General features: G+C 56.6%; 1 protein-coding gene across 1 annotated transcript; it reads left to right on the forward strand.

Moving 5' to 3' along the window:
* The first annotated feature begins 19736 nt into the window (after nt 1-19736).
* On the forward strand, nt 19737-105135 carry Svp (COUP transcription factor 2). The gene is made up of 4 exons (XM_076322813.1): nt 19737-21577; nt 34655-34804; nt 50364-50915; nt 104858-105135. The coding sequence occupies exons 1-4, from the start codon at nt 21169-21171 to the stop codon at nt 105130-105132; spliced, it is 1386 nt and encodes a 461-aa protein (XP_076178928.1). The 5' UTR covers nt 19737-21168; the 3' UTR covers nt 105133-105135.
* The last annotated feature ends 7752 nt before the right edge of the window (nt 105136-112887 follow it).

The following is a 112887-nucleotide window of genomic DNA, read 5'->3' on the forward strand; positions in this document are numbered from 1 at the left end:
CGAGGCGACTCGTTTGGTTCCCTTTCGCTGTTTCGTGGGATCCCGCGTCTCGAAGAAACTCGATTTCGGACCTCGATCGTCGAGAAAACCCGTATTCCCGACCAGATTCGGTTCCCGGATGGGAAACCACGGGAACGCGTACTCGTTTCGGCGTCCGTGGTCACGGAGGTCCCGAACGGTCCGGTTCCTCGAAGCGGTTGTCAGCTTCGCCCTCTCCGGTAAAACGACGCTCCTCCGATCCTCGAGGGTTCCTATTACCCCGAGAAGGATTCCGGTCTTCGAGTCGCTCGACCAAAAATAGTACTCGCGCCGCGTCGACCAACGACTTTCCTCGTCGCGAGATCGGCCGAGATTTCGACCGCGCGTCCGAGGGCAACGTTTGCGCTCGGTTTCAAAGAATCGGTCCAAGAACACTCTCCGTTGGTAATTTCTTCACTTCGAGCTCGTACGAAGATACTTCGACAGTAGCCACCGAAAGACCGAAATTCGTATCGATCTCTTTTGTTTGGCGGTAGTTGGTAAAACGCGTTGGTAAAAGTAACTTTCGTTTTACATCGTCCAGTCTCGCCGGACGGATCGAACGTCAAACGCAGCCCGGGCGGTAAGAAAAATCGTAAATCGTGCAAACGATCTCGAAGCTAGAAGGATTCGGGGTTCCGAGGGGGGCGAGGGCGCGAATCGCCGGAACGATCTCGTTTCTATCCGCGGGAGTGACGTCGCGTTTCCGCGATCAAAGAGCCCGGAGAAGCTCGAATTTACGGTTCCTCCGTCGGTCGGTCGGGAGCCGGCGCAAACGGACGGGCCGGAGCTAATGTCGCGGAAGAGAACCGAGCGAGTAGGGGAGAAAAATGGTATCGAGTCGATCGTGGGAGTGTATCGTTCTCCTATTCGGTCGGTGCGGTCTCGATCTCCTCGAGTGTAAGCACGTGGGAGTAGAAGAGGCAGGGGATGTTTCCAAGAGGTTCGCGCGCGACCCGCGGTGGTTGTCTCGCCGGTGGTCACCGCCACTTTGTCGCGGACCCTCCCGAAATGGACACGATGTTTGTTTGTTCCGGTCTCGGTGTCGCAACACACCCACTACGGACCGCAGTAGGGTGCTAACTGCTATTATATGTACCATTACCTGTGGACCCCCGCTGGACGGAAACGAGCCACCTCTAGGCCTTTGTCGTTCCGTCGACAACGTCTCGAAATTGCTTCGACCGAACACACGGAAGACGACGCAGCCTTGTCTTTGCATTACCATTTCCTCCGAGTGGAAAGAATAATCCTCGAAACGGAATCGTGGAAACGAAAAACCGGTATCGGAAAAAAATCCGATACGAGATGCTTCCTTCCGTGGTATTCGAAGATCGCGAAACGTTCCCGGCAACTGGTTCGACGCGGACCTTTCGAATTCCACCGGAATCGCGGGGAGATTGCGCGAAAAGGGATCAAAGTTGCCGGAATGCCTCTCGAATCCGCGGCGATTCCTCGCGAAGAAGCCGAAAGAGGAGCAAACGACGTCCACGGCGGCTGCAGGCGAGATCGGTCCCTTCGCGTTCTCTGCGTCGAATTTTATTTCCATCGGAAAGAAATTTATTAGGTACGCGGTCGGATATGGGAAGATCGGTGGGTTTCCTTCCCGGTGACCACCCCGGACTCGCGCGCCGGATCTCGTTGTCCGGCTGCGCAAACTTGGGGCCGGGACGTCTCTCGTGGGATAGAGCCGAGGACCCTCGGACACGGATCATAAACGTTTTAAACGAAATTCGGGAAAATTTTAATTCGAACAAAGAACGAGCCGTGGGGAAAGGAGGGAGCGGTGCGGGTCTAGGGGTTGCGGTTGCCAGCGAACAGGGACAACCTGCGGCTTACCGGCACCGGACGGGGGTAGTCCAAGAATTTTGATTCCGGACGCAGCGACCGCGCCCGATCGACCCCATTCTTTCCGATGCACTCGCTTTTGCATGGACGTTCATCGATGCGAGACGGACCGGAGCCGAACTCGTACCGCGTTTCGAATCGTCGCTCGCGATCTCTTTCGGGAATTTCCTCGAGTTTTCGAGTACCGGATCGCGGTTCTCGTCTCGAGAAAGGAGAGGTCTCTCCAAGGGACGAAGCGATCGCGCCGCGCGCGTTCGTCGAACGATCCAAGGCGGCTGTCCTCCGGATAAAATTAATAAAACAATGCGCCATTATCGAGCCGATTCAACGGAACGAGCGCGGAGAATATCAATCGGACGAATCGCTAGAAATCTTACGGACCTTGACGCTCGAGGAGATTCTATTCGGTTCTCGATGGCAATCACTGGAGTATTCACGGGAACCGAAAAACCGAATTACACTCTCTCCGGGCGTCGGTAGCCGGCGGTTTCCTCTTCGTTAATATCTTTGTCCTCGGCTCCTCTCGCGGCGGAGCTCTCCTACGGTAACGTTCTCGAACGAATTCGAAACGGAACGTCGAAATCTTACACCGCAGCGCCGTCACGATTTTTTGTCCTCGATCGACCTCGTAACTCACCGCTATCCGTACCCCCTCGATGCTTATCTAAACCCTTCGCGAGACGAAAAATCGTCGCGGCAGCGCGAGTATCGTCGGGAAGAGCCGCGATTAGGATGATTTAACGTCGACCGAGAACAAGGAAGACGCGAGACCAGAACGAGGGAGCGAGCGAGCGAACCAACGAGCGAGCGAACGCGCGCCTCGAGTTTCACCGAGGACCGCGTACGGATCGGAGGGTACCGCGAACGCCGCGATCGTTAACCAACGCCGTGCGATAAACAACCGCACGGAAACGCAATCGAGAGATCGATTACGATTTCTCTTCGATTCGTCTCGTAACGCGCGGTAGAATCGACGGTAAGGACAAGGTCGAAATTGTCGAGAACGGGAGCAGCTTTCGACGATCGCGCGTTATCGATGCGTTCGACGCGCGACGAAGAAGAGTCAAATGTCGCGTCGTAGTCGCAATTACGAGCGACGACGGTTCGCGAACGAGGGGACGAGGAAAAGTACGCGCGTTGCGTAACCAGCGGAAAACTTTCAACGAGAGCGTCGGTAACGCGTAATCGACGAATTTCTCGAAACGTCGAATCGGTAGGCGCCTCTCGCGGCTGAAATCGACCGATCTCGAGGAAAGTGTCCGTTCGCGGGCACGGCTGTCCATTAATTCCGGACGCGCGTAATTTGTTCGGTAATCGTTGGAAAGATCTCGCGACGCGGTAGTCGCCGATTGCGAGCTCGATTTTTATCGCGCGCGTCGCGATCTTTCGATTTTCCCGTCGGTCGCGCGAACGATCGGATTTTCCTTGGGTAAAGGACAGCGTCCGACGGTATTGGTCGGGAAAACGCGTTTCCGGCGGGGCGTTGGCCGGTCGGGCGCGAGAAGCCGATTCGCGTTCGTCCGTCGGGTAGGGTAACTCGTTACAAAGTACTCGTTCGGCTTTTAATAATGCACTTTCGCGCGCGCTAGGAGATTTCGAACGAGAGCCGATCGCTCGAGAATGGAACCGAATGGTTTTCGTCGTCGGTTCTCTCATCGCCGTAGCAACCGGCGCGTACTCTCGGGCGGAGAGGGTTCGACGGGGGTTCGAGGTTGGTGTCGGTGGCGAGGGTGCGGGAGGCGGGCATTATGTCAGATCCCGCGGCATCCCGCGCGGAATACGCTACGTTTCGAGTGGCTCGCATCCTTGTCGAGAGGCGACCGACCGAGCTCCGGCAAACTCGCTCCGAACTTGACGCCCCACTGTAAACGAGCCGAAGAGGAGGCTGCCACGGAGAAACCGAGACCGACCGAGATAGAACGAGATAGAACGAGATAGACCGAGACGGATCGAGACGGGCGACGCGACGCGGGACGAGAGAGACCGAGAACGAAACAGGATCGCGAACGGAGAAGGGAGCACGGTGAACGGAGGGGGGAAGGGAGGAACCCGCTGGAGGGAGGTTAGAGGGGTTGCTCGGGAATCAGGGGCCGCGGAGAATCAAGGGCCGAACCTGCCCGTGTTTCGCCGCTCTCCCGGCGTTTCGCGAACGACGACACATTGATGGAAAGCAACCGACCGAGCCGGATTAATTCTGCCGGATTAGCGGCTTTGCGGCGAATTAGGCACCGTTACCGGCTAATACGATCGTCGAGCCGTGCCGCAACCGTTGCTTGCTTCGCGGAGGCAACGTCGCACGGTTCGACGCTCGAACCTCCACGAAGAAAGCGCGACGCGGCCGCGCGACGTTCGCCACCGTCGGATCGACGCTCGTCCGGGACCTCGACAACGGACAACACCGACGCCACTCGTGTCCTCTCCCGATCGATCCTCCGGTATTTCGAACACCGTAACCGCCGAGCCGTTACGAAACTCCACCGATCCACCGAGAAACATTTCCACACGGAGAATTACCTACGCCTCGAAACCGAGACGATCGACCGACGTTCGGGAAAACCTCGAAGAAAGTGCAACCTGCTCGAAAACGAGCGGGATCGGTTCATCGATCGTCGAACGTTCGGGTCGAGGGTCGTTGGCAATTAGACCGAGTCGAATCGTCCAGAAGCGGAGCGCCGGTACGTGGACCCTCGCCGGCCGAGAAGCCCCGAGGAAGTCGACTTTTTTTTTCACCAACGAGTTTCGGTGACCGTGACACTGCGGAACCTAAACGAGATCCACGAGAGTTTTTGTCGCGCTCGAACGAGCGGTCCCGTCCAATTTTCCACTCGATGCTCCGACAGCCCGTAGCGACTTCGTTATCTCGAACCGGCGCTGCCACCGCCGTTTGCCGTTTGCCGTTTGCCGTTTGCCGTTAGCCGTCGAGAAACGGTCGTTCGGTCGGTCGGGGCACGTACGAGTTTCCTCCGCGTCGAGCTCTCCCGGATTCGTCTCGAAGGTTCGCGAACCAGCGATGTCGAACTCTGCGAGACGATTTTCGATCGCGAGACGAGGAACGCCGAGTCGAGGAAACTCGCGCGAGCCAGCGGGTAGAGGGACGCCTACGGACGAACAAAGACGGAAGATCGCGGCGGGCAGGGGTAAACGGGACGAAGGGAGGTTCGCTTTTCATTTCTTTCCGCGAGCACGGCGGACAAAGGCCATTGTGGAGGATCCCATTGTGGAGGATTAACGTATGCACGCGTGTACGCGCACGCTGGGTCGGCGGTGTTTAGCCAGCGCGAACCGTTCGAACGTGTGCGAGCCGATATTCATAGATGCGCTCGCGCGAGCGCGCGCGAGCGAACGATCGCGAGCGCGCCCGTCGCGTCCTCGAGGAATCCGAGTTGACCCACGGGTGACGCGTTGCATATTTATACGGGGAAACGATCGGTTACCGTTCCTTCGTTCCTTCCTCGATGGAAGATGCCCGTCCCTTTCGACGCGTTCCTCGCCGAGACCGTGAATTTTCGACCGCGATACCCCTCGGGACGACCGAGCGGAACCGCGGCGAGCGATTTCCGCCTCGAGTCGAACGTCCGTCGACGCGAGCGATGCTCTTTCGCTCGTGGAAAGCCGATTACGGACGCGTTAACGGAACCTTCCTCCTCTCTCTGCTTCTCGCTCGCCGACGACGTTTCGATTTTACCGTACGCCGATAGCTATTATTTCGCGTCTTTAAGGGACATTGTGCAGCTTTCTCTCTCTCTCTCTCTCTGTGTGTTTCCTCGGGGAGTAACGCGTACAGATCTCGCGATTTTCCAGATTTAATTCGTTTTCCATTTGTTCCCGCGACGATGGAAACGATTCGAAAGGCGAAACGCTCGAAAAGCGGGCTCGAGGCGAGTATCCATCGCGTTCTCGGTGGCTCGGTATCGTTCGAGCGGGTTCGGTCGGGTCGCGGAACGACGACCACCGACGAGCGGACGGATGGACGGGACGGAGAGGATCGCGGCGAGCGGTGCGAGGAGCGGTGCGAGGAGCGGTGCGGCACGGCGTATGCCATATGGCTAATGGCTTCCGCGTTGCTAAGCATCATTGATAGCACCGACGGTACGGTGTCAAGGATCGCGTTCGTGGCCCTCGTTACCGTCCCGCCACTCCGTTCGAGAGGAGCGCCGGACGAAGCTGGATGCGAGCCGATATTCGACGAGAACTCTTTGATCGCCGTACGCGCGTCCGCTTACGCTCACGGGGTCGAATCTCGCTCGCTTCTCGCCCGAACAATTTCCGCGCAGGTGCGCGTCTCGCGTTCTACCGAACGACGTCCGCGCGAAACACCGACGTCGCTTCCTCGATGCGATTTAGAAAGTATCCCGCGTCGCGACGCGCCAAATTGGAAGAGAGAGAGAGAGTTCGAAGCTCGATGCGAAGAAGAAATTGCTCCTCGTTTCTTCCCCGTTGGCGGGGATACGGTAACTTTCGTATCGGAGCGTTTCCGTCGCGAGTTCCCCGTGTCGTTGCCTCGCCGAGATATGTTTACCTTCGCGAGTGGATTCTCTCCTCTCTCGGTCGAAATAGCGCGCGAAACGTTCGATATCGTCGCGCGACGATAATTCCGTGAAGCCGGGCCTCGAGGAAACGGATCGACTCGGTATTTTTCTACGGAAGGACGCCAGGCGTCGCGCGACGAGCACGAGTCGAGAAAGATTCTCGGTCGACTCGAAGCGAAAGCCCGTCGGTGGTCGGGGGTAGGGCGGTCCCGTTCGGTTCGGTCCGGTTCGGTCCGGGGCGGATCGGGCGAGCGGGAGGGTGAGCGAGAGATTAATCCTCCGGCATTAATCCGCGTTTCAATTAATTATCCCGGTATGACGCGGGGGCTTGGCTTCCCCTAATTAGCCGTGTCCGCCGGTCCCGCGCGCTCCAGTGTCGAAACCTTGCACCGTTTTCGCGTTCCTCGTCGTCGTCGTCGTCGTCGTCGTCGTCGTCGGTTCTCGTCGGCGCGTTCCGCGACGGTGTCGGCGGCTCGCCAATTTGCCACCGCGAGACCGACCACCGAGAAACCCGCATTTGTAACGCTAGAGTTTCGCGATTACGGGACCATCTTCGAGACGCGAATTTCTACCAGCCACCGTACATCCATCCGCGTAATCACCTGCGCGAGAAAGGGACCTTGAGATCGCGACGAACCGTCTTCGCGAGGGTGAACCGAGACTGTAAAAAGTAGAGACGTTCGATCGTTTCTCCGCGTAATCGTTTCACGGTATCGACGACCAGAGTGACGCCGTTTGCGAGCACCGGTCACCGCGGACCAGACGTCGCGAACCGATACCGTTTCGAGAAACCTAGATTCTCCGAAAGCCGTGGAAAACGTCGATCGCGGCCCGCTCGGGGCGTACTCGAGATATCCGGTTTCCCGCGTACTCCGACGTAACGGTATACCCGGCTCGGTTCTACTCGACCCTTACGAGCTCGAAATTCGGACACGGCGATCGACGATCGCTCTTCCGGGTGGGTTCGGACGACGACGTCGGAGGGCGGGAGAGGATTCGAAAGGATCGAAAGGGAACGAAGCGGAGTCTCGCGCTCGGAAAGGTCGAGGGAAGCGAGGCTCGTCGAGACGGTTGTTTTTCTCGATAGGCGTCGTCGCTCGAGGAAATTTCGCGTCGCGGAGCGCGGTGTATTTATGGTAATCCTGTCGATGCGTTTTATCGACAATAGCGGGACGATACCGCGAGTATTAAAAGCCTCCTCTCTGTCAACCCTTTCTTCGAGCCCTCGGTCTCGGGGGATGCACCCTATCGTCGGTACGCTCTCTGTCCTTCCCGGGGGAGACAACGATGCCCCGTTCCTCCGCTCCCCCGGTGCTGGCAACCTCGGTTCCTCGTCCATCGCCGCACCGCACCGCCCCGCCCCGCCCCGCCCCGCATCGCCCCGCGTCGCTACCCGCCCTTGGATCTCGATCGCCTCGCAAAAAATCTCATTTATCCATTGTGCGCCGCGTTACCCGTCGCGCGAGAACCCAGCGTAGCGCCGAGACGAAGGGTAAGGACGAAACGAGTCGTCTACCTGTCCGGGGCCGTTCCACGCCGGCTCGTGGCGGTCTCGGTAGTTCCTCGATGTCGCGAGACGCGTTTATCGAGGGTATCGCCTTTCCTCCTTTGTTTACGGCGGATCGGAGCTCGGGAACGAGGGACCCCGCCGACAACTTTTCCACGGGAGGAATCGCGTTTCGTTCTCTCCTCGAGTACGTTCCGCGCGAGAACGATCGAACCGGCGAAGACGCGTTACGCGGGTACGCGGGTGTTACGCGCGCGCGGTTCCGCGTATCGAGCGCAGACGGGGGCTAGACGAGAAAGCGGAGATACCGCGCTCGGTAGCGAGACAAAAAGAAGCGATGGCGGTGGTGGAGAAGCGCACGAGAGAGGGAGAGAGAGAGGGCGATAGAGGGTGGCAGGGCAGGGGCACGCGGAACGGGGGCTCGGGTGCGCGGTAAGGGTTCGAGAGCAGCGGCAGTGGCAGCGGCCGCGGCCGCGGGGCTGGGGGGCGAGGTGGGTGTACCAGGTGGGGGAGTTTTGGCACGGGGTGCGAGTTTCGAAATCACTCGCTCGTAGCGCGCCGTCTCTCTCCGCGCGGTTGGACCGAGAGAGCCGCAGGGATGCGAATGAACAGATTAAGGGATGATCCTTTACCGCGGGAGGGCGCCCTGTCGGCGCCGCTAACAGGATTGACGATTAACGTGTGGGTGGTTAGTATGCAACCGTTTTCATCGTTCCCATTCACCGGGGAGAAAATCCGCGCGGGATGGGAAACCGCCGATGGTCCGTGAATATTTAACGACGCTCGTCTCGCGTCTCTCGGGAAAGAAGACGGACCCGACTCTCGCCTTCCGCTCGCTCGAATCGCGATTCGAAATAAGTCGTCTCTCGATAATTTTCTTACCGGCGAATCTCGATTCCCCCTCGAGGGACGATCGAACGATTTCCCCGCGAAGACTACGCCGACGAGAGTTTCGCGCGTTTCCGCGTACCGTCGATCGAAAATCTACGAAAAGTGTCTCGTCTCGATCTTCCCCCGATCGCGTCGAAAACGACGTCACGGTGTAAACTCGAGAGTCGACGATAATCGCCGAAAGAAAGTTTCCGCGGATCGTCGCGGCGGTAGCTCGAACCCCGACGTTGTCACGGTTACGAGCGATTTCGGCCAGCCCTCGGGGTCGCGCGGTTGATTAATGCTTATGTAATTCATTGGGTAAGACGTTAAAGGTATAATCTCGGTGGTCCGACCGGCCCCCGGTGGATCCGTTACCGTGGACAGGTATACGAGCCAACGGGCGGTTTTTGTTTCTCACGCGGAGCAAAGGGTACGCTACCCATTGTTTGCACCTAGCGCGAAGTAATTACCTTTCGGGATCTCGTCTCGACGTGGTCGTCGTCCTCGTTCGAAGGGATCCTTTATTTTTCCTCTTCTCTCTTCCTACTCGAAGATCCGTTTCTTCAACGGTCGTTTTTCGCGTTTTTCCTTCCGCGTCTATCGGCGGGGAGGGGAAAAAAAAAAAATAAAAATCGAAACGTCGATCGCGCGCGACTCGTCCCTTTCGAAGAACGCTCCTTCCAGACGTCAGAGAGACGTCGCTCCGGTTTCGGTTTCGAAGCTTCGACGGTGGCCCCGATATCGTCGGCGCGTAAAAAAATGGTACGCTTTCGAAACGGTGGGTTGGGAGAAACGTCGGAGAAGTCGAGCGTCGGGTCGACGCTCGCGAACGAAAAACGTTCACCTTTCCGGGTAGCGGAGCACAGGAGGCTCGACGTGGACGCTGGAGACGGAAAATAAGGGAGAGCGTAGAGTCGCGGCGGTTCGGTGGGCAGAAAGACGAGCGAGGAACGAGCGAGGAACGAGCGAGGAACGAGCACGGGTCACGGTAGCGGATTTTCGGCGCGGAAGGTCATCGTATTGCCGGCTCTTCCTTTGAGAGTGGCGCGCGTTAATCAGTCGAGTCGGAGCGGAGCCTCGGAGGATTAATTAAGCCGTAATTACTGGACAGCCTCTCTAGTCGCTAATGGGCAACCCGATATCCGTGAAAGGCTGCGTAACGCCGCGTGAATAGGCCCCCGAACTGCTGACCGTCGGTCTCTCCGATGATTATCGAGTCCGACTCGATGCACCGCGTAGCTATATTCCGGTATCCGGCCGGCGCATCGGTGGCGCATCGGTGGCGCATCGGCGGCGCATCGGCGGCGCATCGAGGCGGAAAGGGCGCAGCGTCGATCTCTCGGGCGTCGCGAGGGCGAGCGCGACTTTCGAGGCGACGATTCCCCGATTTTCACGGTGGCGGCGGGCTCGAACGAGGACACAGTCGTCCCTCTTTCGGCTCAACTCGTTCGATCGTTCGGACCGCGCGCCGGGGTGCCGGTTTCTCTCGGCGGCGGTCGCGGCGTCCCCCTTTGTCGAGGTTGACTCGCGTGCTCGAGAAAACGCACAGGTGAACAGGTAGATGACAAACAACTGTATCCGCTTACCGTTTTCCGCGCGAGGGGCTGCCCCTGTCGAGCGAACCGTGCCCGGTTAAAAGATTCATGGACCAGAAAAACAGTCGTTCGCCCTCTCGGTCGGGGAACCACGGCGAAAGAAGGGTGCCGCGGCCCCGTTATCGTCGCTGACGCTAATTACGTCGCCGAGTGGCTTTTAACGCCGTCGACTGCTATCCACCGAACGTCTTCGAGCTGGAACCCGACGGATCGCTTCGAACTCGGCCTCGGACCGCTCCGAGACTCCGATGGAAACGAATTAACGAGTTTCTGCGCGAAAGCGTAATCGTCGTCGCGATTACGATTCCAACGACAACGGGACGTTCGACCTATATGGATGGCTCGAGAACCAACCGGACGAATAAACCTTTGACGAAACTCGCGCTTCGAAGAACTCTATCGCCGAAAGGAGACGCAACCGACGTCCGAGACGAGAAAACGGAACGAGATTCGGAAAAGTTACGCGCGGATCGCGAGAGCGAACCTTCCGAAAAAATCGAGGAGACGAGCGCGCGCGTAATTTATTCGATACTCGTAGACGATGTAAACGCGCGAGTGGGCGGGCGGCTCGATTCCCCGACTCTTTCGAGATTCGTCGTAAACGGATCGGCGTACGCACGATATCGCGCGGTGCTCTCGAATTTCAGGTTCGAACGGCTTTCTAAAGCGCGTAACCGGGGAATGGGTTTTTAATCAGGGTATTCCGGACAATGGGTCCCCCCAGGGGACTCCCGCCACCCTCGTAGTACCTTTCTTTGCGGTCCCTGCGCGTAGGTGCTTTCGATCACCCTTCCTGCGCCATACGTTTTCATCCTCGAGTACATCGTATGTCGTCGGTACCGCGTATTTCCTTTCCACGCGATTAATTCGTCGTGCCGTTGTCCTACGAGCCAACCTAGATTCTTCTCTATCGGTTCGAACGACCAAACTTTCGCACCCCTCGAATTCGAACGCGACCGAAATCCAAACCCGCTGCGAACGAACCGCTTCTCGTTGCTCGGTCGTCTCGCGCGCGGTAAACCGAACGCGTCTTTGCGAAAAAGTTCTCCTCTCCGAACGAGAGCGACCGAGAAGTCTCGTACTTGCTCGTTTCGGACGCTACGAGAGCAAAGAATCGAACGTCGACGTTGCGCTCGTTTCGGTGTTTTCGTTGACGCGTTCGTTTTCTCGGTAATCTGTCGGTCGATCGCGCGTGGTTGGCACCGTTTGCTCGCGCGACGATCGAAAACGATCGCGAATCGCGACGTAGACGAATCGTCGGCCGCGACGTAGGCGGTGGAGAGTTAAAACGGGCGGGAATCGGTATCGGGCGGGCGACATCGAGGCGCGTACGCGCGCGATCGAGGGGAAACGCTCCTCGTTTCCTTTTGTGTCGTTCGATGCCACTGCGAGGCAACGCGTCCTGTCGTGCCCGTGATTTTTGAAAGAACCGCCGCGATCGTTACCGTCGTTTCGCTCGGAAAGAAAAAAAGGAAAACGAGAAAAACGAACAACCGTCCCGGCAACCTGTCGCGTCGCGTCGCGTTCGCGTTCGCGATCGCGGATAACCGAGAAATTTACGAGTCGGGAGTCGAATCGTGTCTCGCCGTTGCACGTGGAACCGTGTCTCGCGATTTCGACGAAAATTAATTCGTCTCGCGGTAACGCGGCTCTCGAGCGTGCAAAAGTTGCTCGTCTCCGCGAACGAAAATCGAAGGGGACCGGTAGAAAATTTACGACGTTGCTCTCATCCGCGTCTACCGTCGATCGAGGCTCGCTCGCTCGAACGTGCGCGAGAACCAGTTTCGACGATCGACTTGGCGTCCATTTTTCTTCCTCGATTTGTTTTTCCACGGTGCAACGGGAACGAGACGAAACGGAGCGGTCGATCCTTCATCGGGAAAGAAACCGAAAGTTCGATCGGTCGAGACGGTGGGCAAACGGCCGGAAGTAAACGGCCGGAGAGGAGACGTCGCACGCGGCATCTGCGGCCGACACCCGCGTCGATCGATACGCGAAACCGGGTATTCCGTGGAATTTTGCGACTCGGCGAGCTCGCAGGGTCGAAGAATCGAGGTGGCTGTCAATAAAGCTGTTTACACACGAGGAAATTTCACGGGAGATTAATGAAACGACGGGAAAGCTCGGCGCGCGTTTAAACGGTCCGGTCGGGCGATGTTTGACGCGAGACCATTAGCGGCGGCGTACCACCTGCGCTGCGTTCCACGACGCGCATCGCTTTTCCTCCATTCTTTCTTCCGATGGAATTACGAAACTCTACCCCGGCTCGGGATCGTTAACGATCCTGCGCGCATTGTTCGTCCCGGGTCGTTCGACGGTTGCGAACAGAATAGAGGCGACGACTCCGCTTTCGAGCGAGGCCCTTTACCGTGAATCGTTGCAAACACCGGTTTCAGAAATCCTCCGCGAAACGACACGCTGCAACCGAGACCCCGACACCGACACCGACACCGACACCGACACCGACCGCGCGACGCGTTCCCCGATCGAATCGCGATTTCGAACCGATTCTCCCAACCGACCTCGTACGTTTACCGAGTCCCTCGTTCCCGTAAACACCGTGTTATCCGTGCTCCGCGAAGCCCCCTTCGTTGCAACCTTCGTGACTTTCTCGACCTCGACGAACTTCCCGAGAGCTAGCATCGCCGCTGCTCCTGCGCCTCTCTTCCGAGTACGTCGGACTACCGGTTCCTCTTCGCTTCGACGTCCAACTGGCCGAGACGCGTCGATTCTCCTTCGAAGGAAACTCAAACATCGGGACAAACGCACCTCTGATGTCCCTTCGAGGCTCTCATCGATACCTTCCGAATTTTAGCCGTTTACGGTCGGTTCAGCGATCGTTGATAGAATTTTTGTCAACGTTGATCGTTTAACCGTTCTCCGAACTTTCTCGTTTCTACGGAGGTTCCGCGTAACTTGTTCGTCTTTTGTATTTTTGTTCGCCAAAGGGTTAAACTCGTTTGCGAATTAAACGGAGAAGGAAAGAAACAACGAAGGGAGGAAAGTTCGTCGGGTAGCCGTGCGACGGAGCAGGGGTCGAAAGTCGATCGCCACCAACGAAGAAAGTTTCCTCCGTCCGGACTCTGTCGCGCGAACGAGCAAAAATTCTCTTAAATCGTCTCGGAAAGTTTCGCGCCACGATTCCGTGGACGCGGACGCCTCCTTGGAATTTTCGAGAGAGAAACACCGGTTTTCCGGGACAGCGAAGGAGAACGAGGAAGAAGGAGGAGAGGTTTCACGGTGTTTCCACGCATGGTGCGACAGGGGAGGCGAACGAGGCGCGCAAAGGAGGCCGACACAAAGCGAACGACCATAAATAATTAGAGGACAGTTGGCGATTTGAATTTTCGCGTGAGACCGGCCACCGAGAAGGTTGACCCTCGGAAAACCATTAATTTATCGTAAACTCGGACGTCCGGACGACGTCGGTGCTAGGGGCCCGTTCACCGGGAAGTCCCTCTCGCAATCTTGACCCCGGATAATCGTGGGACAGGTGATCCCGAGCCCGACTGACCAGCCCTGTCCGAGTTCGGAGACGAAGCCTCGATCTTTCCCCTATGCAAATGCCTCGGTTCCCCGTCCGTAGGGGTTACTCCCCTTCGGGGGGACGCGTTTCACGAATCGTTCGATCTTCGAGACCGAGCTCCCGTCGATTTTCCGCGTTGATTCCCGACCGTTCCCTAAAAACGATGCTTCGATCTCCGACGTACGGTCGCCCCTCGTCTCGAGCGCGGAAAAGAAATTTTCCTCGATCCTTCTCGCGAATCGAGGCTCGAGAACGTTGCGAATTCGGCGAATCGTTCTTCGCGAGTTTTCTCCGATTTCCTCTTATCGCTTGCGTACGCTCCGCGATCGTAGAGAGAGAGAGAGAGAGAGAGAGAGAGAGAGAGAGAGAGAGATAGAGGGCGGCGGTTCGTAAGCAGTGTTCCGTTGGTTCCCTCGGCCGGGCCACCCTCTTCGCGGGGGTAGTTTCTTTGGTCGACGATAAAGCGGAGAGGCAATAAAGGAGGAAGCGTTATTAGGGCTACGTCGTTCGTTCGAAGAAGCTCGGTCGACCCGACTCCGACTCCGACGACCATCGCGACAAGGGGTTGAACCGTTGAACCTCTGGAGACGAATCTCCTACCGGGACGATTCCATTCTTTCTCCCGTTTTCCGTTTCGGCCGGCCTCGAGCCACCCTTCGCGATCCACTCGGCCTCTCGGTTACTCCGTCGCGGACGTCTCTCTCCGACCCGAGTTATTTACTCGGGCCGGCGTCGGTCGCGACGGTTCATAAATAAATTAATTAAGCGGCAGTCGAGTAACAGATAATGTTAAAATAATACGCCGACGGGACAATGAAGATCGCCTTCGGGTAGCTCTTTGGACGGGAACGGGAGTACGTATATACCTTGTAGCGGTTCTTAAACTCGCTCCTGCCGGAGTTAATTTCGCGGCATTAACAGTCGAAAGAGTGCGAACAAAAGGGCTCCGAGGGTAGAGAAGACAGATAAGGGAAGGAAGGAGGCTACGCAGGAAATATGAACACACTCATAATGTAGCCGCCTCCGCCACCGCGACCGCGGCTCTAACCACCGCTCCGAGCGAACAGTGATTCTCCCTCGCCGCTCTCGCCTTTGGTCTCGACCACCCGCTCCAGTTTACCCTTCGCCGTGCCCCCTTCGTCCGCCCTCTGCGTTTTTCATCTTATTTTACAACTCTTCTCACCGCCGTTCGCCTAGAATTCGCCGCGGATACCGCGCGAGATCGCGCAACGTCCTGAAATTCGACCCCTCGGACGGTTCTCGCGTAATTTCCGACTCTCTCGATCGTTGGCGCGGATTCGCGATGAGAACCCCGCGAGAACGGAAAAACGCGTCGCTACTCCCGATACAGGGGGACGCGGCACCGTCGGTTCGATAACGACTTAAAACCGGCCGAAGACGCGGCACGATTTCGAGACGGATATTTCCGGATGGCTGCGCGACGTCGTCGCGGTTCCCTTGCCGGACGAGCGGAATTCAAAGCGTTTTCAAAGCTTTTACGTTTATCGTCGCGCGAACGTTGTCTCGGTCTCGGTGCGTTTCGAGGTGGTTCTCGGCGCGTTTCCTCGCGACGACGGACGTCGAGCTTTTTGCGAGAACGGCGATGCTTCGGGGTCGAGACCGGGAACGTTGGCGAGAGAGTAGGAGAACGAGAACGAGAACTCGTCGGGGTGTAAGAATTCGTCGCTCGAGGCTCGGGTAGCGATCGTTTCGGGGTACTCGCGCACCCTTTCCGCTCGAGCGCGTCGGAGGAGGCACTTTTGGAAAAAAAAAAGATCGGGAGATCGAGCCGGAGAGCCGTAAACGGGGCGCGTCGCGGTCGCTCGCTACGATTTCGATAAATCATCTCGAGAGCCGCGTTAACGTTCGCTGGCACTTTAAAAGCATCGCGCGTGTCAGGTTCGAACGCGAAGAAGGCCTCGGCGCGTCGCGCGCGCTCGTTTTAAGGGTGGACGGAGAAGAGGAGGGGTAGCTAGCGACCGGCGGGGGGCAACGGAAAGAAGAACGGGAACGGCAGGCCGGTGGTTTTAACGGCGGAGAGGACCGGGGGTTGGGGGGGTGGGGGGTGGGTGAGGAGCAACGAGGGGGCTCGGTACGTTTTCGACGTACAAAAAGTAATTATGGGATGGTTTCCGGTAATCATATCTAGAGCGCATTGAACGAGCGCATTGTTCGGCCACCCCTTCACCGATATGCACTTGTACGCGGCGCCAACCCCCCTCGCTCCCTTCCTTCCATTCCCGGTCCTCGGCTCCCCGGTCCCACTTCTACCCCCCGTCCTCCGACCGCGCTACTAGCTTTACCACCCTCGACTCCTCCTCGCGTTACGTACGCCACAGATTCGCCGACCATCCCGTAGTCCCGACACGACCATTAGGCGCTCTCGTTCTCGCTCTCGCGCGCTCCCTCTTCTGCCAGCGGCCGAGTGCCGATTACTCCGGGGTCCTCTTGTGCGCGCCCGCGCGCGAGCGCGAGCTAGCTGGCGAACGAGCGCGACGAATCTCTCTTCTCCGCGATCGGCACGTGGCGCGGCTCTCGTTATTTTCCGCGCGGTCGAAAACCTCGAAGATGGGTCCGAGGGAGAACGGAACGGACAGTCCTTCGTCTCGCCGGAATGTTGCGCGCTTCGAAGCGCCGATTCGTCGGGCGACGATCGCGAAGCAACGTCTTCTTCGGTCGCGAAAAACTTTGCTCGATGGTCGAACGGGGCAAAACCGAGAGCGTACTTTCGGTGAATTATAGCTTCGATCGCGGAACCGTGGATGCGTTCCCAACGACCCCGCCAAAGTATCGAAACTTCGATCCGGTCGCGATTCGTTCGAAAAGTGGAGGAAACGAGCGACGAGAAGGGAAACAATCGCGCGATAGATTTTCGCGCGAGACGTTCATCGACGACGCGACGACGGATGGCCGTACTTTGCGAACGGTTTTGCGAAAATAACCGGAACGAATCGCGCGCTCGCGCGAACGTTCGCGTTTCCTGCGAGCAGTCGAACATTTTTTTCGGGGGTGGTCGTTATCCCTCGCGATCCGCGCGACGCGCACTCGTCGATTCGTCGCTCGTGAGTCACCGCGCGTACGCGCTACCTCGAACGTTCGCAACTCGCGTCACCTGCTAACTCTTTCCCGCGCTCGCCATTGTTCCTCCTACCACCGGAGGGTGTCCACCCGTCCCAACGGATAGCCAGATACGCTCGCGATGGACACGCTCGGACGCCGATAATAATATCGGCCTCGAATTAAAAACGGGAACAAAGAGAACCGCGTAGAGCGACCGAAGAAACCCCGGTGCTCGAACCGACTTGCCCTCGTAGGTACAAAACTACGAACAGGTGCCTGCTAAATCTTCGCGACGCGATCCGCTTTAACGTCGCGAGGAAACCGAAAGGTTTTCGTCGAGTTCTCTCGCGCGGAGGATGGAAATAGTATCGATAATGGCAACAGACTACAAATTCTAAAACTCTCTGCAAACGGAAAGGTGTCTTTGGATCTCATTGCGCTATCGGAAGCGCCGTGCAACTTCCGTCGGAGAAAGAAATTGCGCGTCGACGTTCTCCTGGATACCCTCGAATTAAAAAGCGCGAGGAGCTCCGTGAATTTACCAATCCTGCGTCGCCGAGGGTAGCGAATCGGAAGGCAAAAGATCGCAGCGAATCGCAATGTTTGAAAGTTTCTTCGACGGAGATCGCTCGTTTTGTTTTAAGAACGTTCCAGCTGCGTTTCGGAGGTTAGTTTTTCCAGGTTACTCGGTCCGGTCGAGCCTTCGCCCGTGTTTTCGTCGTAGATATCGCAAACTCGAGGCTTTGGAGGACCGGGTGGTCGATTCGTTCCGCGAAAAGTGTTCTCGCTCGAAGACGCGACGGCCGAAGAGGCTAAAAATGGATCGGAGGAGCGAACGCAAGATCGACGAAGATCGCGGCTACTCGGTCGTGCGGCGAGCAAAGTCTCGCGCGGCATCCGACCGCGGGTGAAGGCAGCCTAAATTCGACCCTCGACGCGCACGATGACTTTTACCGGTTGGATAGGTCAAAGGGCGCGTTATCGTGGCCGGTTCGCCGCTGGAACGCGAACGTCGCGGCCCACGGCTCGATCTCGACCGTCTTTTCCCTCCATTTTTCCCCGGCTGCTATCGTACGCGGAAAGAAGAGCTTGGAAAATTTCGCTCGCGAAGAAAACGCGATAAATTAACTCGAACGGTAGGAACGATCGGTATTGTTCCCGGCAACGCGGTCGATTCGAGCGATTCTACTTGGAGAGGAAAACGCCGCTGCAAGCGTTGCGGATTCGCGACGAGAAACGACACCCGTTTCTTTCGGAGCGTGTTTCGCGATTAATGTACTCGCGGAGATCGAGGAAAATTAAAATACTCGAAGGATTATCGTCGAGGGATCGTCGATCCGACGGAGATCGATCTCCTCGATCGTCGAGAGAAGTGGGCCGACTCGAACGTTGCTTCGACCGCGTCGACTCGAGAAGACGTTGCAAACTCGAAACGATAATTATCGCGGCTCGAACGTAAGAAATCGGGTGCAGTTATCGCGGGCCGTTATCGTCGCATCGAGATCACCGTGTCGCGTCGCGCGAACCGAAACGCTCCAAGGTGGAAGAGAACGCGCGAGATAGCGAGGGGGAGAGCAGAGGGCAAAAGCGAAAGAGCACCGGAGCACGAAAGCGCAAAGGTGCGGAGGTGCAGGCCCGCGACCCGACTGACCCTGCGTCGACGGCCCGGTCGTCTTCGAGGCTGTCGGCTTACCCTACTCCGCGGCCGCAGCCACCCTTACCCTCGCCCTTAGCCCCGGGGGTGGATGGAGCCGGCCCGGCCCATTTTTCGCGCCCCACTTGACTCCTCGTCCCCATTGGTCGCCGCGCCCTCGCCCCGTGACCTCTCTTCCCTCGCCGTTTCCCGGACAGAATCGCCTTCCAGCCAGGATACCGCTTCGTCCGAGTATCCAAGGAAACCGAAGAAAATCCGTCCAAGACGCGGTGCTCGTCGTCTCGACGGCGACCTCTCCAACGTCTATCGAGACCGCCCCGCGACCGAGTCTCGGCTACCTCGATCGCGCGGCACCGACCTTTTCGACCCGAGACGATATTCGACCGAGGTGCACCGGACTCGAGAGCTCGCCGATCTCGCCTCGTTCTCGCCCAGAACCGACCGGAACGGAGACCGTCGTCGATCGACGAGACAACGATTCGCGGGGTGGCCAACGATCGAGGAACGGCGAACGGCGAACGGCGAGTCGCGCGTCCCGGCCCCCCTCCTTCGTCGACGTCCGTTCGGTTCGTCGTCGCGGCGGGCGCAGGAAGAAAAAAAAAAAAAAAGCCCGCTCGCGTCCCGTTAAAAAGCTTTTACCGGATGGGAAAGCGTCGACAAAGAACGGAGCGATTCGGGCCGTCTACGAAACCGGTTCGATTTCGACGGGTCTATCGAAAAATCGGTACGCTCGGTAACCCTGGACGAGAGGCAGAGGACCGCGCGTTTGACCGCTCGCGGTCGAGGGTAGGGAGGCGGAGAGAGGGAGCGAAGCAGCGAAAGGGAAGAAGCGGAAAGGCTGGGAAGGGAAGGAGAGAGCGTACGGCTCTTCGGCGGCAAAGTGGTCGCGGAAGGACGCTCGACTCGGCCGGTACGGCCAGGAGAGGGGTCGGAGGGCGCGAGGGTAGGGCAGCTCCGCAGCCAATGAGAGCCGCGTCGGGGCGCGCCCGGGACTCGACCCCACCTTCGGTAGTCATGGCAACCGGCGAAACCCGCGAGAAACCCGCGAGAGAGTTCGCGGTGGTGGGGAGCAGGTCGGTGTCAGGGGTCGTCTTAGTCGGCAGTCGGTCTCTGGTCGGCCCCAAGAATAGTCGTATCGAGGCGGTAGTCGAGTATCACCTCTCTTCTCCTCCTCCTGCTTGTGCCGGCACGAGCACGCTCGGGAACACAGAGGCACACGCGCGGCTTATCGACTGGGTCGCGCGCGCGCGCGCGCGCTCGCTCGCTCTCGCTCTCTCTCTCTCTCTCTCTTTCTGTCTTTCTCTCTCTTTTCTCTCTCTCTCTCTCTCTCTCTCTCTCTCTCTCTCTCTCGCTCGCACATAATCTTTCTCTCTTTCTCTCTCTCTGTCTCTCTCTGGCTGTCTCTGTTGGTCTCTCCTCCACTGCCACGCTTCCTCTCCTCGACGGTTTCGCGGTTCTCTTCCCTTTCTCCGTTTCTCCGTTTCTCCGTTTCTCCGTTTCTCGGTTTCACGGTTTCTCCGTCGCTCCTATCCACCCCCGCCCGTTCGCCCGGCTGTCCCCCTGTCCTTCCCGTGGTCCCCCCTCCGGGCGTCCACCCACCCACTCGCCCACCCTCCGGTGCGCGTACCGCGCGCACCCTCTCTTCCCTGTGTCTCGGTGGCTCGCGCCACCGCGCATCCACCCAGCGTCGATATACCACGATACCGCGGATACAACGTCGCGGGGATACGCGGCTGATCTACCGCGCGCGATTTCGATCTCGATCCCGATCGCGATCCCGATCCCTCGTGGCGAAGGCGCGAGTTGCTCGACCGGGTCGAGCGTTACGGTGGTGACACGAGGAAGCCGCGTGCGTTTCCCGTTTTGCTCGCGAGTGCAAAGTGCGGTCGTCGACGCGGTTGGCGCGCGTTTCGGATCGCGCTTCGACCGACCGCGACAGTGATCGCGATCGACTCGTCGATTCTATCGAAGAACGTTCCTCGAGGGGAGTCTGGCTGGTTCGTCGTCGTCGTGGTCTTCGTCGTGGTCGTGGTCGTGGTCGTCGTCGTCGTCGCCGTCGTCGCCGTCGTCGACCGTGGGTGTACGCGATGCCGCTCGGGACGACGATCCCGAGATCGCCCGGACTCCGCACAGTGCGCGAGTGAGTGAGGAAAAGTGCACGCGAGAGAGTTGGTGCGCGCACCGGGGTACGTGTGCGCGATCGAGCGGAGCGGAGAAGAACGGAAGAAACGATTCCGACGACACCGAGGCGGCGAGTCGATCATCGAAGGATCGCGTCGGGCTGGTACGAGCTCGAGGAAGAGGCGAGCCAGCGTCCGGCAGGGTCACCGCGAGACGGCCGCCGCTTCGGGGTGGTCGGTGCTCGCGAGCGAACAGCGGAAACCGGCAGGGTGGTTCGAGGCGGGACGGGAGCCGCTGACGCCCTGGCGACTGCCGGGGTGGTTTACCCGGCCGCGACAGCGACGTTGTTCCCTGGCCGGGTGTCGACCGGACACCACCACCCCGAGTTCACCACCACGTTGGAGGTGGGGTTCCCGGCGCGCGGCACCACCGCCTCCATGGCGTTGGTAGCCGCGCCGCCCTCGTGGTCCTCGCGGGACCCCGGGGCCAGCTTGGCCGCAACCGGGGCCGCAGCCGCGGCAGCCGCCGCGGCAGCCGGCGCAGCGGCCGCGGCAGCATCCGCCGCCGGACCGGGCCCCGGCCCGGGACCCATACAGATCGCACCACCGCCCCCGATGCCCCCCACCCACCTAACGCCCTCCCAAACGCCCGACGACATCACCTGTCTCGTGCCCGCCGGAGCGGTTCTCACGCCCAGGGACCCCTTGCCGCCCAGCACTACGCCCGGAAGTCAGGCCAACAGCTCGCAATCCGGCAGCTCGCAGACCGACAAATCACCCAACATCGAATGCGTCGTATGCGGCGACAAGAGCAGCGGCAAACACTACGGACAGTTCACCTGCGAGGGTAAGTGCCCGAACGACCGACTCTAGCCCTAACCAAGACGAACGACCGCGCGATCTCGATCCTCCGTAAACCAGGAGTTACGCGTCCAACTCCCACGGGCCCGACTCCTCCCTCTACCCTGATTTATCCACACCGCGAGTGATTTACCCTCGCGAACGCCTCGCATCGGACTTTTACCGCCGACCGAGAAACGTCTCTCGTCTCTCGCGACGACAACCCCCTAATGCTTTACCGCGACGATGGCTCGCCTCGGTCCTCCGACCACCGAACTCTCCTTAAAATTCATGAGCCCTTTCTCTTTCTCGATCTCTTTGCATCGCGGATCGCCGCGAGAGTTTTCGATCCCGGGGAAATAATCGCGCGCAAAGTATCGTTTCCGCGAACGCGTAGCTCGGGCCCTCCGAGACGAGGCGGCGTCGTTCCCGGTTAAAGGAGGACCGATGACGTTAGCGTTTAAAACGGCGCTAAAAATAATGCGCCTCGGCATCTGGGAGAGGAGCGGTCCCTCTCCCTCGGCGCTCGTTAATTTCCAACAATTTGTGCCGGTTCTCGGCTCGGACGCCGAGCGAAGATTCGACGCGTGGAAACGTACGATTCGAGCGGGTTAAGAGTCCGTCTCTTAATTGAACGCTCGAGTTTCAGCGGCGACTCCTCTCCCTGGTGTTCCAATTACGGTCGCGCTAACGATATTTACCATTGTCGAGCCGAGCCGCTCTCTCGCTCCGGTGCCGTTAGCGGTACCGCGATAACGCGCTTAATCCGGCGATAATTTCTATTCGCGGTAATCTTAATTACTCGCCACCCCTTGATTTTCCCTCGGCGTCGATCCCGAGACTCCTCCCGTTTTCCGTTTCGTTCCGCTTCGCTACGGCTAGGCGTTGCTCGCCCCGTACGGAATATTTCGCCAACGACGCGAGTACCGTTCCTCGCGTCGCCTCGGACAGAAAAATATAAACGAGCCGCAACCAAGAACCGGAATTTCGAGGAATCTTTTTCCTTCGGCCGGTGGACGACGTCGATCGTCTCGAAATTTTCGTTTCTCGCGACAAAGGACGCGAAACGTTGTCGCAAAAAGCGCGCGACCGTCGAGAAGCGTTTGCTCGACCTCGGTCGACCCTTGGAGCGGTACCGGGGCGCGTTCGCATCGTTCCTCGGCCACCCTGTGCGTCGCTACCGTCGGCTCGCTCGCGCGACCTTGATATTTTCGATCGCGTTGGTTAGCCGCAGGAAGCGATCGGTCGGTAGGACGTTCTCCGATCGCTAGAAAGGACAAAGTAGTTTCGAGGAGGATTCCGCGATGTCCGGTTCCTTGACTCGTGGCGCGTGGCGGTCGGCGGTCGGCGGTCGGCGCGTGGCGCGTGTCGCGCGAGTCGACGTTCTCGTCGAGGAACGGAATCGCGTCCTTGCCGGAGGCCTCGCAAAGTCGTTATTCGAAGCTGGTGCGCGGTAACGATTCGACCGTCGCTTTAATTACAGTCCCTTCTCGACGGCAACCGACCGCAAAATCTCTCGGACGGAACCGCCGCGACGCGCCGCCCCGCGTCGCCAGAGATCGCTCGCTCCGATCCCGACGAAATCGACCGTTTTTCTAGCTCTTGCCCCGAAATACGCGTCGACGCTCTCGCTCGGATCCTGCCTCGGGCGCGTCGAGAGAGTTTCGAATTTTTTGCCAACGAGAACGCCGAATCCGTCGTAACGGTTTCATCGACGAGCTCCTCCGCGAAATCGTACCGGATAGAACCCATCCGTCCCGCTCTTCGAACCGACAGCTTCCTCGAATCTCGACCAAGTACGCGCCAGACGAACTCCTTTCGCGTTTCCGCTCCGACGTTTCCGATGCTCCTCGAAACCGGGCCGGTGATCGACGTCCTTTCGATTCCAAAGAGTGGGAGAGAGTCGCGGATGTCGAGCTTCGGGAAACCGAGCGACTTCTCCGCGCGAATCGAACGAGACGTTTACCTCGTCGGTGTTCTCGTTTGTTTATTTATCGGAGTACGAAGAAAAAAACGAACGGTTCTCTTGGTCGGTTGAAACATTCGAAATCCGCGCGAGGTGTCGTTTGAAACGAACCGACGGTTGCGTTCGCTCGTCCGTAACGACTCGTCGGCTTCCACGGAAAGATCGTAAACTTTTCAATGTTGTTTTCGACGTTGAATTCGCGACTGTATCGGAGTTGGTTCTTCGCGCAAGGTGTTCGAGTTTGGATGCTCCTTTGGCGGTTTCGAGGGACGAAGGAAATTTTTAACGCTCTTTCCGTCGGAGCCGCGTCTCGGGGAACTTTGTACGGCGGGCTCGTCTCGATCTCGCGAAAGACGAACCGGATCGGTCTCGTTTCGTCGGCGTCGACGAGCCGCTCTATCGAGAATCGCAGAAACATCGATGCGCCGATACGTCGAGGCGCATACGCCTTCCACGTTGGACGTTCATTGGCGTAATCGCGGTGATTGTCGGCGATCGCTTTATTACGACGAATTGATTTCGATGTCAACCGATGTCAAACGGCCGCGAATTATCGTCAATTTGTCGGGATCGTGTTTCGATGCGCTCGATCGACGCGATCGGGAGTTCGAGACCGAATCGACGAGGAGGAGACCGATCGCGAAAATAAGTTCGACGAGGAGCCGAGCGGACGAGCACCGTCCCCTTCGAGGACGAACGTCCGCTTCGTCGGCCGAGGCGAGCGCTCGAAATACAGCCGATGGGATCGAGAAGTTCCGGTACGGATCGAAAACGAAGGCGAAACGAGACGAGTGTCGGGGCACCGGCACGTGCACCGTGAAACCGAATCGATCGCTCGTTCGACGTTGTTGCGTAAAAACGGCTCGCTCGATTTACCGCGAATCGAACGCAGGAGCCGCGAGACTCGCCTCGAATTCCGCGCAAGGACGAAACGGACGCCGAGCGGAAGACGCCGACGATTCTCGCGGAGAAAACGCGCGATCGAAAAGGCTCGCGGGCAAATTCGCGGCGCGATCGCTCGGTAACGAACGAGTCGTCGTCGAGAAGTTTCCACCGGCGAGCTCGAACCGACACCCGCGGACGACTTTAGCTTCGCAAATTGCATTATCGACGGTGACGAAACCGACAAAGATATCTCCGATGCTCGAGACTCGATCCATCGGGGCCGTCCCGCGAGAATCCGACCTCTGCCCGTTATCCGCGAAATACGCGCGGCCTGGTTCCCCGAATCTCCGTGACTCCGTTCTCCGGATTTCCGAGAGCCGAGATCCGATCGCGAGCGAACGGAGAATCGCGGTTTATCGGGAAGAGCGAGCCTTCGAGAGCCGCGATTTTGAAAACGGCGCGAGGAAGGAGATTAAATCCGCGCCAACTCCGCGGTCTCCCGGCCCAACGAGATTACTTCGAAACGTCGCGAGAGCGCCGGGACAAACGCGCAATATCGAGAGGAAAATTACTCGGAAGGGGACCCGCGATTTCGATGCGCGTGTGCCCGATTAAAAATTCGCGGATCGCGAGACTGGAAGTTTTCGATCGCGGCGCGTAGCAACCGTCCTCCATCGTCGCGATCGCCGAGATGTTCGAGTTTCGATCGAGTCCTTCGTCGAGGAAGTTCGCGCGCGACAACGCGGTCTTTGTTTCTCGGCTCGTAAATCGTTGGTTCGACGCTCGATGAAGTCGACGGCGATCCCGAACGAGGCGTTGTCCCAGGACGAATCCGTCCGGTCGGACCGGCCCGAGATTAAGTTCGAGAAACGAACATTAATCTGCCGATTACAGCGGCCCGGGAACCTCCCATTCGCGGTACCGCGTCTGGAACAAGGTTCTTCGTCTTTGGTTATTGCGCAATAGTCGTTCGCGGCTCGACCTCGACTACCTTCGCGATCGCCGCTCCCTTTTCCCTCTTTCTTCCGCGATCGCTCGACGATCCTCGCTCCAACTCTCTCCTCCACCGCCAACCGAATTTCCGTGCTCCTCGAAATCCTACGGAAGCGCAACGCTCGCTCGGACCGCGATTTCTCCATGTTCTTACCCGCGTAGGGCCGAGAAGCTCCTCTACGAGCGGAAACCTTTTCGAAACGTACGACGTTCGACAAGGGAGGATGGACAGAGTCGTCGATGACTTTCCTTTCTTTTTTTATTCGTCAACGGGGTAAATCCTTTCGAACGCGATGAAAAGATCGGTACTTGGAGCATTCGTATCTTCGTTCGTCAAAGGGTCTGCGAATCGAACGAAGAAAATAGAAAAGAAAAGGAAGAGAGAGTTTCGGTGCGAGATTCTTGTTTGTTTATTCGAACGGATAACAAACGCGCGCTTATCCTCGGTTTTATCGACTCCCGAGATACTCTCGGAACGACGTCGATCATTTTTTTCCGTTCGAAGGTTCCGTCGTACGAGAAACCAAAGTTCCGTTTCGCGTCGAAACGGCACCGACAACGCACGAGAGTCGCTCGACCAATCGCAACGTTCTACGCTCGAATAATTGGGTCGGGATATCTCGGACGAATTCCGCAAACTCGCGACGCGAATAAAATCGGCTGGACCTTCCACGCGGACCGTCGAAATTTATCGGCCGGAGAAGACGAGAGAGAGATTACACGGGTCATCGCCGATTTCGAGCCGAAGAGTCGAACCGTTCGCTCTTTTCGCGCGTTTCGATCGGCGCGATTCGCGGGAAATCGAAGTTTTTCCAACGTGGACGTTCGTGGACGATCGGTTCGAGCGTTCCAAGAGCTACATCGATCCGACGAACCGCCTCGAGCGTGGTACTCTGAAAATCGAATCGAAGACACCGCGACGAGAAACGTTTCGCGACCAGACGAAACGACAATTGCATCGATTCGAGGCGTTGCTCGATACACGCGTCTTTCTCGGTTTCGATTCCGTTGAAATTTCAGCCGCGGTTCGCCTACGCGGGTTTCGAAAGACGCTCGAATTGGTATCGGTTCGAAACAATGGACTCGAGTGCAACGAGCTTCGTTTCAGCGATCGTTCCGATCGCTCGATCGCGTTCCTCGACCGGAATCGCCGGTCGATCGTTATCCGCGAACAGAGGCGGTCGTTGTACGATCGATCGTCCGCGTCTAAGCTTTGGAAACCCTTCGAGGACTCGACGAAAAATCGAGCGCGTCGTTTCGGCTTCTCTCGGTGGCGGGAACGAGCTAACCGTGAAAAAATCGAAGAAAGACGTCGATGGCGAGGATAATTTGTATCGGTTCGCGCTCGAGATCCGCTCGACGACGAAGCTTCGTCGAGAGATTAGATATCCCGAGCGACGTTCGACCATCGACGCGAGCGGCTTTGGTTTTTCCCGATTCGTCGAGAGGGTCTCGTTGTTCGAAGAGAAAGGTCGCTCGGTGATAACGCGACACGATTGGACCGATTCGAGACGCGACATCTCCTCCCACCGGCGATACGATAATTACGATATTGGCTTGCGCGCTGCGTTCTCCGCACCCTCCCGTTACCGCGTCCCAAACGGCGCCAACCCTTCGTTACTCGGGGTGCCGAATCTCCACGCACCTGCGCCACTCTTGTCCTCGTGCTTTTCGCTCTTCGATTTCCGCTTCTCGACTTCTTCCGCAAGAGGTGTACGCGCGAGTGCGTCTCTGCGCGTACACGTTCGGTCCTCGATACAAGAGCCTCGAAGGATCGGGAACGTTCGAGACGATTAACGCTCGATTCGAGAAGCGTCCTTAAAGAGGAAGACGATGAATGAAACGTACGATAGCCTCTGTTTTCCGAACTTTTCGAAATTCTCGCAGTTTCGAACGCGAGGGAACCCAAAAGCGTTCGATTACGAGCGAAGCGTCGACCTTTGACCCGCGAGATTCCTCGGGGGCCCGGTCGATCGTTTTTGGAAACGAATCTGAACACGCGGGGATATTGCGAATCCCGTGAAATATATTTCACCGCGAGTTTCGTCGCGTTCGACGTCCATCGAGTCCATCATCCTTGAACTTTTCGCGCGTTTCGAACGGAATCCAGCGTCCAATCGCGCGTTTCGCCGCGAAACCTCGATTCGTTTGCGATAGACGCGTTATCGGTGCGTTCGACGACCATTCGTTTAAACAGGAACGAAGAAATATCTGGAATTTCGGGGCTACTTCTCGTCGCCGTCTCTCTCGCGATAGTCCGCGTTCTCCTAAACATCGAGACCACCTAACCCGGAACGATCGACGTTCGACGAATGCTCGCGAATACGAGGGGAAACAAGATCGCGCCGAATCTATTTTTCGAAACAACTTTCGAAAGGATGGACTCGCGATCCAGGAACGAGGCGGGCTTTCTCGAGTTTCGACACGGTAAACGGCTGCATTTTCTCACCCGGTTCGAAAGTTACGGTTCTCGCGCGCGATACCGATAGGTCGAGGTTTTCGCCTCGATAAATTGTCGACAAATTCTAAGATCGCGCTATTCGAGGCGCGATACGGAATCGAACGAGGCGATCGGGGAACGTTGTCGCTCCGATTCGATCGGATCGTATTTCGTCGAAAAGGTGCGCTCCTCGCGATCACGAATCGCTCGTCGACGATACCGAAACGTTCGATCTCTTCCTCCCGATTCGTCGAGCAGACCGTTGCGATTCCTCCTTCGTCTTTCGGACCGCGCGGAAACCCTCGCGCGGGAAGCTGCTCGCGTTGAAACCGCGCGCAACGATGCCCGTGACGCACCTCGCATACATTTCAATGAATTAAACAATTAGGACGGACGAGCTTCCGTTAAAACTCGGTACGTAAAAGTTTCGTTCCAAGAAAGAAGCAAATTGATTTGTTATTCCACAATGTTACACGCGTACACCGAAACACGGGCATACATATGCATGTTTTCCACGCGTCACGATGATAACGTTGATTCCTCGCTTAGACTTCGAGCTCGTTTCGATCGAGTCACTTCCTTTACGCAACCGAGCGATTTTAACGAACGAACTCGTCACCGAATCCCGCGAACCGTTCCCCAACGAGACGACGTCGAGCCGAACGAAATTCGCGGATATTCGAGCGCGAAGCGAGCGACCCGAGAGACGAGACTCCTTCGACCAAAATAGACCACCTTCTATTCTTCGTTCGGAGCGACCTGCCAAACTCGCGGGACACTTTGCGCGATCGTTTCCATCGATCCGCTCCTTTCCAACGATTTTTCGTCGGTGGAAAAGTCGAGTGATCTTAACGAAAGACCGAACGCGGACTGGAATCGAACCGCGAGAAAAAACCGCGTCTTTGAGAGTTTATTCATTTTTTTCGATACCGCGAGTAGATTCGTTTCGTTCGAGGTGAGAATCCAGCCGCGAGCGAGTACGTTCCGTGCAATTAATTTCTCGCTACGATCGCGTCGCGAGGAAATTCTCGCGACCGATAAAATATCGAACGATATTCCGCGGAATATCGCGCGCGTTTGAGATATCGATCGATCGGGACACGTTCGTTGCGCGTAGGTCGATACGAAGCGAGAACGTGAACTTGGATCATCGCAACGATTCCAAGAGTTACGACACGGACGGAACAACGTTCGGTTCGAGTGGTCGAAGAATACTATTTCATCGGGAGAATTCCGGGTATTCGTAACCGTTCTTCGGTACAAGTATCTCGGCGGGGAAAGTGCACTCGCGCGGATGTGTCGCAGACGCTGACTTTGGACGCAGTTATCTCGTTTCGAATCTTTCGGATAACGCGACCTGTACCGCAATTGCGCGGGTTAACGCGAACGAATCGAGCAGAGACGAAAAGTTTGTCGTTGAAATTGTTCGATCTTCGACCCTTCGAGCGATCGGTAACGTCGAATCGTCAGCGTAGCCGGAAGAAAAGAGATCGAGTTGGAAACGAATTTCGAACGTGTGTTTCGAAAGAGATTCGAGCGTAGGGGCGTAACGCGCGAGTTGGACGAGAATTTACGAAAACCCTTGGACCTCGTGCGGGCCGCGGGTTCGACGAGAGAAGGAAGGAAGGAAGGAAGAAAAGAAGGTTCGTGCTCGTCGCCACGGCACGAACGTTACTTAAAAACGCTTATTGTCTCAATTATAGTAATTGCCGCGGTATGCGAGTAAACTAGCGTTTAAGACGCGGTCGGTATTTGTTGCGAATTACACGGAACGTCGAAACGAGTCACGTTACGTTCTCGGGAGTAGACCGATCGCGGAAAACGCGCGGTTCCCTTTTCCGTGCCCGTGGATTTTTTCCCTCGAAAGGTGTACGGCGTTGGATCGGCGAGTTTCGTCGACCGTTGGACAAAAATATACGAAAACCGCGATCGTACGATCCCGTTTTCGGCACGGAATACTCCGCTCCGTTAAATTTGCAAGCCGAATAAACGAAAAATAGCCGAAAGCTGCATTGTACCCGCGAAAGGGGATTTCGAAAGTGCCGGATCGATTCGCGACGGAAGCGTTGTCGACCGTACCGTTCAAAGCTGAACGAAATTAACACCGAACGAGTTTTCACGTTGCTTTCGATTCGCGCGTCGCAGCGCGTAGCGAGTGGAACCGGAACTTTGAGGATTTAGTCGTCGTTTCTACCGAAAACGTTCGCGTTGTTCGCGAATCTCGATCTTTAGGGTTAGGTCTGGGTACGTTCGAGGCACCTATAATCGGTAACGAGAAGAGGATCGACCGTTGGACGTTTACGCGACGAACGCAACGATCTTTGCATTATCCGTGCAAACGGATCGAGAAAGCCAAGGACGCGCGGAAAAAGAACTCGATCGCTCGCGACCGAGAGTAAAATTACGAATGTGTCTTCGCGCGTTCGGAAAAACAATGATAGCGTACAGAGATGATAGCGTAGAAACAGCTTTAAATTACTTTTTCGAGTCGAACGAATCCAAAAGCGGAGAAAATTCGTGGAGCATTCGACCGTTCTTTCTCCTCTCGTTCCCGCGCGAGCGGTTTCGAGAAAGAATCGACAACGAACGCGCAAATATCGAGGCAGATCCACCGAGACGAGATTCGAGGTTGGTCCTCGCGCTCGCGCGTCGAGAAATCGGATCGTCGTCGTCGCGTCGCGTCGAAAGAAAGCAAAATCGTAGTTGCGCACGTGCGCGCGAGCGCGTTTCGCGAATGAAAGAAGAAAAGGAAATTTAATTCCGGTCTCGCGGTCTGTGGTACACCCGCGCCGCAAGGGGCTTCCTGTTCGGGGTCTCTGGTTCTCCCTCCGAGTCTTACGGTTACTTACGGACTTACCGACTTATGCCTGGCATACCCCACCGTGTGCAGGAAGAAGCCAGACATTCTGCAGCCCGCTCCGCGGGCTAATCGGTCTAATGAGATCATATTATATTATTCCGACTTTGCTAATCTTTATTAATCTCATTTCTCCGCGAGGCGCGTGCGTCGCGATTCTCCTCGGTCGTATTGTTTCCCGAAACAACCGCGAATACTCCCGCGCGTATCGCCGAGACGGATCTTTGCTCTCCTTCGCGCGAGAATACTCGGGAATATCGTTCGTCGAGCGATCCACGACGCGGATTTCTCGCCCTTCGAGGTCCGAGTTCTTCGATCGCGAGGGAACGAAACGACGATGCGGTAAAAGGTCGTCGCGCGAAAACCCGTGGCTCGCGTAGGCTCGGTTCGGTGTCCAGGTCGGTGAAACGGTCGATCCTCTCGCGAGCGGAAGAGGTCCAGGTCGAAGAGTCGCGGTCGAGGGTAAGCGATTCGAAGGCCGGGCGGCGAAGAACGGTCCCGACCCCCGTGAGCGTTTCGAGGGGCAACGTCGCGCGATCGAAAACTCTCGAGCGCGCTCGGTCTCGAAAAGCGGTGTAAATAGTCGGTCGGGCAGGGTCGGGAGTGCATCGTCCGGCGCGGTGCGCCGATCGGAGAACGAAGGAGGAGGAAGAGGAACGTGGCCGCACCGCGCCGCGCCGCGCGTCGTCCTCGTTAGTTTCGCTTCCTTCGAGGGCCGAGCGAGCCGTCGGCTAACGGCAACAGGATCTTCGAAGCGGAGGCGCGTTACGCGAGTGCGCACAGCTCGCATCGCGTTCGTCCAGATACCAGCGGCGGCGGCGGCGGCGGTGGCGGTGGCGGCAGCGGTGGCGGCAGCGGCGGCGGCGCATGCATCGATCATAGAATTACGAAGCGCGACGCATCCCGAACGCATCCTCTGTGACCAATTATCTCGCTAACGAAGCCCGCGCGCGCTATCTACGCACCGCTCTGCCCGAACAACACGCCGTCGGACGGCTAATTAATTATAACAATGTCGTTAATTTTACGCGGCCGACTCGAAACGTTACTGACCGAATCTTCCCGCCGCGCCGCTCTTTTCCACCCGGCCGCTTCCTCTCTTCCTCTCTTCCTCTCTTCCTCTCTTCCGTTTCACCGCCTCCGCCTTCGCCTCCGACTCCACCTCCGACTTCGCGTTCCCCAACACCCCCACCCTCCCGTTCATCGGTTTCTCACCCTCCCGCGGTTTTTCTCTTTCTCTCGCTTCGAGCAACGCGGACGAGTTCGCGGTCTTCCCCGTCCTCCTCCTCCTCCTCCTCGCTCGCTCCGATTCGCGACGCACACGTCGACCGTCCTAGCGTCGAGTTCGCGCGTTCGCGATTATTTTTCTTTCTTTTCTTTGTTTTTTTCTCTCGCTCCTCTCCTCGTTGGAACGTCGAGGCGTCGAAGGATCGCGACGCTTCTCGGGGACTCGGAGCTCGCCGATGAACTCGGTCTCCGTCCACCGCGCGCGAGAAAAAACAACGGGGGTTCTCCCGGTACGCTCGAAGCTGTCTTGGACGCGAACCAGCGGGCAAAAGGGCACCGATCGAACCGGCCGCGGCGAGAACCACCGTCTCGGAGAGGATCGCGAACGAACGTTATCGACGCCGATTTCTAAGCTCGTTCGCGGTATACTTCGGAAGCGTACGGAGAAACGGTGTTTCGCGTTACCGCTCGGAACGGAACGGCCGCGAACGAGGCGGAGCAATGAAAATTCAATGACGCGAGCAATTTCAGCTCTCGAGGGCCCGTGCGAGCTGCAATCTGAAAGTATAAACAGTGGTTGTTTCGAGTCTTTCTCTCTCTCTCCGTAGGTCCGTTCCTCTTTCTCCGGAGCCCGTTTCGCGTCTCCCCTTTCCCCGAGCCCATTTCTCCGTTTTCTCTCGCGCCAGCGGAGCGCACGTACGCGGTGTCTCTTGGCGGTTGACTCGCGCACCGTAATCGCGTAATTTGCGTGTAACGATGCAATTTGTAGTTACGGCGACCCCACGGACTCTTTCGTAACATCGGCGACGACAACGATTACCGCGAGCTCGTCGCTCGCGCGATTCGGTCGAACCCGACCGGTCGGATCTTTCGTTCCTCGCGGTGCGTAGACCTCCGCGCGAGACGTTCGACCAACGAGGCGCGGACCGTGCGAAATACCGACCGAAATCGTGCTAAATTCTTCCCCGTTGTCCTCGATCGGCCGAACGAGAGATCGATCACCTTCCACTCTGCTCCGCGATCTCCTCTGGAACGGGGCCCGAGAGGAAGATCCTTCCGAGTCCGTTCGCCGAATCGTGGAGAACGTCGAGAGGATCGACGTTCGTGGAAATAACTTCCGAGCGAACGATCTCGCCGTTTAGAATTTTTACCGACGAGAAGATCGAGCGCGCCATTGTTCTCGCGTTCGAGAGTATCGGAATCTCTCCGTTTCGTTTCCAGAGAACACGACGCGGCCGGGACGAGACGGAAACGGAACGTTCGAACGCGCTCGAAATTTCGATTTTACGCGAACGCGTTTCTCCGTGGAAAGAATCGAAGAATCGAATTCGAGGGACCGTAGAACGGAACGACTACTTTCGAAGCGTCGTAGGAGAAAAATTGTTCGGACGGCTCGTATTCGTCCGCATCCGGATCGGACCGTTTCGCACAGAGCCGCTTTGTTGCCGCGATACGAATTGCCTCTTAATCGCTTCCAAGTACTCGCGGTTGCGCCGACCCGTCGACCGACGGATCTCTCGATACCGGATGCGTTCGCGTACCGAACGATCGAACGCACGAATCGACTCCTGTCCCGCGCACGGGATCGGAATACTTTCCTCGAAGAGGTTATCTCCCAAGGGTACCGCGATAACCCGACGAAACGCGCTACGCGAGACCGGACGCGCGCCTCTCTCGAACGAATCGCGAGAGACTTCGATCGCGAGGTCGGTGCAAAATTCCAGGCAATCGCGGACGATCGGTACCCTCTCGCGACGCTCTCCATCTCTCGAGAAAGTTCTCGCTCCTCGAGGAGCAAACTCTTTTCTCGCGCGTGGTTCGCAACTTCGAGGCCAAGTTTCCTCCCTCGAGCGCGAACCTCGACTCGCGGCTGGTCTTTCCCCTTCTACGACACCGATACCTCGTTCTCGATACGCGAGAATTCGTCTCTTTGGTACCCGAGGCGGATAAACTCGCGAACGGGTACGGTGAATCGTCGAAGACGAGCGAGCGAGCGAGCGGGCGGGCGTCGATAGGGACCGATGACACGGCTCGACGCGATTCGATTCAACGAGCGGGGAACGCGCGACGGTCCGGGTTGGGCCGCGTCGGCGTAGCACGCGACGCGCGCGTGACAGATATGTAGATAGGGCCATCCGCCGCACGGTAAAGAGGTTAAAAGGTGATCGGACCGAGCGCGTTCCTTTGGATCGAACCGGGCCCTCCTCGATGCGTTTCCACGCGTTCTCGAGGACCATTCTCGAGAAGCCGCTTCCTCGACCCGAAACGATTTCGAATCTCGCGCCGAAATTACGCCACGACGAGCACCGGTACTCGACGCGTTCTTTACCCAGATCGAACGAGATCCTCGGTTCCGGGACGGTCGATGCGTCGCGGGACCAGGGTCGATCGTGACGCGGAAAGTCGATCTCGGACACCGATTTCGAACGTTGGTCGCGTTTCGTTCGGTCGCGCAACGAGACGGCGCGGCGCGGCGCTCTCGAGGCGGTGGTGAACGCGCGAGGATCACCGACGGAAGGCGTCCCGAGTCGATCTCCGGTGACCGGATTGGCCTCCGGCGGATCCGTTGGCGCGGTCGCTCGATCCCTCGTCCTCGTTCGATTCGGTCGTTGCCACTGGTTCCTCTTGGCGGCGGTTTCGTCGAGAGCCCGGTAGTCGCCGCGAACTGGATCCCCAACCGGACAGATTCTAACCTGTAACTTTTCCCTCTTTTTAGGATGCAAAAGCTTCTTCAAGAGAAGCGTGAGGAGAAACCTAACGTACTCGTGTCGAGGGAACAGGAACTGTCCCATCGACCAACACCATAGGAATCAGTGCCAGTTTTGTCGGTTGAAAAAGTGCCTGAAGATGGGCATGCGACGGGAAGGTACGTACCGAATCGTTTCGCTCCGATCGGAGTCGGTCGGTGCTCGAGTCCCGATCGACCCGAGCCGTTTCCGATAGGGACTCGCGCTTTAAAATAGAGCAACGGCTGCGAATCGCCGCGTCCCGATCCGCCCCGCCCGGTACGGTGCTGCGCACCGCGACACGGCGCGGCGCGGCGCGGCGCGGTTCGGTAAGGTCGTAGTTCAGCGAGGCGGAAACGCTTCTATTTATTTGCTACGGATTCGCAACGCGTCGCGCGCGCGAACGCACGGGCATCCTTGGAACTCGTCGCGCTAACGCGGGACAAGTGCGCGTATTTATATCTGTACGCGTTCTCGTTTCGGTCGCGCTCGAGCTCCTCGAGGTCTTTTTTCGGCCGGCGCATCGATGCTCTTGTTCTTCGCGGTTCGCTCGATACGTCCGCGCGTTTCGACGCGTCCGCGGCTAGGAAACGTTCGGTTCGCTTTTGGTCTGGTTTCCCTGTAACCGTCGCGAGTCGTTCTTCCCTCCGCGAAGATTCGGAGGCGTCGATTTCCGCTCGGTCGCGGCTCGCGAAAACCCCGGAAAGGTTCCCACGGCTCTCCCCTTCCGAGATTGCTCGTTTTTCTCCCGTGGAAGTTGGCCGCTCGCCGCGCGATAACATCCGACCTTGTCGGAGCGCGCGCTCGCTGGTCACCGACGCGGACGACCCAGGTGTACTTATTTCCGTCCGAGGTTTCGCCGCTCCCCCTTCCCTCGGCCCTCGCGGGTAAGCGCGACGATCGCCTCCCGTCTTCCGCTTCCTTCTCGCGGAAATTGGGCAATTTTCTCGCGTTTTCCCTCGTTCTCTCCCGATCTCTCCGTCTCTCTCCTGTTCTCGCGTGCGCTCGCGCTCGCGGACAGATAGCATCTGACCTTGTTCGAGGCGTACGCGAGCGAGACGGTCGTCGACACGAACGGTCGGGGAGCGCAGTCCGCGTAACTTAGGGACACGGTCTCGGTCGAAGTTTGCTCGGATCGAAGAGGGAAATCGGTAGGCGCGCGCGGTTACGGCGGTACGGTCGCGGGTTCGTATTTTTTCCCACGAGAAGCGCGCCCGTCCGGAGTTTTCCGCCCTGTCGCGGCAACGTCCGCTCGTTACGAGGCCTCGAGAGTTTCGAGGCCGATTCGAAAGGCTCGCCGGCGAAGGGGCACGCAACGCGCCCGATGGCTCGCGAGTCCTCGCGCCGCGAGGGAAAATACGCCGCGACCGAGAAGAAGAGGTTAAACGAGAGGAGGCGGAGGAGAAACGGGGGATACGGGGGATACGGAGGATAAGGGGCTCGGGGAGGCTCGGGGAGGAGAAAATCGAAAGAAGGACGAGCGGCCGGTGGGAGGCGAGGAAGGGTACGAGGGAGAAGGGAGAAGGGAGAGGGTCGACGGAAAGAAGAAAGCGCATCCGCGAGAGGGGTTGACGGGAACGCCGGGCGTATCGGCGGTAACGGGGGAGGACGAAGGCGACGCGGACGAGAACCGAGACGAGATCGAAGACGAGGACGAAGACGAAGACCGAGTCGAAGACGAAGACGAAGATCGGGAAGAGAAAGGCCAGCGAGGAAGGAAAGACCGGAGGGAGAGGAACGAGGAGCAACCGGCGCAGGAACCTCGAAGCCGAGAAGGACGCTCGCCGGAGGGTCGAGAGCTGAGCCACGGGACGGAGACCGACCGGAGGAGAGGAGCGGACCGAAGCGGAGTAGAGTGGAGCGCACCGGAGAGAAGCGGAGCGGAGGGCGAGGTGCTGCGCCGCGCCGCGCCGCGCCGCGCCGCACCGCGGCTGGTAGGGGCCTAGAAGAGGGCTGCCGGGGGAACCGGAGGGGGCAACGGGGGAACGAGGAGGCGAGTCGGTGGTCCGAGGTCAGCGGGGTGCATGACCTTACCTCGGGGCCCCTTCCTTCCGTGGGGCCCCCGAGGCAGACAGGATGCGCTCAAGATTACCCCGCAGATACTGTCCGCGATGATTACAGAAATCTAGGAAGCCGCTCAATTTAATTAACCCTTAATTGCGAGTGGCCGACGACGACGGTACGTTTCGCGGAGCTTTCCCGTTCCTTCCTCCTCGTCTCGGTAGCTTCGAAAACGACCGCGACTTCGCGTGCCGCGAGAAACTCTCCACCGAGCCGAGCCGAGCCGAGCCGAGCCGAGGAAGCACCGCGAGCCTCCGATTTCGTTCGATTCCGTTCTCGGCGAGTCGCCGCGCCGACAAATTCCGCGCTCGGAGCGTTCGCGGAGCTCGCGTGGGAACCACCGCGATCCTTTTCGGCCCGCGAGCTCCCTGCGACCGAGAGTCCTCGCGAGGGCCTCGTTCGCGGACCACGAGCCCCGACCGGGCACCGGTAGGTCCCGCGCGCGACAAATTTACGAGATGTCCTCTCACCGCTACCGTTCCGAGACCTTGTCGTCGAGGCACGAAAATGTTGGCCGATCGAACGACGGAGCAAAAACGTGCCGCGCGCGTAAGAAAAAAAAAAAAAAATAAACGGGAAGTGGAAAGGGTCGATATCGGTCCGCGAGAGAGACGCGCGGCCGGTGGACGAGCGCTATCGATGCGGAGCCCGCGCCGGTGCGCCGAGCTGGATTTCACTTATCTCTCTCGGCGTCGAAGCGCGCGGCACGGCGATGCAACGACGATGCCCATTATGGCCGCATTAACCGAAATTAGACATTGTTTCCCTTGCCGGGCTGGAACGACGCAACAATGGCTGGACGACCGAAGCGGACGCTCGGCCCGCTCGAACGAACCTTCGGACCGACCGAACCGATCCGAACCGAAAGGACGAGAACGTAAAAAAGGGACGGGAGGAACCGAGATCGACCGGGATGGTAAAAATTACGCGAGGCCACCGTACGAACGGACGAACCGAGAGCGAGAGAGAGAGCGAGAGCAGCGTCTATACTCTCGCGCTTCTTGCCCTTTCTTTTTCGTCCCGCGGTCCGCTCTTTCTCTCCGTCCTGTACGTTTTTCTCTGTCCCCGATGTCTACCTTTCTCCCCAGCGTGCGCCAACAAGAGATTGCCGATATTACGGCAGGGTCAGGATCGTGACTTTAATCAATTAGCGAGGTTTCTCGGACCCGGGAAATGATTAGTAATCCGGCCGGCGGTCGATCCTCGATTCTCCGAGGTTCTCCTCGTCGCGGCGAATGGTTCGGCTCCGTGTCCGCTTCGAGCGGACCGATAACGCCGGATAAAGGTTCGTCCCCCGGGGAATCCGAAACGAAGAAGCGGGGAGCCGAACGGGCGGGGCTCGACGATCACGGTTTTCCGCGCGCGAGAACCTTCCGAGTCGTCGAAAGGAGAAAAGGTCGCTCGAGTAGCGTTTGGCTCGATCTCGATCGCGACCAGGTGACGAAACGTCGCGACCCAAAATTAAGCGCTCGACGACCGCGAGAACCTTCGAGAGATCGTTTCGTCGTCGTTGTTGCGCGACCAGAAGGATTCCGAGCGAAACGAAGGATTCGTTCCAAAGGTCTACTAAGCGCGCGGCTAAGAAACGAAAAAAAAACGTTCGCGACGTTCGCTAAACCGATCGACCGGGTACGCGTTCGCGTCGTTGGAAAAAAAACCGAGCGACCTTCGACCTCGATCCACGCGTTCGAAGAAACGGAGGACGTTCCGCGCGAAACGCAACCACGGACACCGTACAGCCATCGAGATTCGATTCGAGCGTTTCGAACGGTCTTGCCGGCTCGTCGAGACCCGCGCCGAACGATTTACGACGAGACCGCGTTTTTGCACCACCCGTGTATTTGCGTTCGAAATTAACGTTCGCGCGCAGAATCGCTCCGCGAGACGCACGCCGGAGCATCGCTGTCGATGGCTCGTCGATGGCTCGTCGATCGCCTCCTCTTCGATCACGCGCGCGGGTAATTCCCGGTGAAATTCGTCGACGCTCGAGAGTCGATTTTCGAAAACGAAGTGTACGCGCGTTTGTTCGAACACGCTCGAGCGATCCACCGGTCGGTCGTCGAGCACTCCGAATCGTTGCCTCGCTCGAGTTTACTTTTAGAAACAGCGTTGCGAGACTATCGCGATACCTCCTACAGCGGTTACTTGTCCGCTTTTTATTTATTTATTTACCGAAGAGCGATAAACGTATCGAGTTGCAGAAAAATAAAAACATTGCGCGAACGAAATTAAAGAGATTACGAGGGATCGTTTAACCGACAACGAAACTTCGCAAAAGATACATCGAAAGAGTCGAAGATCGAGGACGCGAGAAGCGTGGCTCTTCGGGACGAAAGCGCGTGCAAAAAAATAGAAATTTTGATACGAAACGGAGGTGTAAGAATCTCGATGGTGTCTCGAGCGTATCGTTCGCATCCGTGGCACGGTAAACGTCGAAAAGCGAGGACGAAGCGCATCGATCCCAATCGAATCGATACGTGCGCGCAAACACGGGCCGCGTCGACGATTAAAATCGTTGATCGATCGTTTCCGCGTAGCGTTCCCCGTAAATTCACAGGCGAGACGTTTCGTCGTCGGGACGAGGAAAACGTAGAAAACGAGAACGACCTCGAGACTTCCAAGGAAGCTGCCGTGCAAACGAGAACATCGACGACGACGACGACGACGACGACGACGACCAACATCGTTCCGTTACGCGCTAGTACCGACAAATCGATCCGCGAGATCCCCCGAGGCAACGAATGCGAGCAAAGACGGCTCTGTATAAACGCGGACGACTTTGACGGGATTCCAAGACGGCGCTGATTACGATTAATAGCGGCGGGGAGGCGTCGCGTCGCCGCGGTACCTTCCTCTCGTTCGCTCGGCCGTCGACTTTCGGCGGATCCGTTTCGTCGTTCCTTTCTTTTTTCGAATCGGACGCTCGTTCGCTCGCTCGCGAGAAATCGAAGTCACGATCGATCGGTCCGCCTAGTTTCGACGAGAAAGGTTCGCTCGAAACGTACTCGGGTTCTAAAAACCTTCTAAAATCTCCGATTTGAGACGTAAACTTGTCGCGGTCGTCGAAAAGACAATCGTAGAGGTACAACAACCCCGATTCGTACGCAAGTTCGACGCACACCTGTTCGGTGAGCCCCAAAGTGATCGAATCGGTCCTAGACCCGCGAATCGTTGTTTCCTACTCGTTTACGCGTCTCGGTGATCTCTTTTGCGGTTTCTCGAAAACCAGAGCCGAAGGAGGAGCGCGCGATGGTTTCGATCGGTCGAGAGCGCGACTCGTTGGGAAAATTTGGTCGGTCGGGTCGACGTCCGCTCGTTTTACCACGGATTGGAGGTAGCGCGTTGTGAAAAAAAAAGAAGCGTCGCGAACGAAATCGTTAACGCGAGGCGCAGCGCTCGGTCGGCCGTGTTTACTCGCATAATCTCTTTCCGACCATTAAAATACAAAGTAGGCATTACCATGACAAAACTGTCGTCGGGTCAAGAGTACCTGACACCGTTCGTGGGGGATTGCGATCGGAACTCGGGCTCGTTATGCATATTCAGAACGGTGCAAGGTCCACCGTAGCCCGTATTACCCTTTGTTCGTTCCCCCTGCTCGACATCTAGGTAAACTTTCCTTTCGGCTCGCGTTTCGCGCTCGTCCCCCTGCCTGCCCCTGGCTTCCTGCCGGAACGACGAGTTTTATTCGCTGTAACGGCGCTCGTTTCTCGGACGCTCGACGACGCTCCGTCCCGCGACTCGAGAACCGACTCCTGTCCTTCGCGACGCCCCGTGGGAAGCGCACAGCGAGAGGGCCAGGAATTTTCGTGCGTCGTTTCCGCTCCGTGGCGTTCGTCGCGAGCGATTCGTCCGAGTCTTTCTCGCTCGCTGTACGGCTGAGGCGCGCGCGCGGGGAACGTACTCGCGCGTACGCTAAACGCGCTCGCGCTCGCGCTCGACCGGGAGCTACCAGAGGCGACCTTCGAGGCTGTCGGAGCTCTCGCGCGATCAGAATGTGAAAGTTCACTCGGAAAAGGCGGTCAGCGCCACGTTGGTCGGGTTTGCGCACACCCACCGACGCGCTCGTTCTCCGCTCGTCTCTCTTTCTGTGTCCTTTGCCGATCACCGTAGAAACATCGATGCGCAGTCACGCGCGCTACTCTTCTCCTAGCCGAGCTTCGTTTCTTCGAACGGTCCTCTCCCGGTTTCTTCTCGCGCTACGAGGGAATACCGAGCGTTCCTCGAGCGTTGCACGCGACGCGGATCGGCGTAGAATTTCGCGCGTCCGCGTGAAACGGGCTACCGCGATCGTTCGTTTTCGAGACGCGAGAGAAGCTTTCCAACGAAAGGAACGTTCGCGATACGCGTACTCGAACTACGACTCGGAAGAACGATCTCGTCAACGTTGAACGAACGAGCGACAAAGCCTACGATTCGTCCATCGTGCATCGCGAGAAATCGATCTCGCACCGACGAGGAACGTCGATATCCCCTTTACCGGGCAAATCGAAACGTTCGCTTCTTTCGCGATTAATTAAATTTCGCGTCTCTCGCGCACCGTCGAGGAAAATATCCGTGTTCCGTAACGCGATGTGCGCTCCTCGCGATCCAATTAAGAGCGTTATCGTCTCCGCGAACCTTTACGATCGTTTCGTAGGTTTTTCTTTTCCGGAACGCCGTTCGGTTCCGTTTTACCGAAACGATCGCTTCTCGCGGTTCCTGTCGCTGTCGCGTAACAATAGCAACGTTAACGATAACAACGATAACAATATCGAGCCGTACGAGGATCGTAGATCTTGCGACGCATCTACGAGAAACGCTCGCCGAAAATCGATGGCTACTTTCCACGATACTTCGTCTCGGTGAAGTCGAGTCGAACGATCGAGCGAGTTCGACGGAGAGTCGCGATCGCGACGGGAATACTCGAGGCGGAGAGAAAGAGAAGGAGAGCGAGACGAAACCGAGAGAGAGAGCGAGAGAGAGAAAGAGAGAAGGTAGGAATAACGGAAGGAAGGGGAAAGCAATTCCAGTCGGAGAAAAGAGCGCGATGCAAATATCGCAACAGCCGTTACCTCGTAAAACTCACCTGCCTTGCGTCGCGAACCAGTCCCCGATAGACGTGGGCAGATACGCGACTAACCCGTCCATTCGCGCGCGTTCCACGGTTCCAGCGTCGTTACCGCCGCGAACGAGAACGTTCCAACCGCCTCGAATTCGCGACGGATCGAGCTGGAAAATCGCCACAAGTTTCTCCGTTTGCGATGTCGCCTCTTTTGCGTCGATCGAGTCCAAGTTCCCGGGTCAGCTGGAAATTGGCGGGAATCGAAGGGGTCGAGAGTCGCGAACGGAGCTCGACGAGACGAGGGAATCGATGCACGGTGGAAAGTCGAAGACTCGGTGAAACCGAGGAGGCTCGGGAACCAAGGGAACGAAAGAGGAAGGGAGCGAAGGAAGGAGAATCGGACGTTGGAGCGAATCACGGTCCGAAAGCGGTCGCGTCGAGCGTGGGACGGTTCGAAAGACAGTAGGTCAAAAGAGCGTTCTCTCGGCCGCGAACCGGAACGGAGGAAGGACATCGCTGGGAGAAATTCCTCGGCCGGGAGGCTCCCACGCAATCCTCGTGGACGATTCGCGCGATTACGCGTAATCGGAGGGTCGGACGGGACGCTACGGAACGGGACGGGACGGGACGGGACGGGACGGGGTCTCGGTTTCGAGGTCACGGTGGGGTTTTTCCTCGATAGGGAGGATTTTCGGCGGTTCTCGCGCGGTTAACCGTAAAGAGCGATAACTACCGGCTCGGTGCTCGTTCGCGAATCGACCCGAGACCGGAGGCGAACCGAAGAAAGCGGATATTAATAACGCGGCCCGTACGCGATTCTCGCGCGGTCCCTCCCTCCCTCCCTCCCTCCGGCGTCCTTCTCTTTCGCGAGACACGCCCGACTCGTCGACTCGCTTCTCCTTTCGATCTCGTTCTCGTTCTCGTTCTCGTTCTCGTTCTCGTTCTCGGTCTCGTTCTCGTTCTCGTTCTCGTTCTCGTTCTCGTTCTCGTTCTCGTTCTCGTTCTCGTTCTCGTTCTCGTTCCCGTTCTAGTTCTCGTTCTCGTTCCCATTCTCGTTCTCGCGCTCGTTCTCGTTCCGTTCCGTTTCGTCTTCTCCTCGAGTCCGTTCGTTGTACCTTCCTCAACCTCGACGTTGCTCGCGCAACGCAAGACCGTACCGTCGAGTAGCATGCGAGCGGAGGCCTCGCCGCGAGCAGACACCGTGGGAATGTTAGGCGGGCCCACTGGCCGCGCGCGCTGCCCTCTCCGCTTCTCCTCCTTTCTACCTTTACGCTCCTCTCTTCTCCCTTATCCTTGTCTCCTCGTTCCTCTTTCCACTCTCCTGGACGCGCGTAACCCCTCGTAACGCCGTCCGATCCTTTCCCTTTCGAATCTCCGCGTTCGTCTCTTTCGTTCTTTTCCGGATCTTCGACGCCGCTCTCGAGATCCCCCGTTCCCCGTCCCGTCCCGTCCCGACCAGCTCCGCTCGGCCCGGCTTTGTATCTTCTAATTTGCGCTTCTACGAGTAACGGGTTACGGCGAAGATGCGCGCGATGATATCGCCGTTCTCCGTTCTCCGTTCTCCGTCGTTCTCGCTTCCATCCGACGCTTCGAGAAACCCGACTGCGATATTTTCTCCGTACACGGTTTCCGCGTTCGTCCTCGTCCAACGATCGAAACGTACCCGCGACGTTCGCGACGCTTCTCGAGAGTAGACGCGAAGAGGAGAGTAGAGAGAAAAAGGATTCCCTCGAGTTCGAATCGAACCGAAATTGGCGAGGCACGATTGGAAGAACTTTGAGGAGAGTTTCGCGGCGAATCGCGGAAACGAGGAAACGTCGAAAGGAGCGCGATTCGCTTCGGCGATACCGATAGCGTCGATTCGACGCAACGACGCGACGCTACGCGACGGCGATGGAGGCGGTGGAGGCGGTGGAGGCGGTGGAGTCGGTGGCGGTGGCGGGAGAATAATGGCGAGCCACCGGCGCATCGCGTCCATTCTCGTCCATTCTCGTCCATGGGTGAGCGCGAGCGGGATCCTCGCTGGAAGGCGAGCACGGCGAGGGTAATCGCCGAGGGCCCAAGTCGGTAACCTTCTTTCCGGCGAAATTATCATAATGGCTCGGAACAGAAGCATGGCCCGGAGCGACCTCCGCTCGCTTGGAAACTGGCTGCCACGATGCATATTCTCTCGCCATCTTCCGCGAGTCTCTTAGACTCGACTCGACTCGTCTCGAACCGGTGCGCGGTGGGTTTACGCGCGCTCGCTCGCTCGCTCGCTCGGTCGCTCGGTTGTTCGCTCGTTCGCTCGTTCGGTCGCTCGGTCGCTCGTTCGTTCGGTCGAACTCGCCTCGGTTGCCCTGCCGGGGCAACGGCAACTGTACACACGCACACCTACGTCGCTATAGGTACCCCTCGCACGGTAATTACGTGACGTATTAATACCAGTTATTCCGCGTCGACTGGTTCTCCGCCCGTCTCGATCCGCAGGTGTATTTCGGATCTCTTTCTCCCTCTCCGAAGGCTTCTCTCGCTCTCGAGTCCGCGGTTCTCCTCTTCTCTTCCTTCCTTCCTTCCTGGCTGCCCTCCCGTCCGTCCGTCCTCCTCCCCGGCTCGCCCCGTTCCTTTTCTTCGCCCGCGTTCCATACCTCCGTCCGATGTCGTTCTCCTCGTTTTGCAACGCGCGTACGCCCCCTCCCGCGAAAGGTGGATAGACGTTTATTAGCCCGGAATAACGATACAGAAAGGCTCTCGGGAATGCCAGCTTTTATTCGACGAGCGGGCGTCGAGTCGAAAAATCCGCGAGACTCTCCGCGTCCGTCTCGCACCGCGCGTTCTCGATCCACCGGGGACCGCTGAGAAACTTCCGATCGGATCTTCGCGTCGATACTCGCAACCTATTCCCGCGAACGAGATTCTTCCTATCGAGTATCCGCGGAACGAAACCGGAACGACCTTGGAAACCGAGTCCCCCGGGGCGACGCGGAAAATTTCTTCCAGCGCCGGATTCCGTCGAACGAACGAACGTCCCTTCCCTCGCGAGGAGCAACGGTTGCGCGACGCGAACTACGGCGATAACCGATCGATCGATCCGCGATATCGATCGAAAAGATCGCGGTCCGTACGGTTTCCAATTTTCCAGACGTTCCGCGCGAATAACCGGTTTGCGACTCGAAGACCGAGCCGAGTGCCTCGGTAGCGAGTTCCGGGGACGAGCGAACACCGTCGAAAGAGTTTCGGAAGATCGATGCGCGACGCGTTGCGCGGTTTCCGCGTTGTCCTCCTCCTTGCCCGATCTCTCTCTCTCTTACCTCCGGCAATACCTCGGGACGCTCTCGTTGCCCCTTTTTTCGTTCCACCGACCGTGTCGCCGCGCGAGGGGACGAAAATTCCGACTGTACGTTTTTCTCGCCGATTCACGGTCGTCCCGGACGACCGTGTAATTTATACGCGCGACGTTTCTCGGTAACGAAGCGTACCACGAAACGTCTCGCGGTACCTTTCTCGCGAAAAGGTCGCGTCGTCGATTCGGAAGGTGGTTCCGGTCCGTGGTACTCCGGGCGATTCCTCGTCTTGGGTGGAATCGGTTCTCTTTCCGGTCGATCGCGCGTTGCGTCACCGGTTTCCGAGCGGAGGCACCGCGTCGAATTTTCCGCTCGGACGCCTCGGCTCGAGTCGTAGGTTCGAACGCCGAATCGGTTTCGAGGCCGACGTGGACGATTCGGAGGAGGATTCCGTAACGGGCAGCGGTCGAGGAGAGAGAAGCGAGCGGCGAAGCGGGGAGAGAGCGTCGTAGTCGCGGTAACGGGACGACGATACGGAAATCTTAATAGCATCGACTCGCGGCGCTTCTCACCGGCCGCCTACTCTTTGGCTCGGCACCTTCGAGCCGGAACTGCCGCTCGAGGGGACGAGCACCCGCTTATTAGCCGCGTAAAAATGATTCCGTGTTGCATCGGCCACGCGATACGCGGCTGGCTCTTTCTCCTCTCCTCTCCTCTCGATCCGGCCGGTCTCTCGGTCGATTCTCTTTCCTCGTCGATACGCTCGACTTCCGTGTCACGAAACGCGACCGGGTAGCCTAGCCGTTGCGAAGCTTCGCCGATCGGACGAGTCTCTCTCCGATCGAGAAACGCGATCCAGGGGTTTTCCGCGAACGATCGAATTCGGTCGGTCGACCGAGCGCTGAACGGACTCCTTCCCGCTGAGAATCGGCCGGCGAAAAAATCGAGGGACGACCGAAGAGCGGCGAGACGCGCCGGAGGAACGGAGACCGAAAGGGGGGACTCGGGTAGAAGCCGGGAAGCGTTCTTCCCATCGCCGGCCCGTTTCGTTGCGGGTCCGCCGCAGGGTCTCGCGTAGGTGTTTATTTATCGTCGGAACCCGCGCGCGGAGAATTAGTACCGAACGATGCGCGCCTCTGTAATCTCTATTTGGAGCAATTATCCGACCGATCCTAATAGACCTCGAACGAGAGGTTCGGCTCCTCGGGTCAATGGGACATTTTTCGGCGTCGAATTTACGCTCGAGTCGATAGCAACGGAAGGCCGAACACCGAAACCGGTCCGGATGGCGCGTCGAAATTCGAAGCGAACCTCTCGATCGAAAACACCGCGTCATCGGACACGTTCGAGACGTTTTCAAAATACATCGCGACCGACTCTCGCGAAACTCGGACCGTTCGAACGAGAACCTTGTCAGAGGTACGACCGGTGGAGAGGAGAGACGAACGTTTTTTCCCTCCGAGGGGAAAGTCCGCACGAAAATTAGTCTCGAGAGTCTCGTTTCGTTTCCGATCCGAGGCACGGAAGATCCGACCGATCGAAAATCGGAGAGCTCTAACGCGCTATTCGCGGATCGCGCGATCGATCTCCCGTTAGAAGCGGTATCGGCGACACCGAAGGCGAGGAGAGAAAGTGCCTCGCGAGCGACGTCGCTGAATACGAGGCGCGTTACGAGGAGCGGGACGTTTCGCAACGAACGGAGCGCGTTCGTCGTACATCGGTCGCGTCTTCGTCGTCGACGATCGGACGCGCACGGGATCGAGAGAACTCGAAAGAAACGACGAATCGAGAAACGAAGATTTCGGAGCGACGAGGAACAACCCCGAGAGGCGCGAACTTCGAGGAGAAAAACCGCGATCGGGACAAGGTACGGGACGCGGAGGAAAGCGATTCGTCCTCTCCCCGTGATTACGAAATATCCGTGGACCGACGTTTCGAAAGAACTGGTTTGGAGATTCCGAAGCGTGCCCGCGAGCGTTACATAAATCGCGCGTCCGAAGATCCTCAAAGTTTCTACGCGTTTTGGGAGCACCGTATCGAAACGAACAGACGCTGGTAACGATCGCGCGGGATTTTCTTCCTCGGGCATCGAATTCGCGAAAGGAGGCTTCCGGAGCGCTCGAGGAATACCCACCGCGCTCGAACGCGTAAAAATGAACAAAGTTTCGGATCGTCGGTGCGCGAGGAGGCCGCGAGCGGACGTTTTCCACGGAGAAGGCGAGACTCGAGCTCGTTCGTCCCGCGTCTACCTACCGAACGACCCATTGACCTCGTCCCGATGCCCATGTAGGTCGTTACCGTCGGAGAAATTGTAGGCAGTCGGATTTCGCGAGACGTCCCTCCTCTTCCTTTATTCCTCGGTTCTCGCGCGGCACGTTTCTTAGGCTCGCTGTATTCGCAAAGTCCGTCGAACGGCGGTGTCCCGGTTACGCGGCGAAACGTACGCGTACGTGGATCGGTCGGATATCGACGCGCGATGGAAAATACGAAACGAGCGAGGAACTCGCTGCTCGAAGCTACGAGCGAGTTAGTTTCGTTCCGAATCGAAGCTCCTCGCGAAGGCAACGAAATTCAATGAAATTCCACGAGTCGACGAACGTCCGAGCGCGAGCCGAAACGTCCGAATCGAGGCGGTGGAAATCGAAAGCGGAACTTTCCGATCGGGCGTGAAAATTTTCGGGATCTTTGCACCGAGACAATTCGAGATTCGAGGATCCGGTTTCGCGATCCGTTCCCATTTCCGTGGTCCATCGTGTATCCTCGCGCGTTCTCCGCGGGGTATCCGGTGCCCCCGCGGAACGACCGCGCGCACGGTCTCGAGTTCGACGGAAGAGCGCCCTCGCGCGTATCGTTCCGCCGCGTGAAATTTCTAAGCCGTACGTCACGGCCGCTAATGAAATTCCTTTCCGCGCGCCGCGGCTCGCCGCGCGATCGTCTTAATCAACGCGCTGTCGCTGCGGACGAAAAAAATTAGCATTTTAAATCACGCGCTCCGCGGGTGCTCCTGCCCTCCCTGCTCCGTCCGTTCCGTTCCGTCCGTTCCGTTCCATTCGTCTCCTCTGCCCCCTCCCCCGCGCGGAGTAGCCTCTCGCGCGCTGCGCTGCGCTGCGCCGCGCCGCGCCGCGCCGCGCCGCATCGGCCGGTACGCTCCTCGCGTTCTTTTATTTCCGAGTCTACGTCATCTCCGTAATTCGTTTATTATCGAAGAGGAGAAACGGAAGATTGATCGTCGTTTCTCGATGTTTATAATTATTTTGAACGATGCCTGGCGCTCATTGTGCATCGCGCGAAGACGAATACTCGCTCGCGAATACGGTTGGCGCGGTTGGCGCGGTTGGCGCGAGTCGAACGAGGAAAGCGAGAGAGGGCCTCCTCGTTCCCTCGGCGGGTCTCTGTTCCGCTTTCTCGACCCACTCTCGCTCTCTCCGTCCGTCTCGCGGAGCTCGCGTCGGCACCATCAATCCGTGTCCGAGAATTTCTCTATGGCCGTGCGTGCCGGGTTTCTCGGTACGCGCCGTTTCGAGACTTTGAGCTCGAACGCCTCCAATTTCCTACCGATCTCGGATCCCCGAAGGATTCGATCTTCTCGTTAGGAGAATCGTCGCCTCGAAACTCGAGCGCAAACCGGAGACGCGGGGAACGATATTTTCGCGAGTCGTCCAACGCCGGCGCTTCTCCTCCTCGATTTTGGAACGAAAAACCCGCGTCCTCGATAAGTCGGAGGCGCGCGATCGCGCTCCTTCCTCGCGATCGCTCGACCTACGACCCGTCGCGAACAATTATTCACCGTTGTCGCGAACCGAGGAATTTAGGCGCGACGATCGAACGCTCGCCGCAGAAAAATAACCGCGCGCCTCGAACGCGACGATAACGCGCAATCTCCCGGCGAGCGTCCTCTTCGCTAGAATTTTCCCTCGATTTCTCGGTTACGCGATACGCGGAACGATTCGACCGGCGTACCCGCGTCGAGCGCTCTCGGCGTTATCCGAGCGAGCTTTCAGGGGTTTTCGGAGGAACCCGAGACCGATTCTCGAGTCATCGACGTTTTCGTCCACCGGTCGTCGAACTCGCGCGGACGAGATTCTTCGCGTTTAGGGAACATCGCGATCCTGGTGTATTCTTTTCGCGTGGTCGTCGACTCCGGTGTAGCTGGTACAAGTTTCGAAAGGGAAGGCTCGAAAACGCGAAACGCGGAGAACGCGATATTCTTTCGAGAGGAGGAGGCGGAGGATAGAGGGGAGCGATCGGTCCCAGCGAGGAGGCGGCGATTTCGCGGATCGCGCTCGCGTCCAGCCTCGGCGCGGTGGAACGCGCGCGGAACGATGTCTCCGGCTCCTCGGTTTTTCGCCGGAACCGTGAAGCACGCGGCGAGGATCGGGAGGAACGGTGACGAGGGGCGGAAGGGAGTACGGGAGGACGAGAAGATAGCGGAGACGGTGTTCGTTAGCCGCGGGGCGGAGGTTGGAATTCAGGCGGTGCGCAGCAGGGTGCCGTTTCTCGTCGAGACCCGATCGAGAGAGAGGGAGGGAGGAAGGGAGAGAGACCGAGAGGAAGATACCGAGGGATCGTGGGAGGAAGAGAGAGGATTCTATTCCCGCCCCCTCGGTTTCTTCGTCTCCTCGGCTTCTCCTTTAACCTTTCCCCGGCGATCGGCTTTCTTTCGACGAGCGGACCCGGACGATCCTCGGAAAGCCCGCGCGAGCGTAACTCGAAATACAGTTAACCCCCCCGTGCGCGTTACTCGACTCCGCTCGAGCGTATGGTCCGGCTTATTACCGAAGATTAACAGTAAACTCGAGGAGGGAGATACGATCTGTACGACGCTCGCCGCGTAATCGCGGCATCTCTCTCGAAAAATCAACCGCGGTAATAACGCCGAGCGATCCAACGCTCGCCGCGGAACGCGGGATACGTCGCGAGCGCGTAACGGTCCGCGAGGACTCGAGCTTTCCTTTCGTTTTTTTCCCGCGAACGCGGTGATCGTTGTTTCTTCTCGCGTCTCGAGCGTTTGCTCGCGCGCAATATTTGCCGGTCCCCGTGGAAGGGGACCGACGCGTCGTTCCCTCGGTCCGAGACTCGGTTCGTTCTCTTTGGAGAACCTTGGACCCGCCGAGGGGACGATTTCGTTCGCGCTCGCGAGATTCGAGGACCGTTCGAAACGTCGTTGCTCTCGATCGAAGAAACGGGAGTTACTAGAGCGCGGGTCTCGTATCCGTTTGCGCGTCGAAGGGCCGAAACCGTTGAGCGAAAGAACGGTAAGAGGTCGGTCGACGCGTCGACCGTTTGTAAGAACTCGAGTCTAGTCGGTGTTGGTTCGCTTGTTTGTTGCAGCGGTGCAAAGGGGTCGAGTGCCACCGTCGCAGCCGGCGTTGCCAGGTTTGCCCGGACAGTTCGCCCTGACGAACGGCGACGCGGTCGCGTGCGCCAGCCTGAACGGTCACTCTTACCTCTCCTCGTACATTAGCCTGCTCCTGAGGGCGGAGCCGTATCCGACCTCGCGATACGGACAGTGTATGCAACCGAACAACATCATGGGAATCGACAACATCTGCGAGCTCGCTGCCCGATTGCTCTTCTCGGCGGTCGAGTGGGCCAGGAACATCCCGTTCTTCCCGGACCTCCAGGTGACGGACCAGGTCGCCCTGCTCAGGCTAGTCTGGAGCGAGTTGTTCGTGCTGAACGCGAGCCAGTGCTCGATGCCCCTCCACGTTGCCCCGCTGCTGGCCGCGGCCGGTCTCCACGCGTCCCCGATGGCGGCGGATCGCGTGGTGGCGTTCATGGACCACATCAGAATCTTTCAGGAACAGGTGGAAAAGCTGAAGGCCCTGCACGTCGACTCCGCCGAGTACAGTTGCCTGAAGGCCATCGTCCTCTTCACCACAGGTAACTATTCCCGTTTCGCGCAACGAAATCGGGACGTAGGTACGCGGTGAGCGATTTCCGCCGGGAACGAGATTATCTCGGACGGTGGTCGTATCGCGGACACGGCACGGCACGGCACGGCACGGCCGCCCGTCTTTTCCGTCTTCCGTAACCGGCGCGCGACGATCCTATCTCGAGAGCCGACTTCGCTCCTGGCGAACATCGCCTCGCCTCGCCTCGTCTCGCCTCGTCTCGTTGTCGTCGCCGTCGCCGTCGCCGTCGTCGTCGCGCGAACGCTCGATCCTCGACGAGCTTAGAGAAGCTTAGAAAGGGACAATGGTTCCCGCGAGCGGTGGCAGCCCTGCCGGAAGAACTCCGATCGCGACGGCCCTCTTGACGCGCGGCGTTCGCTCGCTCGGTCGTTCTCGGCCCGTCCGTTGATCGTGCCTTCCTTCGTGTGGCTTCGTCTAATCGACGCGAAGATGTTATCGCCCATCGCCGCGACTGTCATCCAGGACGCGATCCCCGTTCCAGCCGTTCGCTGGACGAGATTCGCCGAGGCGACAATGCCGACGAGCCGACGATCGTCATCGAGCGAACGGAGAGACAATGCTCGCTCGCGGTTCTGATTCCCCTCTCCCTTCGCGTTCGAGCTCGTTCGGGCTCTTTCTCGGCCCTCCTCGCCTCTCGTTCTTCCCGAACCGTTCGACGATCGTCGCGATTACGAAACGCGTTGATGGAATATTATTTACTTACGCGCGACGCTCGCGAGTACGTTTCCACGAATCGACGACGCTTTAAAAGACCGTTACCGTTAAACGTTCCCCGCGTCGTTCGATTCTCTCGTTTCGCGCGTTCCCGTTCCCGTTCCCGGTAATTATCCGCCGGGCCATCTACTCCCGTCCCTCGAGGAATCGCGAGTCGCGCCGCATCGCGACCATCTCCGGGACTACCGGTCGTAACGCGAGCGAACGATACGATACGATCGTTCGAGACCGTCTACCTCGAAAATCCTCCTGCCCGCGTTTACGCGATACGACCGATTCCTTCGAAAACCTCCGTACGATGGTTTCTCTCCGGTTCGATTTTTCTTTCCACCGACGGCGGCTCGACTTTCCAAATTATCGGAGCGGAACGTCCAAGGGAAAAAATTACCGAGGATTCCGTTTCGATTTACGCGGTCTCGCGATTGGGGGCCCTCCCGCGTTCGGGGGCCCGGGCCGATATCGTTGCGGTGGGTGGCCGATGGTGGTACGCGGCGCGCGGCGCGCGAGCGGACGCGTACGCGCGTTCCTCGTTTTTCGAGGGGAGAACGAGGAGAACGAGGTTGGCCCGTGCTAAACCGTCTCGGTGTAGATACGAGACAACCGGCTATTTATTTCCGTGCTATATGGCCGCGCTTAGCTCGGCTTAGCTTATGCTAATGTCCCGATTCTCGGGCTTTCTCCTTCCACCCCTTCGCTCGGGCTACCCTCTTTTTCTTCTTTTTCTTCTTTTCCTTCGCCGCGAAGGACCCCGTTTCTTCTCCTTCCTCTCCGCTTCTTCCCCCGTGGTTTCTTTTTTCCTCGTATCGTTCGAGGGACCGCGTGGATCCCTTCGCGACGGTACCGGGGCCCTTGCCCCCCCGCCGACCGACCTCACCCCGCACCAGCTTTTTTCCAACCGCGGAGATTCCGCGAGACACCGCTAGTTCGAAGCTGGACGCGCGACGTCCGCGGAGAGACGGATCCCGGGAAACGTTTTTACCGGAACCGCGTTTCGCTCGAGGGCGACGAGCTTCGCGAAAAAAGTGGACCGCTCGACGCCGATTTTAACCCCTTTCCTACCGACCGCCGTAACGTTCGACGTCGTCGACGCTCCGTGCCGACGTTTGCCAACTCGAGTCGTCGGTTGCGTTATCGCGACGCTCGAAAACAACACGACCGCGTCCACCCTCCCACCGGTGACGACCCATACGTTATCGACGATGTACGCGCGCGCGTTTACGTTTTATTTTTAGTTTCGATTCGCGTTCGAAAGAGCTACCGAACGGTGCTCCGACGCACGACGCGATCCGAGCCTTCGTAACGGACGCGATCGAGAGTTCCTCCGCGAATCTTTCGTAGTACGATCGAGCGGAAGAACTCTTCCGAGTAACGCGAAGATCCGGATGCTCGAGACGCTGCCGTAGATTCCGTCGTGCTCGGAACGTTGAACCGTCGAGGACAGGTGTCGACGCTTTATCCTCGAATTAGAATTTTCCGAGAGAGCCTCGGACGCGCGCGAAGACGCTTCGACCTTCTCTCCTCGCGAAGACGTACGCGCCGAACGGGTAATTCGAAAACGCGGCTCGTTCTAGCTCCGTCTTCTCCCTTTGATCTCGATCTCCGTCGAGCGACGATGGAGGGGCAACGACTCTTTTTTACGCGCCTCGTAACCGCGGATCACGTGTCTAATTGTTCGGATAAAACGGTGGAACGAGGGCACGGTGCATAAAGTACGTTTAGCTCGCTAGATCGACCGTTCCAGCGCTTCGGCTTTCTCCTGTGCATACAAGAGCCACGTACCCGGTGGCGGGGAAACGAACGCGAAACGAGATTCGAGCGACTCGCGTCGCCGCGGAAACGAGAGATCGCGACGAAATATTCGGCAGATCCTCCGATCGGAAAACGAAGCTGAGAAACCGTCTCGAGAGGAACGGAGAGGACGAGAGAGCGATCGAGACGAAGAATCGAGACGTTTTCGACGAGAGTCGATTCCAGCGCGATACTGCGCCGAAGTTTCGGGACGTTCTCCGGTTCGGCGCCACCCCGTAGAGGAATGCAAAGCTACGATGCAGATATATTTATGCGAGAGGGTATTACGGCGAGTGCTACGTGTATCTTGATGGGAAACACTCCCACGATTATGTGGCGTGCGATGCAATTCCCTTTGCCTTGGCCAACCGGGCGAGCAACCACCGAGCCGGCGTACTCGCTACCATGCGCTTTTCGTTTCTCGACGGCCTACCGACTATCCTTCTCGGTATTAACCGCGTAATTAACGATACGACCCGAAGCCGGAGACTTTTTACCGACCGCGTGGAATCCGATCGACGAACGTACCTGTCGCCTCGATGAAATTCCTCTCTCTCTCGCTCGCTCGATTTTCTCCAAAATTTCCGCGTCCGCTCCAACTCTCTTCGATTCTTGGCACGAGTTCCCTTCGGTAGATTTCGCGTTTCGACTACTCGTTTCGACGGTTCTGCGTAACGATCCGATGCGTTACGACGAGATTAAATTTCCTTCTACCGCAACGAGACCTTTCGCAGATACTTCTTCCACCTTCGGGACGAGAATTTCGTTTCGCGATCCCGTTCACGATTCGGCAAAGCGGGAGGAATAAATTTACACGATTTTTCAACGGTACGATGCGATTTTTAACGTTTACGTGAAGGGCGTGGAAGTACCAAAATTCGGTTCGTTCCTCGCGCGACCGTGACACGATTCTACTCTTTGTCTCGAGCGAGAGCCGAACGGGACGACTCTTCGTTCGCGGAAATCGCAAAGAAGATGAAAATTAAATCCGCGGTGCGCGTCTAAATCGTCTCGGGCCGATCGCGACTCGTTCCTCGCGATGAAGCAGACAAGCTCCGCTCCGGAGGGACCGCTCGAGGAGGGGCCAGAGTTCTCGGGGTCCGCTCGGTCGTAAAAGTCGCAGGGACGATGTCGCGAGGGACCGATCGTTCCCCGGCGCGGGTCGTCGCGAATATTCGCGTTGGAAATTTTTCAAGACGGTGTCGTCCGACGAGGAAAGACGCTCGGCGTCCATCGGAATTGTCCCGTCGGTGGGAGATCGTCGTTGAAACGGAACGAGGAAATTGCCGCGATAAGCGAGCGCGATAAGAATTTTTGCGCGCAATCTACGAAGAACGCGCGATGGTTTCCGCGCGTCGCGTCCAATCGCGAGGAGGTTACAGCGCGTCGAAGCGGACGCGCTGTAAACGGGGGCATCGCGGAGACGCGAGGAGAAAGTAACCGCGTTCGTTGCTCGGTTCTAGCTCGCGACGATACGTTCCTATTCGGTGAGATCTCGCGCGGGCAACCGGATTTCGATACCGCTAACCTCTCGCTCGGATCCTCTGATGGGATCCGACGATCCTCCGGGGAAAATGATTCGAGGCCGCGACCCTGACGTCGTTGCACCGAGGAAATCGAATCAACCGCGATCCGTCGACTCGAACGCGCCCGTGCAGCGATACTCGCCGAAAATTCCTCGAACGTCTTCGCGTCCCGACGGCGAGCGAGCGAGCGTGCGAGCGAGCGATCTCGTAAATTTCACCGATCGGTGCGAAGAAAACGACTCCCGTCCTTTCGCGCCTGGAACGACACCGCTCTTCCGCCTTGTCCGTTGTCTCTTTGGAGAACGTCCAACGCGAGTTGGTACCTTTCGCACCGTAAACCGAATCGAAACAACCCGTTTCGAAGTCTCGCCGTGTACACGACTCGATACTCGCGATTCCAGCTCCGTTTGCGCTCGAACGGTGCAGATTTATAGCCGACTCGAGGTTCGTACTCGAGTATTTCGGAACGTTCGTCGCGATCCGAAATCTCGAGGCCGCGGCCGGGACACTTGGGAAATTTTTCCTCTTTTATTCAGTGCCGGTCGCCGCAACTTCCATCGAGAACGAGCTCGTAGAGCAACGCGAACGAGCGAGAGCGCGCGGATTGACCAACGGTGCCCATCGATCTCGCGATTTTTCATTCGGATCGGCAGCTTCCTTTCGAAACTCGTTAGGAAAAGTCGTACGTAATTTCGCTGGCGCTGTCCGCTCGGTCGATGGCTCGGTTTTCCACCGATTGCGCACTCGTGGTAACCTCGGTTACCGAAGGGTCTTCGATCGGGCACCGATGGCGATAATTACGGTCCAAGTGGTTCGATCTTGCGTAAAATTACGTCCGGGGAGGAGAACGACGAACGAATAAATTGGCCCGATGCATTCGCAACGATCTGAAACGCGAACGACGAAAAGTCTCCTCGTCGAAGACGTTCGTTCGGTACCGTATACGGGAATTTGGTCGCGCGACGACGGGGAGCGGAGAGGATCGCGATCGAGCGGAACGAGCTCCGGCGGAGCGCGGCGAGCCGGGTGGATCGGCTCGCGGAGCCAAGGAGGGGAACGAAGGGCTCCTAGGACCGAGCGACGAAGCTGAAAAATCCGTCTCGTGGAGCGTATCGACGTTGCTTCCGTGCGCCGACGTTTCCAACGATGTAACGGTACGCGGGAACGAGTCCGACCGATGTAAATTATCGTAATCGAGATAATAACGATAGTATCCTCGGTACGCGGCAGAACGCGCTACGATGTTATTAAGTCCGTCGGAAAGTTGTGCCCGCTCGATTTACGCGCCGTCCATCGAGAACGTCCGTGAACGAACACGGAACGATCGACACCGCGAGAAACTGCGACTTCTCCGCCGGTCCTCTTCGAAACGCAGGCTCGAACTCGCCTTGCAAACGTTTCGTGAGACGTTTCCGCGGTTCTTCGCTTCGATCGTATCATTGGGTCGAACGCTAAATCGCGACGAGCGACGGTGTCGCCGATCGTTTCGAAAGCCCGGCTCTTCGACGATCGTTCGCCGATGCATCGTCATTGTTATTACCGTGGTTGCACGGGTAAAGATCCTTCGACGACGATGCACGGAGAATACGCCGCGCGAACGAATGCGACGAGCGCGCGAAATTACGCAATTTCCTTAACGAGTTTCGAAAGGAACGATCCGAAAAAAGATCCGAGACGCGAACGACGATGCGTCGTTGTTTTCTCATATGCGTCGCGGTGCACGGCTTCGATCGAAAACGAGGAAATTTCACGGGTGACCCGGTCGAAGCGTCGAGTTCGGTTATTCGAAGCCTCGAACGCGGCCACTGTAGATCCAGTTCTACTATATATCCGCGACGTGTCTTTGGTACGAGTCGTTTCAAAAGAGACGATAAGGACAAGATGACAGGGCAGAGCGTCGTTCGAGGCGAGGACGTTGTTTTCGATGCATCGGGATTTCGAATGACGCGGCTTCGATTCGACGAAAAAAGTTAAAAAAGAATCGTTCGGCCGAGACCTTGGGACGGTTTGGCGTCGACGTCGAGGAAAACCGAGCGGGGCGGGAAGAACGAACGCGGACGATGAAACGCGAGCAAAGGTAAACGCATAAATTAATGGTCGCGCGGAGAGAAACGCGGGCACGGAAGACGTCGCGTACATTGTACGTTAATCGCGGCCGAGACCTTTGTCGGTAATTCGGGCGAGAGGTTAACGCGTCGAAAACGCGAGGAAAACGCGGGGCGGGCCTGGTAACCCAAATCGGTTCGATTTCCACGCGTCGCGGTGATGACGCCCGATTGGTCGCGATGACGGCAACGGTCGTTAATATTGGCCCGTCCCCGATCCGACTGGCGCATTATCGACGCGTTTATCGTTGTCGTTATTATCGCCGTCTGTCGTCCGCGCTCACCTGTTAACCTCGGATAATTTATCGACGCGGCGAAACGACCGCGCTCTCGAAACGTCGAGCGGAGATGACCGGAGAGAGAAACCGGGACCGCTGGAAACCGGCGCGCGAGAGAGACAAAGATAAAGAGAGAAACGGGACGATGCTCGTCCGCGTCGCGGGCTCCGATCGGCGTCTATCGCGAGCAACTTCCGCGACGAGGTGTCCATCGGGGATCCACGAAGGGCAGGGGAACGATCGAACGAGGAACGTACAATGCTCGACGTCGCGTTGCGTAATTGGACACCCGCGTCGCGAGACCGACTTTGATCGCGCGAGAAACTCCTATCGCGACGCGTTAACCGCACGCTCTTTGATCGTACCTGCGCGATACGAAATCGGGAGTACCGCCTTCCTCGGGAACTCGATTTCCGAGTCGGTCCCGAGTATCCTCGCCGCGGAAAGAATCGAAGAATCGTCTCCTCGCGGAAACGTCGTTCGCTGGAAAGAGTACGAAAATCGTTCAATTTCTCGCGCACCGGACAAAGAGTCCCGCGACGTCGAGCGAGCAGCGTTTCGCGCACAATCGACGCTCGAAGAATCGTGCGCGACGCAAAACGATCTCGAATACATTTGCATCGACGCACGAGTCGTATATTCGATGCGCGCTTCGAACGTATTTTTAAATAGATTCTCAACGACGCCCGAAGACGTTCCGTTCGAGGTTCTCCTCGACGCGGAATACCCGTCGCTTTCTCGGCCGTGTCGCGACGCGGGGCGAGCGGGAGTACGCGCGATCGACGAGTTCGCGTTCGAGAAACTTAGAATCTCGCGAAGATCGCGCGAGATCTCCGAGCGAGAACCGATCCAGCTCGAAAGATTCGAGCGAAAGAAACGTGGACCGACTCGAAAAGACTTCGACGCGTGTAAACGGTGAATCGTAAGGGTCGTCGAGGGTCGAGGCGCGAGATCTCCGAGCGAGACCCGATCCAGCTCCGACGCCGGTTCGTCGAGGAGTCCGTCGGGGCTCGTAACAATGGTAAATCCCGGCGCCGATGCAGCATCGCGGCGATCTATCCGCGTCGCGGTTTCCAGAGGGTGTCGAACGGATGGACACCCTCTCGCGCGGCGCGGCGCGTGCATACGCGCGAGAAGACTCGGGACGAAGGGAGAAGGCAGCGGGTGGGAGCGAAACGAGCGGACGATCCGGCAGGGGAGGAGGCGTTATCTGGGAACCCGGGACGCCACGATCCTCGCGGCCGACTCTCTATCTCTCGCATTGTTACTTCGCGCTGAGTCGGGGTCGCGTCCCCCAACCCTTGACTTTGAACGTTACCCATTTTCGTTTTATTATCTGCCCTCTTCCGTGCCCGTTGCGCCGCTCCTCGCCGCGTTGCTCCGTCGACGACCGAAACCGGGGGTTGGCCCGAAAATTGCGCCGCTCTCGCCACCCCGGAACGACCACGGACGATACGCCCGTTTACGAGATATTAATTCTCCCGAATCGCGATCGAAACGTCCGTCCGAGCGCGGTGTCCTCCCTCTTCCTTTCGCGAAAACCACGGACGTTCTTCCGGTACGTAAATTCACGCTGCGTTCCGATTTCTCCACGGAAACCGAATCGAGAGTCTGGAACGACGCGTGAAAGAATCGCGATCGGTCTCGTACGATCGTTCGCGCCAGCGAATTTCAATATTTCGTCCCCGGCGCGATTCAACGCGCTCCGGCCAAAGGGTCGATCTCGTTTGTAATTTATCGCGACGCGCGAGTAAAAAATTCCGTCCCGTCGCGGAGCGACAATGGACACCGAACGAACGGAGGTCGCGGTCGTTCGGGCTCGTTTGCGCTCGTTGGCGGTGGTTCGCGGTCTTGAACGAGCATCGAAAGAGCCGTAGGGCGGCTTATCGGGCGTAGACGGGGGTAGAGATTTTTCGCGGGTCGCGAAGACAACGGTCGGACGGGGAGATCGGCGTCGGAGTTGGCTCCGGTATTCGCGGGCGCGTAACCCTTATCGGCGTATCGCAGGGCAAAGGGTTGCCCCGGTATTAGAGTAAGCCGCGGTATTAACCTCGGAGTTTAATATAAACGACGGTAGCCGGGGCTACGGCGTCCTCGGTGGTACGACGAGGGTGGCCACGTGACCGTCGGACAATGCGAACCGCTTATCGACGTCCTCGGCCGAAACGAACCCTCGGTCTCGCGGTGGCCCACCGAGCTGGCCCTCGTTTTCGCGGCGACGACCGCGACAACGACCACCACGACGACCGCCACCCAACGACCGACCGTCGACCGCCCTCGCTTAACCTTCCGCCTCGCGTATTACCGCTGCCCGCTTTTACGTCCTTCCCCGAAAACTCCTCCGACCGTGATATCGCTCGTCCGCGAAACAAAGCCCGTCCTTTCCACCGTTTCCGGGGGAACACCGTGGAAACTGCGACGCTCGCGATTTTACGCGACGCGACGTCTCTCGGAGAATCGACACGGGGAAAAGAAACCGACGGATTTCGAGAATCCGGTTACTCTCGGGCTCGGTTCGCGAATTTTCGCGAGTCACCGTCCGCTCGATAAAATCGTCTCGAGCGGACCGCGTCGCGGGGAGATCGATCGAGCGTAAAAAATGAAATTCGTCCCGGCGAGGATTCCCGAGGGAGCGAACGGATCCAGCGCGTAGGCTCGCGCGGCCCGTTCTCGATTTTCGTTCGTTCGGTCGGTACGAGCGGGCTCGTAAATTCGAGATCCTCGCGCGTCGACGACCACGTCCGAGAAGACGGCCGAGACTCGATTCGTTCCGAGCTACCGAGCCACGGATTCGCGCCGAGTCGCCCTTAAAGTCGAACCGCTCACAATGGCCGCGTTTTTTCCGAGCCGAGCACAAAGGGTCCCGACCTTCGGCTCTCGACCTCGGCTCGAGGCTCGAGGCGGCTCGAGGCAGCTCGAGGCAACGAGAGGGGAGAAGACGCGAGCCGTGTCTCCGTGACGGACCGCGTTGCCTAGTTTCGTCGAGCAGGCGGCGAGAAGACCGGATTTTATTTAGGCGCAAGCGTGTTTTATGGCCGCGTTTGACACGGCCACGCCGCTAAATATGCGGCAAACCGTACGCGTACGCGTTTCTCCCTCGTACGCGCGCACCCCTCGCATTCTTCGGCTCGCTTCCTCTCCGCGCCACACCGACGTCTCCGTTACCGTCCTCCGGTTCGACGTGCCTACGATCGAACGAACGACGAATCGCGTTTTCGACCGTTCGTTCGACGATCGAGCGTTTCTCGCGCGCGACGTTCCGTTCAAATTTCGAAGCGAGTCGACGCGCGCGGCGAATTCGACGCGGGTTTCTTTTCTACTCCGAAATCGGCTCGAAAGAGGCTTCGAAGTCGCGGCGCTCGCTCGGTTTCTTCTTTCTATTTTTTTTTTCTTTTCTTCGGCGCGCTGCTCGGTCGTTACCGTCGAATTCTAAATCGAGAACGAACGCCGCTCGAATTTATCGCGCTCGCGTCCTTGTTTATTTGCACGATCGGTGGACCAGGACTCGAGAATTCCGCGAACCGCGTCCCCGTTTGGCGTCGGGAAGAAATTCCGCCCGTGGAAGTAAGGACGAACCGAAGCGAGCCTCGCGCTCGTGGCGCGTGCCTGAATCGCGTTCGCGGCATTTTTCGCATCGAATTTCGCCCGCGAAAACTCGTCCCTCGAAAACCGAAAGAGTCCGAGGTAAAGTAACCTCGGATCGGGAAGGCAAAAGGACCAACCTTTTGGTGGATCGCTATGGCCGGAATAGACGGATGAGAACGTTCCTCGTACCGGGATAATAATATCCCTTCGAGTCTTCCACCGTGGAGCGGTGTTTTTCGAGCCGCTTTCGTCGTTTCTTTTCGCCGAGAAACCGGCAACCTTTTGCCCACCAGGCGCCGCAATACCGACCGTTTCGACGATCTTCCTCGTCGTACCTACGCGCACCGAGTTCTCGGATTCGACTTTCGTTTCGCGGTCGTTCGATTCGAAGAACGATAGTCGAGGCCCTTTGCGCGCTCCGATTCGTTGTCAATCGGTGATCGGTCGCGATCGTGGAGCTCTTCTTGGTAACTGAGAACCTCGTCGTTTGTTACGATCGGGCGTTCGAAATCTCGGGGCTGCTCGTTTTACGCGGTTCGAGGAACCGAGTACGAGGAACGCGTCCGGAGGGTTGGTCGTCGAAGTGGTGGGGTGTCGGGGGTGTCGGGGGTGTCGGGGGTTCGTTGCACGCGCGGCATTCCTAGTCCCACATGCCGACCGTACGACGGAACGTACCGCCGCTACCACCAGACAATATCGCGCATTCACAGATTGCGCTGTCAGGCACTCGAATAATATTCGGGGTGACGCGCCATGTATCCGCTATGCGGTGCGCCGACTGGCCCGTATGACTCAGCATCCCCTAACCGCGACCGCCGCCACCGCCACCGCCACCGCTTAGGGTACGGCCACGGGTGTCTAAGGGGAGCCGAAGAAACCTCGGAGCGGGAGGGAACGATAAAGAGGAAAAGGAGAGAACGCGGGAGAGGATCGTTCGGGGGAAAAGGAGAAAAGGAGAAAAGGAGAAAAGGTGGGAGGGGAGAGCCCGAGGCGAAGCACCGCATCGGGGTTCTTTTTCGGTTCGAATCGGGAACGAACGAGATCGCGGCGTACAGTACCACGTGTCCGTGACCGATCCAATTTTTTCCTCCACGCTTCGATGCGCGAACGCATCGGCGCGCGCGCGCGCGCACGCTCGAGCTCGCGCGAGGGCCCGTCCACGCGTGCGCGTACACCTCGCGTTTCGTTTCGTCTCGTCTCGTCTCAATCGGGAACGTCTCGGTCCCGGTATTGGGTTCGCCAACGAGATTCGTCACGCTCGACGCGCTCTCGACTCGTACGCCGCCCGGAATCCGCTCGAGCCGAACCTATTTATTCCGCTTAAACGTCTCGTCTTTCCGATTCGACAAATTCCCGTAATTGCGCGCGGATCCGTAATTCGATCCCCCTCGAGGATCCCTCGACGCTTTCTTTTTCCTCGGCGTCGATTCTCCTTCGTATTCGGCGCGTCTCCATTGTCCGCGAAGGCGTCGTTAATCCCCGAAACAGAGCCGACCGACACGGTTCCTCCGCGGACCGGGCACCGAGTTTCTTCCGCGCGGTTCGCGCCCAGAACCTTTCGCTTCCTTTTCTTTTTCTTCTCCTCCTCCTCTTCTTCTTCTTCTTCTTCTCCTCCTCGTCGGTCTCCTCCGCCTCCTCCTCGTTCCGTTTCTTCGCAGCGGTAGCGTCGTGCGAGCAGCACGGTCATCCTCGCGTCGTCGAGCCGAATAAAACCTCCCCTCCCGCTGCCCCCGTAGGCCGGCCTTTAATTAATCCGATTTACATCGAGCAGGATCGGCTCTCTACACCCGTGACAGAACCCGCGGCGCATACCTTCCGTTACTTCCTAATGGGGCACTCATTAGGAGAGAAATAGCCTACCGAAAACGTCCGCGCTACCGAGCGTTACACGCGCGTTTCGCCCGAAAAGAGAATGCCTCTCGCGTCGAATGGCCCTTTCGTGGCTCGGGGTACGAATAAACAACGACTCCGGGAATTAGTAAAAAGCGCGTGTAATTGGCAGTAATGTACGGTAATTGGAAACATAGCGGCGCGAGAGGATGTACCGTGGCCGAGGAACGATCGGTCTCGACGTTACGAGCGCGGACAATTAGTCGGGAGCGTTTCTAAACGGTTGATCTCCGGTTAGCGGTCGACCGACTCGGTCCTCGCGTCCCTCGAGTTCCGCGCCACTGGCCGCTACGCGGGACTTTTCCCGCTCAAGTGTCGGCCCACTGATAAGCCAAAGGCATTAATTTTACGCCAGGACCCCTTTGCTCTCCGTGGACCCTACCCGACTAATACAATTACATCGTAACCCCTTGCCGGCTCCTACCACCCCTCGATTCTCCCTCTCTCCTCATCGCTGTTCGCGGCTCGCGCGTCTTCCGCCTCGAGTCGCGGCGACGACGCGAGATCCGTTTCGCGACTCGCGACCGGATGGAAAATTCAAAGGATCGTACAATCGTCCCTCGGTTCTCTTTTCGCGAGCCGATTTCTCTGCTCGCGCCTCTCTCGCGTTTCCACTACCGTTTCCTCCTCTTTCGAACGTTCTCCGGGTAAACGGACGAAGAAGTCGACGAAGAAGTTGTCGGGGCTCGCGTTTCGTTTCCTCGAGGGAGCCCATGGCGTTCGTCCAGAATCGCGTCCAACTCGCGATTCGGCGATGAAAATCTCGTTCCGTCCGTAAACGGCGCGCCGCGCGGATTCCTCGGTTCCGGCTCGTCTCGCTCAACGAGCGGAAAATGCGTTTCCCGGGGCGCTCGCTCGACACCGTTAATCGAGGCACGGTTGCTGCCGCGCGCGATCCTTTCTCGACGGCGAACGCGACGCGAACGACTACGGACCACGCGGAATCGATCCACGGTAATTTCGAGCAATTTCCTGCGAGCCAGTGCCACGATTTTCGCGGTCCACGATCCCTCGCGACCTTTGCGAGATCGCGCGCGAGTTTGCTCCCGTTTCTCCGTATCGACGCGATCGCGAGCTTCGAGGTCACCGTATTGCCGTATCGCTCTTACCGGTTCCACTCCCTCGCAGAAGTGCTAAACAATTTCGAACGAGACTTTCGTACGTTCGCGCGTGCGTTTCGAGTCTTCGTTTCGTCGAAAATGCTCCACCTCCGGTATAAATATTCCGATTCCGGTCGGAACCGGAAGTTGGACGTTATCGTTCGATGAACCGCACCGGTCGATCGCGCTCTGTGCGTTGAAAAATTAAACATCCAGATACCATCTATCGTCGCCCGTGGAGCGATTTCGGCAACGATCGAAACACGGTACGCGCGGGTCTGCGCGGTTCGTCGAATCGAGCGATAGGAAATTCGTGAAATTACCGGGTACGCGGAAAAAAGGGCGCTCGTTGTAAATCGTTCGCGCATCGTTGGCAAAGGGTGTCGCTCCGTAAATTCGAAACGTTGGACGCGCCGCTCGAGGGAAACGCTCTCGACGCGATCGGTCCGCGATGTTGTCGCGTTCCAGGGAAAAGTTTGCAAAAATTCGATGCGACTTAACGCGAAAGGTCGTCCGGTCGAAAGTCGAGGAGTCGCGTCGTTTCGATGCTCGGTCTCCGCCGGCTTGAGAAAGAATCGCTCTCGATAGGCGTGTAAATAGGGCCAGGAGGGGATCGAGGGAGATGGAAACCGAGCGCGGAGCGAGACGGGGCGAGGGTGGAGCGGTGCGGAGTGGGTCGGTGCGGAGTGGACGAGCGGGGGGAGCGGAGAGAACAGGCAGGTCGAACGAGGGTTAAATAATCTGATTAGCCGGTCTCACTGACCGTCGAACGAAGTATGGAAATGAAGGGCATTCATTGGACAGCGGCCGGTACATCGGCGGTTGCGAGGTCCTCGCGTCGCGCATCGGGAGGGTGCCGAAAAGGGTGACAAAGTTACCCGGGGGTTCGTTGCGGCTGCGTATACCACCGAGTCGGTGAAATCGCGACAGACCCGCCGAGAGTGTCGCGCACCGACAATTAACTAACGAGCAGTTGACACAACTTATCAAATCGTATCGCGTCACGGAGCCGACGTCGCACGAGCCACCGCCACAGTCACAGCCACCGCCACGCGGTTCAATTATCCAGACGGGGATGCGCTTTTTCCTAGGTACCGGTGCTCCCCTCGAGCACCCCGATTTTCCACGAATCCGGGCGCGTCCGTTCGCCCGCGCGATCGATCCTTCGCCGCGGCGAGACGGTCTCGATTTCTCGCGACTTCTTACGCCAATGGCCGACCGGACAACCTTCGACTCCGTACCCCGAAACGAGCCGAAGTATTCTCCTCGACCACGACGCGAATCACCGCGCTCGACCTGGAACCGAAGCGCCTCTCTTACAACTACGATCGAGACAGAGAACCGTGTTAGAACTCGAAGGTGAACGCGGATTTCGGAAATTCGAACGGACAGACCGCGATTCCTTCAAGGCGTTCCTTTGGCTCCTCTCTAGACGACGACGATCGCCGAACGTTCGATCCTGCGTCGAAAATTTTGTTCAACTCCGAGTTAAAATTTGTCAATTTTTAACGAATCAACGAATCCGTTCTCCTCGTCGAGGATCGCGAGAACGAATCGACGCGCGCTCGAAGGAAGCGTACCGCGACGGGCAAAACGAACTGCGTCCGCGAAACGGATAGAGCGATAGATCGAAAATCACCGCGAGATCCGCCGGGAACGTTGCACTCGACTTATCTCGGATTGTACCGCGAGCGCACGCAACGCCATAAGCACGCGCACGGGCGTGGAGTCGAAGCACGCATCGTTGACCAGCGCCCGTTACCTGCCTTCTTTTCCCATGCAGTTCGATAAACTGGTTGCCGGGGAATATTTCGCTTCTCCCCTCCTCTCGTCGTTGCCGTTCCGTTCTTTCCGCTCGACGCCGAACAGCGTATTCGCTCGAGATCCTCGTTCCTTTTCGGCCCTTCGAGAGGATCCTACGAAAGGGAACGCCCGACACCGTCGAAAAGTCTTCCTGGATTTTTCCCGATACTCGAGAAGGAAGTTCGCGCCTGGAGGGAAATCTCGATGGAATTCTTGTCGGGGAAATATTTCGTAAATTTTCGGTCGAGCGTCGAGGTAGACGAGATGTACGAGAAAAGTGGCCCGGTGCAACGCTCGCCGAAGGAATCGAATGCACCGTTGCACCGGCGGGCGCGATCTACGCGATCGTTTCGACCCAATTGTCGAGGCGCGCGGCATCGAAGGAAAGAGGGGAGATCGCCTAGGCGGAGCGTTCGAAATGTTTCCGCGCGCGGAAATCGTGGCCGTCCGCTCGGTGCTCGTAAACGGCGTAAACGGCAACGAAAGGAGAAAAAAGGGGTGGTGGGAGAAAAAGAGAGGCGAGTCGCCGCGTACGTAGGTGGGCCTCGATGGAAGCGCGCGAGTCAAAGGCAAAGCGCGAATGACAGTTAATCGTAACGCGTGGCACGCGCCGCTCGACTCGTCGCCGTTTATCGACGCCGACGACGACCACGACGACGACGACCAACCGGGATTGCTGGAGTCGATCTCGACCCTCGGTGCTCCCGCGATACGCCGTCGGAGTCTCTTTGTTTCGTCGACTTTGCGCGTCGCGTTGCCTTCGCGACTTTTCGAGTACGCGAGTGAATCGCGCGCGAGAACGCGAGACGTTCTCGAGACTCGAGAGAGGAGAGACGACGAGGTTCGGTGCGAGTTAACCGTTTCGGTGAACGAGTCGCGTCCGAGAGCGTCGTTCGTTTTCGCGTTACGTGTAAGCTCGTAGAAACTTTGGCTCGGCGAACGCGCTCGAGCCGATCGCGAACGAAACCACCGTTTCGTAATTTTAATTCGCAAAATCGCGCGACCGAGACTCCTCGAGCGGCAACGATACCGGGAGAAGGTAGATATCGCGCGCTCGGCATCTCGAAGCGCGAGCGACCGCGGTCGCCCGTGGTATCCGGTGGTCGTTCGCCGCGAGCGATACGCTCGCTAACGACGAAAGGGTCGAGAACGCGGAGGAATCGGCCACCGGGAACGGAAAACTATCCACCTCCTCGATTTCCGGTATCCGGGGAGCTTTCGGAGCGAACTCGAGGGTCGAGTCGCCGCGGAGATTCGTCGCGCGACCGTCTCGATCGTTCGAAGGGCGCTCGACGATAAAGAGAGAGAAAGAGAGCAAGAGAGAGAGAACGGTCTTCTCCTCCGCTCTCCGTTCGTTCGGATCTCTCGAGAGATCCGAGATGAGAGGGCAGACCGCCTCGGATCCCGCGAGTGGATAATTATTAATCGTTATTTTCGCCAATCACGGCCGTTTATCTCGAAGCACGCAACGCCAATTATCTATCGGCCGTTCGACCGGACGAGGAAAGACGGAGCGGAACGTTCGGGCGAGCGAAAACCGGAGGGAGAGGAGAGACCGAAAGATGGATGGATAGAGGAGAGCGGAACGCGAACGAGAGAAAACGAGAGAGGAGATAGGAGCGACTAGCTCGGTTCTCGCGTCGTTTAGCCGTGTTCTCCTCTTTTCGAAGCGGCCGTTCTGCCGGACGCATCCTAGTCGAACGTGCGTGCAGATACGCGGAGTTTTTCCATCCTCCGCGCGTTCCCGTCTCCTCCGGGTGCCGATCGAGGCGATTCGGGGCACCGATTTCCGCGACCTCCGCGGATCCGCGAGCTCGCGGGATCGCGATCGCGAGAAACCGGGGGGAACTCGACTCGCGCGTTCGTTCGGCGCCCGGAGGTACGCGCGGAGGTGAATTTTTCCAAAGGAAACCGCTCTCGATAGACCCGTAACGAACGCGATCGCCGATGGAAAACTGGTTGCGCCGGGACTGGCGCGAAACGGTCTCGCGGCTACTTCGAGACACCCGAGCCGTTACGCGACTCGAGATACGCGCCAGCGCGTCCGAGCGGACGGGTCGCGCGCGTACTCGTAAACTCGTGGCTCCGGTTAACTCGCCGGCAATTATTAACTCTCGGCGGTGCGGTGCGGCGCGCACCACCGGCTCTTATTTCATTTCGAGCGCGCGGCCGCGAACGCGAACGCGTTTCCGTGTTGGTCGCTCGCTAGCCGAAAAATCCGGGCGCTCGAGACCCTGCCGGAAGCGCGTCTCGGCCGAGAGAAGAACGACCGGAGGGAGAAATTAATCGGTTTGGATCGAGCACGACGTCGTTATCTACCCGCGGAATCCCGGCAGGGTGTGTCGTACGTTCGAGATGCCTCGCCGAGTGCGCCGAGCTAAAGGTTAACGCGCACGGGCCACCGCGTACCCCTTCGCGATTCGTCCGCGCCTCGACGAACGATCGAAACTCTTTCGAGCGAGTCGAGACACCTCGGTTTCCTTCGCGCTCGAACGAGAAGCGCGCGATTTTCGAAACGTCGCGCTCTTGCGGCAAACGAGTCGCGAGAAACTCGCCGATGGAAAGAAAGAAAGAAACGCGCGACTCGTCCGCGATACCGGCGACAACGCGAGCGTCGAGCAACGTCGAGATGCAAATTTACCCGCGCGGCTCTTCTTGCCTATAGTTTTTTCTCTCGACGACCGTGCGCCGATACCGTCCAACTTGCCGCTAATTATTAGGTCGGTGACTACGAAATCTCGTTTTTCACGACTTTTCGGAAGCCGTTCGATCCAAGATCCTACCGATCGACCAGCGGTTTCTCCGATTTTACGTCGGAACGTTCGCGAACGAGAGATCGAATTCGTTCGTTCGAAACGCGCGATCTCGAGACGGATAAACGCGTCGCGTCGGAAGCTTCTTCGACGCTTCCCGAGCAACGCGAGAGATATATTTTCGGCACGAATCGACGCTCCGGACGAAAAATGGATTCTCGAGGAAAGGCTCGGCCCCTGCGTTCGCGCAACGTTCGCGCAAGCGGTTCGTAAATTCGAAGCGCGACGCAAAGTTTGTCGCGATGCGCACGGATCTCGCGCGTATCGCTGCGAACGTCGTTGATTCGTTCTTTGCTTTTTGTTTCAGGTAAGCCGACGAATCTCGTCCACTCCCGGTATCAACGTAAGTCGTAGTTCGTAAGATTGGTAATTGCTCTCGACAGGGCTCTCGAGGACTTCGCGAAGTCGGTTCGCGCGGAAATTTACGTTCGTCTTCGCCGCGGACAATGTTTTCGCGTTCCCGCGCGGTCGTGACTCACCGATCTCGGTGCGTCGTTCGCTCGTCGAGTTCACCGAAGCAACACCCTCGACGCGTCCTCGAACTCGCGCGCGTTTCGCGACCAGACGCGAGCAACAGTTTCGAAGTTATCTTCGAGAAGTGGAAAAGTTCATCGGCGGGAAAGTCGAAGCGTTGGAAACTCGCGCCGATTTCGGACCAACGATCGATACCGTGTACATCCGAATGAAAAATCCAGGTGGTTCGAGCGTTCGCGTTGACTTTCTACCGCGCGCGATCGCTCGAGCTACGTATCCCGATCGGTCGAAGCGCGCGCGTACTTATCTCGCGAAATCGATGTTACTTCTGGTGTTCCTCGAGGCTCGCGCTCGAGACCGGTTCCGTTCGTTGCTTTTACGAACGATCCGACGAGCTATTTTTCTCGTTACGGCGCCGGCTGCGCGCCAAAGATCTACGGTTATTCGCCGAGGTAAATATCGAAAGAACGAGCTCGAACAGCTCGCGCCTCTGCGACGACAACGAGCTCGTTCCCGACGTCTTCGAGCCTCGCTTTACGGCGTACACGCGCGCGAGTACCGAACGCTATTCCTTTCCGCTCGCGTTATCTTCCCAACGATCGTCGAACGACCGATCTCGGAACGACTTTTCCTTTCGACTTTTCTCGACGTATCCGTGAAATTTGGGACTCGTCCTTCGATTCGTAAACGCTCTCATAAATCGACGCGCTCGAATATAAACATCGAGAAGCAACGAGTGTCGCGACTCGCTCGTAACGGTGACAATTATCGTCGCGACGTACGTAAATTAGAAGGCAGGGCGCACGCAGCTGCGTAACGATCGCGCAAGAGCCAGCCACGAGCGAAGGCTGCTCTCGAGAAGCGAACCTCGACGGTCATTGCGCGAAACGATCGATTCGCGACGCGCCACGAACGATCGCGAAATCGATCCGTCGCGAAATAAAAGAGAAATCGCGGCTGTCCGGGACTTTTGAAACAATTCGTAGAATCGTTCGAGGAGAAAGCTCGATCGAGCCGCGTCGCAGCTCGGCCGAGGCGGCGGGAACTTTCCGAATAATGTAATTTTTCGGCGGATAATGCGACAACGCTTTCTCGTTTGCTCCGTAGCGCGGCGGCGAGCGGAACCGAGGAGAGCCCGATAAAACTTCTCACTTAGCCGAGAATACGCGGACCCCTTTCGCAAAGTTACCAAGCACCGGTGCGACTCGCGACGCGCGCGCCCGTTTGTTCGACTCGAAAGCTCGAAACGAAGTTTAAAACCGAGCCGTCCCCGTGAATCCAATTTCTACGCGATCCGAGTTCCCCGAGCGGTCCGAGAAACCGAAACTCTTCGTTCGTGGATATCGTCGCGCGAACCGGTTCGAGCCTCGTCGACGACGTACCGCCCGCTCGCTCGATACTCCTCGTTATCCTCCTCGCGAGTGTTGTCGTTTTCCGTTTACGAGATCTCCCCCGGAGGGCTCCCGGGAAGAACGGATCGCGATCAAAGCCCGCGATGACTCTCCGTTTCGTCGATCGAGCGGATCGCGAGAAGAATGGAGACCGGACGGGAGCGAGAAACGGTCTTTCCGATCTATCGCGCCGATTTCGGCCGTGCGGCCATTGTCGCGTATCTCGAGAGGACCGTCTTTACGCGCGGCGGTCTTTTTCGATACAATGCCGTCGGAACGAGATCTCCGGTCGAGGTTACAATGCGGCCGGACGCTCGAACAAATATCGATCATACCGATGCCAGAAGAAAATATTATTTTCATATTCGGCGTGCATCTTGCGTCGCCTTCGGGACGCGCAGCTGCCCGACACGGGGACAATGCCGACGCGTAATCCAATAACGACGAACCCTCGTCCGTCGACATCCCGAGCCGGAGATCCCGGAAAACCACTCGCCGTTCGAAAAGTCGACGATTTTCGCGATGACTGGCGGCTTTCGATCCTACCTATCCGACGCGTGATTTCCAAAACGATCGCGAAACCGACTTTTACTTCCTTTGTCCCCGCGGCAACGACAATTCCGCGCGAACTGTTCGTCGAGAGGGTGCAACCTGGATTCTTAAGACTCTTACGAACTGGGTACACCTACGAACGTCGATAATCGCGAATGTAGCCAAGTTACCAGCACGCTCGATCCGTAAAACTATTCTCGACTTATCTTTTTCGTTCGAAATCGTTAATTAATTCGAATTGACCGTGGGCAGCTTCCAACCGGCCTAAATTTCGAGTTTACTGTCCCTTTCGAAGAGCCAGGTTTCTCGTCTCCTCGATTCCGATTCCATTGCTCGCGTTTGCACTTTGCCCGATAATTACTCCGCACCTCTCGTCTCTCTCGACGTAATAGGTTGGTCGATAAGTTTTCTCGTTCGATGAAACTTATCGAACGGTACTGTACGGTACGGTACGGTACTATATAATTTAGTTTTCTTTGCGAGGCAATGGGTTTATTGCCCGTAAGTACGTAAATAAATAATCGTTCTCCGTAAACACGGTAATCACGATTTCCTTCGACGAACGCGAATCCGTTCTTCGCGGCGCGTTCGGTTTCCTCTCGGGCTCCCGATACCGATTCTCCAGTCCGGAAATATTACGGAGGCGCTGGGACTCGTCGATCGTATCGATACGCCGAAATCGATGGGACGCGAGTTCTCGCGAATCGCTGCGTTCGTATACGGACCACCCGTGACGCGTAACCACCGAGATTACGAACCGTTCTTCTCTGAAACTCGAAGCGTTTAAATCTCGTTTCGGTAGAATAGAAACGTTCGATCTTCTCGACAACTATCGAGCAGACGCGCGCGCGTTTTCCGCGATAAATTCCGATAGTCGACGTTGAACCGCGGTGTCCGTTTCGAAAATTTTCAAACTCTTCCCACGGTGATCGATTCTCCGTAACGAAAGAAAGAAAAGTTGGTCGGTTGTCGCGCAGCTTCGAGACCCTGTCTCGTAGATCAGCGATGATTCGAAACTCGGACAAGATGGAAGCGTCGATGTTCGTAAGTAGTCGCGTACCGCGCTAGTACTCGATAGGTTCTCGTGCGCGTATCGCGGGGGTTTGGCGGGGCACGGTGGTGGTTGGATGTCCGCGAAAAGCGCGCGAGCTCGAGGAGCAACGAGGTGAATTACGATACCGGTCGGCGATAACCGGTTATGGAAAGTTCGACCGGTCCGCGAGCACGGCGTTTTGTAATAACGAGATATTAAGGTAAACGGAGACGGTATCTCGGTAACGAGGATAGTCGCTCGGTATTGTCCCGCGGTCGGGAATATGCCCGCACGTGCGACGGCCAATAAATAGCTGGGATTACGGATTATTAGTCGCGCTGAGCCGAGAGGAGCCGAGAGGAGCCGAGAGGAGTCGCGAAGCGGAGACGCGAGGAGCAACCTGCGCTCGCAACGGGCATTCCGTCGGGCGCGCACGGCAAATCGGATAATCCGGGGCGACAATAGGTCGGGAGGTTAAGCGTGTTTGCTCTTCTCTCGAAGACGCGCTCGGGCGACAATGGGGCTCGCGAGGAGCACTTTTCGAGGTTCGTTCGGGTCGCTTTGTCAGAACGCAAAGAAGAGAGAAAGAGGGAGACGAGGGTGGGGAGGGTGGAGAGAAAAGAGGGTACCTACCCCCGTGGTTGGCGGCGTTCGTCGGGAAAGGAGAACGCGGGACCGAGCTCTCGTCCTTGGACGGCACGAGTCGCACCGGGCCAAGTACACGCCCGAATCGGCCACAATGAGCCCAATTAACCGACGAGTGTGCACACAATCGACAACAAACCGTATATATTCTCCCGGGCCGGGCCGAGCCGGCCGAGCCGGCCGACCGGGCCGGGCCAAGGAACTCGAGAACGATCTTTATCCGAAGCGAGAGCCTTCCTCGACGCAGCCGCTCGCACGAAAAAGAGCCACCAGCTGTCTCGGCCGTGGCTCACGAGAACGCGCGTCGAATCGCGCGATTCGATCTTCCGGATTCGAGGGACATTCGAGACGCGTTAAAAACCAGTCGGCTACCGTCCCCGCGCGTCCGTAGCCGGAAAACCGTCCTCCCACCGTACGAAACACCGATTCGAATCGTAACGCCGCTGCCGGGGTAAATTCGATTCAACCTCCGGCTCGAATCGATCCGAAGCGATTGCTACGGTACGCGTGGGCGTCGCGTCGCGTCGCGTCTTCCGTTCGCGAGTTATCCTCGATTGCCGCACGATACTCGTACGCGATCGTGCCTTCGAGTTTCGGTGTTTCGGTGTTTCGGTGTTTCGGTGTCCGTTCCACGACACGGACTCGTTGCGTTCGACCAATCGTAAATCGTTAGGAACTCGCGCAAAGATCGTTGCGTTCTAGCTGGGAACGTCCGCGGTCGATGTTCGCTTCCTCGAAATCCTCTTCCGAGAATTCGTCCGCGGCCTCCCGTGCGTTACTCGCGAAAGAGAATACCTTTCGATGCTTCCCGTCGACACGAGGCAATCGTCATCGATCGAGAACGCGACTCTCGCGGAAAGCCTCGTCGATTTTTCCCGAACCGAAGCGCAGTCGGGCCCGAGCACGGGTCGGTAGACCGTGAACCCGTTAACCTTGGCGCGTTCGCCCGTTCCGCTCGGGCTCTTCGAGCGGAAAATTGCTCGTTTTTCGATCTCGCGACGCAACGAGAGCGCCGAGGAGACCTCCGATCGCGAATAGAGCGACACCCGATGGGTCGGGAAAGACCCTCGCGAAGAATCCGAGATTTCCTCGTCTCCCGGAACGCTCTCGAAGATTCGATTTGTCGTCCCCCGGTCGCCCGAAACGTCCAGACGAAACTCGTCTCGCTTTTTCCGGGTACTCGAGCGACTCCGGTCCGGAGGCCGTCTATTTAGGAGGACGAGACACAAAGAGAGAGAACGTGCGAGCGAGCGAGCGAGCGAGCGAGCAGCTCGGTCGAACGATTTCGGCGAACGGGCCAGGAGCGCGCAGCTGGCGGGAATCGACACGCCTACGGGGCTCGGGCTCTAAAGAGGAAAACAGCCTAGAATGGATATTCGACCGAAAGCTCGAGAGGTCGTTATCTCTTTCAGGGTGCGCGGAAAGCGAACGATTCGACCAAAACACGAGCCATTCTTCGACTATAGCGCGGCCGCGCGTCCCGAGACTTCTTCACGAAGAAAAATGCCGATGCCTCCGATGTTGCGGCATTACGCGCCTGTCGATGTACAAATCACGGCCCATTTACTCCATTCAAAGCAGCGCTCGTTTAACGACACTCGGACGCGCGCTCGGTCATAAATTTTCACGCGGGAACCGTCCTCGTTCTCCCTTCGACTCGGCTGCTCTCTCTCTCCGTGCGTTCTACTCTGTTTCTCTTCTTCTCTCGTTCTCTCTCTTCGCGAGAAACGGAAGGTTGGAAAAACGAGGACCTATTGGACGCGCGAAACCGACGAAAAACATTCTTCTTGCCACGATGGTCGATCTTCGAACGTCGCGTCCTCCGAAGCGGATAAGGAAAACGACACGAGCTTCTATCGAGCCGGTAGCGAGAGTTCAACGATCGTGGGAACGAAAATATTCGTCCGGCGCCGTTCGACGCGGAAACCTTCGTTTTCCAAAAAATCGAGAAAGCGTCGATTTACGGAGACGGGACACCGGTTAACCTTACGAACGCGTTACGTGGCGCGGCCAAGCTGCGTAACTCGCGCGTTTATTCGCACCGTGTCCGGACCAACGCGGAGAGACATCGCGCTGCCGAAATCGTTCGGTTTCATTGGCAAATCGAACACGGAATTCGTACCGGAAAGGATTCTACGCGGGTTTTCCTTGTCGCGAAAAACACGGAGAAGGCAAAGAGGAGACTCTCGCTTTCGCTCGTTTTCATCGGTCGTCTCGCTCTCTCGTTCGAAACCATCGACGATACGGACTTTGCCTTGGTCGGATCGATCGGGAATTCTCGGTTCTTTTCTCGAATTTTTCGTTCGTTCGATTCGGTCGTTCGCTATCGTTAATTTATCGTCGAGGACCTCTCCGTCTCGCTCGTACCCGTTTGAGAAAGAAACGAGGGAATCGCGGGTTCTCCTCGACTTTCCCGCGAACGCGTCGCGACGACGCGGATCTTCGTTGCTCGCTCGCGGAGACTCGACTCGTCTCTTTTTTTTTTCCGGGACGTAAGAAACGCTCGAACGATAAAAGTTTGCCAAGGCCGCAGAGTCGGTTTTTTGTAGCCTCCTCCGATCCCGATGCAAAGATTAAACGGTTAAGCGAACAACGTTTCGAAACGGTGTTTGCGATAATAAACGTTGCGGCGCGCAACGTACGCTCGGTTATCGTATCGATATCCGCGCGATACGCTCAACGGAGGGATACATAATGAACGCGGCGAGTGGCATTGCGCGGAATTAATTCGGACTCGATGGAAATCGAGTTACACTTTTTCCAACGGGATCGATGAAATTCTGTTTAAAGCTACTCGTACGGACCGTAATTGTACGAAATTCTATCGATACGCGCCGAATATTGGATTATGGCAACAATGCGGTTTAATCCGATACGTTATTACCGGCGAAACGAAACGTTGGACGCGCGTCGGGCGCGATCGATGGGAGAAGATAAGGCGAAAAAATGGGAGAATCGAGGGAACGCTCTCCGAAAGCTCGTCGAGTCCGAAAACGAGGTATATCGCGACGGACGAAGCCGGCGCTCGATGCTAGCCCGAGCGAACGAGCGAGCGAGCGAGCGAACGAGCCACGGAGATCGAACTTTGCTTTCTCGGTGGACGCGAGCGGCCTCGACTACCAACGAGTATCGATTTTAGCGCTCGAAACCCGTTCGTTTAATCGCCGCGCGAAGAGCAACTTGCGATAAACGTTTCCTAGTCGTCGTTGGCCGATGGCCGACGGATAGATATAATTTATCGTAGGTACGGGAGATAAGCCTTTCGCCGATCGAACAGGTTCGCGGCAGCGGTCTCGGACGACTGGCGCGAGCGCGAGAACGAGACCGAGAGAGCGAACGCGAACGCGCCTCGAGAATCGGCTCCGACTTGCTCGTTCGATCTCGACGAATCGATTTCGAGCCGCGAAACCAACCCCGCGATCGCGATCGAACCCCCCAAAAATCCTCCACCGGGCCCCACCGAGTTCGAACTTTTCCGCGAGCGAGTTGTCCGGAGCCGGGCCGCGCGTTCGGAGACCGGTTACTTTGTTCCATTTAAACGCACCGATATAAATCAGCCGAGCTGCCCTTTCCATCGAGTGATTTACACGGTGAAGCGGCTGTCGGATAAATTAGCAAGGGGGAACGCGAACTAGACCGCGCGGTGCTCGCGATAAAAACAACGTCCACGCGAATCGGCTCCGTCCTCGCGTTTCCCGAGCCGTCGAAGAAACCTTCCTCGTGCCACCGAGCCGAGGAGCACCGATGCGCCTCGCTCTTTCCCGACTTTTGCCTCGATTATCTCGTACGGCGCGTCGTCGCGCCGGTTCGTTTCTTTTACGCCGCCTGCGCTCCCTCCATTGTTTACGAACGCGTCTTCGATTACGTCGTCGCTCCTCTCGGAAGAATCTCGGCACCGTCGAACCGGGAGACGACGGCTAAGCCAGCGAAATGCAGCCGAGCGAGCGATACCGACCGTGATCGAGCAAACCGGTATTATTTGTCACCGTGTAGCTTCCGTTCGAGTCGAATTTTACAAATGGAAACTCGACGCGTGGATGCCGATCTGTGACGTTCGTTGTCGCTTTGTTTCCGTTCGAGTAACACTTAGACGATTCGACAAGGTCGAAACCGACGAACGAAAATCGCCACTTTCAAAAGTGTTCCTTTCGATCGTGTTTCGAATTCGAAATTTTCCCCAAAGATGCTCGACCAATTGCACTCGAAGTTTGCTCGTCGTAGCCTTTTGCGAGCTGCGAGCAAGAATTTTTAGCTACCCGCCACCGTTTCTCGTTCTCGTTGTAACGTACCCGAGACCGAAAGACGAGGAGGTTTCGCCTCCCTGTCGTATCGTCGCGATCGGGCCCGTAGCTCGCGACTCTCCGCGAGACGGCGCTCGGGAAACCGAGGGCGAAGATACGTGCACGCGCTACGAGTCGAGCTCGAGGGACCTCGGTCCGCTTTCTTCCCTTTCTCGTTATCTCGGCCCGTTTCGCCGCGAGGTCCGAGTTTCCTCGTCTCGGTCCTCGGGTCGAGTCTCGAGGATCGTTTCGGATCGCGCGATAGCTGGTTCTCGCGGAGCGGTCGAAAGACGGCAGCGGGGGGAGACGAAGAGAAAGAGAGAAAGAGAGAAAGAGCGAGAAAGAGGGAGGGAGGGGTACAGGGTCCGGGACCCCCCAGCGTTCAATGAGAGACATTTCTCATCATTTTCCATTCAGGCCGTCTGAGTTATAAGCCCGGTACGTCTTCTATCCCGGCACAATCGTTCGATTTATTATAACCGCGAGAAGCCTAATGAATTTAATTTCATATTTCACGGGCGGTAAGTAGCCGGCCACGACGCCGTCGTGAATATCGCCGCGAACCCGGGGGCCGCCGCGTTTACCCGCCGATTTAGGTGCCCCCGCGGCCCCTCCCGCGCTTCCACCACCGAGCCACCACGAGGAGAAAAGAAGACGCCGCACCGCGCCGCGCCGCGCCACGCCGCGAGGAGGGTTGTTCCTTTTCCGCGCGATTCACGAGCCGTACGGAATCGAGGTCGTATCTCAACCGAGCGAGGAAGAGGAACGAGAGGGAGGAGCGGGTGCGGAGAGTTACCTTTAGCCGGGGCACCAGAGGACGCGTTACGGCGCTCGATATTTCTCGAGGTCTCTTCCTCGATTTTTACCTTTGCTCCGGCGCGCTGACCGCGAGCCTAGTCCCTTTGCGTATATTTCGGACGCACGATAATATATCTCGGGCTAATGTTTCTCGTTGAGCGCGCGGACCCAACGCGACGCATAAAAATCGAACGACGCTCGAGCGGTTAGTTTTTATTGCCGCGCGATTTATCGCGCGCTCGGGACTCGGGGGAAGACGCCGATCGAAAGGAGTTTAAGCGCGCTCGACTCTCGCGTTCCGCGCGGCTCCCGAGAGATCGCCTCGCGTACCCACGGACGCCACGATGGATAATTTTCGCTAACGAGGACGGAGAAACCGGCGCGGTAGGGGACGCGAGGATCGAGCGAGTTCGCGCGTTGATCGGTGCTCCCGAGGTTCGTTCCGTGCCGGTGGAATTTTCTCTCGACGGGCTTCCTTCGAGGACGATCTTCTCGCGAAAGGGAAACACCGTTTCCAGTACGCGGGAAAACTACCGATCGATCGCAAGGTCGACGTCGGTCGAAAGTAACGCGGTTCTCGGTTTCGAGAATCGATCGTTTCGGTTTTTCGGCATCGGTTCGGCGAAGAAGGCTCGCGCACCCTTCGGCTCGCGCGTGCTCCTTCTTCCCGCGAAGCTCGCGAGGGAAGCGCTCGGAAAGTACTCGTCGAAAGAGTCGTCGAACGTCGATGCTTTCCCGTTCGATAAAAGCGTCGAGCGGTGGTACACGCTCACGGTTCGATTCTCGGCGAGCGGCGAGTTCTCTTCCCCTTTCGAGTTGGCGAGTGCTCGAAAAAAAGCGCATCTTTTTCCGGGTTCCGCTCTTCCTCGTAACTCTTCCCTGGGCCGAAATAATGGCCGACTCGTCGTTTGCCGCGGTGTCCTCCGGTCGGAACGATTCGCGGTAGTTAAGTTATTAAATTTATCTCCTCGGGCCGGAGCTAAAAATCGAGGTGATTTATTATTTTTTGCTGCTTAACGACGCGGCCACGGAATATGGCCCGGCGCGAGTCTCTCCCCTGTTTCTCTTCTTCCGCTCTGACCGAGCGCGTCGAGTCGAGTCGAGTCGCGTTGCGTCGCGTCGCCTCGCGTCTTCCTGACTTTTTTCCGAGTACGCGCCCCGACCGTCGGACAAACTCGGCCGCGATAAATTTTCGCGGTCGCGGTTCCCCGGGTCTGCGCGTCCTCGCGCCGCGCGGAATCCTTCGACGCGCGAACGACCATTACCCAACCACCGAGCACTCGCTCCTCGCGGTTTTTCTCCCGCGATAAAACACCGTCTCGCGATACGCTCGCGGTCTTTCAGGAACGCAGCCGTGTTTACGTCGCGAGTAAGTCCGATCGCGGTAAATAACGCACCGAACTCGAAACGCGATACGAGCCGCTGGGTTTCGAGGATCTCCGCGATCCCGATAACCGCGTCGATGGAAATTAACGCGGCGTCGAGGAGCGCGCGTTACCGATTTACCTCGCTCGTTCGTCCATCGTCCGCTCGAACGACCTCGTTTCGTCCCCCGTTGCTCGTTTCGTCGATCGTCGAAACATTTCCGCGCGTCGAATTCTCGTACCCGATCGAGAAACGAACTTCGGCCGTCTTCCCTCGCGGTATCGTACGCGAGGTAGGAACCTCGAGACGCGAAGACTCCGCTGGAACGAACAAAGGCGTTAAATTTAATTCGCATCGAAACGATCTCTCGTCCACCGTCCGTGAATCTTATCTTCGGTGTTGGATCGCGCGCGTTCGTACCGAACGCGGTTGTGGCTTATTATTCGCGAGCAAACGTCGAGACGCGGTGGATCCGTCGGTCGGTTCGGTCACCGCGGCGTTTCGAGCCGAGCGGACCCACCGGATCGGCGTTGATCCGTTCCCGGTGTAATCGCGCGATCGGGTATCCGTCTCCTTACGGCGAACCGCTTCGCGGGCGTTGTTGCTGGTGGACGGTCGATCGATCGATCGTTTCGTATTCGCCGACGAATGGGAAGTAATCGTTCGATACGGGGGTGGGGGAACGGTGAACGCGAGAAAATATTCTTGGACGTTAAATTCGTTTTCCGTGGTAAGAAACGTCGATCTCCCTGGCCGCGTCCGATCGCGAATTCCTGTTAACGACCGAGGCGGATGCCTCGGCCGGGATCCTCCGTGGTGGTTGCGGCTCGGCTCGGCTCGGCGCGACGCGGCCGCGACACGGTTCGCTTAGCGTACACTCGCCTCGCGAACGGAACGAAAGAGAAGCAAACTCCGCGGAAGAGCCGAGAGCCGAGAGAAGACGAGCGAACCGCCGAGGAGAAGAGGACGGACGAGAGAAGCGGTCTCCTCTCCGCTCCTTCCCACTTCGTAGCAGAGGTCGACGAGACGAAGTAGGCTCTCGCGGGAGGACGAGCCGCCGGACGAACCGACCAACGAACCAACGAACCAACGAACCAACGAACGAACGAACCGACTCGGCCTGGCCCGGCCGAGCATCCAGCCAGGCCGATGCACGCGCGGCGTATAAAACCACGGATTCCCTCGAGTATATCGAGAGACTCCTCGTTCTCGCGCACGAACCTTGACGCTAATGGCATGCATTACCGCTAATAATAGTTAAAGAAGGAGGGGAGGAGCAGGGGAGAGGGATGGAAACCGAGATAAACGCAGACGGGTGGATGGAACGAGGAGAAAGAAAAACGAGATACATACATCGAGCGCGCGAGCCTCTGGAAAAATTGGCGCGTAATTACGACCGGCTCGATAGGAGAGTGCGAGAGAGCGCGCGAGCGCGAGACCGAGCGCGCGTCTCGATGCTTCCTGCTCCTTCGACGCGTTATCCTTGCGCGCCGAACGCCGACGAGAGTCGCGGAACGGAAGCGGGACGATAGCGAGGACGACCTTTCGTAAGTCCCGGCTTCGTTTTTCCAAATCGCGACCCCCCGTGGACCGTACGAAGCGTTTCGACGAGGGACGGTGGCGAATTCGTTCCTCGAATCGATCTCTCGTATCTCGGGCCGAGACCTCGACGCGCGCGAACGCTTCGACGAACGCGACAGCGACGCGTATCCGACGACTAGACGGTTGCGCGACCTAAAAATCTTTTACGCTTCCACGGTGTCCCGGTGAAAAATACACCGAGCGCGTTCGGATCGCGCGAACGATCTCGAGGGAAACTTTTAATCGCGCGTAATTAACGAGGTCGCGTTCGAAGTTGCTCGGCGATCCGTCGCGGATACTCGCGCGGAGTTCGACGCGGATAGAAAAAGTTTCGAGTCGGTGGGTTTTAGCGAGGGGCGAGCGGATACTTGTAACGAGGCGGTACCGCGTGGTTCTGATCGGGTCGGCGCGTAGTCGGACCGTCGTGCCTCGAGTTTCTCGGAATAAAAGATTTCCGCGTAATCGGAGTTTCGAGTAAACGGCCTATCGATAATCGATACCGCGGCTCGCCGGCTCGTCTTGTCTCGCGGAGATAGCGTCGGCCGAACGGAACGTGTACGCCGCGCGATAATCGAGATTACTTTCGAAGCTCGTCGAGCGGGAAAAGACGCGCGCGAGAACGAGAGAGAGAACGATGAAAGGAAGGTGCGCTACCCATGGCCAATACCGTTACCGTGTAGAGCGTGGAAGATCGCCGCGTCGATGACCCTCCGCGTTGCTTAACGGCGATTAGAGAAGAACGTTCGAACGATTTCCTTCGCGGCTGTATTCGCCTCGTCCCTTCCTCGTCCTCGATATACAGGTCGTCGGTTGGAGTAATTTTCCTTCTTAACGATGCCTCGGAGGACGGAGACGAAATCAACGCTCCGCGTACCGGGATAACGGGGACCGGAATCGACCGGTAACTCGCCACCTTCTCTGTTCGTCCGAGAAGAATATTTTTCGCGAAAACGAGCTTCGCGATACCGTTCCCCGATCTCGACGATCGCGCGAATCTTTTCTTCTTTCCCGCTCAAGATCGAGAAGATCGGAGATACACGGTCGTCGCACCGGGCCCTTCTCGCGAAACCCTCGAACGAGTTCACGGACGCGACGGGATCTCGTTTACGGGGCGGAAAAGTCCTCTCGAAATTGATCCGTCAACGTAGACTTTAAATCGCTCGAACGTCGTACCTCGCGATCGGAATTATTTTCCGTAAATTCGTATCGGTTTGGCGGCGAACGGTACGATTTACGAAGCGCTTCCGGACGTTGGACGGTTCCGTACGAAATACTCTCGAGTTGGTTCGTCGAGCGCGACCGTACTCCCAGGAGAACGAGATATCGCGGTAATCGCGACACGCGTGCGTACGTATTATATCCATCGTTCGAGCAAAGTCGCGAGAGACGTATCTCGGGAATTTCCATCGAACGCGCTCGAGCGACTCGCCGCGATTCGGTCTTAAAACGTTGCCGGCGTAAGAACCAACGAGGCGTACAGAATTTTGTAGACCCGAGGGCATTCGGAGTCATCGGAATGCCGGGTAATAAAATTTAGGACTACGGAGACAGCATTCCCCGCGCGTTAGAAATAAGCGGGAAACGAAAGACTCGCGGTAAACGCGATTCCTAGTTCGCGTCCTCTCGCTTCTGCGTTAGAGTGTCGTTCACGGAGTGGGAAAATTTAATTACGACCTTCTTTCGACTGAAGCGAACGCGACGACATTTAGAAATATCGAACATTAGCATATTATTCTCGCTCGGTGCGCGGAGGTCGATCGGCTCTTTCCGTGCAACGATGTCGCGTACTAATGAATCCAACCTGTCGCGGATTTAGATCGATTTTTCTTGCTCACGGCAAGAAAAATTTGCAACGTCGAAAAACTTCATTAGTAAAGAGATTGCGCAAAAGTGGACCTGGACGAGATCCTTGCCGCGCGGCTAGCGACGGGACTGGCGTCGTATCGGTGCCATCGATACACCGTACGGTAAAATATCGTTCCGCGCTCGCCAAACTACCGATTTTCGATATACACGCCTCTCGGCCGTAACACCGATCGCTACCCGTTACCGTACGAACCGTGAAAACGAGAAACGTTCGTACCAACGCGAATGCAACGAACATCGATTATTTTCCTCGATTGGATCCCGCGGTTGGTCCGATCCGTAGGTTCCCTCGGGTTGTTCGTTTCGTACCGATTGGATTTCGTTCCTCCGCGATTCGAGCGTCTCTCGATACTGCCTATCGAGCGTCTCGGCGGCGGATCGTTCGGGTATCGGATCCGTCGCTGAACAGGCTCGATAGCGCGGACACCGGTTTCAACGTTATATTTTACGGAGAGCGACCACGTTGCCGAGATAACAACTATGTAACGATGCCACCGCGAAACCTCGAAGCGCGTAACTCGTTAACGAGAAGACCACGATTATCGGTATCGAAACCCTCCTGGAAGTCGAGGTATCTTCGCTGACCGTTTCTCTCGTTTCGTCTCTCGACGTCTTTATTTCAACGACGAAGGACAATTTGTTTATTTATTTATTTATTTACGGGCAATAGATCCATTGGTTTACAATGAAAAGTACACACACTGCGTAAATCGAAGAGAAAAGATTACGAAAGATCGCGTAACCGACAACGAAATTTAGCGAAAGATGCATCGAAAGAGTCAAGAGTATTCGTTAGCCATTGTAAAAAGATACTACTTCGAACAACCGTAAATATACGAACGAGTACGTAAATACACGTACCGTCTTTAGAAAAATAAAACGACGAGTCTGGTAGCTCCGTTTCTTACCGAACGACGAAACTTATCGAGCAACCTATTGGAATCAGGAACGAGAAACTCTTTGGGACGAAAGTGCGAGTAAACCTAAAAAATCTCGAGGGACTTTCCAGACACGGTATCGTCTGAATCGTCTGTATCGAGTATCGTTCGCGTAACCCGGAGGAGATACGTACGGTATCGTCGTTGAGAAGTTTAATGTTCGGTTTTTCTCGCGAAATCGCGAATCGCGACAGGTAGTCGCGAGTCGAGGAAGCTGTATTCGAGAAAGCAACGCGTAACGGTCGGCGCGCTAATTTCCGCGGATCTTGGAAGCGGTGTCGCGTCGATTAGCGGCGGGTAGAGCCCGTAACGCGGAGCAGATGGCGGTCGAGAGAGATGCCTGGATCATCGTCCGTGATCGTCGAAAAGGTGCACGATCATTCGCGCTAACTAGCCGCCCCGTGGAAATCGCGAGGCCGTCGCGGTAGCCGTAACCGGTGCCCGCGATCGCGTTCCTCCGTACCGAGCGTAATGCGTGCCCGCGCGCGGATATCGCGACGGAGAACGAGCTCTCGAGCCGCCGCGAACACGGCCGACGACTAATTACAATAATTGCGTTACGCGCGCGCGTTCGCGCCAACGCTCGCGGAGATAATTCGCGGCTCGCAGTCCTCGCGCGTCCTTTGCGCGGCGATCCCCGATACGCTTTGATCTCCTCGACGGACGCGGATCGCGTAATCTCGTACAAACCCGGTACTCGACTCTCCGCGGCGAGTTACCCGTATCGTCGAAAAGCGGACTCGGCCGATGTTGCTCGATACTCGAACGTTCGTCTCGCAACACGATTCGCGCGTAACTCGCGACCGATCGACGAACGTGTAACGTCGAGCTTGGATCGCACTTTCCTCGTCTCGAGCGTACACTTTTTAGCGCGCGTTGGACACGAACGTTCGACGTAAATTTTGCGCGATCGAAATGGTCGAAAAATATAGAAAGAGGTTCCAAGTCCGTGGTGCGTCCTAGAAAGGGTCTCGAAAGAAGTTATCGGGGCGGGGTCCACCCTGGATAAAAGAGGGCACGTTCTCGACCTCTGGCGAGAAAAGAAATTGGTAGATTTCTCGAGAAGGATCTTTCGCGTTTCCGAGAATCTCGCGTTCGATGGACGCGCTGCGAAATATCGAGAGGGTTCGGTTCTCAAAGCAGTCGAGAAACTGGAAACGGAAAGTAGTCGCCAAAGTGGAGCACGCGCGTATATTACAACGGTCGACCTTTGCCTTTTGGTTTTTCCTCGGATCGACTCCTCGCCCCTCGCGGTAACGTCCCCCGAACGCAACGAACTCGAACGGAGCGGTGGGTTCGATTCGCGCGAAGACCAGAGACGGAGGAACGTTTCTTCGAAGTTGACCTCGAAGCGTCGATGGACGCGGGCCCGGCGAAGACGAATGAAAATCCGTCGAAAGCTCTCGGATTCGACATTATTTATTTGTTCGGCGGTCGTTATTATCCCGGCCCGTAAAACCACGGAACGAGCAAAGTGGCGAGGGAGCAGAGGGTATATCGGAGCACGGGGCGACATCCCTTATGCCGCTAGGTTGCGACCCCTGCTGCTGCGGCTGCTGTCGCTTCCTGGGGGAGCCGCGACCCCTCGTACTTGGAAAATAATTCTATTAGGTTATATCGCGGTCTGCGTGAATGACGCGCGCACGCTCCGCTCAAGGGCGGTCAGGGTGTCTGCGGTTTGTTACGAGTAACCAGGCCCCGGTTCGCTCTCTTCGCGGAACGAATCCGCCTCGGGCGGCGCGCTTCCTCCTAGATTGCCAGCGAATTTTATTAAGCCCCTAATTACGTCCAATCTATCGCGTTACCGGCCGTCCGTGGAAACTCGCACGAGCGTTCTCTCTCTCTCGGTGTCCCCCCTCGGTTCCGTCCATCTTCGGTACGTTTCTTACCTCGACGAAAAGAAGACTCGAAACGACCGATCGCGACGTTTCCCCCAAGATTTTTGCGTCTCGCGTCTCCCGTTCGTCGTCGACGAGCCACTCGGTGTCCTTCGAGGACGAGCGGGAAAGGGCGCGTAAAAGTTCCTCCTCGTTCGACGTTGGAAATTCGATCGCGGTTCGACGAACCGTTACACGCCCGCCGAGAAAGTCGATTTTTATCGATTCCACCGTACCGCTCGTATCTCGTAATTATCTATTATTTCTTACCCAATTAGATCCGACCGGAACGTTTTCGCTTCTCCCCCTTCCGTTTCGCCGAATTGCGTACAGATTCCCGTTTAATCTTTCTTCCCTATCGGAAGTAGATTACAAGACGCGGTAGATCCTTCGCGAAAATCACCAATTACTCGGTCCACCGATCCGATAAACTTCGGGTTCGACGCGAAAGATATACCACCGTCTCCTTTCGGCGATTATTCCCGCAAAATACAACAATTTATCGCGCTTGTTTCGAACCGCTCGAAAAATGTCCAATCCGCGTCCAAAAGGGTGGAACTTGAATTTAAAGAAAACCGAAAGGTCTCGACGATCCTCTTCCAAAGAAGAGGGCGCAGGTTCTCGATACTCTGAGAAAAAAAAAATTCGAGTCGAAACGCGCTCGAAATTCCTCGAAGCCCCGCGAAGGATCGCGTACGAATCCTCGTTCGATCGGGAGCAGTTTTCACGCGTATCGTGAGCATTTTTTGGTATCCGTGGCGGGAGCCGCGGTCCTTCTTTGGGGTCTGCCACGTCAAGCTGACGCGTCGCGTTAATGCACCGCGCAAATTTTTCCTCCGGCATCTCCGCGCGCTCACCCCTCTTCCATCCCCTGTGTCTCTTCTTACGCGTTTCGGATGTCCTTGGTAGTAGGAGGCGCGTATGGTGGGTGCCCGGCAGTATATCTCGTGCGCGTATAAATCAGCGATGGGCGGAACCGACATGGAGAGACACCGTAGAGGTTGGAAGGAAACCCGTCTCTCGAAGCAACGCCTCGTTAAATTTATCGCGGGGCAAAGCGCAAAGAGATTCTCCTACCTTTGCTCTTCTCTGTCGAGAGCCGCGTTTGACCCACCGGTAATCGTAGGTACTCTTTTCCTTCCGTCTTCTATTTGCGTACCTATATCGAAATCCGTGGATCGGCTGGTATTAGGATAGTCGGCCAATTAGCGAGCGCGCGGCTCGAACGGTAAACGCTGGATGATCTTCCGCGAGTTTTCGAATCGCGGTTCTCGACGCTCGCGTTTACTTACTCGCACGGGAGAACGATTATCCCTCGATCGTGAAATAATGGTTGCGTCGTGCCGGTGCGCGATGATCGAAACAAAGGGTACCAATGCGATACGAATAATTTTCGTATCTCGTTCGTCGCGCTCGCGAGTTTCTCACCGCGAACTGGAAAACATCGGAACGCTTACGAGCGAAATTTTGCGCGGAACGAGACGAAGGGATAAACGCCGAGAGTGCGCGAGATCGGGCGAAAGTCTCGTTAATATCCACCCCGATAGATCCGTTGGCGAATCGGAGTCTCGACGACGAACGACGTTCGAAACGCGATTCGGAATCCAGAGCGGAAGAATCTCGCACGAAAAATCGAACCGGTGTCGCGAAACGACTTTGCGCGGGTTCTACGCGATCGTTTCCAGTGACCGGAAACGGTTTTCAGAGGTCGTTCGACGATTCGAGGAGCTCCTCGCGCGTATATCCTGGGGATCGTTTTCGAGTCGTTCCACTCCGTAGCGAGCGGGACGAGACACACCATCCTTGGTTTATCGCTCGGCGATCCCATTCTGCTCCGACCGCATCGAACTGCACGCGATACAGTTTATCGTAACTGGAGTCTCTCTAACAGCTTCGACAAGACCGTCGATTTCGTCATCGCTCCGCTATCGTCTCCGGAAGCGCATTATCGCGAAGGATTCGCGTTTCCATCGTGCCACTCGAATCGAACCGTCGCGTCATCCTCGATTACGACGCGTTCGTCGCTCGCATCTTCTTCCTCCCCGTCTCCGAGCCGACGCCGCCTAAGAGACCCGGAATGCGATTCGCGGCCGAGAGAGAGAGTCTTCCTAACAACAAAGTTGAAAACTACTCGTTTCGAACATCGAGATCACCTTACTTCCGATACACCGAGTTCACGGAGGATACCGGAAGCTCCACTCTGGTATTTCGAGACCGTCCAGTCGCAAATTAACATCGGCCCTCGTAAAGGGAAAAACCACCTCGTAAACCGACCATCTCTGCGACGCGCTCGATCCTTTCTAGCGTAAATATTGTATACCACCACCATCACCGAAAACTCGGGTGATTTCTTATTGGCCTGTCTGTAAAACTATCCCCCCTCGACACCTCGACACCGATGACGAAATTTACCAATAACAATCGCGAAACCGAGACAAAAACTCTTCTCCTCGTACCGTGCAAATAAATCGAAGTTTAACGAACACTTGGTCGTGATTCAACAATCTTCTCGACTCGACTGCACTCCGTTGATTCAAAGCGCTCGGAGCGATGACTAACGCTCCACCGAGTCGCAAATTTTAGATTTCTACGAAGGAATAATCGAATGCAGGTAGAAATTAAAATATTCGTTTTCGAGAAGATAAATTAATTTCTACTTTTCACTCTCCGAAAACCGGTTTGTCTCACTTTCGGGGAAATTAATACGCGTAGACGCAGTGTCGTTCGATCAAGTTTTTTCGTCTCGAGTCTGTTGAAAGATTTAAATATTCTCTACGACCAAATATACACTTTCGAGTTATTCTTCAACTTTCGAGATGTTCCCGAAAAACGACTTTTACGCCTACGTGCGAGTTGGATGCAAAGTTCCGTACGATCTTTAGGTTGTTCGATTCGGCTACGATCTTGTCCGAATAATCTTGGAAAAAATGGCTTCTTTCGTCGAAAATGTAGAGAATGTCCCCCCTTAGAGGCGCGTTCCGTGTGTCGGTATCGAAAATAATTCGATCCCGTTATTACGGGTTTCAGCGATAACGGAGTACGCTATTGCGGTGAATTCCGCGCGTTAGGAACGTTGTTCGTACTCGCTCGGTCGCGAGGCGGAAGATAGCGCGGCTGACGTTCTCGAGTTTCCGGCGAAGGTTCGGTTTTTACAACCCCACCGCGACGTCGCGAGATGAACGAGCATCCGCTTTGCACGCGCGAGGAAAAGTTCGATTCGCGCGCTCGGGACGAGCACGATTCGCCGCGAATAACGCGAAAATCGTCGTCTCGGCGCTTCAACCGACGCGCGTCGAACTCGGTCGCGACAACGTCCGTGTAAAATTATTTATCACGATTACGTACGGGATGTCGCCCATTAATCTGCAATAAATACGTTCGTCGCGGTTGTACAGTTAGACGCCGGGCAACAAAATTAATAAAGTAAAGAAGCAAACGAAAACGAGATAGAATTTAAAGAATGAACGCGCGTACGAATAGATTAATCAAGTTAATTACTTACGATATCCGAGGAAACAGAACGGTCGAACGAGTTTAACGAGCTCGAGAAAAAGTCCGCGTTATAAATTATTAACCGCGATACCTGTGTATTCGTGGTACAGCATCGACGTTCGAGAGATCGGGTTTGGAGCAGCGAATTCTAATTAGAGGCTCACGGCGAAAGGATCCGCGCCACGGTTCGAAATTAATTAGTCCTTCGACGGAAGCGACACCAGTTTGACCGTTAACGAGTTCGGGAAGATCGCCGTGTTTGACGATCGATTCGCGTACTTTCCAAGCTCGAAGATTAAAACCGCTCGAAATTGGGCCACGATCGCGATCGCTACTCTAAACGTTCGATTTCTTCGAAACTGTCGTCGAGAGAAGGGCAAAGTTCGCTGGGTACGTGGATTATGGCCAAGGATTCGAAAGACTCGTATTTCCGTAACGCGTATCGGGAAAGACGGAACTTAAAGATGGTATCGTCACCGGGAATGTTTAAAACTCTTGGTCGAATATAAATTACAAAATTGAATACTTCGTTACGATCGAATAGAAATGTAACCGTTCGACCGAACGGTTCGACGTTGATTTTGTTCTTCCTTCGCGGCTCGAGTAAAATTCTATCTACCTTCTATTAAAAATTCCGAGATCGATCTCTTTGTAGACGAAAATTAATTTGCAACGTTTGCGCGTATATATCACGATACGACGCCGGGAAAAGTTGAAATCGAACGCATTACCAGGCTAGAAATTCGTTCGACTCGACGCGACGATCGGTTTAAATTCTTCAGAGCACTTACGACACGCGAACTCTAATGCCTGTAAACTTTTAAACGGTCTTACTCTCGTTGGTAACATTGGAACAACGAGTCGACGAATTATCGAATATTTCTACCGTTTGCACCACAGTTTGGACGATCGTCGCGGAAGTGGTCACTGATAACCTAGGAGGATTGACGCGACCTAAAACGCCAAAATAAAAAAAAAAAGAAATACACCGACAGTGTATTCGTAACAGTTCTCAAGTATGGAAAACGCTAAATATTTTTAAGGAACGTTTGCTCGCCGAATCGTTGGTAAAAGCGATCCGCGATACCTTACACCGGTTCGAGTCTCGACGAACAACGAGACAATCAAAACCGAGGAGATCCAGGGAACGTTCGCGGTGTATCCGAAACTCGAGGACGGTTTAAAATAGAAACGCGGAAAAGTTTTGAAGGAAAAACGGACGAGGTCGGGACTAGAAACGAATCGTTACGTTAATTCGAGCACGATCGAGCATCTTACACGGTGCTCCCGCGGTGGGTTACGGTAGGTTACGATTCACCGCTCGCATACTATACAGCGTACGGAATCGTGCAACATCTTGCCGGGATGGAACTGGTTTTCTAGTCATTACTCGTGACTACCCGTCGCGTTTCGGTGCGAGCCGCGAGTCGTGTACACGCTCTCGTACACACGAACCACGAATTATACCCGCGACGAATACACGAGATTCTATTAATATTTTTATTCGTTTATTTATTTAAAGTCGTTATTGGCAAATTGTTAAGACACAGCTACGCGACGCATAAATGAATAAAACAAGAAGCGTACGAGCGCGTAAGAGTCGAGGTGCGGCCAAAGTGCCGTTATTAAAATGTAACGAGCGTCGGACAGGGCAGGACGGTTTGGAGCAGGTGACGAGGAAATAACGCGTACCCAACGATTCTTTTATCCGATGCATTTAATACCTTTCGTTTCGATTCGACGAACCTTTCGGTGCACGCCTACCGAGGAAACGTTTCGCGAGATTCGCAGGGGACGCTTCGACGATCAAAAAATTATCGCCCGAAATCGACGCAGAAAAGGGTGTAAAAAAAAAAAAATTCTTCCTCGACGAAATCGAGGTTCGCGGATCGACGACGACCGGTTCGTCGAGACTTTCCCGACGCGCGTCCTCAACGGTAAAAGTGTCCGCAAAGGGGAACAATCTCGAACGATCGAGGGAATCGAAACCATAACGGTCGACTCCGTTTGCCCTTCGACGGAGTCCCGACTAGGTTTTTTCGATTCTTTCTTCAAACGGACAGGTGTAATTAAGCGGTCGGGAATCGCGCGAGGAATACGTACCGTCGGCTTGTAAACGAATCGTTCGTCAAACTCGAGACCTTGCAACGCCGAGTACACGCTCCGACGTCACAGTCCTGCCAGCGATATCTCGCGCCTCGGCTCGAGAGGAACATACCGCGCGCTGTTTTTGCAGATTTCTCTTTACATCCGTTGATGGTACGTCTATGAATTACCTTTCTGCCAAACGTAACGGTTCTCGCGTTGCCGAAGGCCTGCCTTTCTCGGTACTCGCTCGAATTCGAGCCGAGCGATATTTCGACGCGTCCGAAATTGCGAATAAATATCGATCCGTTCTTCTGGCACGAGACGCGTCCCGAACGGAGGGAAATATTCCCGAAAAATTGTCTACTTCTCTCCCACGATACGTATCGCGTGAAATTTGTCTCGTTCGCCTGTCCCTCGCGATCCCGATCGCGCTGTACGCGCGTGTACGTTGTTACGAATCGAAAGCGAAAGCGAACGAAAAATCTTTATCTCTCGTACGGTACATCGAACGATCGATTTCGAAAGAAATCCTCGATTTCTTCCTCGTAATTTTTCACCGACGAAAGCGCGCTTCGAGATACCTCGTCGATGTCCGCTTTGCAAGAAATATCGACGAAGGTTCGCGGTCGAATTCGAGGAGTACTCGAATCGAGAACGAGAACGAGAACGCGACAATTCCGTTGGTACGTCGGTCGAGTTCGCGACGTCGCGGAAAATTCCCGAGCGAGGTTAAATAGATTCGCGGACGCGAGTCGCGCGAAACACGGATAAAGAGAAAAAGGTAGGGAAAGAGCAACCTCGAAACGTTCGGTGAGTCGATGCCGCGCGAGCAAAACCCACTTAACCCGTTCTCTGGCGCGTCAAAGAACCGCTCGAGCCCGAAACGTTCTCGTTCGCGACGCGATCCGTCGCGTCGCCCCGAAAATGACATTACACTCGCGGAGAAAGCAATTTCTGGACCGCGCCGCGCCACGAAAAAGATCCTTCCCGGCTGTAAAATATTCCGGGACGACGTTTCGCTTCGCGTTATTTTCTCGCGAGGGCCCCGTTCTTTCACGAGGGGCGAGGGTGGCCAACCCTTTGTCGCGGCGAAGTATCTTCGCGAGACTATTACGTTTTCGCTGCGTCCCGCTTTGACAACTACCGGAAGAGACGAGGGAGCCTTTAAAATTGGCGTCTGCGGCGCGAGGCGATAAACACGATTTCGGCCGACAACCGGGAGATACGAGTTCCGGGTGCGGCTCGATTAGCGACGCGACCAACGCGGATCTCTCCTCGTTCCGTAGCGTCCGCTCGACGCGCCATTCTTCCCGTTATTCAGATCCAGAGACAAAGATTCTCGCGTTTCCCGTTTACCTCGCGTCGCGTTCGATCGCGATTTCGAAAGATCGCGGGGAGACGTCGACAACGACCGTTCTCGCGAATACGTTTCTTTTCGACGCCCAGACCCTAGGCGATGAATAATTCGCGCGCGACGGTGCCGTCTAATATTATTCGTAACTCGATTAGCCGAGTAGAATCGGATCTCGACAAGGTCCGCACCCCCGAGAATGTTGCTCGTCGTTGGCTCCGTCCCTTCGTCGAACGAGCTCCCCGCTATCTCCGTTTCCATTAATTCCGCTATCGCTCGAGCAACGTATGCTCCGAAAAACCGACTCGTTTAATCCGACACGGAACTCGGAGCGTTCTCGATCGTCTTCGCTGTCGTTTGCTTCCACTCGTAATCTCCGCGTTCGATTATCGCGACGCGCACGATTCGCGCGTTCCCTCCGGTCTCGGTCTTCGAATTGGCACGATTCGATACGAAACGGAGATCGATTTTTCGTCTCGATTGGCCCTCTTGCAAGATCGTTCTTCCAACTTCTCGATCTCGTATCGTTCCGATCCGTTTCCATCGTCCCGCGATTAAGTTTCAAGATTCTTCGATTCGGGCTTTCGTTTCGTTCGAAGCGTCGTTCTCGCGATTACTCGGGTACCAGGTACACGCTGGCTTCCTTCCGATCGACAACGACGTTTCGAAGACGAGACTCGTGGCTCGCGCGAACGAACCGTACGCCTCGACGTTGCAAGCGGAGCGGTAGGCGATAGTCCGCGCGGTTACGCGCCACGCGCTATCGGTGTACGCGGAGTCCTCGAAATTCCGAAGGAATGAAAAGAAGATGAAAGGGGCAAGAGCGAGGCGACGTGAAACGAGAAGAGCCCAGAAGGAAATGAGGGTAGCGAGCGAGCCGAGCGAAAGAACGCGGACTGTGGGAGGGAGCGAGGAAGAGGTCGCGCGGGAACGAGAATGGTTGTAGAGCGCGCTGGAGGCGAGGCCTGACATTTGGTTACTGACATTTTCACCCCGGGGTTGACGGCGGGCAACCCTTTGGCGTTACCCGCGCTCAATCACTCCATTGTCTCGAGCGGCGCTCGTTTTATGCTCGCGTCAACGCTTCATTATGGGGCCCCGGGTCCGGTCGACTTGGCTTCTATAGCCCACGTGCTCGCCACATTGTCTATCCGAAGAATATATTACGCGCCCACGCGATCGCGCGCGCACCATCTCGCACGCCGCTTCGTCTATCGTTTCGCTCTCCGAAATCCTGCCCCGGAGAACGCGTCGAGACGCCGCAACGCGGCAACCGTCCTCGAGACGCTTATCGCGAGCTCTTCCCCCGATAATTTTCCACTCGAACCACCGCGCGAAAACATTACCCCGAAAAATGGAAAAAGCTGACCCACCCGTGGTAAACGAGGTGGTTCGAGACCACCGCGGAGAAAATTGCGTTCGCTGTACGAAACGCGACGGATAGACATCGAAACGTTTGGAAAGCCGCTCGATGCTCGGTCCTCGACGTTGTTTTCGCGCCGAGGGGTCGATCAAATGTTTCTTCTCCTTGTCCGCGTATCGACGATTCCTGGCGAAGCGGTGAAAAAGTCGTTCGAAAAAACCTTTACGCGGAGATTGCGTTTTTCGTCGTTCGGTAGATTCGACGTCGGACGATAAGTCGACCGGGTGTAATTATCGGACGTAAAACGCACCGAAAACCAGTAAAACGGTTAATCAACCGTTTACGTTTCGTGGGTTCGGAGCGGGGTCCTCGTCGCGCGACGAAACGCGAGACGCGTATTACGAAAATGTGCGTCGCTTCGTTTCGCAACGAAATCGCGGCGAAACCTTCGTCGATAGCTTCGTAGGGGAAAATCGATCGTCGAAGATAAATCAACGCTAGGTTACTGGACGAGGCTGGCCGACGATGACGAAGATTCGGCGAACGAATCTTTTCTCCTCGTTAATCGTAATTAATAACGCACCGTTTCGAGTCCATCGATTTTTAACTTATTCATCAACGACGTTTCCGAGGCTGTTCCGAATAGCGAATTTCTACCGTACGCTGACGATCCGAAGATTTATCGCTCCGTTATTAGAGCGGAGGATGCTGCTCTTTTACAATATGACCTCGTTAGGCTCGGCTCTCGGTGCGCAAGGAACGAGCCATATTTTAATATCTCCGAGTGCCGCGTTATTCGTCCCGCTCGTAAACATGTCCCAATTGCTTTGCCACGCGCTCTTAACAACGCTCTTTTATCTACCCTCGATAATGTTTGCGATTTAGGTATATTTTCGGGTCGGGTCGTTCCTTCGCGACCCGTGTGCTCTCGTGGTTGCATCGATCCATCGACGAACCAACCGGCGCGTTATTTCGAATTTCCGACTTCCCGTTACAAAATTTAAGAAACCGCGTCCTCCTTTTCGCGGAATCTCCTCGTAAAGCTTTACGGTGAATTTAATTCTTCGGATAGTATCTCCGCTAACGAGAATTCATTTTGCAAGATCCTCGAGTATTTCGCAGCTCTCTCTCTCTCCCGACCGCTTCTTCTGCTCGCGTCGCGAGATTCGTCCCGAGTAAATTCGAATTCGAATCAACGAAATTATCGTTACCGCGTAATCGAGCGTAATATTCTGTCCCAGTGCAACGAGATTCGTAACGTTACGTCGGGGAGAGCGTAACGCAAATTTCTTATCGTGGACTTTCCTTTCGCATCGGCGCATCTGTCCGCTCGCTACCGTAATTACGAGTCCGCGCGAGTTATCGACTTTCGAGCAACGTTCTACGATGGCTAACTTCGTTCTTTGCTCGCGGACCGATAAATCGACCGATCTAGGTGGTTTCCCCACTTAAAAGGTGCCTTGCGACTCAACGAAACGGAAATCGAAAGATTCTCGACGCGAAATAAAGAAAAAAACCGTACAAGAGTGACACTCGCGTTCGATTCGTTCTCGTCCGTAGGTTTACGCGTTTTCCCAGTTAAACGGTACTCGGAGAGCGCGAAATCGATGTTGCGGGAAATTCGAACGAAAATTCTTGGCGTTTCGATCAACGAACAAACGCGCGCGACCGATACGAGTAGACAATGCTACCGGTCGAACGACTGGCTAAATCGCCTAATTAGACGCGCGTATCGCGATCGCGATCCGGCGTTCGATTCGAAAAAGTGGCCAGGATTCGAGAGAACGTGGGTCCGAAAGCGGCCAGGAGAGCCCGGCGAACGCGTACACGCGCGCAGGGTCCGCCGCGGCAATTAATTACGGCGCAAAGTCGCGCGCTCGTATTCAATTAATTACCGCGGGTGCCGCGCGATCGGCGTCCGCATAATTGACATTGTTGCCGCATTGTTTACAGTGGCCAGTGAATTTATCAATAGATTGCCGGTAGGACGACGTTGCTCGCGGCATCGAACCCTCGGTTCCACGCATACGCGACTCTCTCCGAGCCGCCAAATGGCCGCGCGTTCCCTCATAGTTTACAGCGCAACGACCTATTCGACCGAAAGAATCGGGGACGGATCTAGCGAAACGGCCACGATTTTTCGATCACCCTGGAAGAAACGATCCACGGTTCACTTTATCCCATTTTCGTTCGAGAGACGATGCACCGTGCACCGGTTGCATTTACCCGGCGCGTAAAAAATAGCGAGACTCTCGGCGGGGTTGACCGGGACGGGCAATGTTTCGGTTTATTTCGTACATTTCGATAAAAGCACGATTGGTTCGAACGCGCGGCGCGAAAAATTCCCGCGATTCGACTTCGTTCCGCGTGTTCTTCGCGCGAATTACGCAGCAACGATTCGAATCGTTCGAATCTCCGTAACCGCGCGAGACCAACGACGAACGAACGAACGCGGAATAACCGCGTGTCGCGTTTTCGTTCCGCGGTTTACCTCCCCGAATTTCGTCGAATTTCGTCGCTGGCGTCCGTTAACCGTGTTTTTCGTTTCGACTGTTAATTCGCGGACCGACGCGCGTCCCCGTCGTCGAGACGTCGGGCTCGAAACGCGCGAGAAGCGTGCAACGATTCCGGTGAAAAGCGTCGTTAGCGGTTTAACGAGAGCAACGGGAACGAAATCCCGCTTATCCGTTGTAAAGAGCGCGGAGAGCTCGAGAAACGCGGAACTCGGAACTCGGCCGCGTGCAAGCGAGCGAGCGAGCGCGCGCGCGCGCTTGGCTTTTTCGCATTAGCGCTCTTTCGTTCCGCGTTTAAGCGAGAAAACGTACGCGCGCCCGGTAATCCTCGACGCGAGGATATTCCGCAAACATCGAGGATTACCGGGCGTTCCGTTCGCTCTTCCGTGCCGAGTCGTGGTAGGAGGAAATCGGAGCAGCCTCGACGAAAGGTCGACGCGTTTACGTCCCCGACGACGAAGCTGCGACGAGGCTCGCTTACCGGAACTCGAAAGGCCAACGACGGGGAAGTTTGCGCGCGGAGAACCTTTTCGCGGGATACCGGAGGGTGTCAAGATCGGGAACGAAGGGTTCCGCGATCGAAAAGAGAGATTTACTGGATCGAAGAATGGAACCGAGCGCGAGAACGCAATTTCCTCTTCTACGTACGATACACGCCGCGAGTTTGTTCTCGTCTCGATTCGTTGTCGATCGTTCTTCGTCCACGGTAAATTAAACGACTTGTCCGAGTCGCGTCGCGCAAGCTTCGAGCGGAAGATTCGAACTCTTCGAAACGTACTCTCTCGTTCGAGGAGAGTCAGGACCGAATCGTTCCGACGGTAGACACCTGGACCAAACGAGAAACACGAGGATCGTCGAGGCTCCGGGTTTCGTAGGACTCGTCCCGACTCTCGACACCGCCAGCCATCCGGGCAGTCTCTCTCCCCTCTCGCGTTTCGATCTCTCCCGTGTTCTCGCAGGTAGATCGAGGCAGGTACCGCGAAGGTCAAGTTTTTTTTTCTTCCCCTCTCTCCCCCCTCCTAAACGCCCCTCCTCTTCCTGTTCCTGTTCCTGTTCCCGTCTCGTTCTACCGCGACCGTTCCCGCGAAACGGAAGAATAGACGGCGGGTCGACCCGTTTCGGGCCGTCTCTTTTCTTCCCCGAGAATCCGGTCGGTCTTTCTCCGGTTCCGTGGGTTTCTCGGTCTCGGTTCCGCGCGTAACACCATGGACCGGTTTCGAGAGCAGCCGCGGGGGCTAAATGTCAACAACGGCGTAACGGCCCGGTTAGAGGATTACCCCCGGCCTTCGCCCATCGAGGGTAACGCCGGACAAAAGGTCGTGAACTTTCCGCGTGTCATAATCCGTCTGAGAGGGTTCGCGGCTTCTCCTCCTCCGGTTCGTTCCTAGTGGCGCGAATCCGCTTGCGCGAACGTCACTCGGACGTTTCGACGTTCGACTCCGTTTTCGGAGATCCGCGAGGCACCATCGTCTCGAGTACCTTCGAACGAGGAAAATTCGCGAACGGTGAGAACGTTTCGGAACGATCGTTTCGTTCGTCGGGGAAGGGGTGTCCAGCGTCGCGTAAATAAACAAAAACGAAGAAGACTCCGGCGAGCGGAGAGAAGAAAAGAAAGAGCGTCGAGAGGGTACGGTCCCGGTTCGCAGCGAGAGCCTCCTCGGGCCCGAAGGTTCAACGCCTAACCCGAGTGCCCTAATGGGATCGGCATTGTCGTCGTTAACATGACAATATAGGTCCTAAACGGTCCGCTTATAGGCGTAGCTATAGGTAGCAGCTACGAGGCACGTACGTCGATTAAATGCGCGTCGCGTCGGCCCGATGCGTACCGGCGATAGGGACGAGGCGTCTCGTCTCCAAATACGAGCCTTGTTATGATAATCGTTGCTCGCGCCCCCGTCTCTGTGTACGGACGCCCATTATGCCGCGAGAAACCGCCCGTACGTCGCTCCTCGCCCCTGTCTTTACAGAGATACACCTCGCGAGCGAGCGAACGAGCGAACGAGCGTCTCTCGCCCCGTGCGACGCGATACCGAATTACGAGAGTTTCCGCGAAATCGTTCCGGCGACGGGTCCGGGTCGTCCGTCGCTGTCGTCCTCCTCGTCCGTGGTCGTTATCTCGAGCGTCGTCCAGGAGAAACTTCGAGGCGCCATCGCGTACATCAAACTCGTAATTACCATCGCGAGAGTGCTTCCGACTCGAGAAACGTCGCGTCTCGAGGACTCGTTCGATCGGAGCCCGGTAATTAAAACGCGAAGTAAAGAATTCGCGAGCGAAACGATCGCCTCGAAGCGGACGCGACGACGCTCGAAAAGCGCGAGACCGATTTTAGGGAAGCACGTGGAGATTCGCGAGTGCGCGTCGCGCGGAAATTGAACGGGTTAAACGTTTAATACTCGTACGTATATATTGTTCGCGAGGTGACTCCGGCACGTGTTTATTATGCGACACTCGAACGTGGACTGGTTACGATCGGTCGCGTGCGCGATCACGGGCGATAAGAACGATTCGGAAAAGGACGAATATTGTTTACGAAAACGTCGTAATTACCAACTCGGAAACATCCAAGAAAACGTAGCCCGTGAAACGATACGGTCGTCTGAAATTTCTACGAGAGTTTCACAGGCACGTGCATCTTCTGCGCCGCGTTTCGATTGCTCGGAAAGCCCTCCAAAACGAGAGCGTTGCACCAATCTACCGTACTCTCCGCTCGCAGAAGCTCGTAAGATACCTCGAGGTATTCGCGTTAACGCTCACGGATCCGATCCGGTGTTCCCGAACGATCCTTCGGCACCGTGTTCCTCCTCCTCGAACGGAGCCGCTACGATTTCGCGCGAATCGCGAGGATAAATCGTTCGTCTTCCGACGAGTCGACGAAATATTTGGAAAACTCGGTTCCGAGATACGATCGATGCTCGTTCTTTATCGTTCCGCGTTCGACCGAGCGTTCCGTATTACGTTCGGCTTGCGTCCTCTCGCGATAATCCCCGGGTTTGCGAATCGACGAAACGATTCTCCTCGCGAGCGAGAGAACGTCTCGAGAACGATCGTTTCGCGTAAATACGGCGGAAATTTTTCGTCCACTCTCCGGTGAAAACCGTATCGACTTTCGAAGCACCTTGGCGAATTTTCGCAGCGTTGGAGTGCGCGCTAGCGATTTCCGGGTAACCCGCGAAAGTCTCGAGAAGCATTTTTCACGAGCGCAAAGATGAAGGGGGAACGGAGACGACGATCCTTGGATTCCTTCTCGCTTTCCACGCTCGATGGGAAACGATGGACGTCGCGGAGTAAGATCGCGGCGATCGGCGAGAGGAGAGCGCATTTCGCGCGCGGTCTCGTCGCGTTACGCGCAAATGAAATCGTACCGGTCGTAATTTATCGATCCTCTCGACGCCGAGCGTTTCTCGGGGAAGGTGCGTGCGAGCTCGAAACGCTTCGCTACCCGTGCCGCGGCCCGGCGTCGACTAACCTTTTTTGCGCGTAAAACCGTTTCTAAACCCGCGCCATCACCTCGGCTCGTGGCGTTTCTTTCAGCGGAGTCGTTTCGTTCGCGCGTAGGATCGACTCTCGCGAGCATCGTTCGAGAATCGAGGGTCGAGAGGCTCCCGAGTGGCTCGAGATCTCGCGAAATCGTTGGTTGCACGACGTACGCCGCGAGTAAAAGTATTCGAAACGTCACCGGAACCCATTAACCGACGCGATGCGTATCGCGAGCCGGAATTACCACGGGACTCGTTCACTCGGTCCTTTTACTCCTCTCGAGCGGTTTTCCTCTCGGTCGATCCGCGTAATCGGTAGATCCATCCGCGAGGAGGATATCGCGCGGCCGTCTTTCCGTCTTTCCGTCTTTTGGTCTTTCGGTCTTTCCGTCTCGTTCGTTCCCGCGCGTCGCGTTCCGGCGTACGCGCGTACAAATAAGGCGTCCGGAGACAAATGACGCGGAGAGGGATCGGCGCAGCTCGACACAAAGCATCCCCCGAACACCCTTTCGGAGTCGGAGGTGACGTCACCGACAATGGAAGGTCGAGCTGTGATTAAAGATCGAGAGACTCCGTAAAAACTCCTTCAAAAGTGTAGGAACGAGGGGGGGGAGGGGGCAGGAGGACAGGCGGACCTACCGGCGTGAAATATTGCCTCCGCGGCACCCGACAGCTATATGACGTTTCCGAAGGGCATGAAAGAATCCCCGCCACTGTCTTTCTCTTCTCTTCTCTCTCCGCTCGACTCTTCTTTCCGCTTCGCTTCTCCTCCCTCGTCCCCGTCGGCTCCTCGTCCCTCGACCTTACCGCGTTCCGCGCCGCTCTCTCTCCTTACCGGACCTTCTTCGTCTATCCGTTTCTCTCCGCTCGAATTTACCACGACGCGAAGCTTCGTTGTTCGAAAATCGCGCGCGGACGATCGAGCATCGCGATTCGATCGACTCGAGTCGGGAACGAGCGATCGATCGATGACTCGAAGTCCGTCGAAGGTCCTCGCGAATCGTCCGGTTCGTAGAACGAGGCGCGGAGAAACGCAACGCGCTCGGCGTTATCGCTCGGAAGCGAGAGAGCGGATCCAGTCGAGGGAGCGAAAAACGTCCGACGGAAGGAACGCTCGACGGGAAGACCGAGTTCGTTAGGATCGTCCGTGCGCGAGATCGCGGCGGATAGCGCCGCGCGAACTATAATTTACCGTACTTAATTCGCATCTCGTAACGACCGACTCGCATTAACGATCTCTCTATCCCCCCGTCTGGAGTTGCCGAGGAAACGAGCTACGATTCGGAGAAGTTTTCGTCGCGCGACGCGCGAGACGCCTCGAACCGGCGACCACGAGAAAAGGATCGCGAAGGAATCGTCCTACGACGATCTCGATCTAGGCGATCCACGGTTTACCGATCGGGGGCCCTCGAGTTTCGACGAAATATCCGCGACGGTCGACGCAGACGTCTATAAATAACCGGAGAGAAACGTACGCAGCGCGTTCGCTCGCGGGTTAATTGTCGCAACGACGACGACCAGGGAGGCAGGGAGGATCGGGGGAGAAAGGGGGAGAGAGAGATAGTCTTCGGAGTTTAAAATCGGTTAATTCACGGTGACGTTGGTCGACGAGGCGCCAGGGCATTTAGCCGATTAACGCGCACGGAACGGGGTAGGAGAAATCGTGATCGAGCGGCGAGGGGGAACGGCTCGGGGGGCAGAGACGCCACTCAACGGCATTATTCGAATTGATGCGGTGAATTGGCGCTGACGACATCGGAGAGCCAATCCGACCGTTTGTTTATTGGTCGCGCGTTGGCGGATTCCTTGCGGTTTGCTTTAATTGAACCCTCCTCGATCGTAAACGAAACTAATACGAACGTATCTGTCTTCTCGGGGACGATCGAACCGCCCGATGGGAATCGTCGCCTCGTCCCTCTTCGTCTCGCCTCGCCGCGTCTCGCCACCGCTCGAGCGTCGTTGGAAATCCCTGGAACCGATCCGTTCTGGAATTCCGACGATCAAAGTCCGCGGGGAAACGTACCGCGAGCAGCTGCTCGCGAATGCCTCTCGACGAACGAACGGACGAGTCGTTCGTCGTACGCTCCGGGCCCGTGTCCTCCGAGCGGAACCGAGTTACGAGCGCGAACCGGCCGGGACGAGATCGATGGGGAAAATTACGCGACCGAGAGCAACGAGACCGACCACCTCTCTCCCTCCTTTCGAGGGTAAAGTGTCATCGGAGCGCGCCGACGATACGGAGCGGATATCGCGCGACGATTTTCACGGTGAATTTACAAAGGAAATCGTACACCCGGAACGATCGATCCAAGGGGCCCTCGTTTCCGATTTACGGACCCGTTTTCACCGATCCTTCTGAACGGAAACGCGTCGCGCGTCTTTTCGTTAAATAAACAGTTTCCGCATCCGTGAAGATTTTCAGCGGGTATCGTCTATCTCGAACGAAACGTTTACCGCGTGGAATCTCCGTGGACGACTCGTGACTGGAAATTTTCAGAAGCCGGAAAAACGACGACGCTCGCGAAAACTCGCGATAGCTCGACACCGATCGACGTGGTCGAAAAAATTTCGCTCGAAGACGCGACGTATACAGAAACGAGTCCATCGCCGCGACGCGAGGAGCGTAACGACGATCGAGGAACGGAGACGCGTTGGAAGTCGCGCGGGCTGCTGGCTTGGCCGGCGATAGAGGAGCTATCCTCGAATTCCTTTGCGGTCGCCACGTGCGCGTAATGGCCCATTACGCGTACGTATGGAAATAATGCGATTTGCATTCCCAAAGAGACCTCGACGTCCACGGAGAGGGGCCGAGGCCGGAGAGGAAGCTCCGTCGATCGGGAACGAACGATCGCCCGGGGAACGCCGCTTCGAACAACCAGCGGAGAACGCGAGTCGCGCGCCTCTTTGCTAGCCGAATGCTTACGTCGGGAAGAAAATCGGAGAAAATCGCGTCACTGTCTCCGCGCATCGACCAACCAAATATATTCCCGCTTCGTCGGTAACTCGTGATCTTTTGAACAATTTCACGAGCTTCTGTGGATCTTGGATACTCGACAGAGTCCCACGCGAATCGAAAATTTCTTCTCGTAATTTTCGCCCATCGCGAAAACAAGTTCAGAAGGAATAATTTAGAAGGTAAATATTCTCCGCGATGGAGCCGATATCGGGCAATGTTGCTCACTATCACGGGTAATATTGCTATTAATATTATTCTCCCGTAAAAAGGCTCGTCCGGAGTATCGTCGAGAAAGCGTGCGCGCAACCTGCGAACGAGGAATCTCGTTTCCGGTCACCGAGGCATATTTCTATGGAAACCAGATTTCTCGATTCCGGTCGGCGATACCTCGAGAGAGAACCGGTGGAATCGTTCGCGATGAATCGAGAAAGACCGGAGCGGTCTCGAGCGGACGCGGAGACACCTGCGGCGCGATCGTTGTTAATTTTATCGCCGCGGCGTTCTCGTTGGACGGAATTGGCGCGCGAAGCCGCGGGACGATCGCTTTCGAATCGCGAAACGTAAACGAAAGGGCGGGAAAAGTCTAACGCGACGAGATCGTCCCGAAGGACGTCCAGGAGAGAAGGTACCTAGAATCGAACGACGTCTCGACGAGAAAGGAAAGACCGTAGCGAAGGTTCGAAGAATCGAGAAAGAGATTTTACGTACGCGGGGAACGAGAGCGAAAAATCTGCAAAGGGCGACGTACGATCGAATTTACGAGCGCGGTGAGAGAATCGTTCGGTTTACGAGCCGCGTTCCGCGTTAAGAATCGTAAAACCATCTATCCTGAACGCGCGTTCTCCGTTTGGCTAACGAGCGACCGACTCGGTGGATCGTCGAGTAAACGGTGTTCGTTCCCGATCGGTCCCCGAATCCGGGTTCGATCGGCTGTGTAGCTTCCGCGCAGGAAGGCGCGTTCGAGGGTGTCGATGGCGAGAAAGAAGGGTGGCGACGGATAAACCACCACGGTGGGGGAGGCAAAACAATGGTGACGGATAAAGCGAAGGCGGAAGGTTTCGCTCGGTAGGGGTGAAATCAAGGGACACCCCGCATGATTAGTCCGACATTTGCACGGGCAGCGTCTCTCTAGTTGGCACGCATTCCAACGGCTCCGAGTCGAGTCGAGTCGAGTCGAGTCGAGTCGAGTCGAGTCGAGTCTCATTCGACTGCGTGTCTGCTCGCCCGAGGGCGATTTTCGCGGCAACCCCGTCCGCCCCTTAAAATGCTCCGGCCGACGACGACTCTTTCCGCGAGCCTTGATTACGATCCTTCTAACCGTGACATTCGCAACGACGCACCGCGCCGATCCGACTACCCGCTCGATCGACCTTGTCGACGACTCGAAACGAACGAATCGGACATCGAGTATCGATCGAATCGTTCGCGTTCGCGATCTACAAACGCCCCTTTGCGCAACGACCGAAAATTTCGCGCACGAACGTCCAGGGAACATCGTACGTATTTTTCGGTTTCGTCCCGAGACGATATTCCTTTCCCGAATTGTTTTCGAAGCTCACGATCCGTTGTTTCGAAAGTCTCCGAGTCGTTGGACTCGTCCCGACGAAAAAACTATCCACGGTCTCCAACTTTTCGCTCTTCGCGAAAAACGTACAGCGGGGGACGTTCGACGCGAAACGGTTCGTTTTATCGTCTCCAAAATAGGCGGTTTCTGGCCGGGAAAGATCGCAATTACGACCCGCTAACGAACACATCAGAGGTACAATTGCTCGAACTTTGGAGAACCGACGTCGACCTTCCCGCGCAAGGTCGTCCACCGGTGTAACGATAACCAACTCGTAACCTTCTGCGTAAACTTTAACGCCCCTGGCCGACCTATCGAATATCCTACACTCTTTCGACTCCCCTTTTATTCTTCCAATCTCGTCGCAGCCGATCCCTTCGCCGGAACGCGTATGCTCGCTAATATCTACCGAGATCGGATCGACTCCCCCCGAATGTAAATTCGTTCCGGTTCAAAGTACCCGAACTTTCAGCGTTACTCCTATCCGTCGCAATCTTTCTTCGTCGATGTTATTTTTCACGCGTCTGTTTTAACGCGTTCTCAGCAACGGAAAGGTCCAGTCGTCGTTCGAACGAATCGAGAGAAAGAAGTCCAACGATACCGGAAACTCGAATAATAATTCAAATCTACGAGTATAAAAAAATAAGTAACCTGTGCAAAGATCCTCCGCGCGAACTAACTCGATTCTTCGTCTTTGGTTTCAGACGCTTGCGGATTGTCGGACGTGGCGCACATCGAGTCCCTTCAGGAGAAGTCGCAGTGCGCCCTGGAAGAATACTGCAGGACTCAGTACCCGAATCAGCCGACGAGGTTCGGGAAGCTGCTTCTCCGACTACCGTCCCTGAGAACGGTGTCCTCGCAAGTGATCGAGCAGCTGTTCTTCGTCCGACTGGTCGGGAAAACGCCGATCGAGACATTGATCAGGGACATGCTGTTGAGCGGTAGCAGCTTCAACTGGCCGTACATGTCCACGATGTGACATTCTGTCTGGCGACAGCTAGCTTCCGCGTAATACTGTCGCTTCCCGTCTCGTCCCGTGGTCCGACCGAGTTTCGATCGTCGAGCCGAACGCTCGAACCGAGCGCCGCGGATCCCTCGCGCGCGACCTTTCCGGATTTTCTCCGCGCTGGATCGCGAACGATCGCCCAGGCGTTCGTGAACGCGACGGCGCGGGAAACTGGAATCGAACGAGGGGATCGAGAAACAACCGCGAGTTACTTTTGCCTTTTTTTCTTTTTTTTCTTTTTCTACCCCTCTTTCGGAATCGGGCGACGAACGAACGAACGAAGCTCGGGAACGGGAAGTTTCGGGGCGAACGAAACGGGTACGCGTCGCTCGATATTCGGAATCCGCGAAGAACCACGGACGATTCCTTCGCGCGGAATTCGCGAGGTACGAGGCGCGAGAGAGAGAGAGAGAGAGAGAGCGGGAACTCGGCGAGAAAAATCCGGTCGAAGGAGGGAACCCGCTCGAGGGAAGAGGAAAGAAAAAGAACCAACGAAAGACGCGATAAAGACGTTGCTCGAAGAATCGGAGACGCCGATCGGATTCCCTTTTCGAGCCGCGCGATCGAACGATCGTAACGATCGATCCGCGATGGAGATAACGACGAGATTTCAACGCGCGGCTCGTCCTTCGACCGCGATTCCGTTTCGAGCTGGGTTCTTCGCGCGATTCGCCGGATTCGCGTCCAGGGGGTACGTACCGTCGTCGTTGCGAGAAGGATTTGCTCGTTTCGTCGTGGATCGTTCCGGAAGATCGTCCGCAAAGTTGCGAGACTTTGCGCGAAAGGTTAAATTCTACTTTGTTAAATTGTACGGTCTCGATCGTCGCGGTCGACCGTGATCGATTCTCGCGTAGCGAAAAATCAAGGATTCGACGTTTCGCGAGGAATCGATTCGCCGCGGAGGACTCTCGCGAAGAAACGATCCAATTGGTCCTCGTGGCGAGGGTTCGTGTCCCCTAAACGCGAACGACGCCGATGACGGAAACGAGAGAAGACGGAACGGGAGGGTGGCCGCGAACGAAAGAGAGAGCGAGATCGAGGGACGCGGCGCGAAGAAATCGTAAATTAGCATTTGTAATCGTCGACGGGGGATCCGGTGGATCTTCCGTCGGTATCTCGCGTCGATCTTCGCGTCGAGTAATTGCCGTTGGTCGAGTCATGCCGAAACTCTTAGTCATTCGTTTCGACGTCTCGTTCTCCGCGTACGTGCCCGCGTTCCCGACCGTTTCTTTCCTCCTCTGTTTTTCTCTTGCCTCGAAAGACGCGAGCGGCGTCTCCTCCTCCTCGTCGTCGTCGTCGGTGGCGAAACGACGAATTTCGAAGAAAACTCGCACCTCGTACCCGGGAAATATTTTCTATCTGTACAAATTTCGTCGCGCACCGTAGCCGACGACCGATTTCCGTTCGAACCGAGTCGTTCGAGTCGAAGTTACTCGGCCGCGAGGGGGTGCGAAGCAACGATTCTTAACCACCGTGTCGCGAAAATCCGCGAAATTTTTTCCAACTTTGCCGTTCCCCTGTCCGCGAAAGCGTAAAGTTCACCGCGTGGCTCGTCGTTTCGTTCGCTCCGTTCCGTAATTCGCTCGGCGTCCACGGATCGGTTCGACCGCGAACCGATCCGTTTTCTTTCCAGAGGAGAACAAATTCCCGATACATTGCATCCCCGAGAACCGTCGACGTCCGACGTTTTCTTCTTTCGATCGCAGAGGTTCCGCGTGAAACGGAAATCGTTGCTTCGCAACTCGCGACGCGTTTCCAACGTCGTTGCACCGCGACGAGAGAGTTCGGCTTACGGGGCTCTCGCGAACGACGATTACTCGTCGGAAAGTGCCACGATTCGCGCAAACACCCTCCCGATACCGTTCGAGGCTCGATATCACCTTCGAAAATTCGCGAGAACGCTCCGGATTCGCTGCTCTCGATCTCGCGCGCGGAAAAAGCGAAGGAGCTGGAAACAATTCCGCGAGACGATCCCTCGCGCGAAACAGAACGGAAAAGTTCGGCCGCGAGACTGTTATTTATTGTTCTTCGTGAAACCATCGATCGTACGCTTACGGAGGAGAAACGTAAGGATTAAGTTAATTTTGCCCGCGTCGTTGTTTTTGCCCGTTATTTATTAAAGGATCGTATTCTTTCCCGCGACGTTTTCACCAAAGTCGTTGGCTCGATCTCGCGCTTCGGAGTTCTCCGATATTCGGTTCGCGCGGCGTCCCGAGGGTAACGAGATCGCGCTCGATCCGAGATGAAATTTCGCGTCGGATCGGCGTCGTTCGTTCTCGGTTCCCTCGAGGAGCCCCGCGATACTCCTCGAGTCGCGGCAGCTTCGACGTTGGTTCGCGATTTTCCCTGTCCGTCTCTCTTCTCTCTCGTCCGAAAGCAAAGAGGAGGGTTATCTTTTCCAGCGAGCGATCGCGTTCGCGGCCGCTGTTCTTCGTTCGCGGTTCCCTCGAGCTTCGGTCTCCTCGTCCGGTTCGACGCGGTCGAAAAACGAGGACGATTTCCGTCTCGCGAAGAAACGGTCTCCGATCGCGATCGGCCGCGAATCGTTCGAGCGGAGACTGCGCGACGACGCGCGGCCAAATATATTTTTCTTTCGCAGACGCACGACAGTCGCTCGTCGCGCGGTCTCCGACGAATCGGTCGCGAGAGCGACAGGGGTAAAGAGAGAAAGAGAAAGAGAGAAAGAGAGAGAGAGAAGAGATCGGAGGGAAACGATAGGCGATAAGAAGACTCGGCGAACGCAATGTGATATACAATATGTACATGTACGCGAAAACTAAAATCCGGTTTTTCGAGACGGTGCTTTTTTTACTCTATAAATACTGTACGATATACCTGGACACGGTGCGTTGTATAGGGTTGTACGAGGAAAAGGACGACGGATCGTTTAAGAGAAACAAAATATTTGAATACTACGTTTACGATAAATGTGGCAATGTCGAGCTAGTTACTTAGAGAACCACTTAGGGGTATATGGGATATTTCTAATATTTTTAAGCAGCGATCGTTTCTTAAAAGCGACCAACGCGCGCACGATACGCGCGAGACGCGCAAACACGTACACACGGACACACACGCACGCGCAAACGGACACACGGAGACGCGCAACTCGCAGCGAGGGAGCGACGCGCCTCGATCGGAATTACGCCGGGAGCCGAGCGATCCGAATCGAATTCGCGATCGGTAGGTTCGCCAGCGCCGATAACAATTTCTCGAATTCGTCGTCGAAGGTATCGTTCCGCTCGAGGCGCGTACGCGTCGTCGAACGCGGATGCTCGTCAAACTGAAAAATTGTATTATACCGAGCACGAATCGCGTTATCGTTGGATGTTCGTAAGGGCGGAAAGATATCTATACAGAGTTATGTATAAAGGCGCGAGAACATTTTTGTATAAAACGTGTACATAATTAATATATACATACATATAAATGCAAATATAAATACGATTATATATATATATATACATATATATATATATATATACATATATATATATGTATATATGTGTATGTATATGTATATATATATATATATATGTCTGTGTATATATATATACATATATATATACAAAAAATATATATATATACATATATATACATATATAAAAGCAAGGTACGAATATAAATATGAATATACGTATGAATATGAACAGAAATATATACGCATAAGAATTACGGAAGTTTGAGCGTTTAATCGAAACATCGAGCGACGTTAGCCCAAGAAGAGGGTGAAACCGAGCCGGGAGTAGCAGCCGTGATCCACCACGAGAAACGGATCCCAGGTGAGTGATCGACGATCGAACGAGAACCGTGACGGTCGTTTCGGACCCGAATGTCTACCCGTCTGGAAGCTTCCCTCCGAAAATCGCGGTAGTCGAGGACGTACGAAAGCGGGCGAAGGAAACGAGACTCCGCGAGGTCTTTCCTACCCGGTCGGTGGCCAAGCCGAGCCCGAACTCGTTTCCGAGCATTCCTGCACGAGCGTATTTCAATATAAACAATCGCCCGAGCGAATTTTCCCCGACGCACGGCAGTGATTTCTGGCCGACGTGACGGCGATGCCTCCGTCTGCGAGCGCGACCCCGCGTGCCCTCGCTCGAGGAACGCGACTCGTCTCGATTCTTCTTTATCCTCTCCCCCCTTGCGCCTGCTGGCTGCCAGGCTGCCAGCCTTCCTTCTGACTCGCCTGCCCGGTTGCCTGCTCGCCCGCTCGCCCCTACCCCCTTACGACGTTTCGCGGATCCTTCCTACCATCCTTCTTTCCCATTCTTTCGCGACTGCTCCGCGTCGTTAACACTTTGACGGCCGCTGTCGCGTATACGCGACTTCGCCGGCCCGCGGTTCATCGGCCGCCGTCACGCATACGAGATCTCCTCTCTTCGCTCGCTCGGTACAACGCGGGGAAAATTATGCCCGAACACCGTGCGCCGATTTATACGACGCGTTCCTTCGAGCCAGCTCTCCGCGTTACGAAACTGCTAACTTTTGCCAACATTGCCTTCTATCGAGACATTTCCGGTGAGAAAATAATCGTACTCTCCTCGAGACAATTAGAAAATATCCAGGCGATCTTTTTCTCGTTTTTGTTTCGATATTCGTTTCAAACTTTGCCCGAAAGAGAACGAACAAGTTACGAAGACGAGATGCGGTACACACGGTTCTCGATCCATAGACGCGACGAGAGAACGACGAGTTGAAACGAAACGAGAAACGCAGCGATCAAAGAAGGAATCGTTTCATCTTTGGTGAAAAGTTCGCGAAGGGAGCGAGTCTCGGGAATGTTAAAGAGTAGCGGGTAGGATCCGTGGTCGAAAATTAGGCGGAGCGGTATCCAGGAGACGGTTCCCATCGGGACGTCGTCGCGGCGAACGGAGCCGATCGCGCGAACTTTCGGATCGCGTCGCGAGTTCCCGCGAGTTCCCGCGGCGCGCGCATAAATCGCGGATAAATCACGAGTTAAGACGGGGCTGGCGCGCACGGAAAGGCAAAAACCGCGGCGGGCTGGGTCTCGGGCGCGGAAGATCGCGTACGGTGGCGCGAGGAGCAAGGAGCGGAGAGCGGGGGCCAGCCGGATGCTTAGAATTTCGATAAATCTAACTTGGCGGGAGAAACAAACGGGGGAGCGAAGACGAGAGGCTTTTTTCGGGCGCGTAGCGTCGGTTTGGCCGACGTTCAAAAATTCCGTCTTCTTTTCCCGACGTTGTAAAACGAACCGGCGCGAACGAGATCGAGACCCGCGTCCATTTTTTTTCCCCTCGATTCGTTGCACTTTTCCGTTCCGGAGAAACCGAAGGAAAGTATCTTTCCCCGTGGAGCGAGAACCGGTTCGTCGGTGTATCGCGATCGCGATTCCCGACCGGACGGAACGTTATCGTTGGAGTCTCGCGCATCGTGCTCGTTTCCGGCGAGGAAAGTTTGCGATCGCTGGTTCTCGAGGTCGAACTCGGTGCTGGTGGTGCTGGTGCTGGTTCTGCACCTCGGGGATGAATTTTGGAAGGAATCCAACGCGGGCCCGGCCCTCGTGGTAGCGGTCCGTTCGCTCGAATCGGCGTATTCCTACGGTTTATCGTCGGAGATACGGTCGCGGGTCCCGCTCCGATAACCCGAGTCGCCGCGTTCGACCTTCCGCGCGTATATCGCACGGTATCGTATCGCGACGTATCGTCGCGGGACGCGGGACACGGGACGAACGAGAGGACGGTCTCCTCTTCCGCCAGCGCGACCAACTTCCCTTCGAATTCGCGACGATTATCGACGATCGATCTCTCGCGCGTTAAAACGAGAACGAGAACGAGAACGAGAACGCGTTCCGGATCGTCGAGAGCAAAGGAGGAAAAAGAAATCGTCCGAGGCGCGAACGCGTCGAAAATCGAGGAGATCGAGCACCATCTCGAACGATTCGAAACGGTTGGAAAAATTCGTGGTATCGCCGGAGCTACCGTTGCATCACGGCCGCTCGTAAACAGCCGTTTTTTTCCTTTCTTCCCTAATCGTTCGGCGATAACCACGGCTGAAAACAACGATTGCGATACGCTACCGAACGGCTCCCTCGTCGCGTCTTTCCCCAACGGATCGGACCGATTAACCGGTTTACCGTCGTCGACGTACCGCGCGGCCGTTTGCGGCGATCAAAGCGAACGCGCCCCGGTAAACCGGGCTCCGTGTCTTCCGTTCCTTGATGGAGTAATGCGCGTTCGTTGTGTTTCAATTGGTATTCGCGACCCACGCGTAAATTTGCGACGACTTCGTGTTCGCCCGTCGCGAGTCTTCCCTCGCGAGCGGCTTCCTCGACCAACGACGCGAGCTTCCGGAATCCGCGAACGCGGATGCCGATCGAGAGACGTCGTCTTCTCTGTCGACGAATCGCGCGGAGAAACGACGGAGAGTGAAAATCGAGCGTGATCGGAAAAGAATTCGACCCGAATCGCTCGAAAAAGAACGACGCGCGTTCGCTCGATCGACTGGCTCGTCGAGCTCCTCGAAGGGTTGCGCTACAACCCTGCACGCTCGCCGGTTATCGTCGAAACGATCGTATCGACGATAATCGTGCGACTCGCCGAAGAGGAACCGGGTGTCGGGACGTCGCTGTGCACGGACTACGAGGGAGCACGAGGGAGCACGAGGGAGCACGAGGGACGACGAGGGAGGACGAGAGAGGTGAGGGGAGGGCGCGAAGAAACGCGCGCGACCGCCCGTTGACCGCGAGCAACCCGACGGAAAAAGAAGGCTGTTTTTAACGCGCGTACGTACGACGAGCCGCGTAAGCAAGAGGCGGAGCTATGCCTTCGAAGGGGTCAGAGGGCACTACCAATCGCAGCCTCGTGATAACCACTCTCGCCGGCTACTCTCGATACACGCATGGCGCACCGTTGCGCGCGCTAGCTCGCGAACTTTCGAGAATACCAGCCACGCGGTCTACGAATTCGGTCTTCGCCTTCCGACCCGACACCGAGACCCGTTCGACGATGCCGGGTACTCGAACTCTCCCGATTCTTCGAACGCGTGCAACGAATCGATCTTACCGATGCGTAGGAAACTTCCAACGACGATCAACGACGATCCAACGTCTTTGTTCCACCGTACGAGAAAAATACGCGCATCGTAGGGAGAAGGAGATATCGGTCTTCGAAGGAACCGCGAGCCTCGTTGCGTCGAACGTTTCGGTTGGCCTTCGTACGGTCCGCGAACAGGGCCGTGACGAGCCAGAGGCGAAAAGGGCGCGTGCCCCTGGTCGACGCAGCGCGAAACCAACGTCGAAAAAGTTTCGACGACCGAGTAACCGTCGAGCAAAAATTTGTCGATAACATCCTCGTTCCACTTATCGACCATACCGCGACCGATCTCTCTTTCGTCTCGGAATACGGAAAGGCGGTGTAAAGGGTGAAACTCGGCCGCGTTGCCGTCGAGCCTGACCTACGACGACGAGCTCCGACGACGGACGAACGAACCGAGAAAGAACGGTAACGATGAAACGAGAAAGAGAAAATATTACGAGTCGAAGTTTCGCGAACGGATGCTCGTAAACAAAGTTCCGTTAAAATTAAGAGGAGGCGGAAAAGGAGAGAATACGCGCAGTGGGAAACGAGCAAATACGAATAGTTGCGAGATTCGACTATCGCGCCGTAAGGTAAGGAATATTCGACGTCGCGGAACGCAGCGATGGATCGGAAGAGATTTCGGGAAATTTCGAAAGATACGAAAATACGAAAATTGGAGAAACATCTATTC

The sequence above is a fragment of the Ptiloglossa arizonensis genome, chromosome 11 (assembly GCF_051014685.1).
Source record: "Ptiloglossa arizonensis isolate GNS036 chromosome 11, iyPtiAriz1_principal, whole genome shotgun sequence".
NCBI classification, from domain to species: domain Eukaryota; kingdom Metazoa; phylum Arthropoda; class Insecta; order Hymenoptera; family Colletidae; genus Ptiloglossa; species Ptiloglossa arizonensis.

What these genes read in the sequence shown, in the direction of transcription:
- Svp (XM_076322813.1), top strand. Translation starts at nt 21,169, where the DNA reads ATGGCGTTGGTAGCCGCGCCGCCCTCGTGGTCCTCGCGGGACCCCGGG. An exon ending in GATGGGCATGCGACGGGAAG is followed by an intron (nt 34,805 to 50,363) that starts GTACGTACCGAA and finishes TGTTTGTTGCAG; the next exon opens with CGGTGCAAAGGGGTCGAGTG. An exon ending in CATCGTCCTCTTCACCACAG is followed by an intron (nt 50,916 to 104,857) that starts GTAACTATTCCC and finishes CTTTGGTTTCAG; the next exon opens with ACGCTTGCGGATTGTCGGAC.